We start from the raw sequence: 144179 nt of genomic DNA, 5'->3' as shown, positions 1-144179 counted from the left end.
TCTACTAAAAATACAAAAAATTAGCCAGGCATGGTGGTGGGTGCCTGTAGTCCCAGCTACTCGGGAGGCTGAGGTAGGAGAATGGCGTGAACCCGGGAGGTGGAGTTTGCAGTGTAACCAAGATCGTACCACTGCACTTCAGCCTGGTCAACACAGCGAGACTCCGTCTCAAAAAAAAAAAAGAAAATTAGCTGGGCATGGTGGCAGGTGCCTGTAGTTTTAGCTACTCTGGAGGCTGTGGCATGAGAATCACTTGAACCTAGGAGGCGGAGGTTGCAGTGAGCTGAGATCGTGCCACTGCACTCCAGTCTGGGTGACAGAGCAAAACTCCAGCTCAAAAAAAAAAAAAAAAAAAAAGAAAGAGAAACAGAACAAAACTTTCAGAGTAAAAAAGCAAGTGTATGGAGTTGCAGGTGGAGAGTGCAGCACAGGCAAAGGTGTGGAGGAGGGACAGGGTAACATGGGCAAAGCAGTAGAGCCTTAGGGCTGGAGCAGGCTCATGGGAAGGGTGGCCCTGGTCAGGGATGAGGCTGGATAGGTGGGCTGGAGCCTTGAATGCCAAGCCAAGAAGCCTGCCTGCAGCAACGCAGTGGGGAGCCCTGGGAGGATGTCAGCCCAGATGTGCATGAGCAAGGCTGAGCTCTTAAGGTCACAGCTGGGCCAGTCTTCCCCTAAAGCTGAGAGTTCTGGGAACTAGGGAGGAACCTAGCCATTTCGTGGTGCCCCTCAAGCCTAGAATACAGCTGGTCTTCATAAACAACCACAGAACGGAATGGAATCGGTTGGATTGGGTTGAACTGAGCTGAGTTGGACTGGACTGGATTTTAGAAGCCCTGCCTCCCAGGTCTCAGTGCCCAGTGGCAGATGCCAGTAGAGCAGGAAGCAGGATTCTGCTCATAGCCCCTGTGCGGTGCCAGGACACAGGAAGGGCGGGTATTCTGCTCACCTTGAGGTCACCGGATATGTTGGCCCCTGCCAGGATGCCTGTGGCCGAGGGGAAGAAGATGGAGAACATTCCAAAGAAGGTGCCATCTGGACCCCGCCAGTCAGGCACCAAGTTCTGGACAAAAATGTCCGCTGGAAAAGCAAGGCCTGAGTAAGGCTCACCTGGAGGGCTTGACCCCCCCTTGCTGGGACCTGATGGGCAGGCAGCCCCTGACCATGGGATCGGGTAATCCCATCCCCCCCAATGTTCACACAATGGGCCAGATTCCTGGGCAGAGAATCCCTGTCCCCAGAGCCATGGTCAGGGCCTCGATCAGCACATACCCCGGTAGCTGAAGAAGCCTTTGGAGGCCTTGTCCTCAGATGGGGGGATCAGCGTCCCCACCAAGTAGTTGGCAAAGGAGACCATGATGACAAGGAAGAACAGCACCTGGGCCTGGGTGGGGGCGGGGAAGGACCCCAGAGGTCAGATAGTCTGGTTCTACCTCTCTGGGAAGCCCTGCCAGAAAATTATTTGCCCAGGGCCCGTTTCTCCATTATTCACTCACTCATTCATTCAACACCCATTATGCAGCAGGATCTGTTCAAGGAGTTGGGAATAGAGTTCAAGACCACCAAAGCCTCTTGTCTTGGCTGATAAATAAGGAGGATGAATTTAAAGTAAGAAGAAGTTTGGTAGGCTGAGGTGGGAGGATCACTTGAGGTCAGGAATTTGAGACCAGCCTGGCCAACATGGGGAAACCCTGTCTCTACTAAAAATACAGGCTGGATGCAGTGGCTCAAGCCTATAATCTCAGCACTTTGGGAGGCCGAGGTGGGTGCATCACCTGAGGTCAGGAGTTGGAGATCAGCCTGGCCAACATGGTGAAACCCCATCTATATTAAAAACACAAAAATTAGCCAGGCGTGGTGGTGGGCGCCTATAATCCTAGCTACTCGGGAGGCTGAGGCAGGAGAACCGCTTGAGACCAGGAGGCAGAGGTTGCAGTGAGCCGAGATCGTACCTCTGCACACCAGCCTAGGTGACAGAACGAGACTCCATCTCAAAAACAAATAAATAAATAAAGTAAGAAGAGGGAGTGTGATGGGGACTGGGTGGAGCTCATTTAGCAGGATGGCCTGGGAAGGTGTCACCAGAGAGAAGGTGTTTAGCAGACACCTAAAGTGGGAGAACGAACAAGCCAGAGAACTGTCCAGGGAAGGGCATCCGAGGAAGAGACAGGAGGCCACCCTCTGACAGCTGCAGGTCAGAGAATGTGGGGAGAGGACAGGCTGCAGGGCCCAGGTCCTGCCCTGACTGTAGGGCCTGTCCGGCCGAGTCTGCCAGCAGGATCCATGGTTCAGCTGAAGGCCACACCTCCCCAGGCTCCCTCGCAGCCATGTATGACAGCGATAGTGCAGCTTCCAGATGGTGCCACAAAAAGAAAGAGAAAAGGGAATTCCCTCCCTTTCATTTCCCCCTTCTTTGCTTTCCCTCTGACTGGAGGGCATGTGGGCATGGTGGACCAGGTAGACAAAGGCCACGCGCAGGGATGGAGGGAGCACAGGATGGAAGGAGTCTGGGTGCCCAGCCCTCTGGAGCCACCATGCCCACCCTGGGCCATGTGGAACCTAGATTGTCACACAAAAGAGATACAAAGCAGCAGAGCACGGTGGCTCACACCTGTAATCCCAGCACTTTGGGAGGCCAAGGCAGGCAGATCACTTGAGGTCAGGAGTTTGCGACCAGCCTGACCAACATGGTGAAACCCCGTCTCTACAAAAAATACAAAAATTAGCTGGGTGTGGAGGCAGGTGCCTGTAATCCTAGCTACTCAGGAGGCTGAGGCAGGAGAATCGCTTGAACCTGGGAGGTGGAGGTTGCAGTGAGCCGAGATGGTACCACTGCACTCCAGTGTGGGCATTGAGCAAGATTCTGTCTCAAAAAAGAGAAGAGAAGAGAAGAGAAGAGAAGAGAAGAGAAGAGAAGAGAAGAGAAGAGAAGAGAAGAGAAGAGAAGAGAAGAGAAGAGGACCAGGGAGGGCCCAGGCCTGGCGACCCCCGCTTTTCCACGTGACCACCTCCACGTCCCCCTCCTCCATGGCCTCCTCACCTTGGACTCCCACTCCATGCCGGCCAGGGAGATGGCCAGCAGCACAGTGACGGAGACCACGCCAATGATGCGGATGTCATTAATGGGGTCCACAATGGGTGCCCCATACTCCTGGGAAGGGAAAATGGGCCACGCTGCAAGCCACCCTCTGAACTCCCCATCCCCCAGACTCTGCCCACCTAGGAGGCACCTCCTGTGGGGTGCACTCTTCTAGGACGACATTAACTCAAGCACCACCCCTGCCATTGTGTCCGCAAAGCAGCTGCTGCATGGGCCTGGACAATGTGGCCCTAAAGGCCACATACCACCCCCCGCAAAGGGGACTTCTGGGAAAGGAATGGTCTTTATTGGTGAGATTGTCACTCTCACCCACAGTGATGAGGCTGTGGTTCCTGATGGGTGAAGTCAGGCAGGGAGCAGGAGGGCCCCGCCTAGATGGGGCGGAGGAGAGTGCAGTGGGCTCCCCGGATCCCTCTACCCAGGGTCCAGGCCCCGGCCTCACCTGGAGCAGGTCCCGCACAGTCTCTGCAAAGCCCACGGTGTGCATGGCCACACCCACGGCATTGGCGAAAGCGAAAATGAGGCCAATGGAGCCCCCAAGCTCTGGGCCCAGACTCCGGGAGATGAGGAAGTAGGTGCCACCTATCAGGGCAGAGTCGGGAACCATGAAACCAGAGGAGTCGGTTCGCTGGGGTGGACTCGGGGCAGGCAGAGGCCAGGAGAGGGTGGCCATGGGACCCAAGGCGCAGGAGACAGCTGAGGCCATCTCGTGGTGTAGACAGCCTGCCTAGAGCCCTCTCCTGGAACCACAGGAGCAGCTGGGTGTCCCATTGGGTTGGGGAAGTTGGGAGTCCTGTTCCCAGGATTAGCAGCCCACGAGAGGAGGGCCTTGGTGGGAAGGGGGATGGCCCACCTGACTTGACCTTGCCGTTGGTGGAGATGGCCGAGATGGAGAGGCCTGTGATGGAGGTCACTGTGACCGATAGCAGGATGATGATCCAGGTCAGGACTGCAGGGAGCACCCAAAGCTTAGGCAGGGCATTTCCCGGGGAGGAGCCCCGGTTTGCCTACTCATTCACCACACAACCTACGTTCATCTCCCTTCTCTGAGCTTCAGTTTTCTCATCTGAAAAATGGGTCTCTGTCACTTTGGGAGGCTGAGGCGGGCAGTTCACAAGGTCAGGAGTTCAAGACCAGCCTGACCAACATGGCGAAACCCCGTCTCTACTAAAAATACAAAAATTAGCTGGGCATGGTGGCACATGCCTGTAATCCCAGCTACTTGGGAGGCTGAGGCAGAGAATTGCTTGAACCAGGGAGGCAGCAATTGCAGTGAGCCGAGACCACGCCACTGCACTCCAGCCTGGGGCGATAGAGCGAGACTTCATCTCAAAAAAAAAAAAAAAATGGGTCTCTGTCTACCTCCTGCCATACTCTGAATAGCCAGGGAGCCCTTGAGCCAGCATTTGTTGGATTGTTAGGCATGAGGGGGAAGCTACCCTCATTTAATAATAAAAAATAAAGTAGCAGTTACCACTCTGTGATCACCTCTGGGAGCCAAATCTGTGCTGTTTTTACCTGCATCCTGTAAATCCCGCAACGGCTCCATGAGGTATGTTCTGTTATCACCCTCATTTTCCTAATGAGGAATCCAGGGCTCAGAGAGGTGAAGAAACTTGCCCAAAGTCACACAGCAGGCTACAGAGCAGCTGTAGGCTACAAAATGAAGCTTTTTTTTTTTTTTTTTTTTTGAGATGGAGTCTCATACTCTGTCACCCAGACTGGAGTGCAGTGGCGTGATCTCGGCTCACTGCAATCTCTGCCTCCCAGGTTCAAGCAATTCTCTGCCTCAGCCTCCCGAGTAGCTGGGATTACAGGCACCCGCCAATCAAGCCTGGCTAATTTTTTTATATTTTTAGTAGAGACAGGGTTTCACCATGTTGGCCAGGCTAGTCTTGAACTCCTGACCTTGTGATCCACCTGCCTCAGCCTCCCAAAGTTCTGGGATTGCAGCCTCCCAAAGTGTGAGCCGCTGAGCCCGGCCAGAGGGCAACTTTCTAACCTGCATGCTTCGAGGTAGAAATGAGCTCTGAGAGGTTAAGTGGCTTACTGAGGGCAAATAGCCCTTAGGCCTACTGACCCCATGTCCAGCGTGCCTCTGCCACACCCCCCGACCCCTGTCACTGCAGGGGCTTGAGACGGCACCAGGGAGGAGCAGGCCTGGCCCTTTGGTCTCTGCAGCTCAAGTTTAATCCTGGCAACCTCGGGGCCTGGGAAGAACAGGATTCAGGCAGGCCCTCCCTCCTCTTCCCCAGAGGGGCACTCACCGATGCCTGCCTGGGCCGTAATCCAGGGCAGCCGCAGGTAGAGGATCACGCCCCAGATGTTGAGCATGCAACGAATCTGGGAGGACAGGGGGGTCAGAGGGCACCTGGGTGGACACCCCAAGGCCAAACAACAAGTCCCTGTCCCTTGCTATGGCAGGGTATCAAGCACCTAGGCCCTGGGGACAACTGGGTCCCTTCTTCACCCACGTCAGTAGGTTCCGAGTCTGGTTCTATGGGACAAGAGGGTGAGAGGCACCCAGAGACCCACCTATCCCTCCCACCTATTTTCCCGCCCTCCCATTGAGGCCTGACGCTGGGCTACGAGCACTGTCCCCCCTCACTGTATCCATCCCAAGCCCAGGATCCTGTGTCTGCCAGGCACGACCATGGCCCCAGTGGTCGGCAGTTGATCCAGAGCCTGGCATTTACAGGGAGCTCAGCAAATGCCAGGTGAGCCAGTGCCCCATGTACAAGCAGATACCAGAGCTCAGGGGGCTGTGACTTCAGCTTCCAAATTTAAAGCAAAACCAAAGGCCGAGATGGAGGCTGAAGCTTCCAGGTGGGAGGGGCTGGTGTAGCTGCCGGCCCCACTGAGTTGCAGGGCCGTTCCCGGCTCTGGCAACACAGCCCGGGAGGGAGATCCCAGCTCTGAATATGAGCATCTGGGGGTCGGGGAGGGCTCGTGGTTCAGATGGAGAAACAGAGGCACAGCAAGTTGGCAGTGTTAAGATCAGAACCCCAGCCTCCTGCCTCCCAGAGCAGGGCTAAAGCCTTCTACATCCCATGAGATCCCCTCTGTAAAGTCCCATAATGTCTCCAAAGCCAAATGTACTTGATTCTCTACTGTCTGGAAACTTAATCCTGCTCTACACTACAGCAAACCTTTTCCTTCCCTTCATGGAGGAGAAAAACACATTTACTGAATTGTGTGTTTAGTGCAGCCCCCTGGTGGCTTTTTAGGGAAATACAGTTTCTTCTAATTACTTCCTGGCAGGCAATAATCTATTATTGATTGATCTATTAACTCATTGAATTCATTGTACAGATGGGAAACTGAAGCCCCACCAGGGCCTGAGAGTCAGAGCTGAGCCTGGATGGAGCTCTGCCACCCCACCCCCATTTCTGGACATCAAGCAGCACCCACACCCCACTCACCATCACCCCCTTGACCCAGCCGAAGCGCACGGGCTCCTCGGGGTTCTTCTCGCTGCTGGTGCCTGCCTCGTCCTCCACCAGCCCATCAGTCATCTCGTGACTGGGCCGGCTGTCAAAGGCCAGGGCGTGCAGGTGTCTGCCTTCCTGCTGGCAGCCCAGAGACCACGAGTCAGGCAGGTAGGGGTGCTAGGGACGGCGACTCTGCATCCAGCCCACTGACCTGCACCACTGTGCCCCATACCGGGCACCCCCCGGCCCCTCAGCCCACTGGGTGTTGAGCTGCTTGAGGGGCTTTTAAAATACTCCCTAGGCCAGGAGCGGTGGCTCATGCCTGTAGTCCCAGCACTTTGGGAGGCCAAGGTGGGTGGATCGCTTGAGCTCAGGAGTTCAAGACCAGCCTGGGCAACAAGGTAAAACCCTGTCTCTACTAAGAAATACAAAAATTAGCTGGGCATGGTGGCATGCACCTGTAGTCCCAGCTACTCGGGAGGCTGACATAGGAGGATCTCTTGAAGCCAGGAGGTGGAGGTTGCAGTGAGCCAAGATCAGATGCCACGGGAGACTGGGAGTCCTGGGCGCTCATAACACCTCTTCCCCCTGGGACAGCAGTGGTCTTGGAAGTGATTAGGCAGTTGCCCAGCCTTGTAACGGGGGACAGGATTATTATCACCCTGGAGAGGTGAAAGCTTGTCCAAGGCCACATAGTTGGTCCCTGGAGGGCTGGGTCTTGAAACCAGGCCTCTACCTCTGGGGCACTGGGAGGTCTCCTGGTTTGTGCCCCAAGTGACTGATGCCCTCCTCTGGGGCTTTCTTCCTGGCACTTCATCTCAGTGTGGAGCAAAGGGCCATGTCTTGGTTTGCTCTAGGGTGGGGAAAAGTCCTGTCAATTTGTCAAGTCTTAGCTTCAGAATCAAGAACAATTCTGGGCTGGGCATGGTGGCTCATGCCTGTAATTCCAGCGCGTTGGGAGGCCAAGGTGGGTGAATCCTTTGAGGTCAGGAGTTCGAGACCAGCCTGACCAACGTGGCAAAATCCTATCTCTACTAAAAATACAAAAATTAGCTGGGCATGGTGGTGCACGCCTGTAATCCCAGCTACTCGGGGGGCTGAGGCAGGAGAATCACTTGAACCCAGCAGGTGGAGGTTCCAGTGAGCCGAGATTGCACCACTGCACTCCAGCCTGGGTGACAGAGCCGGACTCTGTCTCCAACAACAAAAAAAAAAGAAAGAAAGAAAAAGAAAAAAGAACAATTCTGCCCAATTGTCACATGGGAAAAGGGAGGCCAGACAAGGGTCATGACAATCCAGTTTCCAGCCCTCCACTCTTCACAGTCCAGCCTCCCAGGCAGCAAGCCTGGCGAGCCCCCTGTCTGAGGTGAACCTTCCCAGGCCCGTCTTTCCCTATCTCTTTCAGGTGTGTGCAACCTGCTTGCATGCTTCTACTCACTGGAAGCTCATTACCTCTCTAGGCCTCCCACTCTACCTTTGGGGTTCTAGTGATTGGCTGATAGACATTCCAACATGTGTGCAGAGTTCTGCAGTTTCACTATTTCACTGGGGCCTCTCAATCCAGGAAGAAGACACTCCTCCATCCCCATGGCACAGATGACAGAACCGAGACCCAGAGAGGTTAGGTAACTGTCTCGAGGTCACACAGCAGGGAAGTGGCCAGTCTTCTGAGATAGCACTTACCTTGAGGAAGGAGTGCAGGTCGGCCAGTGTGGGCCGGACCTTCCGGGGCTCCCCAGGCTGGGTGCTGTTGGCATAGTGCTCATACGCGGGCACCACATCGATCGTGTTGTAGCCGAAGGTACGCATGCAGAAGGTGCTGCCGTGGGTCAGGTGGCTGGGGTGGCTGCTGTCACAGGCAGCTGGTGGAGACGGCTCATCACTGCTCAGCAGCGTGCTGATGGTGAAGCGCCCGCTACACAAAGTAGCGTCCCCAGGCGTCTCTGTGGAGGGCAGTTCTGCCATTGTCGCCTGGGTGTCCAGGGTCGGCAAGGACACATAGGGTGGTTTTATAGGCTGCGTCTGCACTGGGGAGGAGGCAGGGAGGTTGGCCTAAACTGCCTGTGGCTGGTGAGCAGGCTCCCCAGACAGGGCGGGAGGCAGAGCACCATTTGATTGTGGAGATAGAGGACTCGCCTTGGATCTGCAGGGCTGGGCTGGCCCAAAGCCAGCCACTCCCTGAGTCCTGGAGTGGCTCCTCTGAGTCTGGGGGCAGCAGAGATCTCCAGCCAGGACCCAAGAAGGAACAGCTGTCAGAGAGGACCCTGAGGGGTCCTATAAGGGATCCTAGAGATAGCCTGGTGGCCTGAGGACACACTATGGGTCCTACTCTATGAGAGCTCAAAAACCTCTCATATTAGTATTTGGTTTTAAAAAATTTATTTAGGGCAGGGCATGGTGGCTCATGCCTACAATCCCAGCACTTTGGGAGGCCGAGATGGGCGGATCACCTGAAGTAGGGAGTTCGAGACCAGCCTGACCAACATGGAGAAACCCCGTCTCTACTAAAAATACAAAATTAGCTGGGTGTGGTGGCGCATGACTGTAATCCCAGCTACTTGGGAGGCTGAGACAGGAGAATTGCTTGAACCCAGGAGGCAGGAGGCGGAGGTTGTGGTGAGCCGAGACTACGCCATTGCACTCCAGCCTGGGCAACAAGAGCGAAACTCTGTCTCAAAAAAAAAAAAAAATTTTATTTTGTATTGGGAGGCCTAGGTGGACAGATCACCTGAGGTCGGGAGTTCGAGACCAGCCTGGCCAACATGGTGAAACCACGTCTCTACTAAAAATAAAAGAAATTAGCTGGGCATAGTGGCCGGCACCTGTAATCCCAGCTACTTGGGAGGCTGAGGCAGGAGAATTGCTTGAACCAGGAGGCAGAGGTTGCAGTGAGCTGAGATTGAGCCATTGCACTCCAGCCTGGGCAACAGAGAGAGACTCTGTCTCAAAAAAATAAAGAAAGAAAAATAAATTTTTAAATTATTATTTAGTAGTTTTGAATAGATGAATTACATAATTTTTTTTGAGATAGGGTCTTCCTCTGTCACGCAGGCTGGAATACAGTGGCACAATCACAGCTCACTGAAGCCTCACCCACCAGAGCTCAAGAATCCTCCCTCCTCAGCCTCCCAAGTAGCTGGGGCCACAGGCACACACCATCATATTTGGCTAATTTGTTTTTACTTTTTGTAGAGATGGGGTTTCAAGTCACCCCAACCACCCCACCCTGGTTACCCAGGCTGGTCTCAAACTCCTGACTCAAGTGAGTCGCCTACCTCAGCCTTCCACCTCCCAAAGTGTTGGGATTGCAGGCGTGAGCCACTGCACCCAGCTGGTATAACATTTCAAAAGATGTACACACACACACCCAAAGTTAGTCTCTTTAGCTCCAACCTGTCTCCCAACATCTATGTGTCCCTCCAGAGACATCTCAGTATATTTACAAGTAACTTCAAACCAGAGTTCAGCAGGTCAGAATTGGAATCCATATCCACCAATAGACTGACAAGCCCTGGGGCTTGGGACCAGCTGGTGGCCTCCAGGGCCCCTAGGCACCACCCAAAGTGTGGGTTTCCCTGGGCTCTGCCTGCAGGGCCATTGGGTTATAAAGCCTGGGGAGCCAGCGCCTTTCCTGGTTCCTGAAACCATCCCAGACAAGGCACCCCAGCTCCCATAGGAGCAGTCCCCCTACCAGTGCTGGACCAGGTCAGGACCCAATTTTGCCAGCACTCTGAGGCCACACCTTGAATGCTGGTGGCATGGGAGCAGCACTCTCGTTACCAGAGATGCAAGAGGGGAGTCAGGGTCTTGAGAGATGAGTTAGTGGGCACACACTTGATTTGTCACCAGAAATGGAAGGCGTATTTTCCCAGCTGTTATGAGGGCTCTCAGTGTCAGCCCCTATGGTGCTGGCCTCACCTGTGGTCACCTTTCTTCTCAGAGGCCAGCATTCAATGACTGACGGATATGGGTATAAAGACCTGGCACCCTGCCCTAGCTGAGGCTTTGGGTATACACCGAAGCTTACTTCTCCCTCTGTCCAGCCCTGCTTCCTTCCCTTCTACCCACAAGTACTGACCCCAAGAGGCTCCCTGTTGAATGCCCTGCACACACTCCCCAATCTTGGAGTCTGCTACTCAGAAGTGGGGTGACCTAGTGGCTCACAAGAAAATCACTGATCTCTTTGTCACCTCTGCTGAGTTTCCCATCTTGTTGCCATTCACCCAACAAACCTTTACTGACCACCCACCATGCCATGGGTGGCGATAGGAGCCAAGGACACCCATGGTGGGCATTGTGCCCATGCTCACGAAGCTGCTCAGTTCGTGAGGGAAATCAGTGTGGAAACAGATCAGCCCAGCTGTGTAGTGAGGGTAGCAATGGGAGAGATGTCCCTGGAGGAGGGTCAGAGTAGGGACAGCCAGGGAAGGCTTCCTGGAGGAGGGGACCCCTGACCTGATTCTTAGAGAATAAGTTGCTCTTCCTGGAGGCAGGGGATAGAAAGGCCATCGCCAGCTCTAGACATCTGAGCTTGGCTTATGCTCTGGCTCTGGTCATCCTTGGGAAGGATACGGAGGGACACACCTCCTCTCCCTCCGTAGCCCTGCCTCTTAGACTTGGGCTTACAGAGTTCACACAGGTCCCCCACAGGACTGGCTCTACAGTGCTCGAAATCCTTAGGGCTCCATGACCCCCAACAGCAAGTCAGCACTGGGTGATTGAGAACTCACAGGTAGGCCTGGCTGGCTCACTCTGTCCCCCTTGCTAACCCTCTTACTCCTCGTTCAGAGGTACTGGGGACAGGTGTACCTACTCAGCTGTAGGGCCAGGCAGAACGGGTAGGTGAAATGCTCAGCCGGTGTTAGGGCAGCAAACACTGTTGGGGAATCCACCTCCAAGATGAGGGTCTAGGAGTCCCACACAATCATGGATAAGTTTTCATACGTCAGTGCACTTTTCTGGGGAGGAGACAGAAATTTCATCCACCTTGTTAGACTCACAAAGGCAGGGATCTGGCCCTGTTTTGTTCAGTGATAATCCCAGGCAACAAAACAGTACAGAGTGGGTATTCAACAAACGCTTGTTGAATTATGAAGGGGACGCAGAAGCAAAGAGGGCAAAGGACGGCTCCATGGAAATCCTTGGCTGACAGAATGACCCCAAGCAGGGTTGATGAAACTGGCCACTCCACAGGCCCTCTCAGCTCAGCATTCAGCCTCTGGTTTCGCATCTAGAGGTGAGCTGAGGATAACAGGACCTCAATGACAAACCCCAAAGGTTACGATCACTGTGCACTTTTTTTTTTTGCAAAGCTTATACATTTACCATAGGTGTTAATTTTTAAGTCTTCTCAGGGCACCTCTTAATGACCCACAGGCCTCCCTACCCACTTCCCTGGATTCCCAGCCCCTCCTCAGAGAGGCATCTGCCAGTGGGGCCGAAGGCTTGAGGGCCCCACCCTGGTTTTGTTAGGGGAGAGGATTTGTGGAGGCCTCTCTCTGCTCAGTCCCTCATGGGGCCCTCGGGGCAGATCTTATCGCTCATCTCCCTCTTAAACTGCCATTTGTCTGGCGAAAATCACAGCTGCCCTTTATCCGCTCACACCATTCCTACACACCCTGTCCCTGGGCAACTGTGGAAAATTCCTGATTAAGATCTCACAGAAGAAGGAGCCTGAAGGGGCCCGGGCTGGTTTCCAGCAGCGCTGTGGCCCTGGGCAGAGTAAGGGGCCCTGACTGTGCTTGCCAAGGGTGACCTTGGGCAAGTCACTCGCTCCTCCCTCCAGAAAACCCTGGCCTGTTCAGCTCCAAAGTCCCTTTCTGTTCAGCAGGGGGACATTTGCTTCTTCAAGAAACCTCTTCTGCCCCTCTGCCTCTCTATGGGGTAATATAGGGTTTTAGCAGGTCCCCTCGAAGGACTCATCAACAGGACATGCTGAGAGACTGTCAGACACCTTGTCCCGAAGCACAGATCCCCAGGAAGGGGAAGTTGCATTTGGATGGAATTTAATCAATTTCAGAAATGTTTACAGAGGCACTCTTTTTGATGGTCAGTGGGGACGCAGTGCTAGGTCAAACACAGTCCCTATCTTTCAGGACTCTGGCTTCCGGGAGAACCCATGGGCCAGGCCCTTCTGATCTGAGGTTCTATGTGCCTGGAGCAAAGCCCTTGATTTGGCTGCAGAGAGTCTCAGTTCTGGCCGTTTCTGTGTGACTTTGAGCATGAAACTGACTTGGGTGAACCCCAGCTTTGCAGCAGCAAAATGGAAATGCCTCCTCTACCAGTGCCAGGCATCCCTCTCCCCTGGCTGAGTGCAGTGGGCCCTTCGGATCTCCTGGATCTCAGACAGAACAGGAGCAGTGAAGAAGCGGAAACTCTCAGCTGTCAGGAAACTGGAGAAGCGGAAATCCCAGAGAAGCAGAAACCCCAGATGCAGGTCCTGAAACGCTAAGGACAGAAGGCCCTGCTGCAATCTCAGGGCCTCCTGTCTTTGCGGCTACAGAGGCAACTCGGCATTTATTGTGTTCCTCCTGTGTACTGAGCACTGAACCTCACAGCCTAACCTGGCAGATAGACCAGCAAGGAGATCATGCAACTGGCCAGCAGAGGAGGAAGGCTGTCCAGAGGAAGGAGGGGAGAGGGGAGGGTAGGTGTGTGGGTGAGGATGGAGGGGAGTTGAGGACAGGGGAGAGGAGGGAAAGGAGCTCAGGAGGGGTGTGGTCAGTGCAGGGGGAGAGGCAGTGGGACTGAGGCCCACACAGTGCTGTGGGGTGGGGAAAGGAGGGAAGAAATGGTGGCAGATGAGGCTAAAAGGGATCTAATTGTTTCTTCACTCCACTGCGTTTATTGAGTCCCTACTGCATACCACGCCCTGTGCTAGGCAAGGAAGGCACCACAGGGAACAAGACACAGACCCTGCCCTCCTAGAGCTCACATTCTAATGGGAGATTCTGTGGACCTGAGCAAGAGGAGGTGAGGGGCAAACATCAGAGTTTTTTGAAAGCTGCAGGTGATTCTGAGGAGCGGTCTGGGCTGAGATCCAGCGGGTTGCAGAGGACAAGCTTTCACACACAGACTCCCACCCCAACCCCATCCCCAGGTCCTTGCGTCCGGCCCGGTCCCACGAGGCTCGCCTGGAGAGGATGGGTATGATGCAACCCTGGTGTCGTGAAATAGCCGGGTAAGAGGATGCGCTGCTCGTCGGCCTGATTCACAACACCAGCTGCAGCAACGATACCAGAACTCCGCCGGCTTCCTCCTCTGGGGTGTGGCTCCTCTGGTTTTGAGACAGTGATGAACCCATACAACATGTTCCCCAACCAATGGCTGCCCCAGGCCAGTATGGCACCAGGGCCCAGGGGTGCACAGGGTGGAATCTGGGTCCCTGCCCACAAGGGCTCACAGACTTGATGCTTGTGGGGAAGAGGGGAACACACATAAAAAAAAAAACCTGTACAATGCAGGGGATGCAGAGAAACAATGGAGGTACAGGGCACTGGGAAGGCCTGGGAAGCCAGAGGCTGGACTGCAACCTCCTCAGCAACCAGGACCAAGAAATTGAGCCTTGAAGATGGGTGCAGGGGCTCACACCTGTAATCCCACCACTTTGGGAGGCTGAGGCAGGTGGATCATGAGGTCAGGAGATCAAGACCAGCCTGGCCAAGATGGTGAAACCTCATCTCTACTAAAAATACCAAAATTAGCCGGGCGTGGTGGCAGGCACCTGTAATGCCAGCTACTCGGGAGGCTGAGGCAGCAGAATCGCTTGAACCCAGGAGGTGGAGGTTGCAGTGAGCCGAGATCGCGTTACTGCACTCCAGCCTGGGCGACAGAGTGAGACTCCGTCTCAAAAAAAAAAAAAAAAAAAAAAAGCAAGAAAGAAATTGAGCCTTGAGGAGCCCACAGGTGTGTCTATTGCAGTCCTGGTCCTCTACCTGGACAATGTTATAGCACTTTGACACTAAAGTGCTTTAAAGTACTTGAAGCTATCGATAGCTAAAGCCAACAAGGAAACATACATGATGAGTTAAAACATTTTCATTGTTAAAGGGACTCCCAACCAGGTGTGGTGGCTTAAGCCTGTAATCCCAGCTCTTTGGGAGGCTGAGGCGGGAGGATTGCTTGAGCCCAGGAGTTCAAGACCAGCCTGGGCAACATAGAGAATCCCGTCTCTACAAAAAAATTTAAAGATTAGCCAGGCATAGTGGTGCACGCCTGTGGTTCCAGCTACTTGGGAGGCTGAAGTGGGAAGATTACTTGAGCCCAGGAGGTTGAGGCTGCAGTGAACTGTGTTTGCCAGGCTCTAGTCTGAGATCTTGTCTAAAAAAAAAAAAAAAAAAAAAGAAAAAAGGAAAAGAAAGGAGTACTCCTAGTTCCTTTTTCTTCATGGACAGACTTAAAAAAAAAAAAAATCTTATCTAGCCAACATTCATTCCACACGTATAGATATGCATTAAACACAATCTGGCTATTTTGAAGGACACACAGAAGGATAAGGCATGGTCATAGTCCTCAGGAGCATACCATTCATCAGGGGAGGTAAGGCCAACAAACAGCCATAAGCCAAGGCAGGAATACATAAATCCCTGGATAAATGCTACACGGGTTCAGAGAGAGGATGATTTCCTCTGGCTTGTACCAGGGTAGAGTGAGGTAGATGACACAAAAAAGCAAATAGATAAGCAATTATTTAAGAAGGACAAAGTCCAATGTTAGTCTGGAGCTTCCTGGCAGCCAAGGCAGAAAGCACAATCATGATCAGTAGTCATTACCTGATAAAAGAGTGAGATTTACTTTCTTCCCCTCTTCCTCTTCTCATAATAAATAAATAAATAAATAAATAAATAAATAAATCCCCATCAACCCTTTATCTGTCCATGCAGGTTTAGCTGGAGCTCAGCCCTGCTGCATCAACATGAACTGGAGCAGTAATTCTAATAAAAATTCAGCCCTGTAATAACAGACACAAGCATATGTTCCTGCACCCTGATGACTCTGCCAACGTGCTCTCCCAAGAAACCAAGGACTCGAACCCATTGTCTTCACTATCATTGACCTTTCTTTTTTTTGAGACAGGGTCTCACTCTGTCACCAAGGAGTGCAGTGGCGCGATTACAGCTCACCACAGCCTCATCTCCCAGGCTCAAGCGATCCTTTCATCTCAGCCTCCTGAGTAGCTGGGACTACAGGCTGCGACTACACTACACCCAGCTAATTTTAAAAAATATTATGTAGAGACAGGGTCTTGTTGCCCAGGCTGGTTTCAAACTCTTGAGCTCAAGTTATCCACCTGCCTTGGTCTCCCCAAGTGCTGGGATTACAGGCGTAAGTCACTGTGCCCGGCCAGCCTTTCATTTTCAAATTTCACTGGAAACCTTTTCTTTTTTTCTTGAAAGCAATAGGAGAAACATGATCATTCTGTTCCATTTTGAATTCCACAGGTAGACTTCAAATCAGAACACTCTTTAATGGATATTTTTGGAGTCTAGGGGCCTATGACTTGCTCCTGCTACCAGAACTAGGAGGCCTAGAATCTCAGAGCTGCTTTTGAAAGCTAAGCTCCCAACCCACTCCCTCAAGCCAGGCCCAGTCCAGGGAGTGAGGAAGGATGTGAGCGGAGAGGCCTGGCTGAGATCTGTTCAGCCTACTTTCTGACCTGGTGCTTTTAGGTCACCGTTTGTCAAATGGAGATAATTCTACCCAGCCATGGGTTTTCTGATGATATTAAGAGGGGATTTACGAAAGCAGCATTTTGGAGGACATTAATAATGCTCTGCAAATATAAACTTTTTGTTTGTTTGTTTTGGTTCTAGCCCTTAAGCTACCAGAAAAGAAAGGTGGGAGAAAACGCAGTCATCCTCTACTTGTTTAAGGCAGTGCTTTTTGGTAAGGGCAGCTGCTAATGTTTTTGTTGGTTTCTTTTTAATTTTTAGAAGTTGAGGCAGAGGGAGGAGTGGAAAGAGGAGGAGCTCAGGTCCAAAAGCAGAAACGCAGAGAGTTGGCTTTTAGAGTCATCAGAGCCCAGACCTTGACAGGCATTGCATGCATGTAAAAGCAGAGAACGTTCAGAGTCCTAGAAGCTCAGTATCCAGAGGCTCTCCATTATCTGGTTGACTCTCCGCCAAATACCTGAAATAAGTGGCTGACCTCCTTACCATCCCCCAGCAGAGCTCTAAAGGGTCTTCTGCCAGTGGTCACCCAGCACCCCAGGGTTCAGATGCAAAAAGGCACTGGGGCTTGCCTCCAAGGGGAGTTTGCACTCCAGGCTGGGGCCACGGTGGACCTTCGTGCTCTGGCTCGGTGCAGGTCCTGCAGGGTATGGAGCCCCACAGCGGAAGTTTGAGGGGTGGTCTGGGGAACAGAAGTCGGCTCCTTCCCTGGAAGGAGCTTGCAGTTAGCGGCAGCACTGTGCACTGAAGAGGCTCAGGACAAGCCCATTCAGTGCACCTGCCTGTGGTGAATGCGGGAAGGCCAGGGGCAGTCAGACACTGGGAAAGAGTATCTTTGATCAGGGTCCCTGGGTTCCAACCAGAGCTGTCAAGTGCTCATTCACTTCTGATTTCCTGAAAAATGTGCCCCCGAGCCCCTCACACACAATGATGCTCTTTATCTGATGCCATTTTTTTTTTTTTTGGAGAGGGAGTCTCACTCTGTTGCTCAAAGTGCAGTGGCGCAAACTTGGCTCACTGCAATCCGTGAAGCCATTCTCCTGTCTCAGCCTCCCGAGTAGCTGAGATTACAGGCGCGCACCACCACATCTGGCTAATTTTTTTTGGTATTTTGGTAGAGACTAGGTTTCACCATGTTGGCCAGGCTGGTCTCAATCTCCTGACCTCAAGTGATCCGCCTGCTTAGGCCACCCCAAGTGCTGGGATTACAGGCCTGAGCCACCGTGCCCAGCCTCTGATACCATTTTTAATGGTTAACTTCCCAACATTAAAAACCACGTTGGACGGCGGCTAGGTTGGCTTTGACCTTAAGGGGTATAGAGTGGGCAAGGTGACCCAATGGGACTTGGCGTGGTGCATGTTTTTCCCTAACCAGATAGAATTTGTGTCTTCCTATTTAGGACGTCTCAGACATTGTATGAAAATCTGTGTTGGGGAAGGGGTTTGGGGGATTTCCACATTTAGAAAGGGTCACAGGCCTACCTCATCACTCCCTGCTTCAGTCACAGCAATAGTTCCTGACCCTAGCAGGGCACGAAAATCACTTGGGAAACTTTTACAAAATAAGAATCAGTGCCTCGGCCCCTCCCCAGGCCAGTTAAGTGGGAAGCTCAGGGGGCAGGGCCTTGGAAATCAGTAGCGTCGAAACTCCTTGGGTGATTCTAAGATGAAGCCAGGGCTATGAACTGCAGAGCTGGCGCGGAGCTGGAGGGAAGACGTTAACTAAGGCTGTGTGCAGCACAGAATCTGGCCCTTCTTGATAAAGGGATTGCTGATCTAAAATTTTTTTTTTTTTAAAGTTATCTTTCATGTTGTAAAAGGCTTTTAAAGAGCTTTTTCTCTCCTGGTTAGACACAGGAATACATGCACTGGATACCAGCCCTTTTGTGCTGGATTAATTGCCCAAGGACAACAGGTAACCTTATAATTATTGGTTTGCACAGACAAGTATGTATCCCCAAGTCAGACCACCCCTGACTCATCTCTCTGCCTCACGGGCCACATACACCCCAGGTCCCCTCCATACCCACCACATACTTACCTCTTGAACAAGGGAGATGCCCTAGAGTCAGGCTTCTGCTTGGCCAGGTAAGGGATGAACATGAGGCCTGGGACCTCTGGCAGGCCCCTCAACTCACCTGAGTCCTGCTGTTTCTCCTGCTTCAGGGTCATGGGAGAGATTAACAGCTGCATGACACCGCTGGGGCATATTATGCAGGCCAGCTGCGGCCAGACCGACGGGACCTGGGGGGTCCCTGCATCCTGGGCTAGCAGGATGGCCACACCCATACAGTGTTCTCCCATCTCTGTAGGTCTGAATCTTGGTCACTTGCAGACAGCCCCTGTATCCCTGGCCAGAATCTTTCCCCTTTATATGGCCCTTCCTTGTGGGTTTTTTTTTTTTTTTTTGACACAGGGTCTTGCTCTGTCACAGGGGCTGCTGAAGTGGCTGAAGTGCAGTGGCTCAATCTCGGCTCACTGCAGCCTTGAACTCTGCCTCCCGGGTTCAAGCGATCTCCTGCTTCAGCTTTCCAAGTAGCTGTGACTACAGGCTCATGCCACCATACCTGGCTAATTTTTGTATACATACGTATTTAATAGAGACAGGGTTTCACCATGTTGCCCAAGCTGGTCTCAAACTCCTGGGCTCAAGTGATCCTCCTGCCCCGGCCATCAGAATGTTGGGATTACAGGTGTGAGCCACCATGCCAGGCTTTTTGTGGCATTTCTTAAGGCTTCCTATTTGATTATGGTGTGTCTGTGTGCACATGTACATAACCTGCTTTTCTCTTTTCCCCAACCACACAGTGAACCTCAGAAAGCAGAGATTGCACCTTAGTCTCGGAAATCACCCCATAATGGGCCAGGCACGGTGGCTCACGCCTATAATCCCAGTACTCTGGGATGCTGAGGCTGGCAGATCACTTGAGTCCAGGAGTTCAAGACCAGCCTGAGCAACATGGCAAAACCCCATCTCTACAAAAAATACATAAAAATTAGCTGGATGTGGTGGCGCGTGCCTGTAGTCCCAGCTACTCAGAGGACTGAGGTGGGAGGATCGCTTGAGCCCCTGAGGCGGAGGTTGCAGTGAGGCGAGATCGCACCACTGTACTCCAACCAAGGTGACAGAATGGGACCCTGCCTCAAGGGCCATGGCGGGTGCTGAATGGATGAGTGAAACTCTTGAGTCAGCCTGGAAGGAGAGACCCTTATAGGAAGAGGCCCCTTATTGTCTCTCACTCCACTAAGAAGGAAGCTCCTTGAGGGCAGAGATCTTGATTCAGTTCACCATTGTGACCCTGTGCCTAGAATAATGCCTGGCACGAGGTAGACCCTTAAACATTTCTTGAACTGCATTCTCCACTTAGCAGTTCCTAAAGAAACAGGAACCGCAAGTTGAACTTGACATGTCAATGTCTTTCCCCATTAGCAAAATTTTGGCTCATCAATGTTGACCTAATTTTGTCTCTTGCCAAAAAAAAAATAATAATAAAAAATAAAAAAGGCATCCCTGAGGTGGGAGTCATTGATTTGACCTGCACCCATGTGCAGGCCCTGTTTTGAAGGGCAGAAGCCCAGTGGTGGAGGACGTCCCTACAGTCTTGGAGACCGTCTGCACAAGGCAGGGAGCTGGGTGGCTACAATGAACGTTTATTTATGGAGAGCCCCCCCATGCGACAGGCAACAGGTTTTAACTTCCTCTTCCCAGTGGCCTGATGGAGTAGAAACTGGCGTGCCTGCTTCCTACAAGAGCAAACTGGTTCCCCGCAATGGAAGGACTCGCAGCTCCCAAGCTCTGAAGCCTTGCGGTGTGGGGCGACTGCCTGGCCAGGACTTGCTCCCTCCGGCCAGGGCACGGTCATTCCATGTTCCTTACCTTTCCCTCTTCCCATCCTCCGCCTCCCGCTGTTGAGAAGACCCTTTCAGAATTTAGTTTTCAAGGAAGTCTGATGTTCTTGTGCTTTCTGATGCCACTGACAGCTGCCAGCCACCAGAGGGCCACATCTTAAACGTCTGTTTTTGAAGAAAAAAAGTGTCCTTTTTGGTTTGGTTCAAATTTTCCTAAAAATTCAAGCCAACTGCTCTGTCAAGCTGATCAGAGACCTACCCCGAGTGTGGTAGGGTCAGTGGTGTGGTGGGGGTGATGCCTCTAGACTGGCGCTATGGGAAGGACACATTTGGGAAAACTGAGGAAAAAGAATTTCCAGCCAACCTCTCCAACGAAAATGTCTCTCCCCGCAATAGCACTGCCAGCAGGCAGCTTTCCCAGCTTCTGGGGCCTCACTTCCCACCATCAGTCCTCATATTTCTCTGTGGCTGTTTGCTTTTCAGGGCTTCTATGCAAACCTGGCCATTTCCAGGAACAGCTGAGGTATCACTCATGTTGGGGGGACCAATGGGCTTAACTTTGTCTTTTTCCTTTGCCATTTGGGTGGCATTCTAATGGTTTTAACTGAGGACCCAGAAAGAATCCTCACCCAACTGAAAAGCCTTCAGCTCTTAAGAAATCTGAGGGTGTGGTGGCTCAAGCCTGTAATCCCAGGACTTTGGGAGGCCAAGGTGGGCGGATCACCTGAGGTCAGGAGTTCGAGACCAGCCTGACCAACATGGAGAAATCCCATCTCTACTAAAAATACAAAATTAGCTAGGCATGGTGGCGCATGCCTGTAATCCCAGTTACTTGGGAGGCTGAGGCAGGAGAATCGCTTGAACCTGGGAGGTGGAGGTTGCGGTGAGCTGAGATTACACCATTGCATTCCAGCCTGGGCAACAAGAACAAAACTCTGTCTCAAATAAAAAGAAAAAAAAAAAAAGAAACCCAAATAAACAGGGCCACCCTTACCCCCAGAGGCCCCCTCACCACCATTCCCAGCCCGACAGTTTCCCCTCCACAGCCACAGGCTGCCAGCCCCAGCTCCAGGAGGTGCTGTGCAGTCCCACAGGAGGCCATTAAACCGGCTGATGGGGTCTGAGGCCCAGATTCCCAGGTGACTCATCAGGAAATGGCCTCTCAGATGCCAGCACAAGCTGAGGGCCCCAGGCAAAGGGAGGGGCTGAAACTCTTTTGTGGAGCCCCTTCAGGGATAGCACACAGGCCACTGGGCAGCTGACCTGCCATCACCGTGTTAGGGTGGGTCCCCAGGTGGAAAGATATGAACACCCTACTCCCTTAGCCATCTGCACGTCCTCGAGCAGAATCCCATTCCCCAGATCCTGAAAACACCTGCCCTGGTCAAAAGCACAGGCAGCTACTCTTTAAGAGAGCAGGAGACATTTGTTCCAAGGTCAGGACCAAGCCTCTTCTGCCACCCCACCAAAACATGGCTCCCAAATTCCCGCTCTCCTTCCCCAAGGCCAATAAGTGGCTCTCAACCTCCATTTAAAATGCTTTCCACTGACGGTCTAAAATAAGGGGTTACAGATTTTAGCTGTTCCCAGCCCCAGAATGCATGCCGCATGCTGGGTTTATCACCAGAATGCTTCTGACTTACTGTCCCACCACACCTGCAGCCAGAATCTGACCTTTCCCCCCAGAATTCTGAAGCTCATGGGAAGAAAGCACAAATTCAGAGCTGGCATGGGAGTCCTGTACTTACAGAGACCTCTGGGGACTTCGCAGACCCAGGGACTGGATAAGCCTTAGGAGCCTTCTTTGCAGGGAGTGGAGAAGAGGCAGGCCTGGCTCATTAACCTCCGAGGCCAGGTAGAGGCACTTCTGTCACCTTCTGAGGAGCCCCCAGGCTGTGCCTCAGCTAAGGATATTCCCAGGAAAGGCCTGAGAAAGGTTTCTGCTCCACTGAAGGACTGAACAAAGGGGGCACATGGCACTCTGGGAGAACATTCCAGAAATTTACTGGCTACAGACAGGGGTGGTGGTGAAGGAACCATCCTAAACAGAGTAAATGCACAAGTTACTGTACAGAAAGGAACATGCAGAACACATCCACCAACGCTCTCCCACCCTCTCCCTTCTCCCACAAGCACCACACAGAGTGACTTGAGAAAAGCAAAAATGAAAAAAAGGAAAATAATCAGTCAACTGAAAAACGCAAAGAATTCTCCCCCACTGAGTTTCTAACACAAGTCACTGATCAAGTGAGAAAGGCTGTACTTTGCCTCTTTCCTTTCTTTCTAAAATACACAGTATTTGAAATTTCTGGTTGAAAAACACACAGTAGATGACAGACACTGAGGTCAACTGGGGCCCACATTATCCCGCTCAGCTGCCTGCTGAGCTCTTCAAAACTGTGTATCTCACTGTCATTTCCAATGCCCACACAAGCACAAACAATGCACAAAATCAGGGTAATCCAGTTCCACTAGAGAGCTCCCGGCAGCCCGTGGCAGGCCTGAAGGTCTCTGGGCAGCAAGTACCAGCAGAGGCAAGCCCAGATAGGGAAGCCACATAGAACTGGGACATACTTATACTAGGAACTTCTTCACTGTTTATCCGAAATGCAAACTTAATTGAGTGTCCTATATTTTTATTTGCTAAGTCTGACACAGATGAAGGGGCCTTATCTGCAGGCCATAAAGCCCTGAGTGCCGCCTGAAAGCCTGCCTAGGCCAGGTCTGCTGAGGCCACCAAAGCATATGTTCTGATACTGACGTCCCCTCTGGGATCACTGGCTCCCCACTTCCTGCTCAAACAGAAGCCAGTGTCCAGGGCAAACGTTTTTGCCCTCCCCATCCCCAAGAAATAGAAGCTCAAGGGCAAAGGCAGCCGGGCGTACAGTGTGCCAGTGCAGCTGGGTTTCTGCCAGCACCCCCTCCTTTTTTCTTTTTAAAGATCTGGCCTTCGTTATTCACAGTACATCAAATTTCCACCCCCTTCTCAATGTTTCCCTGCTGCTGTGCAGCTCTGAAAGTTTCTGTCTTTGAAGGAACAGCCCTGAGTCTCATCTCATCCTTGGAGACATTATTCTCCTCCACCTTCTTTCAGACTGAATGCCTATTAAGGGCCCCCATGGTGAATCACGGAGTCTGAATCTAGGCACATGGAGCTGTTCGAGAGGATGTGGGGAGGAGCTTGGCACAGGAGGCCAAAGCAAAGCATCTGCTCATTCACATATCTGCTGAGCGATCCGCTGTGGGCCAGAGACCCCAGGGAGGGCACACAGGAGAAGCTTATTTCAAACACCAAGGTTAGGACAGGAAAATATCCTCTTTCCCTGGGTTAGCAACTTAGAACAACGAGTACTTCACTTAGGTGATCCGGCCCAAGAGGAAAAAAAACCAGCCCACTTTTAAAGCATTATGCACAACTTTGGGAACAAATCAGTGCTTGATTTACCTCAGATATTCCAGCTACCTAGCACGGCCCAGCACAAAGAGGTTTTGAAATGATCTGCTGAAATGGAAACTTGGCTGATAAATACATGTGACCTCTCTAGCCAATCACAAGTTATGTGTGTAATGAGGCAAAAAAGCAGCACAGACCACTTGAAATCTCTTTTCAGGACTTTAGTAATTTGTAACTTTTTTCCTTTCAGTTGGAAACAAGTGGCAGAAAGATAGATTTATTTCCTTCCTGTCCCTGCCCTGTGAGGGATACCAATATATTATGGAATTGTCAGAAGATGGCGGGAGATGGGATGACTTCTGGATTCAGCGTAGGATAAAGGATGGGGGATATTTTCTTACATAGTTCTAGACAACTCCTGTTTAATGAGATGCAGGAACAAAAGCCCAATTCTGATATAAAACACACATTTCTATCAAGAATTTTATATGTAACACTCTCCCCCTATTTGCTGATGCAGGGCTCAATTCCTCTCCCAGCTGACTGAGGCTAAGGGAGAGTTCCCAGTCAGTGTGGGGACTGCCAAGACTTTGGCAGGCCTGGGGCAACCCGCCAGCCCAGGGCTTCATTTTGTGACTCAGCATTCAGTATCCTAAAGTCACTTCCTGAGTGGCATGCTAGAAATGTGGCAAGTGATGTGAACTACCTAATGAACTAGACAAAGGTTCTGGTGCCTAATAGAGAAAAAGGATAGTAGAGACCCAGTCTAAAGCAGGAGGGTGTTGGTAGAGCTACATATGATTGCTAAATTTAGTATTAAGGGTTCTGGCTAGGTGCAGGCAAGGGTAAAAATCCAAAGAGAAAAATCACCCTCAGGTTTTTTTTCGGTCAGCAAATGCTGGACACTGTGGAAAAGTCTATAGTTCTTTGCTTTAAAGTCACCTATTCTAGGATTTAAATGATGCATCAGAAGAGTAACAGTGGCTGCCAAATTGTCCTTAAGAGGCTCTAATTAGACTGTAAGTTCATGGAGGACAGGAGCTGGGTCTGCACCCTGGCCCCAGTGTAAATGGGCGCTTCCTGCTCTTTGAGGAGCCCACCCGGCTCATGAGTTATTGATAAAGGCAAGGCATTTGTTGTGGCAGAGCTCACCAGTTTCGCTTCAGTTTTCCCTCTGAAGTTGGGGAGTTAAGGGTTTTTTTTGTTGTGGTTGGTAAGCCAAAAGAAGAGAATCTGTGAAATTAAATCTCCAGGCCTCTGAAAAGGATCCAGATCAAGTCAGTACTTTCCTTTGAGGGTTTCAGTGAGTTTATTATGAGCCATTCTGAGACAGGAACAAACCTTGACAGCCTCCAAGTGCCCCCAATTTCATTAGAAAGATCGAAATCTCACATCTGGAAGACAAGAGACGCCTAGTGCCACTTTCTCTTAGTCTCTCTGGGTAAATAGTGAAATCCTGGCCCAACATCTAAGGAAAGAGTTAGTTCTCTGAAAAAGTGAACTGAAGATGAGTTTTTAAGCCAATAACCTGTCACAGGGTCATGACTTCTGGGCATAAGCTGTAATCATGGGTACATGACAACCTGATGTTGTAGCCTTGCAAATTCAGCCTGTTTCTCATCTCTGCACAATCCGAGGCCTGTGCCCAATCACAGAATCAGCTGGTAGGACAAGAACTGGGATTTGCTCCATCCAAGGCCTGGCCCTTCTGGTATGAACCTAGTTATCTTATTTCTCCTACAAATGTCTCTCTCAGCAAGTCCTCAACTGCCAACCAGTGACCACTTTTCTCCCAACTCACAGCTCCCCTAGCAGCGTAGCTCAAGGTCTGGCTGCTTTTCTCTCCCTTCTCATTTTAGGACTCATCCACAGGTCAAACAACCTCATCTCCTGGATGCAGGGCTGGTGTGCAGTTCTCTCTGGGACAAGTAGAACTGCACGATGTAAGGAAAGGCAAATCCACGATTCTCATGGGATAGTGAAGAAGAGATAAGCCAGGAGCAAACACATTCACAACTTGAGCCTTCTCATTTGTGGCATTGTTATATTTCTATCTGCAAGTAAAATCTAGCATCAGAAAAACAAAGCACTAAGTCGCACTTTATGAAAAGTCCACCGAGTACTCTTATGTTTATTTTTGAGACAGAGTCTCACTCTGTTGCCTAGGCTGGAGTGCAGTGGCATAATCTCAGCTCGCTGCAACCTTCACCTCCCAGGTTCAAGCAAATCTCCTGTCTCAGCTTCCTGTGAAGCTGGGATTACAGGTGCCTGCCACCACACCCAGCTAATTTTTGTATTTTTAGTAGAGATGAGGTTTCATAATGTTGGCCAGGCTGGTCTCGAACTCCTGACCTCAGGTGATCCACCTGCCTTGGCCTCCCAAAGTGCTAGGATTACAGGTGTGAGCAATCCCACCTGGCCAGGAGTACTCTTTTTTAAAAAGCACTATTAAATCATTTGATTAGCTTAAATCAGCACATTTAAGCAGGGCACAACTTGCTAAATCAAGTCCTCTAAAGGGCTCACGTTTCAAGACTTTCTAGTAAAGCTCAATTGAAGATAGGGTGACAAGATGAGACTAGAGGAGGAAGGCAGAACACAGCTCCACTGCCCCTCAGGCTGCATCCTTCCTGGAACATGGAATCCTACCGATAAGCAGCAGTTGGTCCCATTATCTACAGATTATTTCTTCCCAAAAGGTAACAATTATTTTAACAACTGGGGGATGGTGGGGATGACCACACCCTGTGACAAGACAGAAACTTCTCCTTACAAGCAAAGGCATCTTTGGGGACCCTTTGGGGAATCTTAACATTCTGCTGGGAAAGAGTCTACCTCAGGGATCCATCCATCAAACCAGCAGAGCAGACCGCTGCCCAGTGTCTCAAGGCTCGTTGGCCCATTAAGGAACAAACACAACCTAATTTCCTCTCTGGTTTAGTTCAGGGCTTTGGGATTGCTGGTGGGGGAAACGGAGCAAATGATGGGTGACAACTACTGCTCAGGGAGCAAACACCCACAGTGCTGATGCCATGTGGTGGTCTGGATTCTGTACACTGCAGACTCAGCATGTGACCCATGAGCTTGCCTGGCCAATTACCTTCATGAGTGGGGAAGAGTGATGGGGGTCGTCTGAGCAGAGGAACTGACCACCAGAGAAGGGAAAGACAGGTTTAAACTTATTTCTAGGAGGGATGTGTATAAGCCCGAGCAGTCAACTCACAGTGGAGCAGTTACAGAGGAGTGCAGTGGCAAGGTTTACCCCTTCCTCAAGTGCAAGTTGGGGCACCTGCAACCTTCTTTCTTAAGGCTTTTTCTAGGTCTATGCTTTTATCTCCACTGGGATTGCAAGAGAACAGCAAACTGATGAATCCTGCAATCAGAGCTGATGATTTGGGGGATGGTCTTGGACCATCTGGACTTAAGTCACACCCAAGAAGAGGAGGACATGGAGTGCTTGATATTTCACACACAAATCTTACATCTTCTAAGGCTGAGGTTGACTTTCACATTCAAATAAAAATGTGAAAATGAATCGTGACTCTGCTATATAGAATATTATATCTAAATAAAAGTAACTCCCAAAGGCTTTGTTTCCTGGCTCATTTTGGGTAAATTTTTAATTATTTAAGGTCAATTTAACCAAATAATGAATATCTACATAGCCTCTCATTCCCTGGCCCAAGAGCTAGTGACAGCATTCCCCATTACACAAATAAAAATGTAAACAAAATTTCAAAGGAAAAAAAAAAAGAAAATAAAAGAATGTTGAAAAGAAATACAAATCAAAGAAATTTATTGGTGTTGACAAAAATACATAATACAGAAACCAAAACAAAACACAACAGAAACAAAACCAGAAACCCCACCCTAGTGGGCCCATGTGCCTGATGTACTGACAGCGTGCCGACCCAGACGTCCCCAAAGCATAGCACTTAATTCATGAGGACCTCCATCTGCACCAGCCTCGCATTGGTGTCCCCAGACGTTCGGTAGGGTATCATTCCAGCAAAGGTAATCAGAGTTCGGGCTTGACTTCGGAGTTGCTGAGAGAAAAGGGAAGGAAGCAAAGGAAATTGGTTAACTTTTGAGTCAGGGCACTATTCCATGTTCTTCCATCCTCCACCCTGGGGTGTCAGGGACAGATCCCTGGTGGGTGGATGACAGTCGTACCCTCCTCTGTCGTATTCCTTCAGCATGACACAAAGTTAACAAAGCTCGTCCCCCGAGGCCCCTGTTCCACAGGCATCCAAACCCATTTACTAAGCAAAAAGCAGATGGGTTTGCCAGGCAAGCCGCCTCGCCCCAACACATTAGGCTAGCTTTTGACACAGCCCTGAGCTTCAGAACTGCCTGCTCCAATTTTCAGAGCCTCTCTCTCTGGCTGGTTTCTGTCCATCTGCTTTCACAGGGATCTGAGTCTCCAGAGCCCCATGAAGCCCTTGTAACACCGGAGGCAAGGGCTATGACTGTGCAGCCCCACGCCGGCTTTCTTCCTCCCATGCATCTTTCCTCTTCCTTCCTTTCGTTCCTCCTGTTTTCTCCCTTCCTGACATACATGCTTAGCCCTTCTTTCCCCAGGCAACAGTATTTATGGAATTCCTGGATTGTTCCAGGAGGGAAAAAGGTGGCCCTACAAATTTAAACCAAATCTGGACTAGAAAGGGAGAATCTACAAACACCTTTCTGGACTAGTAACAAGAATTTAAAGAAAAACTGAAGAGTCATCTACTAGGCTTACTTAAGGACCATTCCAGAAGAAAATTGAAAAGCAAATGCTTTTTACCTGATGTGTAAAACAAACTAGCGAGTGCATGTCCTTACTAATGTCCAAACAAAAAGAAATCTGACTTTGTGATAGGAATACCCATTGTATTTTCTTTAGAAGTGAATGAAAGTGCATGGGCTCTTTGAAATGAGCTCTAGGGATGTTCAAGTAAAAGGATTCACTCCCTTACTGGGCAGTATCTCACTTTAAACCATGAAACCAAGGACATCAGTGGGCCTGCAGACCTCTTGGGCATGCAACTTTTATATATAACCTTTTACTTAATCCTATTCGCCCCTTACTTTCAGAAAAAGAAACAAAAAGGAGAGTGGTGGGCAAAAGGCAGGCAGGAGAATGATCTTCAGACATGGGACATGGCCTGCCAGGGACCAGCTCCTCTCAGTGGGCAAGCCTGCCTGAACTGTAAGTGGCACACAGAGCACCAAGAAGTATCCACTATCTCAATACTCACATTCACAAACATCACTGCACTGGGTTTCTATTATCAAAAAAGATTCCTGCCAAGTGGTAGGCACCATGAGCCCACTGCTGGCACATCTGGTGTTTAGATTCCTATCTGTCCAGGGTAGGGAGAAGACCAGCAAATGCTCTGGTGCGCACCTGGATGGGCTGACCACTTCAGTGGACCACTCTTGAGCACTGTTACCCACATTCCTAAAGGTGGAAATTTCCACCATCTTTCACTAAGCACAAGTTCTATCAACAACAATGCCTGTGGGGTCACAGTGGAAAGAGCTCACAGACATCCTCAGAGGCAGAAGACAGAACAAGGCTTCTTGGCTGCCAAAACCAAGTCTGATGTTAGACACTGAGATCCTGAGAGTCTCATCAAAAATTAAGTGGAAATGTTAAAGGAAAGGTAATTTTAAAAAACATCATTGTGGGGCTGGGCACGGTGGTCACGCCTATAATCCTAGCACTTTGGGAGGCCGAGGTTGGGGGGATCTCTTGAGCTCAAGAGTTCGAGATCAGTCTGGGCAACATGGCAAAACTCCATCTCTATATAAAGTACAAAACTCAGCTGGGTGTGGTGGTGTACACCTGGAGTCCCAGCTACTTGGGAGGGTGAGGTGGGAGGGTGGCTTGAGCCCAAGAGGTGGAGGCTGCAGTGAGCTGAGATCATGTCACTGCATTCTAGCCTGGGCGACAGAACCAGGCCTTGCCTCAAAAAAAAAAAAAAAAAGAAAAGAAAAGAAAAGAAAAGAAAACACCATTGTACTATCCCCTTACGGTTTAATTGCGTCAAAAAATACCTTTGCTCTTTTTTTTTTGTAATCAGACAACATATGCTGTGAGCCCCAGGGTTCTAGCTACCTGGATTCCACTTGACCCACGCACTGCCAGAGGTCCCACAGGCAGCAGAAAGGGCACAGGTGTCAGAGACCCAGCCTCCAGACATGGCCCCTTCACCTACTTGCCACCTGAGGGCAGTTGCTTCCCAACTCCACAGCTCAGTTTCCTCAGCTGTGAGAGGGGATAAGATGCTGTGCTAGTTACCTCTCTAGGGTCACTGTGAACACCGTGACAGGAGAAACAAGGGTTCACATTAAATTAATGTGTTGATCAAAAATAAAGTATGGTTTTAATAAAAGTGTTCACTAATGAGCTAGGACTAACAAAATAAACTTATCTTTTAAAATGTGCAGGAAGTTCTTAAGGAGTCAACTAGAAATTAGCATTCTGTGTGATCTGTTAAAAGGTAAGATTTGCAGACCTAGCACATCTTTTTATTTTTTTAAGCTTGAGAAGAGCAGCAATCCCTTTAATGTTTGATTTCCTCTGGGAGCCCCCTAACACGAGATTTATCCAGCTGCCAGGTACTAAGGAGAAAGAGCAGTTTTGGGTCATGTGGTCTCTTAATAAGAGTGCAACGGATTCCAAACCAGAAAGGTGGTGCTCAGCAATGTTTCTCGTGAATGCTGGGATCTTACAGAGTCGCGGTCCTCGATGACTCTCTGGGGCCTGGATGATGAGGATGGACTTGTCCCCTTGAGCCTCTTAAACTGTGTGAACAAGATGTTCATGGTGGCAAGAAGCACTTCTGAGAGGTTGTGCCTGATCTACACAGAGAGAAAAACGGAGTAAAGAAAAAGAACCAACCCTTTCAGGCCAACCACAGATGGAGGGACGGTGGGCTGCTCCAGGCGGGCCTGGTCGCATCACCCCTCACCATTACCAGGTGGAGAGCCACACAGTCACCCAAAAGGAGCTGATGGCACTGAAACATCAAGTGTGAGAAAAAACCCCAAGCAATGCTGCTCAGGTCAGGTGGTTACTGTTTCTGCTCCTTTATGCTGTTTATGCTGTTTTTCCCTTAGTCAGGGGCAGCAAGCCAAAAAAAGCATGCTGACATCTGGTTAGCATTAGGCTTAGACTGGCCAGCAGAGTGGATGCCAATACATAATTTGAATTTGAATGTCAGGAGGTACAGGTGCACATGCTACTTCTCCACAGTCCCTACCACTCCCCACTCTCTCAAAGTCAGTGGGCTGTTTCCACTGGATCTGCATGGCCCTACCAGAGTCCTTGGGAGTGTCTACAAGGGCAGGCCCTGGTGTACTACTTTAATCTCTGATGCAATGAAGGATGTATTCAAGGAAAGGCTAGAAATAACAAAGGAGCAAGTGGCTAAGGGTAGAAACCACAGCAGGTATAAAGGGAAAGTCAGCAAGGGGTAAGACCTTCTGAACTGTGTGTACCATAGTAGTCAACATCCCTCTTCATGTGCAGAAGTGGCCTTACTTCTTTCTCTGAAACAGAAACTTTTTTTTTTTTTGAGACAAAGTCTCCCTCAATCGCCCAGGCTGGAGTGAAGTGGTGCAATCTCAGCTCACTGCAACCTCTGCCTCCTGGGTTCAAGCGATTCTCATGCCTCCGCCTCCTGAATAGCTGGGACTACAGGCATGCACCACCATGCCTGGCTAATTGTTATATTTTTTAGTAGAGACGGGATTTTACCAAGTTGGCCAGGCTGGTCTCCAACTCCTGACCTCAGCTGATCCATCTGCCTCAGCCTTCCAAAATGTTGGGATTATAGGCGTGAGCCATCGCACCTGGCCAGAGACATTTTATAAAAGGCATCTGCTCAATGAGGAATAATTTTAAACTGAAAAACCACTAGTGACATCCCAGAGCCAGGCAGTTGGTTCTAGCATAGTGTTGAGAGCTGAGTTGAGTGTTTGTAGTTCTAGAGATGAATTTACCTGGGCCACACACTGGAATGACTCGGGGAGGTCTGGGCTGCAGCAGTCAGGGAAACCAGAATCTCTGGGGTCTGGGCATGAGAGTTCTTAGAAACTCTCCTAGAGATGCCAGTATGCAGCTCAGCTGAGCACCCTGGGCTAGATGTTGGCAATATGCTAGAAACCCGACAGACAGTGGCTCTGGGGCTTATGGGGTGATAGTCACAGTCACTGAATTTGCTTCTTTAGACAAAACAGATCAGGGAGGGCAAAGGTGGCAGTGCATCATGATGTGTTTCATGTACCCAATGGAACTACTTAAAGATGATCAGAGTTAAGCACCAAAATACCCTCTAGTACAAGTGAATAATAGAAGAATTAAACCAGACTTCACAGGATCAACCAGAAACCTGTTTCTCCCAAGAACATGTCAATCACTGAAATGACCGTATTTTCTCAATCAGGAATTCAGACAATAATCTGATGGGGATGTATGCACTCACAGAAAAGCCAGGCCAAGGTATTTGAAAGGGAACCACTCTGGAAAACTCAGTCTGGATAGTTACTGTAACTAGAACTCTTAAAGCTGTTAGGTACAGGAAAAGAAAAAGCTTTTGGTGGAAGTGGGGAAAAAGGAATTCCATAACTCAGGAAGAAGGAACTTACTTCATCACTGAAATTTCTGAAGGCAGCCACTCTCTCTTCCACACTTTCCTGATTCAGGGGCACCAGCTTCAAGCGCTCAATTATCTGTTTAAAACAACCACCAGCCCCATGTAAGACAATCATCACAGTCATTTCATCTCTCTACATGTAAAGTCAGCACCCTCACATACTCCAAAGGGCTTCTTCATAGAAAACACCATTCTCCCTTGTGTACACACAAAGGCTTTGATTCTAACTAGCTAACTTAATTCTTATCCTCATTTTCTGACACATTTTTTAAAATTCAGAGATTTCAAATTACTTTGAGAAATGTATCTGTTTTCAGATTAAAGGGGAAAGGAATAGGGGGAAAAAAATAAAGCAACACAGGAAATCCTTTTAAGTCCCAGGATTGTACTTGTCCTTCTTCATTTAACAAACATACTGGCAACAGCTCCTTTGTTTTAAGTAAATTCCATGCAGTGTTTTGAATTTTCAAGGGTGTACATTAACCTGCACTTCAAACACCTTTCCTGAAACTTACATCAAAAGCTCTATCAATATGACCACTATGATACTCGTCAAAAAAGGTGATCAAGTCCAAAAGAAGATAGAACGTGGAGTCCACAAATTTATTTGCACTTATTCCTTGAGCTCTATACCTGAAAGACAAAAACGGGGTGGGGGGAGTGAGAGTGTATCAGGAATTTCTATGTAATCCGTAACTGTGGAATAGCATTTAAAAAGACAGTGGGGTGTGGTTCATGTGGCTCATGCCTGTAATCTCAGCTACATGGGAGGCTGGGGCGGAACGACTGCTTGAGGCCAGGAGTCAGAGACCGGCCAGGAGTGAGAGACCAGACTGGACACACAGCGAGACCCCATCTCCACAAAATATTAAAATATTAGCCAGGTGTAGTGGTATATGCCTGTAGTTCTATCTCCTCAGGAGGCTGAGGTGGGAGGATTGCTTGAGCCCAGGAGTTCGAGGTTACAGTGAGCTATGACTGCACCACTGCACTCCACTCCAGCCTAGGTGACAGAGGGAGACCCTGTCTCAACATACAAAAAATACATAAAAAGCATCAAAACCTCTTGAGCTCTCTGGGTGAAGTTAATTAAAGAGTGTAAAATGGTGTTTATTTTGAAACAGCCAAGCACTGATAGTGGATTTGGTATGAATCCACCTACAGGTACTCCACATGGAGCGTGGTTCTCCAGCCTTGACCATCATCTCAGCATCCAATCTTCATGAAAGGTGGGAGGTCCTGACGGGCAAAAAGCCGAGCGGCCATCACTAGGGATTGTTTGCTAGGTGGAGATATCTCATTTACCAAAGAATGCTCTTTTGTGTTACCCCGGGAAAGCACTCCAAACCCAGTTTTCTCTGGGTCATTTTATTAGCAATATCTATAGAGAGCACAAAAAGTAATGTTGTTAGCCTCGGCCTGGGACTTAAACTAGTTAAAAGTCTGATAATTCAGTTAACTCACTGGGGATCCAGGTTGTCTGAAACACTGGCCACGACACCTCTAAGAATCTCCCCCATCCAACTATCACTAGCTTTGGTCTTGAATGCCTTTGAGAGGGCTGATGAAAGTATACAACAGTATATAGGTGAGCATAATGCCTAGAATTAAACTTCATGTGCATGACTAAAATACTGAGATGCCCTTTCATACCCATTTCTTTGGCAAAAATGTTAAGTTTGATAGTACCAAGTGCTAGTTCTGATGTGGGGACAAAGGAACTCACGCAGTGCTGGTGGCATGATGAGTTAGAAGAACCACTTTGGAAAGCTGTCTGCTGTTACCTAGTAAAGCTGAACATGCATTTGGGTAGGCAAAGGTGGCCTGGCACTGGCAGTGGCACCCTCAGGGTCCCATGGAGTCAGCTCCTGGCTTACCGTTCAGCAATGGAGAGTGCCATGTTCTTCAGCCTCTCCTTGTTGGACTGCGGGGCACTGATCTGGGGGACGACAGGGCTCAGCAGTTTGTTCATCAGTTCCAGTACCTTGTCAGCATTCTGCTCACGGTTTTAAAATTAAGGAAGCAATCAATAAAATAATCAATAAAAGGAACAAGTATATAATGCCCCCTACCCACCAAAGAGAACTTTCTGGGGTGATGGATGGAAATGTTTGGTATCTTGATCTGGATGGTGGTTACAAAGATATACACCTATGCACAATTCATCAAGCTGTACATATAATTATTGCACATTTTTCTACATCTTAATTATACCTCAATCAAAGCATTTTTTACCGCCTCCCAGGTTCAAGTGATTCTCGTGCCTCAGCCTCCTGAGTAGCTGGGATTACAGGCATGCACCACCATGCCTGGCTAATTTTTATATTTTCAGTAGAGACGAAGTTTTGCCATGTTGGCCAGGCTAGTCTGAAACTCCTGGCCTCAAGTGATGTGCCCGCCTTGGCCTCCCAAAGTGCTGGGATTACAGGCGTGAGCCCCTGCACTTGGCCTATAGCTGTTTTTTTGGTCTACTTTTCTCAGCTGATAAAGGAGAGAATGTAATCTTGTTTAGGTCATAGAATCCTTAGCAGCTACCATATGTTCTTAGTCATCATTTGTTCTTAGGTAGAAACATGTATTCTAGTCATCTCAAAATGCCCAGCTGTGGTCTTATTTTCTTTCACTCCTTCCTGCACACTGATGTGGTCTTATTTTCTAATACTACTGTTCCCCAGTGTGTCTGTGGCTGCCAGGGTCAGCATAATGCCATTTTCAACAGTGGCTTCACCATGGAAATGTGATGGATGCTAATTCTGCTGCCAAGTGAGACAATAGTTCAATGCCTGCAGGACATCCTTTCAATATGTTGTTTGGTCAGAAAAATCTTATGGGAAGAAATACAGCTGTAAAATGGGAATTCTGTCCTGACTGGACCATTAACTGTCTAAGCACTAGAGCAAACGCCTCTACAGGGAGGGTGCTACAACAATGACACTGTCGAAGTGGCTGCACATTTAATGCCGAAAGGCTGGCAGACCTGTGAAGTGCAGAAGAAGGAAGCAGGCACACTTTACCTTGGCAAGGTCATACAGCTTTGCTGCCTCTTCAAACAGTCCTTTATTTTCTGCCACGGAAGCAACTTTGTTGATAATAGGCTTTGTGTCACTAGTAAACTTATCTATGACTCCAGGCTGACAAGACAAATTATGGAGGGGGAGGAAGAGACAGACGGGTGCACAGAGCTATTATTTTAAACAAAGAGATGCAATTAGGACCCAAAAAATACTTCAAGTGAAATTGCTTGCCCTGGGCAATGCATGTACTCCATCAGCCAGACTCTGGCTTTCTTGAAGATATAAAGTCCTATTAAAACTATAAAAGAGACCAAGGAAACTACACATGAAAGGGCAGACTTACTAGAAGCACAGAGGAGTCAGCAATAAGACATCTGTGCTTTCTAATTTTCCAAAATGACCCAGAGAGTCAGTGAAATCAATGATTTTAAATTTGCTGATGAGTAGGAACCACAGAGAAAAAGCAGGAGGCTTAGAGAAAATATCTGAAAGATTTTGGATTTGTTTTCTAAGACAGATGGCAAAAGGAACTCAGTGCTGAAAAAACACATGGCAAGTGGTAACAGGACATTTCTTAAAAAAAATCACCATCAGCACTCGACAGCAACTAAATGCTCAGGAGAGCATGAGAGAGGCCTTAGGTATCCTGGGAGAATGAAGGCAAGTGCATAATATCTCTGCCTGGCCATTCTGCTTCTCCACCGGCACTGGACTCTCAGGGCTGGACCAGGTCGAGGTGACTTGCCCCGCCACTTGGGAGGCAGGAGAGGATAAGGTCTTATCTATGTTTCCAGCTCTGTCAACTCACACACACTGGGAGCCTCCTGGCCCCAGTACAGCCTGTTAAAGAAGAAACTATGCAAAGCACTCAGTACCATGCCTGGTGATTGTCATCGCCCAATAACCAAGGCCACCGTCATCAGCACTGTCACTTGCCTTTCTTCTGAGGTAGATGCTGTGAGCAGTGTGAGCTCATCTACAGATTGCTGGGTCCAAACCACTCATTTTTACAAATGAGAAAAGTCAGTCCCTGAGGGGCAAGTGACTTTCTAAAGGCCACAGGGAGATTCAGGGCCAGGACTGGTCTCTGACAACAGGATCTCTGACCCTCCTGCCATGACAACCAATGGGCATAGTGAGTCCTGAAATCCCTCAGGCCTTCCAGGAGTATTTCCAGGGTCACTGTGGAGTTCAAAGCCCTTGGAAACTGCATTTTGAAGGAGGTCAAGTGCACATCTAACTTTTCCATCTTGGGAGAATGGGTGCAGTAATCAATTTCTTTTTCTTGCATGTTTTCTGAGCCAAGAATGGCAGAAATGTATAATAGCATTCTCAGCTCAAAAAATGACAGGCATGAACAAATGAATATTCTGAACATAATAAAAAAGCTTTGTAATCACAAATTAACATATTTTAAGGAGATATAAAGTGTGTGTAAAACCAAGGTCATCATCTGGGCCCATAATTTTAATTCCATTTTTTAAATTAAGCAACTCTGTTCAGATTTGCATCTTTAGTACCTTGAATCTTAAAATCTAAGTGTATTCTTTTGATATTTATAAATCCCCAACAGCTAACGAACATTTCTCTAAGGATGCATTTAACTCACCTTTCTACTTCCGTCATTCTCTAGTTTCCCAAGAATCATATCGAACTGTGGAAGGAAAAAAGTTTACTCAAATTATTGGACAAAGATATAAACATAATCCATAAGTCTTTAGAGAAAAAAGAGAGGAATCAAATGGGATGAATGGGATAAGTCTCACGCAAACTAAAAATCAGTGTGACTGAAATAAATATTTTCACTGTTAGAAACCAATGAAACTCTAAAAACTCCCTAGGCCTTATCCACCACAACCATATTGAAGTAAACATGCAGTACGGAATGAACATGGGAACATGCACACTGAAAACCATGGGGAGGAGAGAAAAGGAAACCCACTTACCTCTCGGCTTTCAATCACAAGCTCACTCACACAGCGCAGAAACATGTTTTCTCCTTGACTATCTTTCTCATCCCTGTAAGGGAAAAAAGTCAACTCAGTTTCTAGTCTGGACATAAGGTCTCTAACGGTCATTCTCAGAATGGCAGAAATTGAAACTAGCTGAAGTAAATGGTCAAAAGCAAACGTTACCTGAGGAAATAGAAGTACTGGAGGGCCTCCCTTGGGTCCGTGGACTCAAACTTCCGGGTGTATAGCATGAGGAGTCGCACAAAGTTCAGCCGCCGCATGCAAGGAGGGTCACCAGGCTCGTGGCTGACTGCATCGTGGGGGTCAGAATGGGTCACAACCACACTGCTCCTCTGACCCATGCAACCCAGAAACTATGGAAGCTGAATCCACAGACCCAGCAGCATCTACTCCTGCAGCCCAGTCAATGTTTGCCAATATAAGCTTTGGCCAGTCCCTTTTACCACCCTATCCTCAATTTGTCCCCAGGCCCAGCGTGGAGAAAACAGCACTTTGCCGTAAATTACTAATATGTTGGTCTCTGAATGAAAAGATAATCCAACTGACCATTATGGCACATGCTCTGGGATGACTCTGCTACACCAATAAGGAACCCGCAGCCATTCATCCACATTTACTTCCTCTCTCTCCCCTGACTCTCTCATCCCAGTCTGGTATGCATATGCCTGACTGGGGTTTCCAATGTCATTAAAGCCAGGGCCCTAATGGGAATCAGACCCATAACTCTAGGGGCTGCTTCTTCACCATTTTCCAGGCAATCAGACTGGCCACAAAGCTAGCACTTTGAACAGCACTTTATATACTTAACTTCCAAAGGAATACCAATGCTTGGGGCGGGGAAGCAAGAACCCCAACACTAATCATCTAAAAAGCTCAACTGTCCACATGCTCTAAAATGACTGGTACCCTTTGCTCAAATCCTTATTGGTTGTGGTTTTGTGGCCACCGTCGCCCAAAGAGGGACGTGCTGTGGTTACATTACTGTAAACCCAATCCCAAATACTCACGGAGCTGAGCACTCTGTCCGGAGGACTTTAAAAGCAACTTCAGCTCAAACAGCACCAGTGCTACATGGACAGCATGGCAGCGCAGCCGCTCCATGCGGAAAAGAAAGGCAATTGCTGCTTCAAACTGCGCTGTCAGGAACAGGACTTGGAAGTAGAGGAAAGGTTGCTGGTTCACCGTAAAGTGGGACTCGCCTGGGAGAGAGGAGAGGAGAGGAGATAAAACCAACTCAGAAAGAAGGTGCTTACTGGTGGCCCAACCCCCAGGCAGCAGCCTGTGAGCCCACAGGACTAGATGGGCAGGAAGAAAGCACCAGCATGAGCCTGAATTGATCAAGGGGGCCCTGAATACAGTAAACTGCCATGTGAAATGTGACCTGGCTCCTCCATCTTCTCTAGACCTCATAACATTACTAGAAATTTGACTGTGCTGTAAAACTCCAGCTGCTTGCGTTAGGTGGGAGAGAAACAGAGTTAAGGATCTTAAAATGGACCACAGAGAGTGTCTATCTCCTTTACCCTGTTAAGTCACTCAAGGAAAGAAATGCAGATTTCAAAAGAGTTTCAGTTTACTCATAGTCACAGAAATCTGAATGCAACAACTGGTAACCATTATTTGGAATCTTCTTTTCTTCTCAGTTTTTAAAAAATAGGGGGGAAGAAAGAAGAAAGGCTATTTCTGTCTCTCTCCTTTGTGCTCAGATCTAGTGACTAGTAAGATCTACTAGGAAGCAACAGCTACGTCTTCTTTGTCTCTCTCTGAGCATATGTCTACTAGAACAGTTCAAAGAATTAGAGAAAATAGATTATTGTGTATGACCATATAAGTTTTATGCATTACTTAAGGCCACATGCCCTTTATTTGAATTTGGAATGGTAGGTTTGCTGTTTTGCCTTGACAATCTATAGGAGTTTTGAAAGAAAGACAAAAGTTCAGAGATGAAAAATTTTCCCAGAGGAAAACTGAGGTAGTCACCTTAAGTGGACAAGAGAAGGGAAAGGTGGTTATGTCCAGGATCTTACCATAGTCTTCCAACAACTGTTTCTGGAACTGTGAGAGAGTCAGCCTGTCTTGTGGGGAGCTGGTGCCATCGTCGTCAAAACACACTTGGTTCAACTAAATCCCCAAGAGAAACACATGCATTAGTACAAACTACACCCTGAGCCACACGCACAGAGTTGTAGCTGTTCAGCAGCCATGCTCAATGATGTCAGCTGGAAGCTGTGTTTAAGGCTATGGTTATGAGCTGGGAATTACACAATAAAAAATGGGGACAGGAGACGAGGAACCCGCTGGTCCTGATCACCTTATTGGCATCATACATTACGCAGGTAAAATCTTTCTGGGGACGTGAGCACAGAAAAGGGGTAAAGCCCTGTGTGGGCAGAGGAAACCGTGCCTACCTTCAGCCACAGGTAATCCTCAGTTTTGTCTGCTACTTCACTCTGGTTGTCGGTGACGTCACATCTGCCAATGATACAGTACACGGCCCGCTTGTAGGGATCTGTATTGTTCCTGAGGGCTCTGCGGTAATGCAGCCGGAGCTTGTTTTCTGTAGCTGGGGACAATCTACAGACATAAAGGAACAGACAGATACACACTCAATAAAAATCCTCAAGGATCTGAAAGCATCCCAAGTCCCAAACATATAACAGCAGGGAAGCCTTCCTTCATCGGGGTAAGAGAGACTGTCTCTGCCCTATCCCCTCCCCTTGGCACCATCACTTTAACCTGACTTGCAACTACCAGCACCTGCATCTATTGGCCTGCCAGTTTTCTATTTGCTGAGGCCTTCATGGACAGGTCAGAAATGCCAGGGAATTAGAACTCCATTCCACACCCCAGCAGCACTCAAGCAGCGATGGACAGGAGGGAATCCTTCCCTTAACTGTCTTAGCTCCTCTGTGGCCTCCACACTCCCTTATTCATGTGAGATCACCTCCTAAAAAAACAACTTGCACTCAAATCTCCTTCTGGGGGAACCTTAAGACATTAACCCTACTTTAATTCTAATATGAGCAAGACAGGGGCTTGTGGTTTGAGGCAATCTCTTGACATGACATTATTAATGCTAGCAAGAAAAGTATCCTAGTTTTTCACAAGTACAACTACAGTAACTGCCATCATTTCTTCTACATACATGTACATATATATAATAACCTCAGTTTGAGTATGAACTTAAGTCCAATTACATTAGCAAAATCCAAGGAAAATTAATGCTTAGCAGTTCCTTAATGCAAGAGAACGTAAAGACTTAATGAATTAATTCAATGATTATATTTCAATTTTACTAACTTCTAATTCTAGCCTTTAAGCTATGAAGTACATGACAACATATTTCCATACTGGAAGCACTAAGTGTTAACAAATGTAACTTTTAAAAAGTCCCATTTTATAAAGCATCCTTGATGTGCCTTAGATTTACGGAACAACTCACATCATGCTCCTGAGCCAGCCCTTCCCTTGTAGGAACAGGAAAATTCCCAAACACAGATGCACGCATGCCTAGACATCAGCATCAGAATGGGGCATTCTTCTAATCCTTTCACTCTTTATTCCCAAGAGAGTTCTATTTGCTTTCAAAACCTCCTTTTTCCCCCAGGCAGAAACTTGTTTTGGGCCTGTCCAGGGAAAAGAGAATAACGACAGGGAAGGTCGCCCCACCTCATTCACCATACCTTCTGTCCTTGCTGTTCATGTACTCCTGGAACCAGGTTTTAAACTCTCCCAGCTGGTGCTGGGCTCGATTAACTACCTGTGAAGCGGCAAGCAGGTCTCCACAGCGCATGCAGTAGTAAATTAGTGCCCACACAGGATGGCCTTCTACCTCTCCATCCTAAAAGAGGAACAGTAAGTGCTCAAAATAAACAAAAAAAAGCTGAGCTGACTGCTTTCATATGTGCTAAAACCAAGCTAAGCCCCTCTCCTTAAAATAAGTCACTTAATGTTCACAACAGCTCCCTGCGGTGAGAACCATTAACAGCCTTTTCCTCCCTGTTTTACAAACAAGGAAACTGAGGCATGGAAGCGTTAAGTCATCTGTCCAAGTAAGCTGTTAAGTAACAATAAGGCTCCAGAGCTTTTCCTCTGAAGCGCTATGTACCCCACCTGATCCAAAGTTACCCTGTGGTTTTTCCATGGAATCCCAGGGGCCCACAGTAACTGGGTGACGTTCTTTTGTGATAACATATACACATGCACTCCTACAACCCCCACAAAGCAAGGGCTAAAGATGTCACTGACCAGTAAGAGACTACCCTTATAGTACTCAAGTTTATAAAACGTCATACTCAGTATCTTGGTGTCAGGTACTGCTGGGCACTAGGGGATCTGAGAGACAGCTCTGTTCCCACTCTCTGAATACTACAGCTTATTTATCCCAAGTCTGGTTTTGCCATTTGTCTGCACAGCGGCCTGCGCTTACGCTTCTCTCTTTGCTTTTCTTCAACTCCTCCAGAAGTAGGCCTCAGGCCTCCTTTCTTGGCACTTCCACCCTTCCCTCAGCAGGACTCTCTCTAAAACCCAGATCTGAACTTGCCCACTTAAACCCCTTTGAGTTGTTTAAGTCCAAAGTGCTGGGCCTGGCACTTAAGGCCTTCACTAGTGGGCCCCAAGCTTGCCAAGCCCTACTGTGCACCCAGTCCTCCAGATACTCTCTCCTGCCTCCATGCATTTGTGCATGTGTTACCTCCTCCTGGTACTCTTTTCCAAAACTTCAGGTTGGTGAACTCCTATTCTTTAAGAGCAAGTGAGAATCTCACCTTCTTTATGCAGCTAATCTCGTCTATATCCTGCCACCCTTTGCATAAGGCTCCAGTTTAGCACTTTGCATTACTGTATGATAATCTCCCCAACTGGACCATGAGCTGAGAAGAGACCGCATCCTAAAAACTACATTCAACTCCATTCTTCCAGCTGTTTTAGTCAAAAATCTCAGAAGTCATCCCTGACTCTCACACTCAAATCTACGTTCTTCAGCAAGTCCTACTGGCTCAGCTTTCAAAACATGTCAAGAACCCAATGGCATCTTCTCCATGCACTCTCCTCCACCCTGGGCTGAGCAACTACCACCATCACCTGGACTTCTATACTACCAGCCTCCTAAGAGGTCTTCACCTTCTGTCGTCACCCCTCTCTGAACTCATCTCCATACAGTAGTCTCCACACATATCCTCATTTTAACTGAAAATGCCAATCTGAGGGCAACTGCTCTGGGGGTGTAACTGATCACACAGAGAAAGTTGTCAGTACCTGTAGTCCAGGCAAGGGAGCTGGAAGTTTAATGTTCAGGAAACTTCGAACCAATTGGTAAGTCCCAGGCACCCCTCCCAGCTGGGCCTGATGCAAATTTCCAAAGACAGTCACAAGGGTGTAATTCTTATAACTGGAAAAATTTTAAAGGAAAAAACAGGGAAGATTGAAAACATTTATTACACATCTCTATGCCCATATCCATGACATTACACTGTAGCTTGGAAGGGCAGGGCCTAGACTTCAAGCTCAATGCAGAAGAGGAAACAGTACATGCTTAATGAAGCAAACTATATTATTTACTCAGTGGGCTGTGGATCACAGTAGATTTCTCATCACTGCGGAAACTCAAAAGAATCCCTGGAGGAACACAACTGTGGACTTCAAATACATTAAGGGTGGATATACAGAATAATAATCGCTCCAGCTCACAGGCTAATGCTCTGGTGGGTTCTTGTTAAACTTTTTATTTTGAAAACTTTCAAACCTACAAAAAGTTAAAAGAATAGTTCAATGAATGCACATAACCTTTTACCTAGATTCACCAATTTTTAACATTTCTTTATGTTTTCTCTCTCCACACACACATAACATACACACTTGTGCTTTTTTCTCCCCCCAAACCACTTGAAAATACGTTATAAAAATCAGGGGCTACTTTATCTGTAAATACCATATGGCTCTGAAGAACTAGGACCTTCTCCTGCCTAACCTCCATATCATTACGATACCAAGAAACTTAACATTAATTTCTTATTATTATCAAAAATATAACCCAATTTTTTAATAGTTTCCTTTACAGTTTTTAAATCCAGAATCTCATCAAGAAAATATAATTGTCAAGCCACTTTCCCTTAATCTAAGATAATTCCATTAATTCCATCATTATTTTTCTTTCATGACAATGATCTTTTTCTTTTTTTCAAGAGGCAGGGTATTGCTGTGGTTCCCAGGCTGGGAAGCAGTGTCTATTAACAAGTGCTCTTATTTTTTTTGAGATAGATTCTCACTCTAGACGCCCAGGCTGAAGTGCAGTGGCGTGATCTCGGCTCATTGCAACCTCCGCCTCCCGGGTTTTCAAGCATTTCTCTTGCCTTAGCCTCCCAAGCAGTTGGGATGACAGGCGCGGGCCACCAAGCCCAGCTAATTTTCGTATTTTTAGTAGAGATGGAGTTTCACCATGTTGGCCAGGCTGGTCTCGAACTCCTGACCTCAAGTAATCCACCTGCCTTGGCCTCCCAAAGTGCTGGGATTACAGGCAAGAGCCACCACGGCTGGCCCATAAGTGCCTTTAAAGCACTCTACAGCCTCAAACTCCTGGGCTCAAGCAATCTTCCTGCCTCAATCTCCTGAGTAGCTGGGGCTAGAGGTACATGCCACCATGCTCAGCTGGACACTGACCTTTTATTTATAGAGTCCAGGCCAGCTGTCTGGTAGAGTATCTAAGCTGGATTGTTATTTGATTCAGGTTCAACTTTTTTGACAGTAGCCCTACATAGCTAATGCTGGCATTTCCCACTGAATCCCACAATGACATAGGTAGCAGGTTTGTTTCTTTATTGGTAACACTAGATTTGATTCACTTGCTTGAAAGGTGTCCATCAGATTTCTCCATTACAATTTATTATTATCTTTGTGCTTAACAAGTAATCTGTGGGGCAATACATGAACGTCATGTAAGTATTCTATTCAACAATCTTTTACTCAACGGTTTTACTTTCCATTGATGGTCCTTGCTGGACCAGTTATTACACTGGTGGTTGCAAATTGATGATTTTTCTACCATTCCCTCTTCATTTATTTACTAGCATGCTTCTTAAAATCCTCTGTAGTAGTTTTAAGTGTTTCCATACCAAGATTAAATAGTCCAATTCACAGATACCCAAATATGTGGTTAATGTAATAACTTTCTAAATATAGTATGTTCTTGTCAAAAACCACAGACTACCTCAAAAAGTCAGGTTTTCAACACCAGGTTAAGTAAAACAACAGAGAGAGTGAAACAAACAACCTAAATCTTAATAACAGGAAACAGACTCAACAAAAAAAAAAATTTTTTTTTTTTGAGACGGAGTCTCGTTCTATCCCCAGGCTGGAGTACAGTGGCGCCATCTCGGCTCACTGCAACCTCTGCCCTGCGGGTTCAAGTGATTCTCCTGCCTCAGCCTCCTGACTAGCTGGGTCTACAGGTGCGCACCATCATGCCCGGCTAATTTTAGTATTTTTAGTACAGAAGGGGTTTCACCGTGTCGGCCAGGGTGGTCTCAATCTCCTGACCTCGTGATCCGCCCGCCTCGGCCTCTCAAAGTGCTGAGATTACAGGCATGAGCCACCATGCCCGGCTGACTCAATGAAATTTTATGCGGTTATAAAAAAAAAAAATACTCAGACTTCAAGAACAGGGGGGAAAAAAGAAATATAACAAGGTAATAGGAGCCTCTAGATGGTATACGGGTCCTCCCCTCTTTTTTCAAGTCTTATTTTTAGCATCTTCCAAAGTTTCTATAATAAGCATGTATTATTTTTATAATGAAAAACAAACAAAATTTAACAAATGTTAATGAGTTCCCCATCATTGGAATTTTTATTTATTTATTTATTTTAGACAGAGTCTTGCTTTGTTGCCCAGGTTGGAATGCAGTGGCATGACCTCGGCTCACTGCACCCTCTGCCTCCTAGGTTCAAGTGATTTTCCTGCCTCAGCCTCCCAAGTAGCTGGGACTTGTGCCAAGCGTGTACCACCATGCCCAGCTAATTTTTGTATTTTTGTATAATCGGGGTTTCACGATGTTGGCCAGGCTGGTCTCGAACTCCCAACCTCAGGTGATCCATCCACCGTGGCCTCTCAAAGTGCTGGGATTACAGGCGTGAGCCACTGCGCCTGGCCTGGAAGTATTTATAAGCAGAGGTTGGATAAGAAATTGAGGAGTCCTGTAGCAGCCAGGACAAACAGATGCCCACTATGGTCTCTTCCAATTTGAATTAAGACAGTCCATGTGCTGACAAGGGCCTAAACTGAAGAAGTCTAAATTCCTTGAGGGCTAAGATATATATATCATGCCTTAAATCTTGGAATGTGGCAGGGAAGAGACAGACCAATCCTACATTTTCACAACATTTCAGCCTTATAATTGAAAAATTATTTAGGACTGGTCTACTTTGCCATCTGATGCATTGCATCACTTGAACTATTATATGCATACTGTCAGTGAATGAGCAGCAGAGAAAAATATTTTAACACTGAGTATAATTATTCTAAAATATCCCCTTTATCAAAGGTGACAATGAATGCTTACAAAAGATGCCATCAGAGAGTCATGCCACTAGAGTGAAAAATAAACTTAAGATTACAATTATGAAAGGAAATTCCCAAATAGCTCCAAGAAGCACTGTTAAAGAAATTAATGGAACAAGATACTTTTAAAAACTAAACGAAAAGACTTAAAGAAATGGACTGGCTTACCAGCGATTTAAAACCAAGGAAAGCAGCCTAGTACCACTGGTGAAGTCAAGCACCAGTGTTAAGGATTAGAGTGATCAAGAAAAAAGCAGTCATGAGCAGTCATACACTTACACTCACTGAAAAAAATAAATAAAAATAAAAAAAAATCCTAAGCCAGGCACGGTGGCTTACGCCTGTAATCCTAGCACTTTGGGAAGCTGAACCCAGTGGATCACCTGAGGTCAGGAGTTCGAGACTAGCCTGGCCAACATGGTGAAACCCCATCTCTACTAAAAATACAAAAATTAGCTGGGCATGGTGGCAGGCTACCATGCTACTCAAGAGGCTGAGGCAGGAGAATCGCTTGAACCTGAGAGGTGGAGGTTGCACAGAGCCAAGAGCACACCATTACACTACAGCCTGGGCAACAAGAGCGAAACTCCATCTCAAAAAAAAAAAAAAAAAGCTGGGCATGGTAGCACACACCTCGGGAGGCTGAGGTGGGAGGACTGCTTGAGCCTGGGAGGGAGAAGTTGCAGCGAGCCCAGATTATGCCACCACACTCCAGCATGGGTGACAGAGCCAGACCCTGTCTTACAAAAAAAAAAAAATTCCTAGAAGTTTTTATATAGCAAAAGAAGTTCTGACTCATTTTGCCGACTGGTAACGAATAAATGCTGCTACATATGTAGGTTCTTTACGGCTGAAGATTGATAAACCCAAAACTTAATCACAAAAATTCAGCCAACGCTTAGAAGAATTATTTTATAAACCCTTTATTCCTATACTAGGAGAATAAAAATCCATTTTGAGCTCCAGATTTTTCTTAACCAGGGAATGGAAGCTAGTGAGTGTAATGTGTCTGATGGTGTTCATTTCAGTAGCTCTCGTCTAATTAATATAGTATTTGGTATAAAAACCTATTCTCCGCTGTACCAAGTTTGAATTACCTCAGTAACATACAAGGAAATCTTCTGACTTCCTAATGAAGTATTGTTTTATTGACAAAAGGCGATCTCACTGCAAGGCTGCTGGCAGGTGCAGAGGCTCAGTGGCAAAGGCCTGTAATTTTGCAAGTGTATTCAACTTGGCTTTCTCTTCTCAAGCCAGCAGGGAGGGGCCCAGCACCCTGTCTCTAAAATAAAGAGATTCTATTGCACACTCATGGCAATCCCTGCTGGCCAATTCAGAATTGGAAGGAGTATCCACAGGGAGGGATGATGGCATGGGTCCTACTAACGAAGGGAACAATACTTTGGGCACAAAGGCACTGCCACAAACCCCTCAGTGACCAGCTCTGATTGGTGAGGAAGTGGCAAAGAAACCCGGGCATAAATCACAGGCATTATCAGCTGGGAATGACCCTGACTTAGGGGAATTAACCAAGTAGAGTCAGAAAATAAGGGGAAAGGAGTTTTCCTAGGGTTTGAAGGTAGTAACATGCCTGGGAATAAAATTAGAATGTGGAGAGAAAAAAAAGAGCCTAAGGAGTAATGGCTGAATCACATTAGAAAAAGATTATGACCTAAGGCACTATGGCTTTACGTATTAAGAGACAGAGTGTGGAGAAAGAAAAAGGGAATTCAAACAGTGCTCACCTACCATGATTTTTTAATGTGTGATTTTTATTTTAATGTGTGACTGCAGAAACAGTCCTGGTAGGTAAGTAAAACAGGATTTCTGAAACAGGATTACAACTCTGAGCCTTGTTCAATTTAACATAATAAATCTTTTTTTTTTTTTTTTTTTTGAGACGGAGTCTCGCTTTGTCGCCCAGGCTGGAGTGCGGTGGCGCCATCTCGGCTCACTGTAAGCTCCGCCTCCCAGGTTCACGCCATTCTCCTGCTTCAGCCTCCGAGTAGCTGGGACTACAGGCGCCCGCCACCACGCCCGGCTAATTTTTTGTATTTTTAGTAGAGACGGGGTTTCACCGTGTTAGCCAGGATGGTCTCGATCTCCTGACCTCGTGATCTGCCCGCCTTGGCCTCCCAAAGTGCTGGGATTACAGGCGTGAGCCACCGCGCCCGGCCATAATAAATCTTAAATTATACCAGCTACAGCACACTTAACCTGAGGACAACTTAAGATCTGAGAAACGGTTGACTGCAAGGGATTTGAAAGCCAGCCCCACTGTGCTATTGCTGCCTTACCTCTGCTCAAGGTACGCCAAGGCCTGCCTGACAAACTCCATGCGCACTTCCACACTGCTGCGGTTCTTCAGGGCATCAGTTGCCGGTGTCAACAACACGTCTGTCATTTGTTTTACCATGGTCCACATGTCAGAAATGCTCTGCATATAAACAAAACTGCATGTGACAATGCTGCAGGGTCAGAGAAATTATGTGGTTCTTTGTGGCACTCTGACCTCCAAGGCTGGCAGAGTAAGGTGGGGGATGAGGTTAATGTCATCTGTCTGTGACTGCTAGGCTTAAGCTCAGTGCAGAAGATGCGCCTCTGCTGGCCAGACTTCAGAGTTCCATCCACCGATAAGCACCCCCTACCCCTGCCCGGAGTTGGTTTTCATATCAATTACTATTCCAGGTCTGACATAACCACATACATAATTAAAACTACACACATGTTGCAAGAACACTGAATCTCAGCGGGTTATCCCTTCAGAGAGCAGGAATCCATTTACGGTCATCCAAAGTTCTAGGAGTTTAAACTCCAAGAGCTGTATTTCAGTCCTTACAAGGTTATCTGAGTTTCTAAAGGCTTAAAATAAGAGTTTAACCTAATAATACAGGTTTTCGTCCTCCCAGAGACGCTCCAGGGGCCACCGCTTTTACCTTACTTGGTGAGTGTCACAGCCTCCCATTTTCCTTCCCACTCACTCCCTTCAAAAGATGCCTCCCAGGAAAGGAGCGGGCGTTCTTTCCTCTGTGTTACCACCACACAGCTGGGACTCCCTCTCCCCAGAATCCTTCTGCCTGTAAATCGCTCCTTAAAAACAACGTGTTCCCTGAACCCTTGGCAATACTTTAAATGTATGAGTCCTTAGAGGATAGCACTGATTGGAGAAAAAGGTTTATACTTGTTCCAAAGCAAAAGAGAAAAGCCTGTTTTCATGGTCTCTCTCAAAAATTAAAACTTCAGACTGTCCAGACAAATGTGACTCTTCCTAGGTGGTGGAATGATTGGTGAAACCTGACTTTCTTCTTTAGATCTGTTTAGGTTATCTTATATTTTACTATTTTAAAAAATTAAGTTCGAGACCATCCTAGCCAACATGGTGAAACCCCGTCTCTACTAAAAATACAAACAATTAGCCAGGCATGGTGGCAGGTGCCTGTAGTCCCAGCTACTCGGGAGGCTGAGGTAGGAGAATTACTTGAACCCAGGAGGTGGAGGCTGCAGTGAGCCCAGATCTCACCATTGTACTCCAGCCTGGGCAACAAGAGTGAAACTCCATCTCAAAAAAAAAAAGAAAAAAAAATTAAAAGTTAGATACTTTTTTTTGAGACAGGGCCTCACTCTTTGTCACCCAGGCTGGAGTACACTGGCATGATCATGGTTCCCTGCAGCCTTGACCTCCCTGGACTCAGGTAATCCTCCCACCTCAGCCTCTCAAGCAGCTGAGACTACAGGTGCATGCCACCACACCCGGTTAATTTTTCTATTTTTTGTAGAGAGGAGGTCTTGCCATGTTGCCCAAGCTGGTCTTGAACTCCTGGGTGCAAGCAATCCACCAACCTCAGCCTCAAAACGTGCTAGGGTTACAGATGTGAGCCACCACACTGGGCTGAGCAAGTTTTTAAAAGACAAAAAAAAATCTGGGTATGGGTGCTTTCTTCCATAATAGCCTTCCCTCCTTTCTTCCTTCCTCCTAGCCACCTACCAAGTAGTCATCCATCCACTTATTTTTTTATTTTATTTTTATTTTTTTGCCCCTTGGAGCAGAAAACTGGCCAGGAGTAAGGGGTGAGGGAGGAGAATAAATAAAGGCAGTATATGTGTTTGTCAGAGGAATAGAACCAGTGGTACATCAAGAATGCTCACAAAAGTCCCACCTGAGTCAAGTTCAAGGGCTCACAGGTGTGAAAAGCCATCACCTTGACAATTCAGCTCTCATTAAGGAGTCTATTGCTTGTGTAAGGAGGGAAACTGGTAAGTGGGGAGTAAAAGCTTGATGGGACTTCAAAGCAAATACGGCTTGAAGAGAACTCTTGTGACTATCAATTGATACTGGCAGGGCCTTTTAAAGATGCATTTTTAAAAATTCATCATCAAGAAAACCACCCAAAGTTATTTAAAATAAAACTCTGAGGAACAGTTAACATTTCATTCCACAGAATGGGGTGTTTCCACAGCACATTTCAGCCAAGTCGGCAAGCTGCTAGCCCCATCAAAACACTGGACCCCGGTTTCTACTTGAGTTAGCTCTAGGTTCTACCTTATCATCCAGCTCTGCGACGGAAGAACAAAGGTCCACCAGGTTAGGCTGCAGGTGTCCGTTTACAATTTTCTCATTATAGATATAAATCTGAAATGATAAAAAGCAAAGTAAATGGCACAGTATCTACTTTCTCTTTTTAAAACCCCCTGAAGCAGGCAATGGCTGGCAGAAACTTCAGCCAACCTTTCCTTCCTTGGAGTGGCTGAGCCATGCACACTGGCCAGCTCCCTAGTTGTGCTGGGGCTGTGGATAACACACTAAAGCTAACTGCCACCCCGCCTTCCAAACACCTGAGGAATGGGAGCAGCGGGGTCCAGGGGGAGAAGAACCACAGGCAGATCTATGCCTCTCTGTCCTAGTGAGGAAGCACCCGGGGAAGACAGGAGAATGGAAGGGGTCTGGCTGCTGCTTCCTAATAACCAAGGCAAAGGACTCAATTCTTTCAAAATGACGGAATGGCCCTGGTATAGGGTTCATGGATGGAGTGAGGAATGTTGGGCACTGCCTCCCTCCACAAGTGTTAGAATAGCAGGAGAGGCACATGTGGAATATCCATTTCTCCTGGAAAGAATCTCTGTTCTTCAGGTAAGATTTTCTTAAGGAAAATGAACTATGTGATATTTAAGCTATGGGAAAACCACTCTTACTTTGGATTTTATTTTCAAGGAGCTAAAATGATGATAGTAGAAATCGTAAATTCACTCTTCCAGATTTAGAACTAGTTAAGTCCTACTACGGAAGTGAAACAGGACTTAACTAGTTAAGATTTAGAACTGTAAGCTCTAAATCTTAACTAGTTAAGTTCTAAATCTTCTTGTGGAAGATTCCACTTTGTATATGAAGTCTTTGCTCTCTCAAAGTAGTGATGTTAGACAAATCACGACTCTGCTGAACTGTAGTTTCCTCTATGTTAAATGGGGAATATCAGTATCGTTCATCTTCCAGGGCTGTTATGAAGATTAAATGGTTTTGCTGGGCGCAGTGGCTCACGCCTGTAATCCCAGCACTTTGGGAGGCCGAGGCATGTTGCGGGAAGTCAGGGACTCTGAATGGAGGGACCGGCTGAAGCCGCGGCAGAAGAACATAAATTGTGAAGATTTCATGGACATTTATTAGTTCCCCAAATTAATACTTTTATAATTTCCTATGCCTGTCTTTAATCTCTTAATCCCATCATCTTCTTTGTAAACTGAGGAGGATGAATGTCGCCTCGGGACCCTGTGATTGTGTTAACTGCACACAAATTGTGTGCAGAGCATATGTGTTTGAACAATATGAAATCTGGGCATCTTGAAAATAGAACAGGATAACAGCGATGTTCAGGGAACAAGAGAGGTAACTTTGAACTGGCCGCTGGTGAGCCAGACAGAACAGAGCTACATTTCTCCTCTTTCAAAAGCAAATAGGAGAAATATCGTTGAATTCTTTTTCTCAGCAAGGAGCAACCCTGAGAAAGAGAATGCGCCCTGAAGGTAGGCTTACAGATGGCTCCTTTAAGGTGTGCCGTCTTTAAAAGGGATGAAATAAGCCCCGGTCTCCTGTAGAGCTCCCAGGCATATTAGGACGAGGAAATTCCCGCCTAATAAATTTTGGTCAGACAGGTTGTCTGCTCTCACACCCTATTTCCTGATAAGATGTTATCAACGACAATGCGTGCCATGCCGGAAACTTCATTAGCAATTTTAATTTTGCCTCATCCAGTGGTCCTGTGATCTCGCCCTGCCTCCATTTGCCTTGTGATATTTTATTATCTTGTGAAGCATGTGATCTCTGTGACCCACACCCTATTCGTGCACTCCCTCCCCTTTTGAAAATCGCTAATAAAAACTTGTTGCTTTTATGGCTTGGGGAACATCACAGATCCTGCCAACATGTGATGTCTCGCCCAGACACCCAGCTTTAAATTTCTCTCTCTTGTGCTCTTTCCCTTTATTTCTCAAACCAGCCGAGACACTTAAGAAACAGAAAAGAACCCACGTAAATATCGGGAGCGGGTTCTCCCGATAGAGGCGGGTGGATCATCTGAGGTCAGGAGCTCAAGACCAGCGTGGCCAACATGGTGAAACCCCGGTATGTACTAAAAATACAAAAATTAGCCAGGTGTGGTGGTGCATGCCTGTAATCCCAGCTACTTGGGAGGCCGAGACAGAAGAATCGCTTGAATCTGGGAGGCAGAGGCGGAGGCTTCAGTGAGCTGAGATCGCACCACTGCACTCCACCCTGGGTGAAAGAGCAAGACTCCGTCTCAAGCACCCAACCAACCAATCAATAAAATGGTTTTAAACCATGATGTAGTACTTATTCACTCAATGAGCATTTCTTACAGGCCTTCCTTTGCAAGGTACTGTTCAACATGGGATATAAAGCTTCACTCTTTAGTGGAGAGGACAGCCGTGTAAACAGACACAATATTTCGGTGTTGTATGTGCTATGAAATGTTAATGACATCTTTAGTCCTTGCAGGTGTAGAAGACACAGTCTCTCTCTTCAGAAGCCTGTAATTCATCAGGACTCTCTCCATGGCAATACAGGAGTCAGCCATACAATGAAGGTGACGAGTAAAGGATGCAGATGCACAGGGGGAATAAAAAGAGAGAGGTATAAAATTGGAGCAGGAGGAAATAAATGAAGGCCAGTGGCAAAACATGAGGGGGTTGGAAGGAGAGGATCTCATGTGTGGGAAGTTGATGAAGCTGGGGGCTTCAGCTGTCTGGAGTTTGAAGTGGCAATGGCACCCCAAAGAAGAGACATTTTTAAAAAGACATTTAGAAAATTTCTCTCAAGAAAGGGTAAAAGAGGGACTTCTGATAATACCATCAGCTAACCAGGTAACTCAATTCATGTGGAACTCCACTGACTAAATAACTGGCAGTTGAAGAGAGGGACCTTGGTAAAAGAGCACAGGGTCTAACAGTTTCTCACTGCCTCCTGCTCACCTCCATAGCTGCTCTGTTTTTGCCTCCAACCACCCTACTCCAGGCTGGAGGAGGATGAGGTAGGTAATGTTGAGGGCCATAAGTGGGACCCCCGGGTCCCCCTCAAAGAATCCAGGAGGTGATAATGGCTGAGCAGATATTCCTGGACCACTGCTGGTGGAGGATAATCTTAAGGGGATGAAGGCCAACTGCCCTCAATTCAAGAAACAGGAATATTTTTCCTTCTTTGTACTTTGTGGGGAAAAGCAGCAAATTACAATAAAGCACAAAGTCAGCTGGCACTGCTTTATTTAAAAAGTCAGTTCCAGGTTATGTAGGGTCCTCAGGGTGGTTTCAGTCCAACAGAATTCCTGTGCTTACCACAAAGCATCTCAATCCATATCCATATTATTGGACGGTCCTCATCTACAACCAGAAGGATGACCCCTAAAATATTATGAGCTTTTCTAGGACAACAGTGGTATTAAGTAGTGAATACACTATGCTTATCAAGACAGAAAAGCATTTAGAAAATTTCTCTCGACAAAGAGTGAAAAAAGGATTTGTTAATACCACCAGCTTACCAGGTAAGTCAGTTAATACAGAACTCCATTTGCTAAGCAGCGCAGTTACCTGAAGCTTTACTGTACATGGGACTGTTGCCAAAAATGCATACTGAGATGCTGTGGTCAGTGTAAAGGACAGATTTCAATTTCCTCAAATCAAATGTGAGTAATTCTATTACCCTATTTGATAGAATTCTCCAGTGGCCTATGGTAAAATATTAACTAGTCCTCTAAATGAAAAAATACAACTTGCTTTCAGGGTTTGACTTTTACAAGTTTTTGTTCCCTTTTATTCTCTAGAGGTTCACAAAGGAATTTCCTGGCTTAATCCCCCTTGAGAGCACACTCACCTGCCGCGCATAGGCCATCTCAATGCTATCTAGAGAGCTTCGACCAGGGGGTCCCACGTCACTGATGTAGCTTGGCTGTGGATAAATACATATTCAGAATCAGTTAGGGACAGTATTCAGCCATGTGAAGAAATAAAATCACATAAACATATTCTTGTCTTTGACAGAGCTGTCGAGAGTCTGTTTCCTAGTTAAGACTTCCTCAAAATGATGATTTTTAGGGATTTCAATAACATGCAACTTTTACTGTGAACACATGAGAAGAGAGCAGGTATGGGACTGGATTAATTAAAAAAGAGTGAGGGGCTGCATAAACTCTATCGATATCTCAATGACTGTTTCTGGAAATGTACATCTTTCCAACATTCTGTTTCAATCTCAAGCTTCCCCTTGTCTTCACACTAGTGAGGCCATTGTTTTTATCAGTGGGCCTCTTTTTCATCAATCGTATCAAGCAGTTGAGGGAAAGCAGTTTAGAGAGTCAAACACCTGATTCAGACATTTCCACACTAGAGTCCACAGTAAGACAACAGTTGCTGATTACTTTTCTGTTATCTGAAGATGTGAGACCAGTGCAAGTTGGACATTCATTCAGTTAATATTTGCTAAGTGTCTGCCACATGCACAGCTGTGTGTATATCCATCTCCATAAGAACAAAAACAAGCCAGCCTGCAAAGCCTGTCCCCAAAGAGCTTACAATCTGAAGAGGAGAGTCAGATAAAAATACAGTCATATATTACTTAATAATGAGGACAGGTTCTGAGAAATGCATCATTAGATTTCGTCATTGTGTGGACTTCATAAAGTATACTTACACATACCAGATGGTTTAGCCCACTCCACACCTACGCTGTATGCATAGCTTATTGCTCCTAGGCTACATACCTGTACAACCTATTACTATACTGGATACTGTAGGCAACTGTAACACAATGGTAAGTATGTATATATTTAACCACAATTAAATATAGAAAAAGCACATAAAATATATGATATAAACTTATGAAGCCAGCCACCATCACACATGCAGTGCATGACTGTGTATGAAAAAAGTTTCAGTCTTTTTTAAGAAAGAATATTCGTCTTTAGTTAAGCTTATTCGTTCTGTAAAGAAATACAGATCAAAATTAGGTAAATTCTTAAGTTCCCACTGATTAGTTTGTACTGTAGCATAGCAGAGATCAAATTCTTTAAGCTTATCTCATTTATTTAAAAAAGCTGAATGTTCTATACACTAAAATCTAAAATAAATCAGTTTAAACTAGGCTTTCTGTGAAACCAATGGGGATGATAACAGCCAAGCTTCCCAGCACTATGAAGCTGGTAAAAGGAAGAGTACAGTGGGCATGCACCAGGAGTCGGGAAGAAAGGGAAGGGGAGTTATCAGAAAGGCAGTATGAAGCCCTTGGTTCTGGAGAATGAACACTGGACTGTCAAGGATGCCTGGGTTCTAGGAGGGCCACTTCACTCCCTGGCTTTGGGTTCTGGAGCAAAGCACCTCCTCAGATTCCCATTAGTCAAATGAAGGGGCTATCCTAGATGATCTTGAGAGGTCCCCTCAGTTCTGATCTCCAACTATCACTGGTATTAAAAGAGCTTAAACAGTTCGCTGATCTTGGTAGATGCTGCTGGCTGGCCCAGTGACCATTCCCAATTCCTACTTCTCACATCTTTACCTTCTGCCACCTTTCAAGCTGGCATTTAGAGTTATTAGGTTGGTGCAAAAGTGATTGCGGGTTTTGCCATTACTTTCAATGGCAATCACTTTTGCACCAACCTAATAAATGTACCCAATAGTGTGCTGGTAAATGTTTTTTAACAGCCAGCTCGTGAGAAAAGGGACGATGGCTAGCATTTGCTGGTGTCTGTGGTTTAAATTCTCCCACCATGGCAGATTTCAAGCTATTCAAGGCAATATCAACTAGATTGCAAATTCCTTGAAAATTTAACAATAGGTCCTCATGTGCTGATCCCTATAAACCATTGAATATATCCTTTTCCAGAATCTACTACAGCAAGGAATGGCACACCCTAGTTCTAGCCAATAAGATGAAAACACAAGCCTGCTAGTATACCTGGGGACAGCTTCTGCTTTCATTGATTGGAGGGTTGAGGCGGGGGGACTGTCATGACTTTTCAGCTCTCTCCCCTTCTTTCTGCCTTGAATGCAAATATAATGTCTAGAGCTCCTACAGCCATCTTGTGAACCTAAAGTAGGTGGATGTGCTAGAGAGGGTGGTATATCAGGACAGAAAGGTGTTGGGTCCCTGATGGCATTGCAGAACAACTGGATTAACATCAACACTCTCCACACCTGCAGACATCTTGGTAGGTGAGAAATATACACCCCTATTCAAGCTACTAAACCTCAAAGTTTCCACTACTCACAGCTGAAAGCATTCCTACCTGAAACACAGATTTAATTTAAACACCACTAGGTTACAATAATAACAATAGCTATTAATGAGCACTTACTATGTGCCAAGCACTGTTTGAATTTCCATGTTATTAACTCCACAACCCTATGTAGTAGGTACTTTTATTTATTTATCCATCTTACAGGTGAAGACACAAAGGCACACAGAGAGGTGAAGCAATTTGCCCAAGTTCACTTCAGTAGGAAGCAGCGGCTTGAATCCACAGTCTGGCACCACACTCTGTACTCTTTGCCACTGCTCTATCCTGCCTGCCAGGGCAGCCCAGGGTAACTCTCCAAGAACAGTTATCAGAAAACAGTAGAGGAGGGAAGAGGAGGGAAGAGGGAGGAGAAGGAGGAGGAGTAAGAAATCCTGGATCCACTACTTATAACAATGTGACCTGGAGCATATTGCTCCCTTTAAGCCTCAGTTTCCTTAGCTGTAAAGTGGGGGGTGGTAATGGTATCCACCACATAGCATTGGGATGAAGGTTAAATGGGGACAAAAATAGTATGAATCCCTACCTCACAGCACTGTTGTGAGGAATAAGTGGAAGACCTCAACACAGTGCCCAACATATGGTCAATAAATGCTAGCTGTTATCACTTTATAAACAAAAAGAAACCACCACAACGAACACAGGAGCAAATCCTATGCTCAACAACAATGGACAGATATGGACACCTCAGAAATATGACCTAAAGTATTTTACTTTGTATAGGCTGAAAGTCTCATTTCGTTTTTCTACAATGAATACACATTCCTTGTTTGATGGAAGCCCCTCCACAGCCAGGGCATTTTATACTTCTGGACTTATTCTGAGTCTTCCCATTAACACTGTATTAAGGACTGTTCTCTAAGACAGCCACCTTTCTAAAACAGAGCTATCCAAAAGCTGGAGATTCCACAGTCTTTTTACAGGACACAGCACTAAGCCTGTTAATTCCAGTAACTTAGTCAAGGAGAATAAACAAAGAAATGAAAAGGAGAACAGCACTAAAGCATTTTTGCAAGGACACAGTTATTGTGGCTAAATATACATGAACAGCCTTGAGAAATATTTTCCAGTGCTAAAAACCTAATTTTTAAAATTATCCACTTAAAAAGTAGTTGGGTTTCAGCCTTCAAATTTCCATTTAAATTAATTTTGCCTAATGCTCTTGTTTTCAAAGGTACCTATCCTTCAGTTGCCCTTGACCAAGCCGCTATTTCACCACACATAAAGTCAATTATCCACAAGAGGATTGCACATTCCTGAACAGAGGAACCGGCAAATATTTAGCTGGAATTCCACAGCCAGGGATTGCCTGAGGGCTGGGAAAGCCACTAATCTCTGGGGTTCTCTGCAGTGGGGTCTGGCGGAGCCATAGCAAGGACGACAAGACAAGATGACAGGAGCAGAGAGCCAGAGATCAAAAGAGCAGGGAAGACGATAGGGTTTCTTCTTTTAGAGGAAAACAAGCAACTCACCCAGGAGTCTGGAGACGTATATGTGGAAAAACAGCAGCCTCTGGGAGTACAAACTGAGAAAGGTCTCATCAGAGTACATGGTGTTCCCAAGACAGCCATTCCAGGACAGGATGGGGATAGAAAGTGGCAGGAGGGAACCGCAAACTTTTATTAAGCACCTACTACCGTACAAAGTGTATCCAGGGATGCATAAAAATCTTTTCCAAGGAAAGCATATTCTAGTTAGAAAAAACAAAATGCAGGCAGGGCGTGGTGGCTCATGCCTGTAATCTCAGCACTTTGGGAGGCTGGGGGCAGGTGGATCGCTTGAGTCCAGGAGTTCAAGACCAGCCTGGGTGACATGGCGAAACCCGTCTCTACAAAAAACAAAAACAAAAATTAGCTGAGTGTGGTGGAGTGCGCCTGTAGTCCCAGCTACAATACTTGGGAGGCTGAAGCGAGAGGATCATTTGAGCCTGGGAAGCGGAAGTTGCAGTGAGCTGAGATTGCGCCACCGTATTCCAACCTGGGTGACAGAGACCCTGTCTCAAAGGTGGGGGAGAAAAAGAAAAAAAGGAATGCAACTAGCACTCCTAGCAAAATGAATATAGGGTAGTAAGAAAATACGATGATGCTGCAGATGGAAAAGAATTTAACTTCTAAGTGGAATGTTTTGGCTTTATGTAAGCAAAATGGAAACACGGTGATTAATTCACAATAGTTAGCTTTAAAATATGTATGCAAAAGTCCAGTACTACCAGGAAAAAAACACCAACCAGGGACCAGAGAGGACGAGGGTCCTAAACGCAACCCAGCTAATAATTGTGTGACCTTATTAACCCTACTAATGACTGTGTGACCATGGACAAAATGAGAAGAATACCTAAGCCACACATAGGCTGGAACACTATTATAACTACTAAAAAACGACAGACACCTACGTGTACCAATCTAGGAGAAGTTGTAAAATATGTACAACAACATAATGCAAAATTATAGGAATATATAAAATAATATCTATTTGTGATAATAAATCGATAAGATATACAAATGTGCATGTAAGCACCTCGGAGAAACTGGAAGGGTGAGCATCACTGACAGGTTGTGTTTGGGTGCAGGATGAGAAGAGCAGCAGAGTGGGTCTACACTCCTCTACTGTCAGAAGAGGACACAAGATCAGACAGTTTGTGTATGATACATCACGACAATAAAATCAAGGGCCTGTTGAGTTGAGGTTTTTAAAAAATCTTTTTGAAAGAGCAGCAGAGCACTTTCTATACCTGAACTCCTACTCAAACCCCTAACAGGTGAACTGGGTCCATCCCCAAGGAAACTGCCAGGGAGTCACAAAATACAGTTCAGAATCCTATGGTCTGCAGTTTTCAAACTGTTAGTTCATATTCTACTGTATTTCATTTCATCTAATAGTCCACCTATTGTAAAACACTGTCATTTTATGAATCACTAAGAAATTTTAAAATGCTGTTAATGATATACTACTGAATTTAAGACATATCCTGATTTGAGAGATGTTGAGATGTAAAACAGATGCATGACTGAAAAGTGATGGAATATGGTATTAAGACAGTTATCAAAATTAGCGACTATGTTCAACATACACTGTTCACATATCATAGTGTGAAATGTTACCATCATTATCTACACTCATTAAGCCACAGTTCAGCTTCTCTAATGAGCCTGTTTCTTGCTGAGTCATTTTCCAGACAATACATTAAGGGATTGCCCATTGACTATGTCTAATATCACAAAGCAGTCAGTAGACTACACTCAGGTTAAATTTACCTTTAAATGTTGTTTTAAAAATTGGCTAAGGTACATCATGGATTCCCCAAACTGCTCGAATCTTGCATGCTGTCATGCAAGCCTCAACAGGGAAGTTCTTCCTCACGCTAAGCAGACACAAAACTGGGATGCGAGGATTCGTAGCCAGGGGTCTCATTTTTGTTTCAAAGCACATCATTTTTATTCACACCACAACTTAAAGAGTTAGTAACAATCTTTCAATTCCTACTTTCCTCTAAAAAATATACCCTTTTCTTCCAATGATATCCTAAGGAAATTAATTTCCCAAATTGACTCTATGCTACTGAAGCATCATTTCCTTTATTAAAACTTGCTAGGGGGGCCGGGCGCAGTGGCTCATGCCTGTAATCCCAGTACTTTGGGAGGCCGAGGCGGGCGGATCACAAGATCAGGAGATCCAGACCATCCTGGCTAACACAGTGAAACCCCGTATCTACTAAAAATATAAAAATTAGCTGGGCGTGGTTGCGGGCGCCTCTAGTCCCAGCTACTCGGGAGGCTGAGGCAGGAGAATGGCGTGAACCCGGGAGGCGGAGCTTACAGTGAGCCGAGATTGTACCACTGCACTCCAGCCTGGGCAATAGAGCAAGATTTGTCTCAAAAAAAAACTTGCTAGGAACAGATATTACCAACGTCTCCTTTAGAAGGAACTGGGGGAAACTCCTATTATTGGAAGGCATGGGGGAAAATCATGTTTCAGAAACCACTATATCCTAGCGTACTTTTTGCTAAGAAAAAAAAAAAGAGCTTTGAGCCTCTCTTTATATTATATTACCCAAATTTGGACATTTTCCTTCAAGTGCTAAGGTCAGCTCAAAATGATGTGAAACTGCCTTCTTAACTAATGACTCTGTATTCCAATGACCTTATTCCTGACAATAAGGTGCCCAGAAAAGAATGTTTTAGATACCATCAAACTCCTTTAATTATCTCCTCTATTTATATGCAAAGATTTTTTTGATTCCTAAGGATACTTTATAAATCAAGGAAACACTTAAAAAGGGATGGATCCATATCCAAATGATTAAAGTAAAAATGTGTATCTTACCAAACACCAACAATCGCACAAAGAATGCTAGAATGTGCTGATTGTGTACACTATGCTAGGCACCGGGCTGGCCACTTTACATATTCTACATTCCTTACAACAATAGTTTTTCAAGAAAGGCATTTCATGGCCAGACGCAGTGGCTCACACCTGTAATCCCAGCACTTTGGGAAGGGGAGGAGGGTAGATCACTTGAGGTCAGGAGTTCGAGACCAGCCCGGCCAACATGGTGAAACCCCGTCTCTACTAAAAATACAAGGATTAACTGGGCACGGTGGCGCATGCCTGTAATCCCAGTTATTCAGGAGGCTGAGGCGGGCGGATCACAAGATCACGAGAATCACGCCACTCCACTCCAGCCTGGGTGACAGAGTGAGACTCTGTTTCAAAAAAACAACAAAAAAATGGTATTTCATAATGAGGAAGCCCAGGCTTGGGGACCCAAAGCCTGCTGAATACCAAAACCTGTCTTTTATGCCTTTTACGTTGTGTATTCTCCTATAAAGAGAGTGGACAAAGTGTCTGTCCATGTGAAGATACCACCTTTTCATTCTTTTGAAGGAAATTATATGGGAAAGGCCTATAAAAACACAAGGTTCCACATACACACTGGAATGGACAGAAACATCACATGTGGCAAAGATATGGAACAAATGGAATTCTCACATACTGCTGGTGGGAGGGTACACCAATACAACCATTTTGGAAAACAGTTTGGCAGTATCTACTAATGCGGAACATATGCATACCCTCTGGTTCGGCCATTCCCCTCTTAGGTGTACCCAACAGAGATGTAAATATGTGCTCACCAAAACACAAAAATGCTCACAATAGCACTATTTATAAAAGAACTGGAAACTACTCAAAGGTTCACTAATACTAGAATGGATAAACAAATTGCAGTTATACTATTTAGCCATGAGAATGAATGGCTTAAAAGTACATCCAATAGTATACAAAAGGTTACATAAAAGCACCTAGAAACAACAGTAGATATTGTATGACTCCATTTACGTAAAGTTCAAAAACAGGCAAAATTAATTTATGATACTGGATGTCAAGACAGTGGTTTCCCTTGTTGATAGGGGTAGTGACCAGAAAGGACCACAGAGAGGATTTCTGGGGTGCTGGTAATGTTCTGTTTCCTCATCTGGGTGTGTTCCATTTGTGATGATTGAGTTGTACACTTTTAAAAAATTTTTTTATTTTTTGAGACAGAGTCTCACTGTGTTGCCCAGGCTGGGTGTACAGGCTGGGGTACAGTGGTGCAATCACAGCTCACTGCAGCCCCAACCTTCTGGGTTCAAGCGATCCTCCCACCTGAGGCTCTTGAGTAGCTCAGACTACAGGAGCATGTAACCATGTCCAGCTAATTAAAAAAATTCTTTTTGTAGAGACGGGGTCCCACTATGTTGCCCAGGCTGGTCTCAAACTCCTGGACTCAAGTGATCCTCCTGCCTCAGCCTCCCAAAATGCTGGGATTACAGGTGTAAGCCACTGCACTCAGCCTGAGTTGCATACTTACGTCTACACACTTTTCCACATATACGTTATACATCAGGAAAAAAGTTCAAACAACAAACAACAAAATCTGTAAGATTCCAGAAAAGGGCAGTTCCCTGGATAATCTGAAGAAAGACCTATATGCATCACTTGCCAACATTTACAAACTATCTACTCTGCCAGGTGTCACAATAGAGAATAGCAAAAGCATAGATAACTCCCTTCCAAGGGGACTTGAGGTCAAGTAAGCAGAGTCTACTAAACAGACTATTCTATTATTAAGAGAAGAGCAATCAAGAAAGAACATCCCATTATCAATTTATAATTACTTCCAAATCCCAATACAGAACACAACCTATTAACACCATTTAAAAAAGTGAAGTTTATAAAACCATGAGCTGTTCTAATTATTTGCTGAGATTCACAAAGAATTGAGAAAGAAACATTAGGCTGACCAACGATACTATACATTTGTTCTTCGTTCCGAAAGACTCTGATTTCAGTCTGAAATCTTTAAGTCTAAGAAATATGGGACAGGGTCCTTAATGAGCAATTTCCCAACACAATAACTTTGGCATCTATTTATTTGGGGGCTAGTTTAATAAACAAAACCAAACCAAAAACCTTGGTGTTTAAATCAGGAACAAACCAGGAATAGATACCGGATGTGCAGTTACCCTTTGCCAACCTACGTATCCTTGACCTAGACCTCAGTAGAGTAAGAGTCCATAGGCCAACCGTCCTGAGTCTTACCAGCATATTATGTGTCTCTCTGAGCCTCAGTTTTCTTATCTCGATGTGCAAAAAGAATCTTAGCTACTCATGAAATAACTTGAGGGAAAAAAAAAAGATTTATCAGGAAGCACTGATATTACCTGAAAACATCTAGCACTATAATTTTTGTAACATAATTTTTGTAACATAATTTTAAATCTTCGCCTCTAAATTACATGAAACTGCTTTTTAAAAGACAATAGGGAATGGCTATTATGGGTCAGGTGCTTTACATTATCACTATCTTCCCCAATAATCTCATTTCAATCAGTAAAGACCCTGAAGGTCTGCAGGGTTAATTAAATAACTTGGACAAAGCCTCAGAACTAGTCACCCTGAACTGGAAAAGCTAGGAAAAAGCCCAGGGCTGTCCTTCCTCAACACCTGGGTGGTAAATGTGTGGCAAGCCCTGGCTCCCTCTGGCACAAGGCAAAAATCACAGATAAAGGGAGACACTCTTTTTTGCTGCTCCTGGATGTAGCCTCAAAATCCCTCTCAGGAAAGATCTCTGGGATACATGAAGGGAAGAAAGAAAAAATGCAAAACAGAGCATGCAGTAGCTAATGTTTGTGTAAGAAGGAATGGGGATAAGCATATACAGTCTCATATACTTGTATAAAGACACTTTGCAAATTTACACAAGAAAGTACTAATAGTGACTACCTATGGGGAAGACAAAGGGAGAAGAGAATAGGGTATTTGGGGACAAGGTGCTTTAATATTTGAATCATACAACCACACTGCATATATATACATATTTATATTTTGAGATGGAGTCTCGCTTTGTCGTCAGGCTGGAGTGCAGTGGCGGGATCTCAGCTCACTGCAACCTCTGACTCACCTGGTTCAAGCGATTCTCCTGCCTCAGCCTCCCGCGTACCTGGGATTACAGGCACATGCCACCATGCCCAGCTAATTGTTGTATTTTTAGTAGAGACCAGGTTTCACCATGTTGGCCAGGATGGCCTCAATTTCCTGACCTTGTGATCCGCCCTCCTTGGCCTCCCAAAATGCTGGGATTACAGGCGTGAACCACCACACCTGGCCACACTGCTTATATTTTTAAATTTTAAAAAGGGAAAAAAATCTCAACTTAGCACTACTGCCAGTCAATTAACACTGGCAATTAAGAAAAGGGCTACTTAACATAACCATTCTAAAATACACTGTTTCAATATATCCCTAATACTTCAGCTAGCATGAAGTTAGCTACAGTCAAATGATTCACTCAACAAATATTTCCTGAGCATCTACAGTGTTCCAGGGACTCTTCCAGGCACTGGAGATAAAGGAATAAACAAAACAAAGATCCTTATCTTCAATAAGCTTACATTCTAATGGGAGAAAGAGACAATATAAAGACATAAAACATATACTATGGCACACAGAAGGATATGCCAAAAAGAAAAATACAGCAAGAGAAGGGGATATGCAAAGTGTTGAATAAGAAGGGGTTGATTTGGATTTCAGGGCCTTGGAAGGTCTGAGATGGCACTGCGTAAATATTTGAAGGAAGTGAGAGAGACTGCCATGCAGTCCTTTGGGGGAAGAGCATTCCTGGCAGAAGCAACAGGAAGCGCAGAGGACCAGAGGCAGAAGCAGGGCTACCAGGTTTGCTGAAGCAACCTGTAAGGAGCCCGTTCAGCTGGCGCAGCAAGAGCAATGGGAAAAGCAGCACAAGATGAGCTTGGAGAGGCAACAAGACTAGGTCTGTAGGGACCCACATGTCAAAGTGAAGACTTTGGTTTTCATTCTGTATGAGATGAGAGTCACTGAAGGGTTCTGAGCAGAGAAGTGACACAATCTAACCTGTCCTTTAAGTTGTGTTCTTGCTGCTGTGTTGAGACTGTAGCAGCGTGCAACAGAAAAAGCACAAAGACCAGAGTGGTCAGCAGCCTCTAAGATGGCCCCAATAACTCCCACCTCCTGGTAGTCAAGCCCTTGCATAATCCTCTCCCCTGGAGTGTAGGCTAGATTTAGTGACTTACTTCTGACCAACAGAGGTGGGATACTACTTTTAAGTTACAGAAAGATGATAGTTTCTGTCTTGGGGGCTCTTTAGCTCTCCCTCGAACCCCTTCCCTCTTGTTCTAGGGGAAGCAAGCTATCATGCTGTTGAGCAGCACAATATAGAGGCTCATTTGAAAAGAAAATGATGTCTGCGGCCAAGAGTCAGAGAGGACTTAAGGCTTGCCAACAGCCATATGAATGACCTTGCGAGTAGATGCCTCTTGCATCTAGCCTTGAAATGAGTGCAGTCTTGGCCAATACCCTGATTGTGCCTAGAGACCCTGAGCCAGAAATAACCACTTGTTTTCAACAAACCAGGTCTGGAGTAATCTGTTACAGGGCAATAACAACAAACAGTTAGGAGGCCAATTCAATAATCCAAGCAAGAGATGACAGTGATTTGTACCAGAGTGTTAAAAATGGAGGCAGTGAGAAGTGGTTGGATTCTGGGTATATTTTAAGGCAGGGTTAACTGGATTTGTCAACATGTGAAAGAGACCGGGTGTGAAATGGGCAAGATGGAGAGGACAAAAGTGAGGCTGAGGTGTCTGATTTGAGCAAGTGAAAAACTGGAACTGCCATTTATAAAGATAGGGAACTCTGTGAGAAGAGGAGGAGGATAGGGAAGGAGTTGCTATCATGACTCAATTCTGGACATACTTAACCTGTGATGGCAACGAGACATACAAGCAGTGCCAAGAAGGCAACTAGATAAATTAACACTGGCTAGATAAATTAACTAGATAAATTAGCACTAAGGTTCAAGGCTGCAGGCGTAAATGTGAAACTCTTTGACATAGAGATGATAGGTATTTAAAGCCCCAAGCCCAGATGAAATCACAGGACAGTGACTGAGAGAGAAACTGAAGAGGTCAAGGACTGAGCCCTGGGACACTCAAACCTATAGAGGTCAGGGAATTTGACGAAAGCTCAGCAAAGGAGACTGAGTAGAAGCAGGCAGACATGTTGGAGGAAGTCCAGGCAAATGTGGCATCCTAAAAGCTAAGTGAAGAAAGTGTTTCAAGAGGAAGACAGTGATCCACTGTGCCAAAAATACTAGTCAAGTAGACAAGCATTCTTTGACTTCATGTTTTTATTAAGAGTAGTTTATCTTTTGCATTCAAGCTACCTCGCTTTCTTGAGTAAAGTCAAGGGCATCTTCTCCTGACGCCAGCAGTGTGTGCAGAATTCGCTGTTTCACTTGCTCCCACTCGACCAACATTGACTCTCGATGGTACTCCTCAGCCATGCCGAAGGTCTGTCAGAAAGGAACAGAGAACAATGATCCTCAGGAAAAAAAACAAAAACAAAAAAACATGGTTTCTTTTAAGACCCAACAGAAACCTAAAGCCCTCCAGACCGACCACTTCTCCACAGGTAGAGAAAAAGCAATCTACTTTAAAAATTATCTTTAAAGAATTTACTGGCTGAGCATAGTGGTTTACAACTGTAATCCCAGAATTTTGGGAAGCCAAGGCAGGCAGGTTGCTTGAGCTCAGGTGTTCGAGAGCAGCCTAGGCAACATGGCAAAACCCTCTCTACAAAAAATTAGCTGGGTACAGTGGTGTGCACCTATAGTCCCAGCTACTTGGGAGACTGAGGTGGGAGGATCACTTGAGCCCAGGAAGTCGAGGCTGCAGTGAGCTGTGATCGCAACATGCACTCCCTCCTGGGTGACAGAGCAAAACCCTGTCCCAAAACAAAACAAACTGCACTCCAACCTAGGCAACAGAGCAAGACCTTGTCTCCAAAGAAAAAATTAAATAAACTTGCTGACAACTGTTTGCAACATACCATATTTCACTGAGTAGCTGGGATTACAGGTGCCTGCCACCATGCCTAGCTAATTTTTATATTTTTAGTAGAGACGGGGTTTCACCATGTTGGCCAGGCTGGTCTCAAACTCCTGACCTCAGGTGATCTGCCCACCTCGGCCTCCCAAAGTGCTGGGATTACAGGTGTGAGCCACGGTGCCCAGCTCATATAAACCATTTTAAAGTGTCTAGTTCAGTGGTATTAAGTACATTCTCACTGTTGTGCAACCATCACCACCATCTCTTAGCTCCTGGCAACCACCACTCTACTTTCTGTTTTTGTGAATTTGACTACTCAAGGTACCTCACATAAATGGAATCATACAGTATTTGTCTTTTTGTGAGTGAAATGGGCCAGAGACAATCAGCATAATGTCCTTAAGAGTTGTAGCAAGTGTCAGAATTTCCTTTCTTTTTAAAGCTGAAAAATATTCCATTGTATGAATATACCATTTTCTTTATTCATTCATTCACTGATGGACACCCGAGTTGCTTCCACTTCTTGGCTTTTGTGAATAATACTATAAACGTGGGTGTACAAATATCCCTGCTTTCAATTCTTCTGGGTATATACTCAGAAGTGGAACTGCATGGTAATTTTATTTTTAATTTTGTGAGGAACCTCCATACTATTTCCATAGAGGCTGTACCACTTCACATTCCTACCTGCAGTGCACAAGGTTTTCAATTTCTCTACATCCTCACCAACACTTAATAACATTTTTTTCTGGCCACACAAGGTGGCTCATCCCTGTAATCCCTGCACTTTTGGAGGCCAAGGCAGGTAGATCACTTGAGGTCAGGAGTTCAAGACCACCCTGGTCAACATGTTGAAAACCTACTACTACTAAAAATACAAAAATCAGCTGGGTGTGGTGGTGCATGCCTGTAATCCCAGCTACTTGGGAGGCTGCGACATGAGAATCACTTGAACCCAGGAGGCAGAGGTTGCAGTGAGCTGTGATTGCACCACTGCACTCCAGCCTAGGCAACAGAGCAAGACTGTCACAGAAAACAAAAACATAAAAACCATATATATATATATATATTTTTTTTTCCTCCTGTTTTTGCTTGTAACCATCCTAAAGGGTGTAAAGTGGTATCTCACTGTGGTTTTATGTTCCCCTAATGACTAGTGATGTTGAGCATCTTTCCATGTGTTTACTAATATAAACATCTTTATATAAGCTCTGAAATTAGATCGTATATCATAGCAGTAATTTTTCTTTGTAGCATATAAAATAATGATGGATTATAAAATCAATAGTATCTTACGATATAATAAACATCTAAGAAAAGAAAAAAAAATTTCTCCCAGCGTTTTATATTATTATTATTATATATTTTTTTCTGTTGCCCAGGCTGGAGTGCAGTGGAATGATCTCAGCTCACTGCAAACCCCGCCTCCTGAGTTCATGCCATCTTCCCACCTCAGCCTCCCAAGTAGCTAGGATTACAAGCATGCACCACCACACCTGGCTAACTTTTGTATTAAGACTTTTACTAGAGACAGGGTTTCACCATGTTGGCCAGGCTGGTCTCGAACTCCTGACCTCAAGTGATCCGACCACCTTGGCCTCCCAAAGTGCTGGGATGACAGGCGTGAACCACTGCACTCGGCCCCAGTGATTTTATTTTATTTTTTAAAGAAACACTAATATTTTCATAGAAGGAAGTAAACCAGCAAAAGAAAAATAGCCTTCTGGGATTAAACTGCCTACCAGTCTACTCAAAGTTACTGAAAAGCCACTGTCTACTAGTAGTTGCAGGTAGCTGCCAAAATAAAGGCATTCAGAAGGTAAAGAAAAAAGAAAGGAAATCTGGGGAGGGGGCAGGAGAGGGAATAAGGAAGATGACAAAAAAAAATCTGAGAATTAAAATAACACAGATATATTGAATTATGACCATTCTTAGCCTATTATTCTTCAACTGGCAGACCAGGTTTCCCATCAGCTTAAGCCTTTTCAAAAAGCCATTTCATTTACATTCAGATTGGCATCTAATTAGGCAACAATAAGGGAATGAGTATTAGCAATGCCTGCTTTATTATTGGCAACACAGATAATTTATACTGATAATATTGATATGCATGAGCTTTGGGGAACTGTTAGAAAAATCACATACATATACTCTTCCTACAATTGGGATGTTTCGAATTAGACCAATATTTATTAAAATGTGAAAAAAGGACATCAGACATACACACACGCAGACACATGATTAGGAAGAAGGCTGGTGCATTGCTGGACCCTTTTCTAATACATATTCTGCAGACACAGGAGAAACGATAATCACAAACTTTAAAAACAGTCTTCCAACTGGTTTTTTTCTTTTCACTGAGAGTCAGGCAGAATAGACCATTCCAGTCAGTTAGCCTGAGCTGAAAAATACCCAGAGAAAAACCTTTGCTTTTTGCTCACACCAGTAAACTTAAACATGAAAGTTATGCATTTTAAATGAAGAGAAGTATGATGGAACATAAAGGTGGGGTGGAGGGGAAGAGATAATTTTCTTAGAAGTTGTCCAGAAAGAATAGACAAGTGTGAGCCACAATTTTGTCTAAAACTTTCCCACATAGTGGTCAAACCAACTGCCTCCTCAGCCTCTAGCCTCTCCCAGCAAGGTCAAATGGAGGACCAGGTGGCAAGAGGATCAGGTAGGGTAGAAGGAGGCAGGGGAAGGTTGATACATTATACAGCCTACCGAGCTGCAACACGAAGTGAGCGCACCACAAAGTGTACTAAGTCTTTTTCTTAAGGACAAGACCTCTGGCTAACAGTGGCAGAGTAGCAAAGGCAATTAAAGAAAACAGACAATGTACCACCCACAGAAACTGCTGAAGAGGACAGTGGAGACAGACTTTCAGCATCAGGTAAGGGTCAGAATGACGACAGTAGGAATTAACCATTCCCTGTTAATTGGGCTGCCTGCCTGTGTGCCAAGAACTCCTGCTTATTACTTTGAAAGTGCTTTGAAAACTATCAGCTTTCTGGGTTCAAATCCTCAGATGTATCTGAAAGTATGCCAGGCTACTCATTTAGAAACACCCTCATAACCTGAATGAACACTGCTGTAGTTCTATTTATCATTAGTGTGATAAGGAGTTTCAAATAAAAATAAATGCCCCAGGCAGGCAAATTGCTTGAGGTCAGGAGTTTGAGACCAGCCTGGCCAACGAGGTGAAACCCCATCTCTACTAAAAATGCAAAAATTAGCTGGGCGTGGTGGCTGACGCCTGTAATCCCAGCTAACTCGGGAGGCTGAGGCAGGAGAATCACTTGAACCCTGGAGATGGAGGTTGCAGTGAGCCAAGATCACACCATTACACTCCAGCCTGGGTGACAGAGCAAGGCCCTGTCTCAAAAAATAAATAAATGATCCAATATCAAAATTATCTTCCCTTAATTGCATCACCCCCAGCTTATCTTAATTACATTAGAGGTAATGGAACATTCAATCTGTGGGTTAATCAGGGATGATTAGTCACCCATCTGTCCCATTCCAACCTATTCTGTTTATATCCACATCTGAACCACTGAACTAAAGTGCAAAGAAGAATGCTAACTAGAGGAACTAATGAGACAGAATCAACAGAACTGCTCAACTAACAACTAAGAGAAGAGGAGGGCAGTGAGAGTCTAAGGTGAGGTGGGAAGCAGTGTTAAGAAGAAACCCAAGGGAAAAGAAAAAGGATAAACTGGAAGAGTACGGAGAAATCTAAAAATTAAAAGGAAGGCAAAAACAAACCACAAAAAATGACAAAACAGTGGAGAAACTATTATAAATTAAATCTGAATCTTTCAAGTTACTATGTGTGGAAAATATTTCTCTTTGAACACAAGAAAAAAAGCATGGAAAGAACTGGGCAGCTGAATTAAGAGCAGGTGGGGAGCATTTGAACCCCATTTTCATAAAGGGAAGAGGGCAATATGCTTTGACTTCACACCCGTTTATTACTGCACTGTTGCTGGCTTTTAGAAACACTGCATATGTTCTGATAATGTTGTTCCGTTTTTGCTGGGATGTGCCAAATGGGGAAAGACAGGACACACTTGTGGTTTTGTAGCTTGTTTTCTTGGCATTTCAGCAGGACACTGGCAAGTTATTCAAACATAAAACAGCCACAAAAATACCAGAAAGTTGCTCACTTTTTGTGTGAAAAATGATTCTTGCTCAGTGGCAGTTTCCTGGTGTCCAGACAGGTCAAAGGTCTCCCCCTAGGCTGGCTCCCAACACTGGAATGCCTCCCTCACAAACACATATGCACACATTTTGCACTGTGGTATGTCACCTAAATGTTTTGGCTGGCTGCAAATTTAGTCTCAGTATGGCACAATGTTCAGAGACTGCCAATTCCAGAAACACATTCTGCGGGGTAAATGGACTAATAAAGCTTGGTAGCATTCAACAATCCTAATTTAATTTCATTGGTCCTTTACAGCAGGAGAATCAATGTTGGTAACTCACTTAATGTGTGAACCAAAAGAAAACCCTTTTTTGAGACGGAGTCTCGCTCTGTCGCCCAGGCTGGAGTGCAGTGGCCGGATCTCAGCTCACTGCAAGCTCCGCCTCCCAGGTTCACGCCATTCTCCTGCCTCAGCCTCCCAAGGAGCTGGGACCACAGGCGCCCGCCACCTCGCCCGGCTAGTTTTTTTTTTGTAGTTTTAGTAGAGACGGGGTTTCACTGTGTTCGCCAGGATAGAAGAAAACCCTTTTAAAAATATTTTCAGATCTGAATCAAGTGAATTTTTCTCTATCTGTGACTAAGTACTATCACCAACAATATAATTAATGAAATTTTGGGAATTTTATTTATTTTTTTGAGACAGAGTCTCGCTCTGTCGCCCTGGCTGGAATGCAGTGGCACGATCTTAGCTCACTGCAACCTTTGCCTCCCAGGTTCAAGCGATTCTCCTGCCTCAGCCCCTTGAGTAGCTGGGACTACAGGTGTGCACCACCACATCTGGCTAATTTTTGTATTTTTAGTAGAGACAGGGTTTTGCCATGTTGGCTGGGCTGGTCTCGAACTCCTGACCTCAAGTGATCCACCTGCCTTGTCCTTCCAAATTGCTGGGATTATAGGCATGAGCCACTGCACATGATGGGAATTTTATTTTGATAATGAAACATATCAGTCATTTAAATAATGAGCCCTATTTCACCTCAGTACTACTGAGACATGTTCACCTTCACAGAATATTTTAATAAAGCACACTGAGAAGCAGCACTTTTTTCACTTTATTATTTTTGAACTACACAACTAATGAATAAATTTCATTGGATATAAGAACTAAATAAGTAAACAGCAAAACAGAGGTCTCACTTCAAGCCTACTCCCTTTGCAGAAAGGGCTACTGCTAGCTGATGGAATGTACCCTGCCAGCCTCCTTCCTGGGGAAAGCTGCACTTCTATAACCAATTCCACAGGACAACTAGCCTTTCTTCTCTCTCACCATAAGGCCCCAAGGGCCTAAAAATCTCTTTCACTATAATGGGATGTTATAGAAAGATTTTGATATTTGGATCCTTGTCAGAAATAAACGGAGATAACTCACATGTTAAACAATCTTTGAGTATCTTGCACGACTGCTTGTTGCAGAATATTGTTGCACATATAAAGGCTGCTCTTAGGTGAACTTATTTACCATCTTTTCAAGCATGGAGCTAGTTTTATGTGTGTGTGTGTGTGTGTGTGTTTGAACTTGGAGAAATTGTTAATATAAAAGGTGGTCCACTCAATACTGTGTAATAAAAGGAAAATAAGTTGAAGGAAACTGTCAGCGATCACAGCTGCTTTTCTGAACTGCTGATTCAGTAGAAACCACAATACCATTTATACAATAACAATGAAACCAATAATTTTCTGGTCTTTCCATTTTAAGATTAATAGTTAATTGTCCAGTCCAGTGTCTCAGATGCATTGCAGTCACTAAATACATAGCGTTATAAAGCATGGTATTCTTCTCAAAAAATGGTTCCTGTAGAACTCTCTCTGTAGGAGAGAACTGGGCATGTGAGAGATTCCAGCTTCCAGATCCTACACTACACTCCCCTAGTATATACTGCTGCCCCCATCTGGTTTTGTTTTTTTTTTTTTTGAGACAGGATCTCACTCCTCATTCTGTCCCCCAGGACGGAGTGCAGTGGTACAACTCGGCTCACTGCAGCCTCTACCTCCTAGGTTCAAGCAACCCTCCCACAGCCACTGGAGTAGCTGCAACCACAGACGTGTGCCACCATGCTTAGCTAATTTTTTGCATTTTTTGTAAAGATGGGGTCTCACTATGTTGCCTAGGCTGATCTTGAATTCCTGGGCTCAAGCGAACCTCCTACATCCACCTCCCAAAGTGTTAGGATTACAGGTGTGAGTCACCATGCCCAACCCTCTTGCCCTCATCTGTATACATCTACATTTTGGTTAATTTTCTTACCCTCTTTCGGGACTCTTCAATGGCAGACAGCAGGGCATTGTCCTTCTCATTCTTCAGGAAGCCCTACAAATGGGGGAAAAATTAACACAACTTAAAACTAACTTTCAAAAAATCAAAAGTATACTGAGAGACAAACGATAACCATAATGGTATCTAGTACGCCACCTACCTCCACCTCACAAAACTCTCCCAACTTGAAAACATCAAAATAGATGACTTTTACAGATGTTTCTTAGTTTCTTCCATTCTGGGAGCACATGATGATTGTTAGAAAGTAAAGTTCCCATGAAACAATAGTGTGGGGTTCTATATCCCGTAAACATGTAAAAAGTGGAAAATCAAGACTGTCCTTCAAAATTCCTAAATGGCTCATATTGCAGATACAGCCTTGGTGATGGAGCTAGTCACAGTTCCTCTAACTGTTCCTTAGTCTATATTTCTCTGTTGGTTTATATTAATTTCTTTCTAACATTGAGGACATCATCATCGCCCATTTGTCTGTGTGCTTTTCGCTTGTTGGCCAACGTCCGGGAAATTCTAAAAATCCTTTCTTTACACACTTCTTCCAGGGTTTTGCCATGTGCTCGGTCTGTTTCAGGTCTGTTCCACTGCTCGTTTAATATAGGTAGGGTGAAAAGACAGCCTACAAGTCTAGTTTAATATAAACAGGTTAAATGCCTGCAAAATGCAACTACACAGTAACACAATGGCCAAAAGGATAGGCTTTGAAATTTGGCAGTTTCAAATCCTAGTGTCTCCATTTACTACTAGTAGCAGGACTTTAGCCAGGTCACCCAAACTCCCTAAACCTCAGCTTACTTGTTTGTAAAAAAATAAGATAATGTAATCAAGTTATTGACCCAAGGCTCAATATATGTAGCTCTATTATTAGAATCGATTAGATTTAGATCTGTTGGTGACTTCTATTAACGAAAGAGATGCCCAGGATGATCTCTTTGCTGCTGTTCATTGTCCTTATTTGCTTCAGCTGAGATCCAATAGGAAAAGGGCTGAGACACTATTCTGACAGCCACAGTTGCAGACAGACAGATATATAGACTGCACTTCCCTGCCAACACCTTGCTCTTCATACAAGGGGGCAGTTTCTTTTCCATAGCTTGGGCTGGTTGGGGGCTGAGTAGGAACAAGGAAGATGACCCATCAATTGACATGTAGAGATCAAAGTCTTAGTTGTAATATGAAGAACTCAAGTTACCTTACAAATCAGATCTACCTACACTCTAATGCAAGGTACAAGCATGCCACTACTGGTGCATTTATACATGTCTAAAATCGCTCTGTCACCCAGGCTGGAGTGCAGTGGCACAATCTCGGCTCACTGTAAACTGCCTCCTAAATTCAAGCGATCCTCCTGCTCAGTCTCTCAAGTAGCTGGGATTACAAGCGTGCACCACCACACCCGGCTAGTTTTTGTATTTTTAGTACAGACAGGGTTTCACCATGTTGGCCATGATGAGGTAAACATGTTGGCTCGACCGCAAGTGATCTGCCTCCCAAAGTGCTTGGATTACTGGCATAAGCCACTGCACCCAGCCTTGTGTTTTTGCTTTTTTTTTTTTTTTTTTTTTTGAGACGGAGTCTCGCTCTGTTGCCAGGCTGTAGTGCAGTGGCGCCATCTCGGCTCACTGCAACTTCTGCCTCCTGGGATCAAGCGATTCTCTGGCCTCAGCCTCCCAAGTAGCTGGGACTACAGGCGCATGCCACCATGCCCAGCTAATTTTTGTATTCTTAGTAGAGACGGGATTTCACCATTTTGGCCAGGATGATCTCAATCTCTTGAACTCGTGATCCACCCGCCTTGGCTTCCCAAAGTGCTAGGATTACAGGTGTGAGCCACTGTGCCCAGCTCTGTTTTTGCTTTTTAAAGAAACTTTGGGAAAACGTAATACAAAGAAGAATTTGGCAAAAGCTTTTAAAATGACAAGCTAAATTAAAACACCATCATTTTCTTGCATTGGAAACTTACTGTTACGGTTAGTTTTTGATCATTGTAATTTAACAACTGTAATGTTTTAGTATACAGTCATGCATCACTTAATAACAGGGATACATTCTGAGAAAGCCTCCTACTAGGTGATTTCATCGTTGTATGAACATCATAGAATATACTTACACAAACCTAGATGGTATAGCCTACTACACCAAGCTACATATGGTATAACTTGTTGCTCCCAGGCTACCAACCTGTACAGCACATTACTGTACTGAATACTACAGGCAATTGTAACATAATGGTAAGTATTTGTGTATCTAATTATAGAAAAGGTACAACAAAAATATGGTATTGTAATCTTATGGGATCACTGTTGTATATTTGGGTCTGTTCTTGACCAAAACATCATTATGTGGCACTTTAGTGTATTCTGTTTAGTCTTTTTAAGAAGGTGGGGGAGGTGGGTTGGGAGGCAGGATAATACTGGGGATGTACATTTAAATAAAACATTACTAATTATAGATTTCCCAAATTCCTTACATATTGGCCTAAGTCTCCCCAACACGTGCTGTCATACCCCAAAACCTGGGCAGTGCACTGGGATGGACAGGGACAATGACCAGGAGCCCAGGAAATAGTTCCCTCTTAAAGACTCCATGGCCAAGCGTGGTGGCTCACGCCTGTAATCTCAGCACTTTGGGAGTCCAAGGTGGGTGGATCACTTGAGGTCAAGAGTTCGAGACCATCCTGGCCAACATGGTGAAACCCTGTCTCTACTAAAACTACAAAAATGAGCCAGCCGTGGTGGCGGGCACCTATAATCCCAGCTACTTGGGAGGCTAAGGCAGGAGAATCGCTTGAACCAGGGAGGCAGAGGTTGCAGTGAGCTGAGATTGCACCACTGCACTTTAGCCTGGGTAACAGAGACTCCATCTCAAAAAATAAAAATAAAAATAAGACTTCTCCAGCATAGCCTCTCAGGCAGCTCTGAGGACACAACACGAAGACTCTCTAAATACATATACTGATAACTGGGGTGGAATGGGGAATGGCATCGGTCATTTGCCTAATAATGTAATGACATCAATAAACCAGAGCACACGAAGCTAGGAACCCACATGGTCCATTCAGAAGGGTGCAGCAGCTTGTCACCACCTACCTGCTTTTGGCCATCACAGGGGACCCAGACATAAAACAATGGCAGATTTTAATGGGCCTTGTTTGTACCTTTCATAGCAAATGATTATGTCAAGTCAACAAACTTTTAGTATAAATACATTTTCAATAGTGGTCTCCAATGTGGCTAAAGCTAAAGGCTTTAGTGTCACAGTTCATAAACAAAGCTATGAAACTATTATCAATGACTAATGCTCCCAAACAATGAATAGTCATGAATTGTGCTCTGTGGCACCTTTTTGTGGCTGCCTGCCTCTATGCTGCTGACTGTCCAAACAAGCTACACTTGGGAGTAGTGGGGGAGGAGAGAGGATTACCACTGCCTCACAAAGCCTGGTCTAATATTTTCTTTTTGGTTATGGGGAGGGGAGGGACCTGGGTTAAGTCTGATGTTCTGTCACATTCCTTCTCTGGGCTTCCTCTGTTCTTTCCAGTCAATGACTAGCCCATCCCATTCTTTTAATGGCACCCATGTTCATATCTCTCTCTCTCACACACACACACATACACACTCTCACACACTTACAACACAAATGCAAAGCAATGACCAGACGCATTTGTTGAAAAGCAAAATAATATTCTGCAAGAAATGCAATTCCCAAATTTCTGAGAGATAAAATTTCAAGTAAGAATGAAACAGAAGAAAAAAAGACATTATTGCTTTGGGATAGATTACTCCGGTCTTTAAAATATTTACTATAAAGCTACATTTTACAACTCTCGATAAATGAAGCATGTGTGAGTCAAACCTCACCCACATATAAACAAAGACCATTAACCATTACATACTTCAAAAACTGGACTCTAAGCACAAACTGAGCTCACAAAATAGATTTTGAATTTTAATTTTTCATCCTTTCTAAAATGAAGTGCTAAATAGGTTATACATCATATTTTATTTTTAAAAAACACACTAGTGGTCTGTCTTTTCAAAACAAATTTTTAAGTAACATATATATATATATATTTATATTTATTTATTTATTCATTTTTATTTACTTATTTTTTTGAGACGGAGTCTCGTTCTGCCGCACAGGCTAGAGTGCAGTGGCGCGATCTCGGCTCACTGCACCTCCGCCTCCCGGGTTCAAGTCATTCCTCTGCCTCAGCCTCCCGAGTAGCTGGGACTATGGGCATGTGCCATCATGCCCAACTAATTTTTGTATTTTTAGTAAAGACAGGGTGTCACCATATTGGTCAGGCTGGTCGTGAACTCCTGACCTCATGATCTGCCCACCTCAGCCTCCCAAAGTATAAAACAGTAACTTATACACCAGAATACTGCTAGGATCTGTGTGCCATCTAGTGGCAGTTAGTTTCTTTCAAAGAACCCACAACTCAAGGAGAAGTAACAGCCCACTGGAATTAAAGAACTAAAAAGTTAGGCAGAACCATACCTGCCTCAGTCCAGGTGCCCCACAGATCTCCTGACTTCCCTTTCCTACCCACGTGTTTCCTTTCCCTCCAAACTCCTCCTGTGAGACGCCTCTCATGCCTCACCCAGGAGATGTACGTGTATAGCTGATGGGAAAATGAGTTCTCTGGAGAAGGGAGCTGGAACTTGAGGATGAACTGGCTCCCTGCCACCGAGATGCCCCCTGGGCACAGAAAAGGCCCAACAGTTCACCTCCTGCTGGTAGATGCCAGCATCTAATGACGACCCTCAGAGCTCCCCATCACTGCTATCCCTTCATTCCCATCAACAAGCACTTATAATTGCTCACAGTCCCCCATCTGATCCTTCTGCTGTGGGTCAGCTCAATAAAGAACACCCCCAAAAACATCTGCAGGCCAGCTAGGTAAACTAACTCCTCCTGACTTCCCCATCTCTGTACTGCTCCTCACTGCCAGTGTGCTGAAACAGACCCTTGCCTAACTGGCTCCTCAAATGTGTTTTGGTTTTCAGCTTTCTGTAACACATAATAGCCACCATTCAGGAAGCAATTAAGGGCCAGACACTGCTCCAGACAATTCAAAGACATTACTGCTAATCCTTTAACAATATGAAAGAACAGACATGATCACCCCACTCTCCCCTACCTCGCCCCGCCCCCGCCCCATTTTACAGGTAAGAAGCTGAGATTTTCACATTTAACTAACTTGAGCAAGAATTCCCGACCAGGAAGTGGCAGAGGCAACATTCAAACATAGTTCCGACTCTCAAGACCCACTATTTCTGAGATACTTATGGAAGGGTAAACCTCTAAACAGCAAAAATAAAGAAAAAATTTCTTTCTCTAAAAGGATGGAACCCAGGAAGAGAGTAAAATTTCCTTAAATCTGTTTTAATCATCAGGTTCCCCTTTACAAACAATAAAGTTGAGGCTCAGAGAATACTTATGGCGTACTAATAATAGCTAACACTTAAATGGTGATTATGTTGTGCCAGGTATAAGCATGTTACACACATCTGGTTCTAGCCCTCATTTTTAACCCAAAGCTATTGTCTCTCAATACTACTTAACTGGATCATACTTTGAAGTATATCCTTAACAGAGGTTTAAAAGTTGAGTGAGCTGTACCAAATGGTTTCTTGAGCTTCTACCAATTTAAAAGCACTGTGGGGTTCTATGTCCAGATGACCCAGTTCATACGTAGCCAAGTTCAGACTCAGAACCCAAATTTTGTGACCCATTGTTTTCCCTTTTCCACTCTCCATGCCATCTCTCATCACAGCAAATCAAGGTGAGATAAACTGGTATTTTATGCTTGCACATTTATTCCTCCCCCCCACCCCCTGCCCCATACATTACATAGGAAAGAAATGAAACAAGAAATGTCAAGTTTTTGGCATTCCTCAAGAACAGCGGTTTTCAAAATATGACTCAACACTCACAACTGGGTCATGAAATCAACTAGTTTTTTTGGGTTTTTTTTGTTTTTTAAGAGATGGGGTCTCATCCTGTTGCCAAGGCTAGAGACAAGTGGCACAATCACAGCTCACTGTAGCCTCAAACTCTTGTGCTCAAGTGATCCTCCCACCTCAGTCTCCAGAGTAGCTGGGATTATACGTTCTTGCCACATCTGGCCCAAACAGCATTTTTTTTTTTTTTGAGACGGAGTCTCACTCTGTCGCCCAGGCTGGAGTGCAGTGGCCGGATCTCAGCTCACTGCAAGCTCCGCCTCCCAGGTTCACGCCATTCTCCTGCCTCAGCCTCCCGAGTAGCTGGGACTACAGGCGCCCGCCGCCTCGCCCGGCTAGTTTTTTGTATTTTTAGTAGAGACGGGGTTTCACCGTGTTAGCCAGGATGGTCTCGATCTCCTGACCTCGTGATCCGCCCGTCTCGGCCTCCCAAAGTGCTGGGATTACAGGCTTGAGCCACCGCGCCCGGCCCAAACAGCATTTTTTAATAAAACAAATGCAACAGAGATGTGGTATGGGTACTGTTCTGTGAAACTTTTGTTTCAATTATATATATGTAATTGTATGTGTGTATGAGTCACAGTCTAAAAGCTTGAACTCATTGCTTTAGAGGTCAACACCATAGTATCCAAAATAGTGCTACTATTATTGCTGTGGAACAATAAATGCCACACATCTGCCCAAGCAGTATCTCCAGTCATGTGTTCCATCTTTGACAGAGAAAGTGCTTGGCTGCCTTGCAACGTATCCTGGCAAAGAACAACCCAGAATGTAACATCTGGTTAACTTGATTCTCCTAAGGAACATGTAGTCACATCTCAAGGACCTGGCAGCCAAGGTGGCTCTTAAATGGCTCAGGTCAAGAAAGGCATGAAACTGCCTTATTTTTACCTATCATGCAGACTCTTGGTTTCAGAATACACATGGCAGCTAATTCCTACTGTAGAAAAAGGCAGCGAGCAAAACGATGTTTGTTTTTGCCAAATGGCCAAATTCTCTTGGCTTATTTGTTCTCAAAAGTGAAAACTACAATAAATAAGAGTCTTTGTGGAAAAAAAAAAAAAAAATTTCAGTATCCACCTTATCCAGGAAAGTCAGAAGGCAAAAAAGTGCTCACATTGGTTTTCACAGTTCTGTCCTTCCCACCTATAGCAGAAAAGTGATTGGACAGTTGGACAGTTATATAAAGTCTGAATTGATGAACATACAAATTTCCTGTTAAAATAAATAAACAAGAATCTAATTTGGGCTTACAAAGCAATAGTCATGTTTTCATGGCCTTCAAAACACAAGAGACTATCTCATGTCTCTTTCCATTAAACAGACCAACCAGCAATCCACCATATCAAAATGTAAAAGTGAGGCATCTACTGCAGGCTGGACATTTACCAGAAGGTAACTGGTATGACACAAAAATAGATGCCGGGTGCTACAAAAATGAGGTATCATCTCTCATTTTAATATGTACAATACATACAAATTAATAGGAAATTGTAGCCAACATTCCAAATCAAAATAACATCAACACAAAATGAGCAGTGACATCAGGAATGGTCATTGTTGCTGACAAACCATTGCTAAGACACAAGGAACAGCTAGAAAGCAATGAAAGAGTAAAGAAAATATAATAAAGCAGTTAATCAATAAAGGATCTGCTTGAAGATAAAGAATTGCAATAAGTATTAGAATACTATTAAGTATTCAGTTAGTACTAAAGTTAGTACTTTAGTTAGTGCAATGGAGAAGTATCCACATTCTAAGAAGACAGAAGTATAAGTTGTACCATTACTTTGCTTCAGCTCATTCTAAGTAAAATAATTACTCCCTGAACTTCTCCCAAACCTTCTTGCCAATTTCTGAACAAATGAATGACCTCTTCTAAAAACTTCTCTTGGATAAAATTAGTACAAAGGTAAAAAACTACTTATGGAGAAAATGAGGAAGGATGAAGTAAGATACTGTTTTCAGATGAGCACAACAGAAATCCTGCCAGTACCTGGAGAGCCTCTGGGCTTATCAGATGGTGTGGACTTGCTTTTCATTAGCTCCCTTTTGTGGTGCCCACACGGAGAGCGCCTCAAGGATTTTTTCATTACTGATAAAGCCCAGAAAATGAACAGAGAAATTTTTAAATTTGAGCAGTTTCAAGATTTGGGTGAACTTCCATAAGGGTTTATAGCATGTTTGGTTATTTTATTAGACCACTATTACTGAAATAAAATAAGAATACATAAAATGTCAGCTTACAAGGCCCATGAGAGACTGAATTTCCTTCTGCAAGGAATATAGACTGAATAGCAAGTCCAGGCTTTCTTCTCCAACTCAGATATTTAAAGTTCCACTGACTGTTTTTTGTTTTGTTTTGACATGGAGTTTTGCTCTTGTTGCCCAGGCTGGAGTGCAATGGCACCATCTCAGCTCACTGCAACTTCTGCCTCCCGGATTCAAGCAATTCTCCTGCCTCAGCCTCCTGAGTAGCTGGGATTACAGGTGCATGCCACCATGCCCAGCTAATTTTTTGTATTTTTAGTAGAGACGGGGTTTCATCATGTTGGCCATGCTGGTCTCGAACTTCTGACCTTAGGTGATCCACCTGCCTCGGCCTCCCAAAGTGCAGGGATTAGAGGCGTGAGCCACCGCACCTGGCCCCACTGCTTGTTTTCTACAAAAATTTTAATACTTTGAATTGTTCGTTCACAGAGTGCATATATAACTTCAAAAATAACCCTGCAGAAAGCAGTGCTAAGCGGGCAGAGCTGACATTCGCCAACTGTAATATGTTTTTAATGCTGTTATATGATTTCTTGCTGTGCATTTATGCAAAAGCCTAGCTGCTCTCATTCAGCAGGTGGCAGCAGACGCTGTAAGAGTGGCTGTGGAGTTCCACCATTTGCCAGCTCAGCAGATCCATCACTGCTGCAGGCAGCTCTGGAGCCACAGGTGGCAGACCTTGGCGATATAACATGGCACTGTGCGGGCACCAGGCCATCTGTCACTGTCAGACTGCTGGGTTCCATTTTGTACATGATTTCTGCTATTGGGCTAAAAAAATGTCCACACAATTATGTGATGGATTTGTGTCCATTAAGGCAAAACAAATTACTTGCCCCCATGATTTAAACTGAATGGTCTATAAATTCTCACAGGTTAAAGAGAATTGAATGTGCATAAGGTGATTCAAAACCTGACAACACATGGCACTGGGCAGTGTTTCCTCCTGGACCAGAAAGGGCTTTACAGGCAGCACTTCAGCCCAAGTGTGCTGGCATGCTTGGTCCCTTCAAGGGCATGCCATTATAGCTGTGATATAATTCCATCTGCACCTTTGCCTTCTGGGAAAGCCACAGGCCTTAGAGACACTAATGTAAGTCTATCCAAATGCCTTTCACAGACCCTACCTACTACCACCCCTCCACCTCCCAAAAAAAGGGAAAAAAAAATTATCATGCAACAAAAACCCAACTTCAAAGATTTCAGCATCGGGTAAAATAAATAAATAAATAAATAAGAGGTGGGACTCACCATGACCCAGAGGGGAAAGCTACAGGGAAAGTCATCTGCAATAATGGGGACATGCCATTCCAGTGGTGGGGTACTGAGGAGACCAGAGATGCATGACACATCTCCTTTGTCAACACAATGTAGGCACATGAGTACTAGATGGCTCTTCTGATACCTACACCACAGTATCAAGCTGGGGCTGCTTAGCACATCTGTTGCTGCACTTGGGGAGGAAGGCCAAGGTTAAGGGCATTCCTATGATGGTCATTTAAATCTCAGGGCTACTGCTGCAAAGCTAGTTCTGCCCCTTTTAGGGGCCCTGCGGCATTTCTGTTATTTGCTACTTCTCTCTCTGGTCATCCCAGGAAGAAAAGCAGTCCTTCCAGCTCAGTTACTAAAGGGCTCTGAGACTCTGTATGGAGTGGAAACAAGTTAAGGGCATAACATAAATGAATAAAATGATAAATCATGGCTACCCAGGCACCAATGGGAGAAAAAAATGCTTCTCAGCAAAACCTCCTTCTTCTCCCAAATCCAGCAGAGCCCTATGCTACCCTTTTAGGGTTGTAGAAGCAACTTTCCTTTGGAGGTTACAAGAGGGATAGGGAGAGGAATTGACTTGCTCTGTACCGCTACTTTACCACCTCCAGAAAATCGGGCCAGAGCCCGTGCATGTCCTAGTGAGAAGGGCCGTGATGCAGCAGGATGTGCCAGGCTGTGGTGGTAGGGCCTCTGCTGGCCATCCTCTCTCTCCTCTCCTGGGAGGGTAGGGGAAACAGGAGTGACAGAAGTCCAGTGGGGGGAGGGAGAGCAGCCAGCCAACTGCTCTCAGACTGCTGAGGTAACCCCAGGAGAGAAAGCAGGGGTAACTGTGAGCATTATATCCCCTTCCTGCAACCACTCCAAAAAGGCTAGGGCTAAACTTTGGAGACACAAGAAAAGAGAGGATTTGGAGGAGAAAATGGTTCAATCTAGCTTCGCAAATGGAATATTAACAGTGTGTCACAGTACGTTTGGCTTCAAAAAGCAGCAGCAGAGCCCTCTCCTCACCCAAGGTATAAATAGATCTAAAAAATATTAATCTCATAGTCACGCTAAGGTGATGGGCAAGGTAAGGATGATACATTCAGGGATGATAAAAAATGTTTCAATATGTCTTTAGGGAACTGATATCTACCTTCGAAATGGATTAATCCACATCCAAAGGACTCTGGATGCTAAAACCGCACTGCAGTATAAAACGGGAATGCATCAATAACGGCCTTTATCATGACCAGCATTCCTTCCCACAGCTCCCGAAACCTACCCTACAAGAACCCACTAAAGCAATCCTGTACTATTAAAAGCACACACACAGATCCCCAGCTTTGTCATATCTAGTGTTTTTTTCCCTTTGGAAAAAAGAAACAAAATCAAGATTTGGGGGCCATGAGCAGGAAAGGACAGCAGAGGGTGTGTCTCGCAGTCAGTCAGGTGGGAGCTGAGCAGCTTTGCCAGGCTGGTTTCTACAGCACTCAGGATTAAGCCTCGAGTTCTACTTTGCAAGCACAAGGAGCGCTGTTAGGACAATGTTGGGGAACCAAGTCTCACATTTTCCTGCTGGTACACGGTGTCAGTCATTTACACTGCAGTCGAAAATCACAGCTCCTCCTGCTATGCAGCAATGCTTATGCTGATGGGATTGGAGCACCAATCATCACATATCTGTCACAGAAAAGGGAGCTCTGGTTTTGCTGCAGTTTCTTCTTATTCAGACATTCTTTCTTCAAAAATGAATTTGTTTGGAGACTACTAAAACAAACAGACCTTCCCTTTTGTAATTTCACGTTCTCTTAAATGGAATTTGTCAAGGTATTCCTTTGTCAACAGTATTGGTGATTTCACACTCTCTAAAACCTTAATTAAGTTTGGAAACACTGTGACTTTACCCTGTCAGAGCTGAGGAATACTGCAGAATGCAACACTCACTATTATCACCACAGGTATGAAAAACATGAAACACTGCTTAGCTGGAGTGGCAAATACAGGCAACAGAAAGAGGGATGGTAAGACTATTATTTAAATACAAATTGCCTGAAACTGACAGGGAGCTAACACCTTTCACCTAGCTCATCCTTACAGAGAGGAGAAGGGGACACTCTGCCCTGCAGGACCCCTCGCACCTAGACTTAAAGAGGTCATGACCCGCTGAAAGGACATGTCAGAATGCCTGGCTCCATCCTAGCTTACAGTACATGAACGTAACAACTCTGCCCATCCCAGGAGACTTCACCCTTCACGCCGAGTCAACACAATGGACCCAAAAGCTCAACTTGCAAGATAGAGTTTATTTTTAAATGTTTGTTTATAAATGCTTATCATCTTCAACACAGGCCCGGGAAGACTCCAAGCACAGCTCAGTAAGCAATTTCTGGCACAGCTGAAAAGGAACATCTCTGTGAGTTAGGTTGCTAAGGCAAAGACAAGACAGACTTTGCTCAAAGCTCAATCCATTAGATCAATCAGTCACCAGCAAGCTGGCAGAGAAAGAAATGGAGTCAGATGCAGACAGAGACACAGCGCAGCACAGATTAGGAGTCAGGTGGTCCAGATTTAGGGCAAAATCGACTGCTTTCCAGATGTATAACCTTGAGAAAGTTATTTAACCGCAATTAAGCCTTCCTTTACTTAACTGTAACATGAGCTGATTGCACTAAACTCTAAGGCCAGCACCAGAACTCCAACTCCATGAGAGGTGGGAACAGGTGAGAAATCAACACTGTCATTACCACTATGACTACTGTTCACGTGCAAAATAATCCATACCCTGAACCACAAAAGAAAGAAAATAAGCTTTGTTTTTGAAGGTGGCCAAAATACATATTTTATATACAAAATAACTAAAACCCACAAAGAGCCAGAACGAAAACCAGAGACAAATAACATAGTTTCGTAGGAATGCTACTTCACCTCACCATAAAGGAGAAGCATGCTGTCCTTTGTTTTCTAAAAATTCACCCTATATTGGAAGGAGTAAATTTTTATGCTAAAAAAGAAAAATAAAGCATAAAACAAGGCATTTCAGAAGTATTAATACAAAATACTTTGAATTCTATTTTAACCATATTTGCCATCAATTTCTTAAAAGGAACATTTGAAGCCATCTACATATAAGTGCTAATTAAATCTTCGAAAATCTCAAAATTTTTCTCTTCTAACAATAAAAAATGGCTGTAAATAGGCAAGGCAGTGCTCCTAAAGGTGTCTTCAAACTTAATTGAAAGAAAATAATTCGTGCGGTCCACCCCTTATCACAGTGTTCCTGGTGACGCCATTTTACTCCTTCCTCTCTGCCATCTTAGTACCACGGATGTTTCCTAGCGAGCTGGCTGACATGCTTGCTTATCCACATTATGGTACTGCCAGAGCAGTCAAAGGTTTGATACAAATACGCTTTTTGTTGCAAAAAGAACCAATCCCTGATTCTTCACTATTACCCAGGCTAAAATTTCATGAGAAAACTGAAGTTTCCAGATTGAAGAGGTTCAGGAATCCCCTACAAGTACCAGAAAGGACAGCCTCTTCTGAGCAGCCAAACTTGAGTAGACCATGGTGGAGGCAAAGAATATAGGAAGAAACTGGGTCTCTGCTACCTCCCCCAGGGTACTTAATACCTAGCCTTATTATAAAGCCAGCAAAAGGAAAAACGACCAGGATCTTCAACCAAGTTTTAGTGTAAAAATTTCAAAGGGAGGCTTTGTGACACCCCCCATGTCATCCAACCAAACATTTTACGCAAGCAAATCTGCAGTTAAAATGGAGTTCTAATTTGCTGACCTAAAACTCTTTCAAGGTACAAGCCTCATAAAAACCAAGGGAAAAGAATCCTTTGCATTCTACCATATATTTAAACATGTTAAATGCTGTCCCCAGAATTTAAAAATTATGCTGAAATTTAGGCTCTTATTCTGTAAATTAATATTTGTGACACAGATTTATGGATCTTGTAGGATTCTAACCAGGGCTTAAAACAACTGAACCTTCCTATGTCAATGAAAAGGCTGATGTGAAGAAAATCATTTTCTCCCTAGCTTCCAACATCTATTAATTAGAGAAGACAGCACTCACTGAGTAGGATAAACAGGAGCTAGTGCAACAAGACCTAGAAGAACAGCTGGCTTTATAAATTTGATATCAAGTTAAAAGGATTCTCAGATACCCAGTTCTGTGAAGCTTCAACTCCTGAAACAGCTAATAAAGCATGTTGAGCAAATTCTTCATGGTAAAGTTTACTATAAAATACACTCACTATAAATTCTTCAGGGTTTAAAAGATAAAAATTCTTCAGCCTTTAAAGGAAACACAAATCAAAGTTAAAATCCACTTCTTTCCTCTTAGTAACAGTACAAAGAAACAAAGAAATAAGCTGGGTCAAATCCAATTAATTTTAATAATCAAGATTTATAAGCTTACAATTACAAACAGGAGTTTTACACAAGCAGCTTTGAAGTCACAACTATTAATTAAGTAGAAGGCACTAAAAATTATTCCCATGAGTGAGAGTGAAAGCCTCAATCTATTGATCTTTGAAAACAAAAATCTTGTTTTGTCAAAACATTTGTTTCTTGTGTATTTTAATCAGCTATTACAGGTCATTAACCTGGAAGCATTTGCATAAAAAACAAGAGCAAAAATAAGAAACTAAAATTAAAATCCAGCAATTCTTTTCAGGAATGGAAAACAGAGTGCTTTTAAAAGACAGGGAAAAGAAACCTGAACTCTTTTAAATTTACCATATTCAGATTTCCTTTTCCTCTCAAGTGTTATTTCCATTCATGACTAGTGATAAATTCATACTTCTCATTAACTTAAACTACTGATGAATAATTAAAATCATGTGCTAAAATCACTCATAAAACCTATATTTCAAGTATATATATCACACCTGGTTTTTGAGAAATACATTTTAAAAAAATCCAAGAACCTCTGTGTTATACTTTTCATATTTGCAGCGTTCATTTAAAAGTCTATTTTGCACATTCAACCAAAAGCAAATTTTCAACCTCTCCCCGCTATATGAGTAAAAGAAATACTTACTGTAGACAAAAGAATTCCATTTTCTTTGTGGGAATATTCTCCACCTTCCTAAAGAACTCTTCTATACAATGTGCAAATTCATTTTCTTAGTTTTACAGTAACAAAGCTTCTGTGCCATAGAACCTAATGTAAATGAAATGGCCTTGCAGCTGCCTTCAGAATCCAGCTCACCTCGACCATGATACAGCTAATTGTTAAAAATGGTGGCTGAGACATTTTCCATACATTAAATTAAGGAGCTCTGATGAAGGCGCTGGCATCCACCCACTTCAGACAAAGGAGAATAATTTGCAACTGTACCAAGGCATGGATAATTGAGTCATCTCCCATACAGGGTCAGTGTTAGAGGTTTCCTCCATCTTTACAAAATGCAAACCACATCTCATTGTCTCATCTCAGAAATCGATTCTTTGCAATGCTGCACTGGGTCAGAGTTTCAAAGGAATCTTAGTCATGGGTAAATCCAGAACTCCAATGCCAAGAGGAGCCGAATTCTCACAGTTCCTTTCCCTCTGCTGAGCAGCTCTCCTCTATTCCACAACTGACAGCTCCTCAAGTCTTCCTATTGTTAAGAGTAAAGAAAGTCCCCACACCTCCAAAAGGAAATAAACCCCTCAACTAGGGTGAACAATTTCCAAGTACAAGCTTCAGAAAGAGGTCCAGACCCCACAGGTCCCACAATACAAATACATTCTTTAGGATAAAAAGCCACATACATCATCGTATTTTGTTGTTGCTTTTAAGGGAAGACAACAAACAAGCTGCTTTATAATGCAGAATTAAATGTATCTTTGATATTAATCAAAGTATTAAAAGAATTACAGGCAACATTTATAATTCTATCACCCTCCAGATAATGCTTACACGACTTAGGAAGTTTTCATTTCACTTACACAAATTATATTCTTTAGCCAAAAATTTGAAATATACTTAAAGGACTCCTATCACCTCTTTTGAGGCTGAATTTAAGAAATAAAAAAGAACCATCTCAATTTAAATTGCCAGTATTTAGTAAATACTTAGGAATCCTCATCTTTGGTGTTACTATTTAATTCTTCTCATTTCAAGCCTTATGCTAAAACATTTCATGAGATAGTTCAAAAAAATTTTAATGGTACTTTTTCCCTAATCACCAAATATAAAGGACTGAATTCCTAAAGAATCCTACACACACACCACACACACACACACACACACACACACACACTCACTCTCACCTGCAATCTCAAAGAAGGATCTGGTTTTAGCAAATAAAACAAATTCTATTTTCATATTCCACCTCATGCAACAATTCTGCACTTCACATGTATCTCCTTTAAAAATCCTAAAGACCACACTACTTGCTACTTAAAGAAGTTCACAAAAATCCCAATAACCAACTATTCAAATCTTTAAGCAAATGCTGCCCCACCCAATAGATTTTTAAAAGAAAAATATTAGAATGGCAAGATACAAATCTGAACAATTCTCAGAAGAATCAAGTAGTTCTTCTATCAAATGAATTAACTACTTCCAAATTTATCTCAAATTTTCAAACAAACGAAGACCTTGTCTTTCAGAGGCACTGCAACAACATGCTGCCACTCTATTTACCAGGGTGCATTTGTCTTAATTTCTTAAAACACGGGCAATCCTACCTGCAGCTCTTAAATTTAAGGAGTTACAGAACGGTCGATGCTGTCGGTCACTGCAGCTCTTCCATACCTTCTTATATGAGATGAGCTCTGTCGGAACCAGTGCTCAAGTTTTTCCCACCCCAAACTGCCTGAATTGTGGGATGGGGGTGGGGAGAAGAACAGAGAGAAGAGAAAAAGAGAGAAAGAAGAAAAAGGAAAAGAACAACCCCTCTGCAAGTGCTGATGTGACTGAAGCACTAAAGAGTCAAATTAAACAATGAGATTGCAAGGTCCCTTTAAAAAGGGTGCACTGCAGCCCCCGGAGCACAGCATCACCATTCGTTGTGCTCTACACAAATTCAGAGAAGTCAGCCGTCAGTTTGAAAGCACAAACTGATGGGAGTAACAGTTTATAGGTTACAGAAGGGTATTTTATTGTTAACGGACTGTACCAAGTTAAGATTTAAGAGGGGGAGAGAAACATGTAGGCAAGGAATGCTATGATACTTTTTTCCCCCAACCCAAACCACTGCAATTACTCTGATGTGAATTTTTGATGACTTCCGACATCTTGCACGGTTAATAATCGCTTCAGCTGTCATGTTTGGTTAATGTGGAAAATGCATTTGCTGCATTGTGATGCAGTGCTGTGGCCACAGATTGTAACACCAGTTGTGAAGCTGGTCCCTTAACTGAGCAGCAGGAATTTGCACATGCCATGATGCTAAAATAAATGGTAGTTAAAAGATTTTATACAGCAGCAGACAGATTCTGCCATTTTAGTCTACAGTATGTGTAGATACAACATACAGAAGCATCTCGGATCATTGTGCCCTTGTCAATTGTACTGTCCTTCAAACAGAACAGTAAATTCGCCATCTTAAATGTTTGGCCTCTTAGTAGTTAAAAGATTTTGATACTGTTTAATAACTATTCAGATTAATTATAGCTTTGAAAAGAACAGAGGTTATTTGCATTTCAGGAATATTCAGCCAATGAAACTGTCACTGACACAGGAAAATGCAGACCTTTTATTAACATATGCTCAGCTCAACTGTCACTTCTTTGTACAACATTTAGGGGAAAATATATGATGTGTAAGTAATGAATATTCCCATTCTACTGCAATTTTTTTAAAAGTGCTACTCAGGAAGGGATTTTTTTCCTCCATGTTTTAACATGTAACTTGAAAATTAAAGACTACATTAAAATATTATGTTTTTCACTGTCAAAAAAGGAAATTCAGTGCAGCAAACAACTGTACAATTATAGGAAAGCTTGTGAAAAAGCAAAGATAGAGCCACGCTAAGACCAAGGCACCAGATGATTAAAGTCAGGCTGGTCAGGTGATGGGCCATCATCATGGTGCAGACTGCAAAAGAAAAATAGAACCATTCTCTCCTCAAAAAAAAAACAAACAAACCCCACAGACCCTAAGATTGCAATCTGTCAGTTGCAAAACCAACATCTATACTGCAGAACCTGAAAGCCACATAATATTTGCCAATTTCATGATGTATTTTTATATAAATATTAACTTGGCTATTTAGCATACAGAATTTGACTACTGACGGTTCTTACTCATCTACCACCATTATTTTTGTATTTTAAGAAGCAAAACCAACTTACATTGTTCCTTTAAAAGAACAAATATAATTAACTTATTTCTTATATCAGAACTTTTGCCAATTAAATACCCAGAGTTGAGATGTTTCAGACATTTCTGCCTTACAAAAACAAACAAAAAAACCCAACTAAACTAAAGAATGAACATAGGAACACACTGGGGTCTGAACAGTGAATAACAATGAAAGAACTTATGTTACTAGCATAAAAATCAACTCATGATTTCCTTTGTTTTATTCATTGTGATAACACCAAATGCATAATTTGGAGGTGCATGTGTTAACAAGCACTGTAAAGCTGAAGAGCTTTCTAGTTTTCTTACCCTAACTTAAAATTAACTGCACCAACAGTGCTATGTGGTGCCATAGCAGATGTCACAGTAGTTGTAGCTAACATTCAACAATCAAGCTTTTTTTGTTCCAGACCCAATACAAGGTACCCCAACAGCTGAGAAAACGGCACAAGGAGGGAGGGAGAAACGTGTGTGTTGAGGGTAGCTTTGAAATTAACCAGGCTTAGCTTATGCTCCAATTACTGAACAAAAGACAATCCTGGGGGACCTCTCTCTGAACCAGTGCAAGAAGCAAACTCTTTTGTTTCTGATCAAATAAATACTGTACTGGAGCATGGTGGATATACAGCAATAGGAGTCTCTGCCTGGGGATGAAAAGAACCCAAAGACCCAAGTGTGGTTAAAGTCAAACTATTTCACGGATGTAAAACCTGTTCCCAAGGGACACATCTGAGGTTCACTACAGGGAAGTAAGAAAACCCTCTTTATTTACTGAAAATAACCTCACCAAGTCACTGTTAAGACATTTTTCCTCTTTAGTATTGCCAGCATAAATTAAGAGGGTATTACTTTATGCTAGCTAGAATAAATTCTAAATCAGCTCAGCCCCTTCTTCCTCCATCTACAAGTATCCCAAGGAAACTAGATGAGAGTCTGGCTGCAAGATATGCTGCCTGGAAAGGACCTCAGAGCAGAAGTGCCTTCAGACCCCAGATGCCTGAATAGGCAAGGAGGTCACAACAAAAATGCTGCAAAGAAGTCACCTTACAAAGGAGGTGCTTCTCTACTTATTTGTCACTAACTGAACATAAAGTGATCTACTCCTAAATTTGGTAGTCCATTGTTTAATTTTGTATTTTGGATTTATATAACCCTAGACACCAAAAACCAACACAAAAAGAAAAGGGTTAAAAACTAACGGATCCAGCATTTATTAACAAAAGGGATTAAAGTGGGCTCACTTAAACAAATGTAGAGATTATAGTCTAGAAAAGGGAGCTACTGAACTTTTGTGGTTCAAGTAGAGCTATAATAATTGCCAGGTAAAATAACATTCAAGTGAACAACTGTAGAGCTCTATAGTACAGTGACCATATACAGGATTTACCCAGAAAAACTTTTACAGATACCTGGTGGGCTCTGCTCTGTCTTCTGCCAGGTTCTCCAGGCTGCTGGGAAGATCAAGTAATAGTGCTGGTGGGTAAGTGCTTTTAAGAGTAAAGAAGGAAGTCAGGTGAGGCTGGGTGATGACTCCCTCTATGACCAAACTCCCAGCTTTCTGAGATATAGCTGGGATAGCTGGGTCCCTGCTCCCTTTCCACCCCCACCGCTACCAACCTCCTCCTGGCTTCTTCTCGCTAAGACCTGGGCCCTTTGCCTCCTGCTAAACATTTCTCCTATTACACATTCATTTTTACTGCCACAATTCTCTCTAGGCCCGTGGCTCTCGAAAATTCTGTATGGAGCTGTTTTCTGAGCAATTTTCTTACCCCATCTCCAAATGCTTCAGGAGCATTTCCACAGTGATAGCTTACCAGAACATCAGAAATGGAAATGAAATCTCAACTCTCAATCCAGTTAATCTTCCAATTCCTTAGCCTCAACAAAAAGCACCCATCCTTCTCCTTGCCCCAAACCTCACGCAATTTCTGAACATCCTTCTTAAGCTCATCAGGCACCACATGTGGCAGATGTTTTATCCCAAATGTCCCTCACACATCTTTTTCCTCTGTTTTCTCAGCTACCACATTGGTCCTGGCTGTCGTCACCTCAAAGTTGTATTACTACAATTGCCTCTGAATGTCATCTAGCAGCTATCCTTCCACTGGCCAAACCAACTTCCATAAGCATTGCCATGCCCTCCCTCCTTTCTTCTCAACATTTATGTGCTCCGAAACTTTCAACACCTACCGCCTACACTCCACTGCCTGGCAGTCACTCCTTCCATGTTTGACTGCCCTTCCCTGACAGATTTTTCTTCTTAGCACATAACTTCCATTTCTTACCTCCCTGACTTTAGTCAGGTTATTACTCTTCTTTCACGTCCTGCAAGCTAAACCCATTTCATTTTTCAAGGCCCATCTGCTCCAGGGGGTCTTTCCCAACTACCCCAGAATTCAGTCGTTATTAACCGCTTCCATGCCTCTGAACTCCCATGGCATTTAGAATCATTCAGTCTGTCTGTCACTTTACACAGCTTGGACAGTTTGATCTCGCAGGAATGTTGATGTTGGCTCTCCAGGTAGAAGACAAACTTCCAGAGGGCAGCATAAAGAATTTGTATTTATTCAAATTATCTCCATAGTGCTGTCCTTAATGGGCACTCAACAAAACCACTTCTTAATTTTTATTAGTGTTTACCAGGCCCTGCCCAGGTAGATGCAGGCAGTTACACTTAAAGGAGAGCTAAATATTACTTTTGCTTGTTCTTTCAAATCTTTTCAGCTCCCTGAGATAAGTCCAGCCTCAGGTGGTAAAATACTAAGGCGGTTCTTGGCCAATGTGCCGAGGCACTAAGCTCTTTTTTGTGACTAAGCATCATTACCAACAGTATTCAATTCCCAAGCTTGGCTTCCTTATTTTATGCAAGTAGAGCCAGGGAGGTTTGGGGAAAATGAGAGGCCTGACCCAAAGTCAGTGGTATGGCATTTACAGCTCATCTGTCCTTACTAATCCACTAAGAATGAAAAAGCAATCGGCTAATTTATCACGACATTTCATCCTGAATATTATTTTAAGTGAGGAACACCAGATTTAGGCAGTCAATAAAAAAAACAGAAGATTTCTGCACAGCCTTATTTAGCAATAAAACAATTTACAGTTCATTCTCTCTTGCTGATACACAAACTAGACTGCCCAGCGGTCAAGAAACAACAGGGAAAAATAAGTTTTCCTGGCTACCAAGTTCCTACTTTCCCAGAGTGGTCGTTCTGCCTTTGATATGACTATAAACCAAAAGGGTGTCAGCAGGGTTTATAGGTGGGCCAGGCACGAAATGCACCTGGATGAAAGAAATTTCAGAAGTAAGATTTCCATTTTAAATGTGTTTTCAAGAAGTAGTTCCCCAATAAAAGCAATTACTAATGGGAAGAGGCTAAAATGGGAAGAGGAAGTATAGTTCTCAATATTTCTCCCAGGCAATTCACTACAGTTTTAAGCAGGCTCCCAGATTTCCGAAAATCAAAATGGGAAAGGCTCTTTTCCTATCGGTCTGTCTCTGTTTCTGTCACACACACACACACACACACACACTCTCTCTCTCTCTCTCTCTCTCTCTCTCTGTCTCTCTCTCAGCATCTATTAAGCCTTGGTATTTAGACAGAGGGAACAAATGAGACTTTCAGCAAGAACTTGTAGAATATGTGAAGAAGTTCTACCACAGTAAAAAATAAATGGAATAATAAGATATATGTTTATTGGATTCATAGCCACAAAATTTCAGGCACAGAGAGACTCAAACTCAGGTTCTGGCCCAGGTCCTGGCTTTGGGCCCAAGAACTGGCTTTCTTGTTTCCTTACAGAGAGAGCTCTTGGCACAGCACTATGGGACATATACTGAGGAAAACTGCATGGGTGCCTGCTAGAGCCCCAGATTTCATGGAATTTTAAGTCATTACATGGGGGATGGTGGTGGTTGCACAAGAATGGCTTCTAGCTTGTTAATTCTTGTTACCAATGTACTTTTCACAACAGATGTATTTCTTGCCAGGTTGATTGTAAATAGAATTCTTTTAAACAAATTCTATTTTAAATTCAGCAGGGAAGCTGTTATTTGAAGGAATACTAAAGCTGAACATTGTCCCAAGGTTTCTTTACAAATCCAGATATTCAGATTTGGATTTGCTTATTAAAAGCAGAGTCCATCATAATTTTACTATTATGTTAAAGAAAAGACACTAAAACCTTAATTTTTATATAGTTTTTGCACATATTCATTATTTGTGCTACTATCTGGAAAACAGTGATATGGCCAGATACTGGTAAGAAAAATACAAAATAAAAGACTCCTCAACAGAAAGAAAAGGATTATTAAAATTATCCAACCCTCAACGATTTAAACAAGGGGGAAAAAAAGTATTTCTTTCATTATCAGGTTAGAGTTTTACCCACTGACATAAATAAAATGTAGCTTTCTGAAAGTTTTCTATGAAGAAAACTTAAAGGCAAAATTTTATTTTTCCATCAATCCCTATTATAAAGTTGAAAATAGCATTCCTCAAAGCGATAAAAGAAAACAAAAATCTGGCACCAACAAATAAAAGTATATTCAAGGATATAAACCTTAAGAAAAAAAAATAACTATAACCAGAGTAAAAATGCTGAGAAATGACAGTAAAATCTATTTGAAATAGCAACTATGGTGATGACCTGTGGGATACTGGTCCTACACGAAGGGTGAGAGAGGTGAGAGCACCCCTGCCTTTCTTTCTTTTTTTTTTTTTTTTTGAGACGGAGTCTCGGTCTGCCGCCCAGGCTGGAGCGCAGTGGCCGGATCTCGGCTCACTGCAAGCTCCGCCTCCCGGGTTTACGCCATTCTCCTGCCTCAGCCTCCCGAGTAGCTGGGAGTACAGGCACCCGCCACCTCGCCCGGCTAGTTTTTTGTATTTTTTAGTAGAGACGGGGTTTCACCGTGTTAGCCAAGATGGTCTCGATCTCCTGACCTCGTGATCCGCCCGTCTCGGCCTCCCAAAGTGCTGGGATTACAGGCTTGAGCCACCGCGCCCGGCCTACACCCCTGCCTTTCTTCACCCCTACTTCAGGTCAGGATAGACAACCATGGCAAGGGAGGGGTGGCCTTGTCTATGGGGCCCTATAAAATACTGGGTTGGGCTTTCATCCCTGTGCCTGTGCCCTCCTCATCTCAAAATAGGGGCACAAGGATCTGCAATTCTAAAATTTTTTTTGGAAAAACAGGCTGATTTTAAAATCCACTTTCCCCACACTGTTCTCTCCATCAGCCTTCCAGCAGGGACTCGCAAATGGTTTTAAAAACAATGGTCCAGTTTTATTAACATGCTTCTTAACACTAAGTCCTCCAGCAAACTACTGAGGAGACCAAAATGTTTCCAGTTCTACTATTTTGCCATCTCACACCCTTAAGAAGATACTGGAGCATTTTAAGTAGCCAGATTCCCTCAGGAAAACCTAAAACACTGAAACTGTAATAAGAATGGGGACTATATTACATCCACTTAAAGTGCTTAACACAGCATCATGCACAAATAAGTGCTCAACGTGACTGATTAACCTATAAATTGCTGAGCATTATTATTCAGAAGTCTAGAAATATCTACATAACTCCAGATGGTCATCAGCCTTTTCCAACTGTAGTGTTTCTTGGCAAACTATCATTTAGCATTTAATCTGGTGAAGTGTTCCTATGAAGCTACCTACACATTATTAGAACTTAATTTGGGCTGGGTGTGGTGGCTCACACCTGTGATCTCTGCACTTTAGGAGGCCAAGGTAGGTGCATTGCTTGAGCTCAGGAGTTTGAGACCAACCTGGGCAATATGGTGAAACCCCGTCTCTAGAAAAAACACAACAAATTAGCCAGGCATGGTGGCATGCCCCTGTGGTCCCAGCTACTCGGGAGGTTGAGGTGGGAGGATCACTTGACCCTGGGAGGTGGAGACTGCAATAAGCCCAGATCACACCACTGCACTCCAGCCTGGACAACAGAGCGAGACCCTGTCTCAAAAACAAAACAAAACAAAAAAAACCTTAATCTGGTGACTGATAGGACCACCCACATATGAATTCTAAAAACAAGCAGTGATCAAGTCCAGTGGAAAGCATACTGAAAATAGAGTCAGAACAACTGGGTTCTAGGTAACCAAATCATTCACCTCATGCCTCAGTTTCTTCATCTGCGAAATGAGAAAATACCACCAGACCAGGATAAAGTAAGAGCACTGCATGTATCTTCAACTATCTATACAATAGGATTCTCTTCAAAGCCAAGAGAAGCCATTTCAAATGATTTCTAAAACACAGGCAGCACATTTTAATACATTTTTCAAATATGCAGACTGATTTAGACATTTCCAAAGAAATACTTATTCTGCTTCTCTGCTTTCTCTCATGGCATCTGTTGTTACTAGCAGCTAAGGAAAAGTAAAATCTAATGTCATTAACAGTAGACCCAAAATCCCTAGCACACATTTAATGGTGGGTGTGGGGGGCATACAGAGAGAAGCAAATGAAAAGGTGAACAAAATGAGAATGAGAGGAGTTGGGAGAAAGGTAGAGAAATCAGGTTAATGAATAAAAACAACAAGTCCATCTTTCATCTCTCCTGGCTCCTACTGATGGCAGACGGTGTATTTAATCTGCTGAGAGACCAGATTTAAGGCCTTCTTTTGGCATAGTCCATCCATGAATTATTAACATTTGCAGAAGCAACAGCACATCCGCTCACAGCAATCAGAGAGGGTAATGATGATTAACTAAGATGGGATTATTAATCCTCCCACTTCCCTTTCCCATGTTTCCCTCTCTTCTTTATTCTCCTCTGGGCTTTGACTACTTTTTAGGTAGTATATTTTGAGCTACAGCCTTAATATCAGATTCAATACCTCTATGATGAAAACAATTATAACTGACAAATTATAAGTTGTAAGTTTTAAAATATATATGTTTTAAACATATATTATATTGAACACTATGTCCTTGATGAAGCAAAGATAAAAACAAAGGTGGTTATAAATTTTTTATGGACTCAAACACTTAAAAGATAAATACACTGCTTTGCAGGCTGCTTTGTTTACAGTTTGTTTAGTGAAAAAAAAAAATCAGTATTAGTCCACAGGTGGACTGAGTTTAAAAGTTGGCAGAGACACCTAGAAAAGTAGGTTTACCTACACCAGACTTCTGTTATCACTTAATTCAGTAGATCTCAAGCTGGAGTACTTGTTAAAACACAGACTCTGGGTTGCACCCTCAGAGATTTGGATTCAACAGGTCTGGGGAGGAGCCTGAGAATCACATTTTTTAAAAGTTTCCAGGTGATGCTGATGCTACCAGTCTGAGCGCCACACTCTAGAATCACTGATCAAAAGGCTTTTTTTCTGGTTGCCAAAGGTGTTCAGGGCAGGAGAGGAATGGAGGAAGAAATTAAACCCAATCTGAGCTAGAGATGAGATCAGTGGCTCCTTCCCCTTCCTAACCCTCAAGGAAAAGCCTAGATGCCTAAAAGGCTCTGCAATGCACTTGTTGCTTCAAAATAAACCCCATCGCATAACACTGCCCCATCCTCAAAAAAGAAAGTAGAATGAATAATTAACAAATGGTGAAAAGCATATATGAGGTTGGGAGGTAGATTAATTTACAACTTCATTTCCGAAACACAAGAAATACAACCAAATGTCTTCTTTCCCTGTTCTCCCTCTACTTAGAATTGGCTTTAATATGTAATCAATCCTCTAATAATAAATAAGTTGTAACTCTCACCTCAAACCTCGGCTTACTAAGTACTTGTGAGGACAAACCAATTCAAACTGTGTCTCCTCTGCTCTCACAACACAATGACAATCAACACAGAAGACTTCCTTTTGGGTTTTTATGGAGGCTTCCTTATGTAGGCATGCCTGATTAAACCACTGGCCACTGGTGATCAACGTAACCTTCAGCTCCTCTCCCTTCCCAGCAGGCTGGAGGAAACAGGGTCCAAGACCAAATACATATTTCGCAATATCACAGTACTGTAACAGAAAACTCTTACAGGCCCTCAATACCAAGCTGAGTCAGACACTAAAAAACAAGGGTAGAAAATTAGCAGAGGCTTCAGGCAACGGCCAGAGTAAGGAAATGCACTTCAGGGTACATATTATAAGAGCAGAACATGAGCAAACTGGCTAGACAAATAAAACTAAATTCCATTTATTTGGGGTTTGCCAATGCAGAAAACACAAGTAATGAGAGTATGTAGGGCAGTGGAGAAACAAGGAAGAGGCCCACCTCTGATGGACAGCAAGGTTAGGCTCCCACAGAGCTTCCGGGCCCCCGATGGGGAAATGTCATTCCATAGAAAACAGGTAAGAAATGGTCAGAGGAAAGGCAGGGACAAAACATTAAGAAATTCGACCAGTGGTGAAAGAACTGGCTTAGTGTCTTTGCAGAAAAGAATAATATGGCATTTACCCAACGAATCCATCACTTGACGCCTTCCTCAGCAAGGCATAAGAAAAGTAAAACAGGACAAGGTATAAAGAATCTGGAGTCCAATCTCTCTCTCCAATTGTGCTCATTCCACAGGAAGATAGCTTTGGTGGGTGCATACTGCCAAGCTGTGGGAGCCATTCTAACAGCCATGTTTTTACAGCTCACACTTTCAGAAATATGAGAAAAAATTCTACCCAACCATGTTCTCTACCCTTCTTTTGCCCTCAATACCACTGAGGCATCTGGTACACTCCCATTAGCAATGGCAGCTCCTGCTGACAGCCAGTCTAAAAAGGCTGAGGCAAGGGGACAGGTGGCAGAGAGGGGGATGCAAAGGACAGAAGGAAAGCAAAAGTGAAAGGAAGAAAGGAGCAAAGACTAAAAAAGAAAAAGAATGAGAAAGGGAAGGGAACAGAGAAGGCGGTATCCAGCGTAAAGCAGAAAGCAATATAACGGCAAAAACAAAAACAAAACAAAGAAATATTTCCTTCAATCTGCTCTAAAACCCCTGACATTCCTTCCAGTCCACCTAAAGTTCCAAATATGGCATTTGTTTCAGTTTTTGCTACTTTTCATTTGCTTGGCAGCAATGACCTACTCAGACAGCATAAACCCAGCACCACTTCACATAAAGGAAAACAGCAGTAAACTATGTCAGCAGTATCAACAAACATCAGTATCACTTTTTGTTCCAAAGTATATCTCAGATGGAAAAAATGAGGTTTATCATCACTCAGTGTATAGTCCACAGAAGCCAATCATGCCAAATTACTCTTCTAAGTAGCATTCCCATCCCTAATTTAGTTAACCAGCAAGTCTTTCATGCTGGAGGGAATAAATGGAAATGTCATTCCATAGAAAACAAGTGAGAAATAGTCAGAGGAAAGGCAGGGACAAACCATTAAGAAATTCGACCAGTGGTGAAAGTAACTGGCTTAGTGTCTTTGCAGAAAAGAATAATATGGCATTTACCCAACGAATCCATCACTTGACGCCTTCCTCAGCAAGGCATAAGAAAAGTAAGACTACAGGACAAGCAAGGTATAAAGAATTATTTGGGGCCGGGCGCGGTGGCTCAAGCCTGTAATCCCAGCACTTCGGGAGGCCGAGACGGGTGGATCACAAGGTCAGGAGATCGAGACCATCTTGGCTAACACGGTGAGACCCCATCTCTACTAAAAAAAAAAAAAATACAAAAAAAAAATTAGCCGGGCGTGGTGGCGGGCGCCTGTAGTCCCAGCTACACCGGAGGCTGAGGCAGGAGAATGGCGTGAACCCGGGGGGCGGAGCTTGCAGTGAGCCGAGATTGCGCCACTGCACTCCAGCCTGGGCGACAGAGTGAGACTCCGTCTCACCAAAAAAAAAAAAAAAAAAAAAAAAAAGGAATTATTTGGGTTCAAATTCCACCTTTTACAGTAACTAATCTATCTTAGTCTCAATTTCTTCCCCTTTTAAATAAAGATGATGCCAACACTCAATCAATCCATCTTATACACTGCAGTGTGGAACAAGAGAATGACAAAGCCCACTGAAAAGTATTATACAAATGAAAAGATTATTGTGATGTGTCCCTCAAAGTTCATACAAAGTTCCAGGCCGACTACTTCCCCCTAAATCTTCCAAATTAGGACAAAGTCACAGAACTTCTCAATAACCAGCCTTCCAAATAGTTTGAGGGGATAATGAAATGATGTAAGGGTTGTCCATGAAATCAGCACATCTCTGATCCCTTTTTGCACATAAGGAAGCTTTCCATTACAGAATAAAGGAAAAGACACTGTATCAATTTATAGGAATTGACCAGTTTTGAGCTATGAGGTCCACATTTTAATTTTTATTTTTCACTAGAGATGGGGTTTCACTGTGTTAGCCAGGATGGTCTCGATCTTCTCACCTCGTGATCCACCCGTCTCGGTCTCCCAAAGTGCTGGGATTACAGGCGTGAGCCACCGCGCCCGGCCTATGAGGGCCACTTTTACAGTCTATTTCTAACACACACTTCATGTACCAGTCCCTCACTTCTCTATTATCAATTTTCCTTGTCATTTCAAACAGCAGATGTTCTACTGTTTCAAGTATCTGGTTTAAAAAGTTCAACACTCCCCAAATAGTACCTGTTCTAACAATTTCAAGGGGGAGTACAGCAGTCAAGAAAGTGACTATGGAGCCATTTTCCAAATTTTCTGAATTAAGCCCATCCTATTTTTGTGATTGGTGGGGATGGGGGAAGTCAATTTTTCCTGCTTAAAGCCATTTGGTTCTCATTTGCTCTCAAAGTCACAGATTTAATGTTTTTGTCATCTCACTCCCTCAGCCTTAACTCGAGGGGTGAAAACACATCTTTTATTCCAGTCAAAAGATGCCCAGGCTGTGAAAGAAGATAGTGAAAGTTTTTTGTGACCAATGATGACTTCTCTAACCACTCCTGAGCCCCTGGCCAGCTCTCTCCATGAACAGGACACTACACCAGATCTTTACCTAGATTCTAATTTCAACTCCACGCCAGCAGAGTGGAACCAGGCAAACCTAATTGTCACCTACTCTTCCATACTCATTGACACCCCTTCTCCCTTCCCTGCTTAGGCTTCTCTTCCTGATTCGGTTATGCTAGATTCTGTTATGCTAGATTGTGTTTGTTTATAAAAGCCAGATAGCCCAAAGAGTACCAGTTTGCAAGACATCAGGTGTTAATGTTCAGCTGAAAGTCAATTCCTCACTTTTACACTCTTAGACGTGAAGAATTTTGCTGTACAGAAATCTGTCTTGTACCCTGGAATATACACACAAAGTTGAGGGCTTTGTGTCTTTAAAACCAAATACACATAATACCCTTAGACAGACAAATCATATTATGCAATACAAGATTTCAACATTCCGGCACACTGCCAGGGCTTAATGGCCAGTCAGACGCTAAGTAAGGAAATGGGTTTGCATTAAACCTACAAATAAGTCAACAATCAATAGTTCAGTATTACAGTAAAAACTTGATGTGCCCTTTAAATTGCTTCTAGCATCATGCTTCTAACTCAAGTTCAGCTTCAGAAGCAAAACAAAAGAAAGATGATCAAGCAAGAAGCTGAACACAACCTATTTTCAAAAGCACAAAGCTTTGGCATTTTGAAACTAAGCTGCTCCAGGATTTCACAGAAATCCTTTACAGTGTACCCGTAGGGCAGCAAACCTGAAAAATAATAGGCTGAGTTTTAGAGAGTAAATTAAACTGACAGGTCAGCAAGCAGAAAACTATGGCAAAAAAAAAGCAAGCACCTGGAGATAAACGGATGAAATAGGTTTGGTCTTTCTGCAAAGTGAATGCCCCTCAACCACCACCTCCCAACACTCCGCAAGAGTTCACATCAGGGTTGAGAAAGTATGTTCTGGCTTCTCCCTCAATCACTGTTATTTTACTACTAAGCTTGTGTAAATAAGAGCTATGCCTACCACAACCATTCAAAAGATGGTATACTTTTCTCCGGCACTGTGGGCTTTCTTCTCTTTATTTTGCTCTAAATGAAAGATCAATTACACTTCTATTTTATACTTTCACTAACTTTCCTCCTTCTAATACATTCTGAAAAAATTCACTCCTTTACGAAAACAGTCTTAGTCTACAAATGAAATTTAAAGCCTAGGCAGCTAAGAGCACAGAATTAGACTCAAATCAACAGACTGGAGCTCTGGTCTGGCATACCTAGCCTCTGCAAGCCTTAGCTTTCTCATCTGTGACATGGGGTTAACAATAAGTACCCACCTCAGAGGGTTGCTGGGAAGATTAAATGAGCAAGCCTAGGAAGTGCTTAGCACAGCATCTGAACATAATAAATGTTCAATAAACCTTGGCTTTTCCTCCCTGATGTTAGCTAGGGTAAAACAAAAGTCAATTTTTTTTTTTTTTTTTTTTGAGATGGAGTCTCGCTCTGTCACCCAGACTAGAGTGCAGTGGCACATCTCGGCTCACCGCAAGCTCCCCCTCCCAGGTTCACACCATTCTCCTGCCTCAGCCTCCTGAGTAGCTGGGACTACAGGCGCCCACCACCACGCCCAGCTAATCTTTTGTATTTTTTAGTAGAGACGGGGTTTCACCATGTTAGCCAGGATGGTCTCGATCTCCTGACCTCGTGATCCGCCCGCCTCGGCCTCCCAAAATGCTGGGAGCCACCGCACCTGGCCAAAAAAAAAAAATTTTTTTTTTTTTTTGAGACAGAGTTTCACTCCTGTCACCCAGGCTGGAGTGCAATGGCGCAATCTTGGCTCACTGCAACCTCTGCCTCCCAGGTTCAAGCAATTCTCCTGCCTCAGTCTCCCGAGTAGCTAGGAATACAGGCATGCACCACCACACCCAGCTAATTTTGTATTTTTAGTAGAGATGGGGTTTCTCCATGTTGGTCAGGCTGGTCTCAAACTTCTGACCTCAGGTGATCCGCCCACCTCAGCCTCCCAAAGTGCTGGGATTACAGGCATGAGCCACTGTGCCTGGCCAAAAGACAAGAATTTAATGTGTCTCTGGTATTATGTTTCACTGCAATGGTGAGAAACAGGGAAGGAAGAAGGAAAGAGAGAAAAACACAACTATTTAAACTTGTGGTACCCAAAATATGGTCAAAGGCGCACCGGTCCGCAAATGGTTTGCTCCCAGTCTGTAGCAGGTAAGTGCAAAAACCGACAATAAGGATTTAGAGATTTTTATAGCAAACTGAGTAATTTTATAGCTATCAAATCCAATTTTAAAGAGGGCTTGTATTTTGCATGTCTTTTTTTCCTAGTAATTCATTTTTGTTATATTTTATAAAAGTATCTCTCAGTCTGAGGCAAAGTGAAGAAAAAAAACTGGTTTGAGAAGCACTGATTCAGTAAAAGCACCTTTTGAATGAATAACACCCACCACCATATTCATTCAATGCTAAGACATCTGGGGCAGTTTAGGACCTCATTACAGAATTAAATGATCCTGTAAATGCCCATAAACTTTCAAGGGTCCGCCAGGCCCTGCTCATTTAGAGACTGGTACTCCTGTTGAGACAGATTGATGTGCACTATGAAAGTGACAGAACCTACTAGAAGAGGAGAGAAAACTCCCAGGGAATATCACACTAGTGTATTCTGGTACCTTGAGCAAATCAAGCATATCATATAACCTTCCATGGCTGTTTCTACCTGTCCCTAAGATAGCAACAGCATTTTAAAATAGACTATTTTTTTTAAAGAAAAGGGAGGAGTGGAAGAAACTCTCCCCCATATCCTTTTGTTCATCCCATTCAAATAAGTAAACCAAATTAGTCAGTAATTTTTAAAAATCAGCAAGTAAATCCACACTCCCACTTACATTCTGCTGACCTAACCCTCCCTCCCTTTTGTTTTATAAATTAAACAAATAGCCTAGTCTTCATTGCAAATATGTCTTATAAGACAAGGGTTCTTTCTGAATAATTTCTTGGCAGCTGTGTCATGCCCAGCCCTGCTCAGCAGATTCTGCTGCAATGCTTCAAGTGCTGCAGCTTTCTGGAAAGCACAGGCAGGATTTTGCTGATGGCATCTCAGCCTCACAGCCACTCCACAGTGAGAGGCAAGGACTGGCCCTTCTGTCCTCCAGAATAATTAAAGTGGTGCGTGCACCACTGTTGATCTTGTGATCGCTGCAGACCAGCAGCTGTCAGAATCAAGGGCCTTAGTCCCAGCATGGCTGCCAGCAACCTGGGCTTGGGGAACACATTCAGCCTCTCCATATCTGAAGTGCAAGATGGAAGCTGAGCATCTGTGAAATGGAAAGATGTTTTAAAACATAGCAATACACACTGGTTCTTAGAACACTGCAGCAAAAGAAAATGCTAAGTCGCGTGTTCTCACCCATAGGTGGGAACTGAACAATGAGATCACTTGGACACAGGAAGGGGAACATCACACACCGGCTCCTATTGTGGGGAAGGAGTAGGGGTGAGGGATAGCATCAGGAGATATACCTAATGTAAATGATGAGTTAATGGGTGCAGCACACCAACATGGCACATGTATACATATGTAACAAACCTGCATGTTGTGCACATGTCCCCTAGAACTTAAAGTATAATTAAAAAAAAAAAAAAAAGAATTAGGCATGCCTTGCTGCCTAAGCTTGATACCCTGGGAAAAAAAAAAGAAAATTATAAGTCTAGGTCTTGTCAGTAGGAGATGTTGCCCGTTTTACCTCCCAGCTTCTTTTCCTGGTCTCCACCAAACAAACAAACAAAAAGAAGTAAAGCCAAGGGTCTCCCCTCCATGTAATCCCCTCTCTCAGTTCCACCGCAGATCATGGATTTTTAGTGAGACACCAACAACCTGGGCCCCAAAGTTTTGTAACTGAGAAGCCTCAGTTTGCCAACTGCCACATCAGGCTGCAGACCTGCACAGCTTTGGATCGAACATTCCAAAACAGAAATAAGAGATCACAAGGTGCTGTGGCAAGCAGATCAAAGTGGCACACTGGGTAAAGGGCTGCCATCTGAGAACAACAGACTGATCTACAGTAAAACATTCAATATTTGACAAGGCTTTAATCACCATTTAAATCACAACTACTCCAGTATCAAATAGTTCAGCAGATAAAAAGACATGCCCATTTCTGGTTCCTGCAACCAAGCAATTTATAGATGCCAGACTGAAGATGTCAATCTATGTTTCTCATCTCCAGAGTGCTGGGGCATCAGTGTATATCGGCAGGTTAAGAGACAGCTGGTGAAGGAGGGAGGGGACGACTCAACTCCAGTTCAAAGGCACCAGAGCCTGGTCAATATCTGAAGTCTTCTATTAAAATGTCAGATAAATATTTTAGCCACGGGGCTTGTTCCAAAATACTCTTAGAGAACCATTCCAACTTCTTTCTTCTTTAAGTTGGTAATTGATATTCTCTTGCACACTACAGGATATAAGAAACCTCCTAGAAGACAAAAAAGCCTGTCATTTCCTGCTCGTTCAGAATGCATTCAGCATCCATTTACTTGCTTATTCTGAAAGCTCTGCATTCAGGAGTAAGTGTGAATGGATAAATAAAAAGGCTGAAATCTTATATCCCTGGCTCACATAAAAGCAGTTTTTCACATTTTCCCCAGACCCATTTTTATTCCAAAGTTACCATTTTTAATTCCATTCACAGAATACTTTAATGTAATTGCATACTTTGCCACCAGACCACAATGCCTACCTTTTCCCTTATCACGGACAGGCAGAAAAATTAAATCGTTTCAATTTCTTACCACTGTGATCAGCATTACGCTACCTAATTATAAACACGAATGAGGATGCCACATTAGCCTGCCTCTGTGAAGACACTATTTTTTTTTTTTTTACAGGTTTACTGGTTTTGTACCAACTCTAAGATTTATACTGGGTCAGGGTTTAATGACAAGGAATAGCAAATATGTTTATTAAGTAGGTGTGATGTAGACACCACTGTGTTCACATAGGGGACAAAGCTTGGCACCACTTATTGTCCCTGAACCAGAACACGGCACAGTAAGATGTAATGTCTTTTCTACATGCAATTCAGTCACTACACCCAAATCTTGGCCTAAAATGTACCCAGGGTTCCAGGAAAGGATTTCTCTCCAACTAACAGACTTTGGATATGATGATTATCAGATTCATCGCTCCTACTGAGCCCAGGAGCATTAACTATAGGTTGTTTTAAGTCCAGGATGGGCAGCTGTCATAAGCTGAGAAAGACCAAGATTCAAATATCCATTAAATCCCTCTAAAAACTCAAAAGAAAGGGTATCATGAACATCCTGTTCATTCTCTTAGGAACAAGAGGAATATAACAAAGGAGATCAATAAACACAAATGCTTAACTAAAAGCCTTCACACCATTAGATTCCATGGAATAGTCCCTTATATTTTTATATTATGTGAAAATATTTAGAGAGTAAAGTCTTATTCCTTCAGGGTCCACAGTTCATCAGTTCAAAATCATCCAATTTGGGCTAGATCACCATTTTGTGCAGAAGAGCCTACTCAGGCATATTAAGAACAGAAACAAGATGGAAGACAGGGATGTTCTGCCTACTTAAACCGTTTCTCAGAATCGTTACACAAATTATCAGTACGCAAACAGATGCAACTCTTAAGAACTTCATCTCTTCCTTAGATTTGCTAAAGCAGGTCTGGTAATAATACTTTTCTTTGGTAAACATACTTAGCAGTTTCAGTTTCAGAAACAGATGAAAATGACAACTGCATTTCTTTCAGTCTTAGAATTAAGATACTGTTTACCCATTCAGACTGTACTTTCCCTTAACTGATTCAAGCTAAGGAAATTTTACTGCACTTTTTCTTCAATATTAATATTTTGCCAGTAATTCCTGAAGAGCTATTAGCATACTAATCATTCTAGGCAAATCTGACCCTCTTTCCAACAAACTGCCACAGGATTTCTGCAACCTGTTCCCAACCAACAACTTGCCCGTACTACAAACACCTAATTAGTGAGCAACTACTTTTCCTCTTTGCTGTTATATATAGCTGCATTTAAGGAGCAGAAGATAGAAAACTAAAAGATAGACTATAAAAATAATTCAGGTGATAAGGGGTTACAACACTATTGATTCATTTTTAAATTTTATTTATTTTTTGAGACAGTCTCTCTCTGTCGGCCAGGCTGGAGTGCAGTGGTGCCATCTCAGCTCACCACAACCTCCACCTCTCAGGTCAAGTGATTCTCCTGTCTTAACCTCCCAAGTAGCGTGCGCCAACATGTCCAGCTAATTTTTGTATTTTCAGTAGAGACAGGTTTCACCATGTTGACCAGGTTGATCTTGAACTCCTAACCTCAAGTGATCTGCCTGCCTGAGCCTCCCAAAGTGCTGGGATTACAGGTGTGGGCCACCGCACCCGGCCATTGATTCATTTTTATACTTACCAAAGCCAGTTAGTTTCTTCTTACTATTACTATTTTACTATTTAAAAGACAAACTAAAAGTGGTTTCAGCATATTCTACATTTCCAAGGACAGAAAAAGGAAGAAAATAATGAATATGTTATAGACACAGTGTGTGGCAAGCAAAACAAGTTTTTAACAGTCAGTTATTATCACACCTTTAGTCTTACATATGGTAGATCCGTTTCCCTGACTCTAATTTTTTTAAGGTATTTTATCCTGTTTATCACTTCTTTTCCTCTTTACTCATATAGGACAGATTTCCATCTGGAGATTTAGGCAGATTATGAAGACCTTCAGAACAGAGTCTTTTTTTGGGGGGGGAGGGTGGTGGTAGAAGGAGCTGAATTTTCACTTAACTAAGATTAGAATTGGCTGCTAAGTCAATTCCAACAACATAATCTAGATTTCTATTTATTTTGTAAGGAAGCATTCAGAAAGTTTTGTCTTTTCCTAAGCATGGAAGCCAATATACTATATTTGGAGGCTGTGGGGAAGACAGGTCTATTAAGACTAGGGAAGAGGTGACATCTAAGGAAAGCCTTAGGGTCTTAGACTGAAATTAGGGCTTGGATGTTCCAGGACAAGTGAAGGCAGTGAGCAAAGATATAAGTTATAAAAGAAAAAAGAATGGGTTGGGCATTTACATATATATACACACACAAGCAGTTCCTTCTACCTTGGAAAAATGCCAAAACTTAATGCCATCTATACTTACCTTAAAAACTACATATTTAATACTTTAAGAAGCAGAGAGTTTCTAGTTGAAAAATGTCTCTAGATACACCTCTCAAATACATTACAGACTGTTAACATGTTTAGAAAGAGTAACTACTATTAAATTCTGAAATCAGAGATAAGTAGTCACCCTCATTTCCCAAAGGCTCAAAAGAGAATGATGAGGATGACAAGAGAGACTTAGTTGGGACCTGCAGTACTGAACGACTAGCAATGGATATCTTCTCCCAATACTGCCCATGAATGTGAAATGGAGTTAGATTTGAAGATGCTTCGTTCTTTACAGTAACAGTTTTAAAATTTCTGGCACTATAAGTACAGTGGGTTGAAGTGTGTGTCCCACAAAAAGATATATCCAGGTCCCAACCTCTGGTCCTTGTAAATGTGACCTTACTTGGAAATAGGGTGTTTGCAAATGTAATTAAGGATCTCAAGAAGAGATTATCCTGGATTTACGGTGGGTCCTAAATCCAATGACTGGTGTCCTTATATGACATGAAAGGTAGACCTGACACACACAAGGAAGAACCCTGTGAAGACGGAGGAAGAGACTGAAGTTATGCTGCCATAAGCCAAGGAATGTCAGGAGCCAGTCAGAAGCCAGAAGAGAAAGGAGTCTCCCCTAGAGCCTATGGAGAGAATGTGGTGCTGCCAATACCTTGATTTCAAAGTTCAGGATTCCAGAACTGTGACAGAATAAACTTCTGTTGTTTTAGGCCACCAAGTTTGCAGTACTTTGTTACAGCATCCCTAGGAATTTAATATAGTAAGTTTGGCAATTATTTATTATTGCTCTGCAATGGTCTAATGCCATTAAAAATATTTTTAATTATTAGGGATACATCATAATTATATTTATTCATATTGTATACATGATACTCTGATACAAGCATACAATGTGTAATGATCAAATCGGCAATCAGGATATCCTTCACCTCAAGTGTTTTATCATTTCTTTATGTTAGAAACATTCCAATTCCACTCTTAGTTATTTTGAAAGTCTAATGCCATTTAAAAATATTATAGCCTAATGCTGAGAAACTGCACCTCCCATTTTCATGGCCAACTCAGGCTATTTCTGCACAGACTTCTTGAAATATACATGCAATCTAGTGAAAAAGCCCAGAATATAACTGAACTATGTACATTTGCACTTTATTATTATATAACACATTATCCATGATACATTAGGTCTGTTCAGATCACAGTAAAGATGTGCAATATGCCCTCAATATTTATTTCTCCAAAGACAGAAGTGAGCAAGTGGATCTCTGTGACGGGACACATACTCCCAAGCACTACAAAGTCATTTAGAAAAGATCCAGTACAGCTGTTTTAGCAGCATGTTCTGTTATCACTCTTCACCTCTATTACACAAATGTAGGCCTTCTTTATGACCATTTCCAAAAAATAAAATCAATAAACATTAAAAAAATTCTACTAGTATCATCCATACATATATTTTAGTGGCATTTCTTTAATATACTACCTCTGCTGGTCACAGCAATTTAAAAAAAATGCATTCACAATGCACACAAACATTATTGATTATGACAAACAACGAAATGGTAACAACAAAAACCCATATTAATTTCAAGCTCCATTAGAAGCAGAAGGAAATATAATCAATGTTTACCAAATAGAAAAGGACAATGCATACATGGCAAAATGCCTTTAAGCTTATAAGTAATGCAAACAATGGACAGTACAAAGTCCTGGACAGTATTTGTCAAAGAATGCATCAGCATTTCCTTTTTATGAACAGTACTTTAAGTGGCTTATAAACTGACATAATAATTTCACTCTGACTGATAGCACATGGAATTAGGGTGCATTCTCACCTCAAAAAAATGTACTGATTGAAAAACAGAAGTTCAATTACAAAAGTGCATCAGATTTATGGTATGTGAATTATATCTCAATTAAGCAATTAAAAGAAATGAAAAAAAAGTCCATCAAATAGTATATGTGGCTTTTCTAAAGACAAATCACTGAAAATGTCCAAGTTTACTCTTCTTGGATAACCAACACATTATGAGAAGAATTAAGAGGAGGATCACTCCGTGCCAGGAGTGCAAGCTGGCTTGGCTCTTACACTTGGTTACTAAACAAGAAGTCAGGGAAGGATATGTGTATAGAAGTTTAAGCACAGGTCAACTGAACCACACAATACAACTTAAAACCTCCAATCCCTGTTGATAAAACAGAATTCCCCCGATCAGGCCAAAGCTAAATCTGCTCCTTTAAGCCTTTGCTGGCAAGAAGGTGAAGTCAACAGAGAACTCATTTCAAAACTAGTAAGCCTTAAACTTACTTCAGGTCTAGATGATCAATTCCTAATTAATCAAAAGTTATCTTGGACTGACCATTTTGCATTTTTGAAGCTATTCTGGAACAGCACAACGAAGAGGTGAGTTGTTTTTTGTTTTTGAGACAGGGTCTTGCTCTGTCACCCAGACTTAAGTACAGTGGTGCACACAGGAAGGACTCACTGCAGCCTCAACCTCAACCTCCTGGACTCAAGTGATGTTCCCACCTCAGGCTACCGCTGTAGCTGGGACTACAGGCGTGCGCCAGCATACCCCGATAATTTTTTATCTTTGTAGAGACAGAGTGACATAGTTTGAATACATGTCACTGCCAAATCTCATGTTGAACTGTAATCCCCAATGTTGGGGGTGGGGCCTGGTGGGAGGTGACTGGATCATGGGAGCAGATTTCTCATGAATGGTTTAATACCATCCTCTTGGTGCTGTCCTTATGACAGTGAGTTCTTATAAGATCTGGTGTTTGCAAGTGTGTGGCACCCACTGCCCGCCCCCCGCCACCCCGTCCAACTCTTTCTAGCTCCTGCTTTTACCATGTGACGTGCAAGCTCCCACTTCACCTTTTGCCATGAGTAAAAGCTCCCTGAGGCCTCCCCAGAAGCAGATGCTGGTGCTGTGCTTCCTGCACAGCCTGCAGAACCATGAGCCAATTCAACCTCTTTTCTTTATATATTACCCAGTCTCAGGTATATCTCTATAGCAATGCAAGAATGGCCAAATACAGGGGGTATCACTATGTTGCCCAAGCTGGTCTTGAACTCCTAGGCTCAAACAATCCTCCCACCTCAGCCTCCTACCATGCTGGGATTAGAGGCATGAGCTACTGTGCCTGGCCAAGAGGTGAACTTTTGAAAAGGAAGCATCCTTAATCTCAAAGTTCAAAGATTTCTCAGTGGTACAGGACCAAAGCTCTGGTGCACTCTTTGCAAATTAAGAAATTCTCTTTGATGTAACTGAGCATATATTGTCAGAAAACCATCTAACAGCAGTGTTGAAGGAGGGTATTCTTGATTAAGTACAAGGTTACATGAGATGATCATTATGACTCAATACATTTACAAACCTGTCAATACCTTAAGGTTAAAAAAATGGAGTTTCACATCACTGGAAATGCATGAAGTGCAGCACAAAATGCTGTTGAGTATTCAAAATATCTACTCCAAGAATATCAAAGAAAATGTAAAAAACACTTTTTTTTTTCAAACAAACAATTTCTTTGGTATTTTCAACATTAAAAACAAACAAAAACCCTTTCAGCAGGTGCCATTTCTTTCCACATTATTAGGAATACTCCCAAAATATATGGTGATTATTCATCCCTGTTATACATATTTGTTAATAGATAGCCTCAAGCAGTTGTACGGGGGAGGGGAGCTAAAACTTAAAAAAAAAGTTTAAAAGGTATACATGCCATTTTAAGATTACATGGAAATGAGAAGGCAATTATAAGCTGACAGGCAAATATGATTTAGCATATAAAACTGGAAAAACTGGATTTTCATACTTTGGGAACATAGCAGCAATAGGAAAAATATCTATAGTTCTTCAACTCTCAACTCAAAGTACAGTTTTAGATTTCTGAATTCAAATAAATGCAGTAGAAATGTGGCCATTAGATGGACTAAAATGGTTCTTAGGAAGGGTACTGGGGTAAAGAGTGTTAATTCAAATTGAGCCCAAATAATATTGCCCATTTCTACTAGAATTTGCCTCTGCAGGAGGCATCCTTTCATTTTCAGGTAAATCAACGATAAAAAAAATAAAATGGTGCCCCACTGTCCCTTCACTAATGCAAATGCAGTGTTCCAATTCCTCAAAAACTAAACAGACTGTGAGTTTTTTCCTTAACAATTTTATGTCAGTTTCTGATTAGATTAAAACAGCTATTGATTGCTAGTGGCATGTTTGGTTAAATGAGACTGGAGTGCTCTATTAGACTATTTCCTGGTGCCACTAATGCAGCCAAACACTTCTTGGAAATCATTGAGTAGGTTTCAGTAAATAGTACTCTAAGTTTTCCCCAGCTCTTTGCCAACCAATACAAGCAAGATGTAAAAAAGAAATGTGGAAGACGAATAGTAAAATTATTTGAGATCCAGCAAAGAAAGCGAAAGAAACTTGAGACTAATGTCTCTGAGCCTTGGATTAAACCCAAGGAAAGAAGAGAAATCTGTTCTCCTAATTATAATAATCTAAAAAGTGCAGGTTGGAATTGCTTTCTTAAATTCAGCTACACAGAGAGCTCTGAAAATAACCCAATGTTTTCCACTATACCTCCAAAGCTGAATCTACTGTTCTCTTAATATCTGAGGAAGAAGAAAATTAACAAAGAAAACTGAAATTCCTTAATCAGCTGGTTAATAAAGGGCCAGGGTCTTCAGCCTGGGTTATATGCTCTGGGTTCCACCTGCACTTGGCAGTCCTTACCTGAATGTCGGTGTCCTTCACGGGCTCAAGAGGCTCAAAGGTGGTGGCTGCACTCAGACTCTCCAATCGCTGGGAGATGTGGGATATGTCAAGTCCCCGAGACCCAAGTAGAACTGACCTATGTGAGGATACACAATAGGGAGACATAAGTAAGGGGAAAAGTAGGATTAGGACATCTAATATGCTTCATCAAATACTGGAGAGTATTTTCCATTCAAAACTTCCTATATACTGTCCAGACACTTTTACATAGTTGTTTTATATCTTTCCGTAGAAATCACACAGAATAAGAGCCATAACACTGTAGTTTGTAGTAACAGATTCAAATTCTAAGCATGCCCGAATTTGAGAGCCTTGTCTAGAATAAAACAATACTACTACCATAGGCTAGACTGCTCCAAACATGTCATCGTAAAGAAACCCATGAGGTACATGCTATCATTCATCCCCATTTTATGGATGAGAGAACTAAGGTATAAACAGGTTAACCAGCTTGCCCAAAGTCACAGAGTCAGGAAGTGGCAGAGGCAGGTCTTCTAGTTCTGCAGCACAACTCTTTTTTTTTTTTTTTTTTTGAGACAGAGTCTCACTCTGTCGTCCAGACTGGAGTGCAGTGGCAGGATCTCGGCTCACTGCAACCTCCGCCTCCGAGGTTCATGTGATTCTCCTGCCTCAGCCTCCCGGGTTGTATAGCACAACTCTTAACCACTATCCTATACTTACAGCCTCCGTAGATGGATATAGTGAACTACAACATTGTAGAAGTTTCAGGAGTAACCTAGTATAAACGTCATTCATGAGCTAAGGAAACTAAAGGTTCAAGGTGATCAATGATTTGCCCAGGAGCAATCAAACCAGAATTCAAGGTCAGTTCTCCATGGCTTCCCTTCAAAAGCCAAACACCATCTTCAGCATATCTGCAGGTTCCCTCTCTGCTGCCCAGTCTAATAATATAGAAGGCTGTTATCTGACCAGTAAATGCTTTTGAAGAGAAATGGGAATAATAATAGTCAGCTTTATTTCTACTCACCTGGGGCAAGGTAACAATGTAAGGGTTGTTTTTTTAAAGAAAAGATTGCACTAATATCTAGAACACTCTCTGGAAAAAAGAAACTTATGGGAACTCAATTAATTTAACTTAATTTTATTTTGTTTACAGACAGGGTCTTGCTGTGTTGCCCAGGCTGGTCTCAAACTCCTGGCCAAGCAATCCTCCTGCCTCAGCCTCCAAAAGTGCTGGGATTACAGGCGTGAACCACCACATCCAGTCCATTAATTTGTAGACTGTTTCTGGACTATAAATTAGTACTGAAAACTTTCACTGATAACATTTGTGTTCACTTTGAGTAATTTAATAGTCAGTATACCAATAGGTGTAACACCTAAAAGTTTCAATCCTGAACTAACAGACTTATTGGAGAAGAGAAAGAATTTCACATATGTAGTTCTAATCCAATAAATACTACAGCAACAGATTACATTTACCCAGAGGTTCCTTCCTATAGATTTTTGTCTCTTCCAGGTCAACTATGATGTCATTCCCGGGGCTTTCCCCCCAGGTTGCCATATATTTCCTCTCTCCTCTAATAATCCTAAATAGTTAACTCTCTATAAGAGTGGGTCTCCCTTCTCAAAAGAAGACATTTATGCAGTCAACAAACATATGAAAAAAAGCTCAATATCACCGATCATTAGAGAAATGCAAATCAAAACCACAATGAGATACCATCTCACGCCAGTCAGAATGGCGATTACTTAAAAAGTCAGGAAACAATAGATGTTGGCAAGGCTGTGGAGAAACAGGAAAGCTTTTACACTGTTGGTGGGAGTGTAAATTAGTTCAACCATTGTGGAAGACAGTGTAGCAATTCCTCAGGGATCTAGAAACAGAAATACCATCTGACCCACCAATCCCACTACTGAGTATATACCCAAAGGATTATAAATCATTCTACTATAAAGACACAAGCACACATATGTTTACTGCAGCACTATTTACAATAGCAAAGATTTGGAACCAATCCAAATGTCCAACAATGATAGACTGGTAAAAGAAAATGTGGCACATATACACCATGGAATACTATGCAGCCATCAAAAAGACTGAGTTCATGTCCTTTGCAGGGACCTGGATGAAGCTGGAAGTCATCATTCTCAGCAAACTAACACAGGAACACATAACCAAACACTGCATGTTCTCACTCATAAGTGGGAGTTGAACAATGAGAACACAATGGACACAGGGAGGGGAACAACACACATTGGAGCCTGTCAGGGGGTGAGGGACAAGGAGAGGGAGAGCATTAGGGCAAATACCAAATTCATGTGGCGCTTAAAACCTAGATGACAGGTTGATAAGTGTGGCAAACCACCACAGCACATGTATATCTATGTAACAAACCTGGACATTCTGCACGTGCATCCAGGAACTTAAAGTAAAATTTTTAAAAATTAAAAAAAAAAAAAAAGAAAAAAAAGAGTGGGTCTCAACCCTGGTTGCACATTAGAATCACCTAGTTTCAGGAGTAACCTAGTCCAAACTTTCCTCCCAACGACTATGATCAGTTGTGATTAATATTGGACTCAAACTCTCGGGCTCAAGAGATCCTCCTGTCTTGGCCTCCCGAGTAGCAGGAACTAAGGATGCTTGCCACTGCACCCAGCTTTACAATTTATCATTTAAAGTATACAATTTGGTTATTTATTTTTGAGACAGAGTCTCGCTCTGTTGCCCAGGATAGTGCAGTGGTGCAATCTCAGCTCTCTGCAACCTCCAGTTCCCAGGTTCAAGCAATTCTTGTGCCTCAGCCTCTCCAGTACCTGGCACTACAGGTGCATGCCACCACACTCAGCTAATTTTTGTATTTTTACTAGAGACAGGGTTTCCCCATGTTGGCCAAGCTGGACTTGAACTCCTGGCTCAAGTGATCCACCCACCTTGGCCTCCCAAAGGGCTGGGATTACAGGTGTGAGCCACCATGCCTGGCCTACAATTCAGTGATTTTTATGTATTCATAAAATTGTACAACCATCACTACAATCAATTTTAGAATATTTTCATCACCCCAAAAAGCAACCCCTGACCAATAGGTGGTGATTCCCCATTCCCCCCCAAACCTCCCCCATCCCTTGGCAACTACTAATCTACTTTCTGTCTCTATAAATTTGCCTATTCCGGACATTGCTCATAAATGCAATCACAATACACAGTCTTTGTAACTGGCTTCTTTCATTTAACATAATGCTTTCAAGGTTCATTCATGTCGAAACATGTATTAGTACTTCATTCCTTTTTATTGCCAAATAGTATTCCATTGCATGGACATACCACATTTTATGTATCCGTTCATCAGTGGATGGGCATTTGGATTATTTCCACTTTTGGCTAGTATTTTTAAAAGATGCCATGAACATTCCTGCACAAGTTTTTGTGTGAGTATACATTTCCATTTCTCTTAGGTATATACCTAGGGGCAGAATTGCTGGGTCATATAACCCTATGCTTAATCTTTTGAGGAAATGCCAGACTGTTTTCCAAAGCAACTATACCATTTTACATTCCCACCAGCAATGTATAAAGATTCCAATTTTTCCCACATCCTCACCAACACTTGTTACTATCTTTTTTATTACAGCCATTGTAGTGGCCCACCCATTTAAAGCTATTATAGAAAAAAATTAAATACACAAAATTTTGGGAGCCTCCCAACAGCCATCAGAGAATGTAGAGAAATGTCTGGATATCTAGGCAGAAGTCGGCTACAGGGGCAGAGCCCTCATGGAGAATCTACTAAGCAATGTGGAGGGGAAATGTGGGGTTGCAGCCCCCACAAAAAGTCCCCACTGGAGCACTGCCTAGTGGAGTTGTGAGAAAAAAGTCACCATCCTCCAGAACTCAGAATGGTAGACCCACTGACGGCTTGCCCCATGTGCCTAGAAAAGCCATAGGCACTCAACACTAGCCCATGAAAGCAGCCAAGGGGGCTGTACCCTGTAGAGCCAAAGAAGCATAGATGCCCAAGGTCTTGGGAGCCTACCTATTGCATCAGTGTGCTTGGATGTGAGACATGGAGTCAAATAAAATTATTTTGGAGCTTTAAAATTGAATGACTGCCTTTCCGGGTTTTGGACTTGCATGGGGTCTGTAGCCCCTTTGTTTTGGCCAATTTCTCCCTGTTGGAATGGGAACATTTGCCCAATGCCTGTACCACCATTGTATCTTGGAGGTAACTAATTTGTTTTTGGTTTTACAGGCTCATAGGCAAAAAGACATGCCTTGTCCCAGATGAGACTCTGGACTTGGACTTTTGAGTTAATGCTAGAATGAGTTAAGACATTGGGGGTCTGTTTGGAAGCCATGACTGTGCTTTGAAATGTGACAAGGACATGAGATTTGGGAGGGGCTAGATGTGGAATGATATGGTTTGGCTCTGTGTTCCCACTCAAATCTCATGTCGAACTGTAATCCTCAATGTTGGAGGGGGCACCCAGTGGGAGATGACTGGACTATGGGAGCAGACTTCCCCTTTGCTGTTCTCATGACAGTGAGTTCCCATAAGATTTGGTTGTTAAAGAGTACGTAGCACTTCCCCCTTCACCCTCTATCCTGCTCCACCATGTGAAGATGTGCCTGTTTCCCCTTCACCTTCCGCCATGATTATAAGCTTCCTGAGACCTCCCCAGCCAGGCTTCCTGTACACCCTGTGAAAATGTGAATCAATTAAACCTCTTTTCTTCATTAAAAAAAAAAAAAAATTAAAATAGTAAACCTCCTTATACCCATCACCCAGCCCCAACAATTTGCATGTCATAGCCAACCCTGTTTCATCTACATCCCTACCTATTTTTCTCTATCAACAAATATGCTTATTTTGAAGCATATCCAAGATATTGCCTAATTTTTCCACAACTTTTAAATTTGTGTTTGTTTAAATGAAATCCAAATAAGGTCTCTACTTGTGGATGATTAATATTAATATGCCTCCTAAATCTCTTTTCATCAACAGGTTGCCCCTCCATCTCATTTTTTTTCTTATAATCTCTTTGTTGAAGACTCTGGATTATTTATCTCGTAAAGCGGTGTTACTCAAGCTTTAAATGTACATGTGATGACAAAGGTACAGAGCAGAAAAAAAAATTGCATATGAATCACCTGGAAACCTTGTTAAAAATGTAGATTCTGATTTAATAGGTCTGGGATGGGGCCTGAGAGTCTCCATTTATAAAAAGCTCATGGTTGATGCTGATGCTGTTGATCCACTGACTACACTCACAGTAGCAAGTCTATAGTTTCCCACAGAAAACGTTTTACTGACGGAATCCCCATGATATCATTTAACACGCTCCTTTGTCCTCTATATTTCCTGCAAATTCAAAGTTCCAAGGGTTTGATGAGATTGAGGTACCACTATTTTTATGGCTAGATTACTATATACTTTACATTAAGAGGTATTTAATATCTGCTTATGTCCACCTGAAATATTTGCAGTCTTGATGATGATTGCTTAGATCCATTTACTCCTCAGTGGTTGCAAAATGGTGGTATCCTAATTCCATCTTTATTAGCTAGAATACTTCCATTCCAAGAAACTCTAAAATCAACTATGTAATTACCCTGAATAATGAGTTGGTTCTTTAGTACTCTCCAAAGGCAATCAATGAGTTTTGTTTTAGTATATAAACTCATAAATTTTAAACATATTTGATATGTTTCAATCCAATGCAATTATCCTAATCGATGATCAAATCATCTCATCTTTGGCCAGTAGAAGCCTCTTCAACTTGGTTTCTGGGTCCTTTTGACATGACTGTCCTAGCATCACTTGTTGAAAAGACTGTTCTTTTCACACTGAATGGTTTAAGTACCCTTGTTGAAAATCAGCTGATCACAGACACAAGGGTTTATCTGGATTAATAATTCCATTCCATCAATCTACGTTGAAAATCAGCTGATCACAGACACAAGGGTTTATCTGGATTAATAATTCCATTCCATCAATCTACATGACTGTCATTAGGCCAGTACCATAGTCTTAATTACTGTGACTCTGTAGTAAATTTTGAAATTGCAAGTGTGATTCTTCCAACTTTCTTCTGCTTTTTAAAGATTGTTTTGGCTATTCTAGGTCTCTTGTATCTCCATATGGATTTCAGAATCAACTAGTCACTTTCTGCAAAAAATCCCAGCTGGGATTTTGATAGAGACTGTGTTGAATCTGTACACCAATTTAGGGAATATTAATATATTACTATTAAGTCTTCTGATCCATGAACATGGGATGTCTTTCACCTGTTTTCTTATACAAATGATAGAGTACTAAACACTTTTCTCTACCCTGCCTTTTTTACTTAATATGTCCTGGAATCACTCCATGTTACTGTATACTCTCATTCCTTTGTACTACTTTTTATTTTTCTATTTCATAGACATACTACATTATTCCACTAGTCACCTACTGATGGACATTTGTTTTCAATTTTTGCTATTACAAATAATGCTGTAATGAATATCCTTGTGCACAGGGTTTTCTTGGGTGTATTTTGCCAGTATATCTTTGGGACAAAACCCTAGAAGTGGAATTGCTGGGTAAATTTTGTTAGCTATGTCTAAATTTTGTCCCATGGTGCTGTACTTTATCAGACACATAAGAATGTATCCAGTGCCGAAATAATTTTAACGTATACCAGGATTTTGAGAACCTCAGAATTTAAAAATTAGCTACTAGAATTGTTAGAAAATAAAGGTCATTTAAGTGGTGGACATCTGTAGAAACTGTTCAGTGTGTGGCTTATGCAGTATATGGCTTATATGATGCATATGCAGGGAGAGAAAGGACTGATGAAGGAGACAGGGAATCTAGGGTAGGGATGGCTTTATAAAGAAAGCCTGTACTAGAAACTTTCAGTCTGTAAGGGTGGAAAAATCCTTAGAAGGTTCCCTGCCTTCTACCTGCTTCAATTTCCAAAAGCCAGGCAGTCCCCCATGAGCAGAAAGTCACGGAAGCTGGAGTCTCCTTCCAGTTCCAGGAGAGTAAAAGGACAAGGACTGTTCCCAGCATACATGGGAAGCACATAAAATGTCAGGAGGCCTGGGTTCAAGTCTCACCTGTCACTTACTGAAAATCTTAGATACATCACCTTTCCAAGCCTCAGTTTCTTCCTCTGTTAAATGTGGGGAAAAATGCCTATCCTACCTCTCAGGCACTGCACACCAGTCAGGACAGTGCCTATGACAATCCTTCAGAAACTGAAAAGTACCATACAAATATGAGGAATTCTTACTAAGTTGGATTTGAAATTCCAGCCTGGCCACTCACTATTGACTTTCCTCAAGTTTAAAACACACATAACACTTTCACAGGGTTATTTTTAAAAGAAATTACATAATGCGTATAAAGTGTGTGGCACGGTGCCTGACAAACAGTAAGAGCTTAAACAACAGCTTATAGTATTATCACAAGGAGAGTTATAATGTGCTGTAAAACTTTGGGGAAATAAATGTTTATATATGCTTTGCATGAACATGGAAAAGTATGTGAAAAAATAAGCAAATTAATAACATTGGTTATGTTGGATGACAAAGTTAGGGAGAAAGAGTGACTACTGGCTTTTCCTTTATACACCTCTAGGTTGTCTGATTTCAGAGTCTGAATGGAAAAATCTAGTGCAGCATATTTGATGAGAAAAGAGGGGTATGCAATTGATGATGGGTACCCTCTGACCTCCTGGGCTCAAACAATCCTCCTACCTCAGCCTCTCAAGTAGCTGGGACTACAGGTGCATGTCACCATGCTCAGCTAATTTTCTGTAGATGGGTTTTGCCATGTTGTCCAGGCTGGTCTTGAACTCCTGAGTTCAAGCGATTCACCTGCCTCAGCCTCCCAAAGTGCTGGGGTCACAGGCATGAGCCACGGCACCCAGCTCAATATTCTGTTTCAGTTGATCAATGTGCATATGAGTATTCATTCATTTTATTATCTATACCAGAGTCAGCAAACTTTTTCTGTAAACAGCATATAGTAAACATTTCAGCCTTTGCAGGGGACATGATCTCTGTCAAAACTACTCAACTCTCATACTGTAGCACAAAAGCAGCACAGACAATACAAATAAGCCTGGCTGTGTTCCAATAAAACTTTAAGGCTGGATGTAGCTCATGGGCTGCAAACCCAGATTTACATCTTTATATATGTTAGGCATACTCTTCTTTATGTGTGAAAAAATTGAACAATTTTAAAAGATCAAGCACACACATAAAAAAAGCTACCAAAGCTATTCTCTAAAACAAAATATTCAACACAGTGTATTTGGACAAATAAATAAATTTGGCACATAACATTTCAATCTTAAATCTATAATCTAAAATCTTAAAGACAGAATTTTCTTTCAAAACTTATTTCATGTAAGAAAATTTTTCCTACTCAGTTCTCTCTTCTGCCCTCATATTGTATGTACTAAAATATTCACACCACACTTTATGTCTCTGCCTATCAAGAAGATGGAAAAATACAGTCATCAGCCCTTTGGTTTCTTTTTAAGCACCTGCCCCACCCTATACCCATTCTTTCAACATTCCAACTTCCTCCTCCCTAAAATAATGAATTTGAGGTAGAAAGAGATGAAAAAGAATGGAAATTTACAAGAAAAAGAGCATGACCGATAATTGTTACCAAGAAAACATTTTCCCTTTTCGCTCTTAATAGGTTGTAAAGCTGATGCAATTAAATTATAACTATAGCAACTCAGCTGGCATCATGGGCCTTTCGCTTCAGCAGCATCTTTGCATACAGCACAAAGCCTGCATGCTCGACTGGGGGTAACCGTAGGCAGCCAGGAGAAGCAGGTAAGGAGCCTACAGGGAAGGCAAGTTAGCAGAAGTGTCTAAAGGCTGGTTGGGCTGTGAGAAAGCAGTGTAGGGAAGCAGTTGGCTGCACTTAGCTGCAAGGCTGCAGGGTGAAAAATCCCTGCCAGGGTTCCTCTGACTTGCCTTTACCAATGCCAACAGAACCAAAACCAACTAGTTATTTTAGAAAATAACATTTTGGGGAGGCCTACAGAAGAATTTCCACAACATCCTTACTGACTCGACAGAGCAGCCAAAACATTCAGCTCTCAAGAACAAGAATGTAGCCCACTCCTACATAATACTCCCGTGACATCTGTTAAATGCTTAGAGCAGACAATGTCCCACATTAACACTAGCACTTAGTTCTTTCTCAAGTTCAAGGAATGAAGACTGAGGAGATGACTGACAATTTCCCATATTTCCTGCACAGAATTTCAGTGTCTTTCCAGACCCATCAAAGGCACAAGTAGCAGCACCCTCTCCATCCTCCCATGCCCTTCCATCACGATCAGAGGAGTATGCGCTCTGGAGTCAGCCTCACTAGGTATGAATCCTTACTTTACCACTCGCCAGCTGTGTGATCTGGAAGTTACTTGCCTTCTCTGAGCCTTTGTTGCTCAACTGTAATGTGGAGATTGTAGCCTAATGATGGTTGTGAAAATTAAGCAAAATCTTAAGTCTAGCCAAGCTTGTAACACACAGTAAATAATCAGTAAATCACATCTCTTAAGGAAAGCAGCATAGTTTCTTTCTGCCCCACTCCCCACATTATAAGCTCCTTGAGAGCAAGAACCATGTCTAATTCATGGTTGTCGCCCCAGAGATAGTCCAGACCTGGCACAGCGTGGATCCTAAACACATGTTTGTGGAATCAACAGCCCAACTGATGCTGTGTGGCAGCAGTGGCTGCCAGCCCAGTCAGTCAGCACTTTTCCCCAGCTGCACTCTCTTGGGGCTCACCCACTCTCCTGTTCTACAATCAGCTGGGGGCACTGTATTTCCAAGGCCTTTCAGAAGCAGCCTCCCAGGTCAGTGAAAACAAGCAGACAGAATCACTCCTCACTTGGATGGTTTCACATCACTAACTGCTCATCAATTTCTTCCAAATGCTCTTAAAACCTGTCCTCATCACTGAGTGCTCTCTGGCTTTGAAGGTAACACTTATCTGTGGGGCCCATATGTATTAACATAACAGGAGCCATTTATGACCCAACGGTCATTGACCCCAAGCAGGAACTACTGTGACCAGATTCAGCATCACAGAACTCTTTTACCCCCTCCTACCTTGTGATCATCTCTCCCTGTGATATCAGCTCATCATCTCTCCCTGTGATATCAGACAGGCTAGAAAACCTGAGAAGCAGGGAAACAAACCAAGGCTGCTGTCCTTTTATAAAACCTTTCTGAGTTCCCAAGAATCTGGCTAGTGGCTGTCATTCACAGATTGGATCTGAATTCAAGGCAGGAAAGAAGAAACAGATCCTGCCCCTAAGCCACCCAGTACTAAAGGGGCCTCCCTACCAGTACTCACGCCTTGACATCTGCCGTCTCCTGGGACGTGCGTGTGAGGGTACGGGAACGCAGGCGCTCGCCCGCCTGCTGGATCTCCTGTAAGTTCCGCTCCACATGGGGAAGCTCTGAGATGCCCTCAGTCTCAGCAGCAAGTTGTTCAGCTTGCTGAAGGAGCTCACCAAACCCCTCAGTATCCATTGGAGATGCAGATCCTAGATGGGAGAAAAAATGAAAAGATCTAAATCAAGGGAAAGACAGGTTTCAAACACTGCCTGAATCTGTTACAAGCTTAACGAAACAGCAGAACTTTTTGTAAACAGACGAGGACACAGCTCATCAACAAGCAGGATTTGTTCCTGAACATAGCCCAAGAACAGGCCTGACAGAGAAAATGAGCCAGGCTGTGAAAAAACAGATCATTTCTGTGCATATTGACAGCCCCGAGATTGATTTCTGCCATTAGAACAAATGCATGGATATCAAGTCATGGACCAGAATTCCTGCCTCCTTCCACAGACTCAAAGCAGATAAGGAAATGGAAACCACTGTGGCAACCTCTAGGAGGCTTAAAGAACAGTCACCTTATACCTCTTATTCTTCACCCATCTTAGAAAAACACTACCACCCCAAAAGCACCAGGCAATTTATAAGACCTTATCTCAAATGATCCTCACAACCACTCTGTGAGGCTCCTGAGTAGAAAGAACAAATTCCAGTCCACAGAGGCTGAGTTACATGCCGAGAATACTCTCTACTGTGATTTGGTTGAACCAAGACCGGGAAAACAGGTAATCTTTGGACTAACCACCACTAACTCTCCCTCTCTCCCCTACTGTTATTCTAATACACCTGCTCCTTCACTAACATAGAATAAATTCTTTTTTTTTCTTTTTTTTTTTTTAATACTCATGTCCAGGTCTCCAATCATACATTCTTTATCTTACAAGGTTACTGAGAGCACAGATCTGTGCCTGCTTGTTATATACAACATTCAGGACATTCGATTTGTTACTGTACCTGCTACTTTGAGAAATGCCAATAGTACAGAATATATACTGCACTATTCTTATGTAAGATTCTTGACCAAGAGAATGGTTTTAACTCCTACCACTAATTAAATCAACAGAAGATAAAAAGTAGCACCATGGTAAGAAAATTGGCTGGGCATGGTGGCTCACGCCTATAATGCCAGCACTCTGGGAGGCCTAGGCGGGTAGATTGCCTAAGGTCAGGAGTTAGAGACCAGCCTAGCCAAGATGGCGAAACCCCCATCTCTACTAAAAATACAAAAATTAGCTGGGTGTAGTGGCACACACCTATAATCCCAGCTACTCGGGAAGCTGAGGCAGGAGAATCACTTGAACTGCGGGGGCGGGGGCGGGGGCGGGGGGATGGATGGTTGCAGTAAACCGAGATCACACCACTGCATTCCAGCCTGGGCAACAGAGTGAGACTGTCTTGGGAAAAAAAAAAAAAAATTACATTGCTAAACGGTTAATAAGAAAATTTTTTGTTAAAAAAATTACTTGTACAATAGCTCTTGTTACACTTTTTTCCTTTTTTTGGGAGACAGAGTCTCGCTTTGTCAGCCAGGCTGTAGTGCAGTAGCGTGATCTTGACTCATGGTAAGCTCCGCCTCCCAGATTCAAGCAATTCTCATGCCTCAGCCTCCCAAGTAGCTGGGATTACAGCGTGCACCACCACACCCAACCAGGGTGACACTACCAGCTTTTTTGTATTTTTAGTAGAGACAGGTTTTGTCATGTTGGCGAATAATTATATGTCAGCTATGAAGCACAGGTTAATTGTCAAAAGGACACTGTTACTGCCATAAATCCATTAAGAACTTTTAAGAATGAGCATTAAAGGACATTAACTTTAAAGGCAAGGGAACAAGGGTAAAACAAAAATAGCTCAGCTGGAGTAAACATAAAGCCACTTCGGTATTCTTTATGAAGTTCCAAGCTGACTTTAATCTTCAACAAAAATTAACATACACAATAACTCTTAACCTCAAGTTTCTAAACAAATATTGTAATTTTTTTTGACCCAATATAATCAGGCTGTAATTTGCAATCTTTTTTTGTGAGAAAATGGGGATGGGAGAATTAGGAAGGTATCCTCAGGGAGAGAGGAAGAAACACAAGAATTTTGAGGAGAGGGGCATTTTTAAACAACTACTCCGCCGTGACAGAGAAATGTGTTTTCTCAGGAATGTTCAAGGCCAATGACATTCTACTAATTACACAAAACCATGGTCATTCACCAGAAAGGGAAAAGAAAAGCAAAGCATTCCCTTCTCCGGATCCCCACCCCACCCCCGCCCCCCCGCCCATTATTTTTACTCTAAGATAAAAATAATTTTTCTAACAGAGTCAAGGAAAAGAAAATACTTTTTTCATTCATGAGGAAAACTTTGGAAATCCCTAAATAAAGAACCGAATGAAACAAAACTTTTCCATTATTAAAAAAGAAGACAGGCCAGGCGCGGTGGCTCAAGCCTGTAATCCCAGCACTTTGGGAGGCCGAGATGGGCGGATCACGAGGTCAGGAGATCGAGACCATCCTGGCTAACACGGTGAAACCCCGTCTCTACTAAGAAATACAAAAAATAGCCGGGCGAGGTGGCAGCGCCTGTAGTCCCAGCTACTCGGGAGGCTGAGGCAGGAGAATGGCGTAAACCCGGGAGGCGGAGCTTGCAGTGAGCTGAGATCCGGCCACTGCACTCCAGCCTGGGCGACAGCGCGAGACTCCATCTCAAAAAAAAAAAATAAAAATAAAAATAAAAAATAAAAAAATAAAAAAGAAGACAAAGAAAGATAAAGGAAGAAAGAAATACATCTAATATTTTATTCCTATGTCAGACAAAGGAAATGCTCAGCTTCTCAAATGACCAGCCTACCCCAAAGATTTTGAGCAATGAATTTGGTATAAGTAATTAATACAAAATCAGTTATTTACTTTAACATGGTCTAATAAAGATTTTTTTAAGTTAATTATATATAATGGTTTTGACAATGGTAAAATAAAGGTTGAATCTCTGAACAACATCCTAAATGTAATATTCCAAAACTGGGCTCTAACTTTTCATCCACAAAACCTGCCCCTTGGCCTTCTCAGTGTGTGAAGACTTCATTACTCAGTTGTTTGGACCAAAATCCATGATGGCCCATAACTCATATCCTACATCCAATCAACCAACAAAGCCCTTCAAATCTACCTTCAAAATACATCCAGAATCTGCCTGTCCTCGCCATCTCTACCTGGCCACCTCCCCACATCCAAGCTGCCTCCCTAGACTCTCTTAGCAGTCTCCCTCCCAAACCTCCCAGCTTCAGCCCTTGCCTCCCACAGTCTATTCTGTCTATAGCAACCCAGCAACCACTGATCCTTTTACAGTCAGTCAGATCACATGCCTCCTGCTTAAACCTCTTGTACAGAATGAAACCCTACAAAAGGGGCCCCACCTCCCCTCATCACTCAGACTCATCTCCAGCCCTATCTCCACTCCTTTCATGGGTGCCAGCCACTCTGGGGCCTCTTTGCTGGTCCCCAACGGATCAGGTACATTCCTGCCTTACAGCCTTTGCGCTCCGTGTTTCCTCTACTGGAATGTTCCTCCCCCAGAAACACTCAAGGTTGACTCCCTATCTGTTTCAGTTCACCTATCACCCTGCCTTTGAGGCCAACCTAGAAAGCTGTTTAAAAGTACAAGCCACCCCCAGCAATCCCCCATCTCCTTTACTGTCTGTCACCTCTGCAAGAACATAAGCTGCACAAGCACAGTGTTTTGTTCACTGACGTACCCCAAGCTTCTACAACAGTAGAAGTGCCTGACACATAGTAGGTACTCATATTTTGAATAAATAGGAGGGGTTTTTCTTCCGTTGGTGAGAGTCTGTCCTTCTCAAAGGCTTCCTGCACTCCCTTGCCAAACAGGCACCCACTAGCAAGCAGAGACCTGAACAAAAACATTCCCTTCCAGTTGGTATCAGACTACCAAATGATACTTAACATTTCTGAGGCAGCACAGCATAAGGCAGTGACAGTCTAAATGGCATGAATTCATATCACACTTGGTCCAGACTAGTGCTTTCCCTCTAAATATCAAGACCAAAAACCAGGTGAACAGAATTAGAAACCAAAAGAAACAGACACATATAGAAAGAATTTTGCTACAAAACTTCAGGGTAGAAGTAAAGAGAAAATAAGCTTGTTTTACGTCTGCACAGCAGAAAAGAGAGGTATGTATGAAATACTACATTTGGGAAAAACTGGATGTCCTGCATTATTATTCAACCAGTAGAAATTAATTATACAAAAGTTTTATTAAAGTTTCCAAATTTATACATTTTTTGCTACCCTCATTGTGCAACTAAATCTATACTTTGATGTATTCATCATCCCACTGCACTAAAATGCTTCAATTTATGCCTAATTTCATAAATTTAGGACAATTTTTATCCCCACCACAAAATATCAATTTAGCCACAAAATATAGAGATTAAACCACTAAATCAACTTTGACCAAGAGACTAAAAACTAATCATGAAAATAACCTCTGTAAGCTTTGTCCAGTAGAGACAATTAAAATGATCTATGGGGGAAAAAAACTGAAGTCCAAGCCTTGCGTTGCGAAAATCTGGCCATGCAGCCTGGACACCAGCTGCATCCTTGGGGAACTATGGAGGAAAGGCACAGGAAGAAGCAACACTAAGAAACCATGGAAGCAGGAGCCGGAGCAGTCAATGCAGCACAAGTGGGGCTGCACAGGAAAAGGCCAGCAGGGACAGCGGAACAGCACTAGGGCTCCTTTAGGACAGCAGTGACTAAGCTCCAGGGCGTGGTTAGGAATCCTTTGGCAAGGCAACACTGGCAGGCACTACTGAAAGCATCGCAAAGTATCAGGGCCTTGGGCAACAAATTACTCTCCATGTAAGCAGGACTTGGCAGAAGTGCTACCGAGCCTCCATAGAAACTCCTCAACAACCCGGGCAACTGAGAACCTTAAACTGAATGGCAAACTTATCACTGTTGTTAGAAGGCAGGATTGGTTACACTTGTCGGGGGAAGGACAGAAGGGGAAGGATGAGGACGGCTTCAAGGGGGCTCGCAATTTTCAGTTTTTTGATCTAACCATTGGTTGACAGTGTGCTCACTTCTCAGAAAATTAGTCAATCTAGACTCACGATTTGTGTATCACACTTCAATAAAAAGCTCCCCGCCCTGACTGCTGCCACCAAGCAAACAAAGGACGATGACCCGCCTTTTTTCTGAAGCTACAGTAGGATACCCCACTATGCTAAAAATAAGGAATGTTCTCAGTGGAAAGGTCCCATAATGTAGATCTCTTCACCACACCTAGAGGATGCTGAGCAAATGAACTAAATGAAAAAAGTAAAAGCCACAGTTTGAAAGAGAGAGCTCCTACCTAGAGCTAAACCAAGGGCTGGCCAAACTTCTACTTCCTTATGCTGGTCTGCGTTCACCTGTCATTTAGTGTCTAAAACACATGTCCCTTTAGGGCATATCAACATTCACAAATGAGGTGGAAAAAATTCCCAAACTGCATATAAGGTGAAACGAACTAAATATAAAGGCAGAGCAAAAATGCACAAAATAATTTCAGTTCATTTACTATTAACATGTGAGTCTTACGAAAAATAAAATCATTTCCACATTCCAAATATATTAACTATGTTAAATATTTAATCGAGCCAGAGAAGAGTAGATACTTAAATATTCAAACAGCTAAACACTTCTAAATCATTGTAAATCTGTATTCTCTAAGAGTGGCCCCTTCGGGATTTTGTAGATGGTCTGAATCTTTGTCTGTTACAGTATTCATGCTTATTATATTAAAATCCCACATATCTGTTTTCTGATATTATTAGTTCATTGGTTTCTTTTATTTTTAAAGCACCAGCCACAAGTAGAATACCTCTCTTCCTTTACTCAGGCCTTATGGACTCTCAAGCTGGGGAATCATTGAGTCATCCCAGAAATAGCTATTATTCACTAGTTCTCTAGACTTAAGCCTATGTTACTCCCAGGATATATTCCAGAAAAATAAAGCACCAAAGCCGACAAAGAGAAACGGAAAATGAAACAAAGGAAGCTATAAAAGAGCCTCAGAGCCATCCATCCTAGACATATCTGTCAAACGCTTGCCCAGTTTCTAGTCTCCTAGGGCAAGAGTGAGCAAACTTCTTCTGTAAAAGGACAGGTAGTGAATAGTTTGGGCTTTGTGGGCCAGGCTCTGTAGCAACTACTCAACTGTGCTGTTATAGCTTGAAAGCAGGCACAGATAATATGTAAACCAACAGGCATGGCTGTACTTTAATAAAATATTAATCATGAACACTTAAATTTGAGTTTCATATAATTTTCACATGGTTATAAAATATTTTTCTCTGGATTCTTTTCCCCCCAAGGATTCAAAGATGTAAAAATCCTTCTTAGTTTATTTGGCACATAGGCCATAGTTTGCCAACCCATGGGCCTAAGGTATTGAAGCTAGACTTGATAAGTAAGCTACCCTAACTAGGCCCCAGTGTGAAAACATTGCTAAAAAGATAAAATGAGTGACACAATAGGTGTCTTGCCATCTTGTTTCCTCTTTAAACTGTTCATTTGGAAAGCATATTTGGGGAAGAAATCTGTTTTGTAAACGGCGATGCCTGTCCCATTGACCTAATGCACAGGATGCTAAAGGGAATTCACTGCTCTTTGTAAGTATGACGGAACATATTAAACCCATGTGAATTTTCCCTTTTCCTTATCACCCACAATCCAAACAGCACATTTATCCAAGAAATACAAAGGGCTGAGAAAAGGATGAAAGAATAAAGACAAAGCCATCTGTCTTTTCTTCCATGTTAAAGAAATGTCTCTCCAATCACTGACTTGCATGGGGAGATGACACCAGCTATTTTCCTGCAGAATTTCAGTACAATCAAACAATACTGACTGAGGAATTCTAATTTGGGTAACATACTCAAATATTGTCTCTTTCAACTTCAAAGATCATGCAACCTAAAAAAGACAGTTGTTAGCACTGTTATTTTTTTTTATGTTGTCAAAGGGGGAGATTTTATATACATCAGAGAAAGTAACAGATGTTGCTATTTATATCTTTTCTTCCAAATGTACAACTGACAATGTTCTTCCTTTTTTGATTATTTTAAATAATTATTTTTGATTTAAAAAATTTTAAATAACAGTAAAATAACAGTAAACAGTACTGTTTTTAATAACAGTAAAATAAATGGAAAAAAAACAAAACATATTTTAGACAGAATGGGTGAGAAGATTACACTGTGAACCCAAACACCTGGTTCCAATCCAGACTGTTCACTGACTAGCAGATAAACTGATCTCCCTCTGAGATAAAACCCCAATTTCTCTGTCTCAGTTTCCTTATCAATCAAAAATGATAATTCCTACCTACTTCAAGGAGCTGTTGATACATAAAAGTATCTTATAAACTCTGCTGATTTATATCATTGTAAAATGCTATTTTAGCTTTTTTCCAAAGTTGCCAATTTGGCAACATTTTACCATTTAATTATAAACATCTCTGCTTCAAAAAATCTTTTAGTAAATATTTAGTCCCAAATTATAACTTACTTAATCACAACTTTGTATCATTAAGAAATTCTGGAAGACAATTAAAATGTTGAAATGTATGTTGTATTGTCCACTACCAAATATGCTTTTTATTATAAATCCAGACTTCCATAATGAAGGTGTGATTCAAAAGAAATTTAGCATTTAATTTTAAGCAGAAACTTTGCCCTCAAACCTTATTAATCGCATTATGACAGGAGTAAAACACAAGAATGGTGTTCAACATTCTTGTGAATGATTCTGATTCTTTGATTCTTTTCTCATCCAAGATTGATGAGAAAAACCTCACTCAAGGTATCTAAAGTTTAATATTGATTCTGTTCTCCTCTCTTTTGAATACATAAACTAGCTAGATAACAGTATTATTCCACTTTTTACTATTATCTGTCAGCTGTCAGTTACAATAACAACCCCCCAAAAATTACATCTTGACATCAGTTTCAGACACCTCTGGAAGAGAGAGGAGAGGATAAAAAAATAATTGTTGTTGGAAAGTTCTTTATAGCCCTATGAGACTAAGTAAAAGAGTTAGACCTTATCATTATTCAGAAGGTAGAGTTCTGGAGAAAACAAAGACCTAAAATAAATTAACCTAGACAGAAGAGAAAGACTGGGGTGATTTAGTAGCAGTACTGCCCTCAATGACTCAATATTTGCAATAAGGAATGCATAGTATCAGCTTTCCTGATACATAAAATATCACTTGTATTATTTCCTCTTCAATGAGCAAAGAGAAGTAATAACCTGGCATCACAAAGAAAAATAAATTATCCACATAAGTAACTTTCTGATAAACTCTTGGCTGTCCAGTCCTGCAGAAGGCCCAGCTGGGAAGTGCTGTGGACTACAGCTTGGCTCCATCGCACACCAGCCCTCTGACCCTGGGGCTGGATCCTCTCTGGATGAGGGGGTTGCTCAGGTGGTATCTAAGGGCCTGCTCACCTTAAAGAATTTACAAATGTGAGATGTTTTAATAAACTTACTTGATGCTTCCTGGGAAACAGCCGCATTTTAGTGGTGATGGAAATTATCTGTACAGAGAACCTTAGGAATGATACCAGCTGTCTTACAACTAGCATACACGGGCAGATCGCCAAGTCAGCCCCCAAAGGCCTTTGGCTTTGGCTCTGGCTCTTGCTCTTCTCTCTAAACCAATGCTACTCAACTCTGCCCCACAGGGGACATTCAGCAATAGCCAGAGACATTTTTGCTTTTCACATCTTGGGAGGCAGAAGGTGTGCAGATTCTAACAAAAGTCTGGGTTCCTCCCACAATAATTTTAAAACCACTGCATGTACAGAATTATCCCACTTGGGCTTTTTACGGCAGTATATTCCTACCTTGGTAAACACACAGCAATGGAAAAGATCAAACTACAGACTACACAGAACATGGATGAATTTCACAGACATCACAGTGAGCTGAAGAAGCCAGATACAAAAAGAAAAAAAAAAAAAAAAGCACTGTATGACTCCATTTATATGGATCTTAAAAACAAGAAAAACTAATCTATGGCGCTAGAGATCAGAATACTGGTTATCCCTGGGGGAGTGCTGATTGGGAGAAAGCACAGCAGAGCTTTTTGGGTAGTAAGGACTGAATTGTGTTCTCTCAGAATTCCTATGTCGAAGCCCTAGCCCACAATGCGATGGTATTTGGAGATGGGGTCTTTGGTAAGCAATTAGACTCGGATGAGGTGACGTGGGTGGGATCTTCAGGATGGGGTAAGTGTCCTTAGACACACCAGAAAGCGTTCTTTCCTCCACCTACCTCTCCCCACACATACACATCAAAGAAAGGCCATGACTACACAGTGAGCAGCTGGGAAGAGGGCCCTCACTAGAACCCAACTATGCTGGCATCCTGATCTTGGACTTCCAGCCTCCAAAACTGTGAGAAAATAAATTTCTGTTTAAGCTAGAACAACAGATATTTTGGTATTTTGTTACGGTGGTCTGAGCTGACCAAGGTACCAGAAATGCTCTGTATCTCAATATGGACAGTGGTCACAAGAGTGAATAAATGTGTAAAAATTCCCTGAGCAGTATACTTAAGGTTGACTCACAGTTTTTTAGAAGGAATAGCAAGAAACAAAGCACTAACTTAGCAAGAAACAATCTAGCATTACGAAGGTGAGAGTTGGGAGACTTTTCTACTTTTCATTTGATTCCCTTGTCAGTGCAAATTCCTTTCCATGAGTATATGTGATCTTACATAATTTTTAATAACTTGTTAATTTTAATATTGCTCTAAATTCCCTACTTCAGAGGGTGTGTCTCACCACTGACCCTGAAGCCTCAATGGCAATGACTGTCAAATCCACACCTGCCCCCGAGCACTCAAACTCCAACCGTGAGTTTCCAGGCACCACTGGTGCATCTCCTCTCAAGCACATAACTGTCACACCCACCATGTCTCCAAATGCAGTTATCCACCCCCAACTCCTCCTCCGCCTTTGCCCCTGGCTTCTGTCTCTCAGGTTCTAACTCACCCTTCTCCTTTGTGTCTCTGTGTGCCCTCAGATTGTTTACTTACAGGTGTCCCTCCACTCTCAGACTCAGAAACCAAACACATGTAGGTACATTTTTCCACAGCAAACAGGCAGGTATTCCTCATTATCCAAATTATTGCTACTCTCTAGCTAAAACTCAGGAAATGAAATACTATAGACTCAGATAACATGAGATTCCTCTCTCTCCAAACTCTCATTACCGAAACAGATTGATTGATTGATTTTTGAGATGGAGTCTCACTTGGTTGCCCAGGCTGGAGTGCAATGGCGTGATCTCGGCTTACTGCAACCTCCACCTCTGGGGTCCAAGCAATTCTCCTACTGACTCAGTCTCCCGAGTAGCTGGGATTACAGGCATGTGCCACCACGCTGGGCTAATTTTTGTATTTTTAGTAGAGATGGGGTTTCACCATGTTAGCTAGGTTGGTCTCAAACTTCTGACCTGAGGTGATGCGCTGCTTCAGTCTCCCAAAGTGCTGGGATTACAGGTGTGAGCCACTGTGCCTAGCTCCTAAACAGATTTAAATAGCATATGGTATTTATATTTTTGCAACATCCTCTAACTGTTGCTTTCACCCCCATCACTATCACCCAAGGCCAGACCTTCATTCCCTTAAGTCCAAGTCCTTCTCAGATGCTAGAACATGGCCTTCCTCCTTCTAGCCCTGCCCCCCACTCCATGCACCCTACTCTATCTTCCTTTTTTTTTTTTTTTTTTGAGATGGAGTTTCACTCTTGTCCCCCAGGCTGGAGTGCAATGGTGAGATCTCGGCTCACTGCAACCTCCACCTACCAGGTTCAAGCGATTCTCCTGCCTCAGCCTCCCAAGTAACTGGGACTACAGGCACGCACCACCACACCCAGCTAACTTCTGTATTTTAGTAGAGATGGGGTTTCACCATGTTGGCCAGGCTGGGCTCGAACTCCTGACCTCAGGTGACCTGCTTGCCTTGGCCTTCCAAAGTGCTAGGATTACAGGCGTGAGCCACTGCGCCCAACCCCATCTCTCTTTCTGACATGGCTGTTGCCCCTGCTCAAAAAAACCTCACTGGCTCCCACGCACAGGGATCCAGGTGAGATACTGCTTTTAACTTTCTACCTCCCAGAGTAAACCTTGTGTACCAGTCACCTGATTTACTTGGTCCCTGACCATCCTTGTACATGTCCTGCTCTGTGCTATTTTTCCCAAAAAGAAACACCTACCCAACCTTCCACAGCAGCCCTGAGCTCCAGCCAGCTCCTTCACTCTTTAGCTGGATGACTCTGCCCTCCTCTGGGCCTCATCTGTGAAATGGAAAAATAACTGTATCTCCTTCACCTGTCACATAGTAACCACTCAATAAACATTAGCTATCATTTTTAGCACCAACTCAAGTCCTACCTACCAAATGGTCTTCCTCAATACACATTACCTACAGAAATTTTCCCTCATCTAAATTCCTTTTACTCCATTCATTTGTTTGCCCAACATCATCTCCTGAGCTCTGTTTGCATATGAGTCCCCACTATGGGCTTTATTTGTATAACCTAATGTCATCCTCACAGCAGACCTCTCGTATCCAAAGGAGCCGACTGGTACACGGGTTTTTCAGCAGTGGCAACAGCCGTGTCACAAAGACAGAGATGGGCACAGAGAGTAAGGTGCATGGAGTGGGAGGGGTTAGAAGGAGAAGGCCATATTCTAGCATCTAACAAGGACTTGGAACTTCTCCATCATCCTCATTTCAGTAAATGGTATCTTCATGCTAGAAGCTGCTCAGGCCTAAAACCTTGACATTGTCCTTGACTTCTTTTCTCCTCTTATACCCTACATTAGCAATTCATTTCTACACTACATTTATTCATATATACATAAGTCAGACCCACTTTTTGTCTCTTCTACCACTATCATCCTGATGCAAGCCACTCTCATGTGTCACATCTAGGTGATACAGTAGCCTCCTGTCTCCCTGTTCTTACTTTGTCCCCTCCTACTTCCCAGTCTGTTCTCCACACCACACTGGGAAGGAGCCTTTGACGGGGCTCAAACCTTCAATAGCCCCCAACACTCACAGACTGAGATCCAAAGTCCTTACCCTGTGCTATGAGGCCTACATGACTGCCTCCTAACCCAACTCTTCTGTTACCACTCTTCCCCAGGATTATGTGCTTTGGTGCTACGACCTTCCGCTCTTCTTCAAATACGCTAAATACACTGCTGACTAGGGCTTTCACAGTCACTATTTCCTCTGCATCTGCAGGAATATTCTCCTCCAAAATGCCTACCTGGCTCACCCCCTTACTTCCTTCAAATCTCTGCTCAAAGGTTTCCTTTTTAAAGAAGCCTCTCAGCACACCCCAGCTAAAGCAGTCCCACTGTCCACTCTACCACATTTCTGTTTTATCTCCTTGGTAGCACATTATCAATTTCTGGCATCACATGTCTACCTGTTTGTTCATTTACTGTCTGTCTCCTAATAGGCTCCTTGAGTCTGGGAACCTGGTCTGGTCTGTCCACAGCCCCATTCCTCGTGCACTGAACAACAGCACCTAATGCTCAATAAATATGTGTTAAGTGAATGAAGGAAGAGAAGACTGTAACTTTGGTGTACCTTACAGATCAATGTAGGAATTTCTGGCAAGGTTTGAGGAAGGTTCTTCTGGCAGTTAGCAATGCGTATGGGGGATCTAGTTGTTTGAGGGCACTGTTGAAGCTATAAAAGAGTATAAAGCTACAAAATATTTCAAACTTTACGTTATTTAGGGGAGAAGAGATGTAGGTATTAATAGACATTAATATAAAGCAAATAAGTGAGCTAGGAGGACTCTAACCTACCAAAACAAAGGGGATTCTCATATCTCTATGTCCAGCCCAACTCTTTTCCCAAGCCAGTATTTCCAACTGTCCACCTAATACCTACACCTGGATGACTCATGGATGCCTCAAACTACACATGTCCCAAATCAGACTCATCACTTCTCTCCCCTTAGCCACTGCCACCACCAATGCTTCCTTCTCGTGGGTTCCCAGTCTCTTTCGGTAAAACAATTAGCATGCAGTCAAGTAAGCCAGAAACCACCTTTGAGTCCCCCCGGGGTCCCTGTTCACCTCCTCAATACTCAACCAATCTCAAGATCTACTTCTCAAACCTTTTGCAAAGTCATACCCTCATCTCTCGCCACTTCTCTGACTTGCATGCCGACTAAGCCTTCTTGTTCCTCCAACCAGCCTCCCCATGGTCAGGGAGGTCTTTCTGAAATGCTTTCCTGCCTTAAGTCCATCAGGGACACCTTCCATCCCCTACAGAATAAGATGCTCATGTTCTGACAGAGCTATAAAGGGTGCTCTCCACAGAACAGACACTGCCACCCTTACTATCCTCATCTCTTGCTACCTTCCCCCAATTATACCCTAGTAATTCTCTATTCTTTGGGATGCCTGTTTCCTCCCTTCATACTCCTGTACGTGCTAAGTACACACTCTCTATAACACATCCCCAACCCTATCTTGTCACATGGGGAACTCCTATGTATGCTGCAGCCAGCTGGGAAAGTCCCACCTTTGCCAACCCCCTCCCACACTATTCTGTATCTTCTATACTGTTCTTCCCTAGTGCAGTAGTTGTGATTATTTCGTCACACATATGTCTCCCTCTCTAGTGGCAAATTTCCTATATGGTAAGGTCCACAGATGCTCAACTCTGAGTCTTCAGCATTAAGTCTGGCACATAATAGGTACCAGATACATGTTTGTTGAATTAAAGTGACCTGTTCCCTGAACACACCTTGTGAAAGATCTTCCTTCTAACTCCATATTCTTTAAATAAACTTTTTCATGAGGAGTGACCCCTCTCACCTTCAGATCTTTGCTCCAACCTGTCCCTCTCCTTGGCACATCCATTAACCTTATTTTCTATGTTAGTCCATCAAGAAGCTGGTTCAGACCCTCAGACTCACTACATCTCCAGCTGCTCACACTGCAGGGGCTTTGCACTTGCTCTACCCCCTATCAGCAGTGCTCTCAGATAGTTCCATGACTTGCTCATTCATTTCAAGCAGGTCTCTATTCAAATATCCCTGTCCTCCTTTAAGAAACAGCCCTGACATCACACTTCCTATCTGTGCTTTTATTGCTAGTGGTACCCTCCATAGGCATATCAGTTCAATGAGGGCAGGCCTGTCTCATTCACCACTGCATCCCCATGCCTGCCAGAGTGCCAGTAACATTCATCTAGTTCATATTTTTTGAGCACCTACTGTGTGCCAGACCTAGGTGCTAGGAACACATCAGGGAACAAAACAGATAAAAATCTCCTCACATTCTACAGGGGGAGGACAACAATACACAAGAAAAATACATAAAATATAAGTGCTAAGAACAACTAAAGCAATGAAGGGAGGTGGGAACTGGGGAAAGCCTCACTAGGTACCTCCCTAGTAAAGACCTGGAAGAAGTGAGTGCGAACTACATGGATATTAACTTGCAAGCACAAAGGCCCTAGGCCAAAGCATGTCTAATGTGTGGAAGGAGAGGGAGCAGAAAATGAGACTGAGAAAGTAACAGTGGGTCAGATTATGTAAAGCCTTATAGCTCACTGTAAAGGGGTTAGTCTATCATATTAATGAGATGGGGACCCATTGGAGGGATTTTTTTTTTTTTTTTAAAGTAAAGGAATGGTACAATCTGACAGCCTGTGTTTTAAAAAGATCCCTCTAGCTGCTGTGCAAAAAATAGGGGCCAGGACAGAAGCAGGAAGACCAAATGGGAAACGATTTCAATAATCCAAACCAGAGGTGGTGACTTGGCCCAGGGTGGCAAGTACTATTTGTGGCGTTAATCACAGAGGGCTGGGTGTGGTGGCCCACACCTGTAATTTCAACACTTTCGTGGGAGGCTGAAACGGCAGATCACTTGAGGCCAGGAGTTCGAGACCAGCCTGGCCAACATGGTGAAATCCCGTCTCTACTAAAAATACAAAACTTAGCCAGGCGAGGTGGCACACGCCTGTAGTCCCAGCTACTTGGGAGTCCGAGGCAGGAGCATCACTTGAGCCTGGGAGGCAGAGGTTGCAGTGACACGATGACACGAGATCGCACCACTGCACTACAGCCTGAGCAACCGAGGGAGACTGTCTCAAAAGAAAAACAAAAAAAAAAAAAGAAAGAAAAGAAAAAGAAAGAGAGCAGTCAACGATGGCTCAAAGGTTATTAGCCAGGGTCTTTCCTATTATTGAGATGAAAAAAAGGGCAACAGGAGCAGTTTGGGGAGGGTAATGAAGGGGAGCTTCCTAGCCCTCTCTTGGCATGTTTAATTTGAGTTGCCTATCATCCATCTCAGTGGAGATATTAAGTGGGTGGCTGGATAAAGGTCAGGGGTGAGGCCAGCGATGGAGATATAAATAAGGAATCTGTTAGCCTCTGATATGTAGGTATTTAATGCTATGAGATCACCATCAATGAAAATAAAAATATTGCAAACACAAATGCACAAAGGAAGATTTAAAGAAAAAAAATAAAGAAGAAAAGCTAGGATGACGGAGGATACCCTCCCACATCCCCCGGAAAGAATACAAAAAGGTGATCCTCGCTTTTGCTGAAAGACAACTCGGTCAAAACAAAGATTAAATAAATAAAACCTCCTTCTCACGTCTAGCAGAAGGGCAAACCCAGACCAGAGACTCTGTCAACGGGTCTTTCACACTTTCACCAAGGACCCATGGGGCCGGCCCCATAATTTTTCCAAAAGACACCCAGTGAACTTGGGCTTCGCCTTTGCAGAGGACGGGATGGAGTAAGCCCAGAGAAGGGTGGGCCACCCCTGGGTTCCAACCACTAGCATCCTCTTGGATGTACAAAAGGTAAGCCAAGGGTTGGGAGAAGTTGCACTCGCCCCAAAGACCCCTTCCCTCGCAGGGCAATGCCTCTCTAGAGGGTATGTCCACGAGGGGTAGGCGAGCAGGCAGGGCACGGTCAGGAAGGTAAGCAGGCAGGCATTGTGGCGCAGGCTTAGGAAGGGTGGGCTCGCGGGGCACTAGGTGGAGGTGAGGGCAGGGGCGTGGCGCGAGGGCGCCACAGTGGGGAAGGGGGAGTCGGGAGGCCTAGGTTCTGCATTCAGAAAGTGGGCGAATGAAAGGCACACCCAGGGGTGCAGCCCGACTCTAAGCCTCTGGGGCGGCTCGACAACGCGTTGTGTCGCCGGCGTCAGGCGTGCCCGGCTGCCATGAGAACGGGAAGTGTGAGCGGCGGGGCTCCGAGCGTGGGTACAGCGCTCCACCCAGTCACGGGGTCCTGGGTTCAAGGACAAGCCCAGGGTCGGAAGAACGCGACCAGACACACCCTTACCTTGTACTACAGCCGTCTCCGCCGCTCAGGTGCCGGCTTGAGGACGCGGCTGCCGCTTCTCGCGCCGCTCTACCCCGCTTCCTGATTGGCCAAGGCTGGCTGCTCCCAGAAGCCCTCGCGCGGCGCGCCGCCAAATGAACTTTATGGAGACCCGTGGGGAAGGACAAGAACAGGGGCGGGGCCGGGGGCGGGACGAAGGCAGGGCCTTGGGCCAAACCGTCACCCCTGGGCCACAGGCAGCCGCAGACCTCACCTTTCCCACTTGTTTAGAGTCGGCTCTGCCGGGAGAAAGCGATTCTAGAATTCCCTAAGTTAAAGGAATTTCTTACTCCTTCAGCGCCATCCAAGGGCCAAGCCCTAGTCTAGGAGCTGGGAACACAGTGGCGACCACGACAGACAAGATCGCTGCCCTCACTGAGTTCCCAGGCTGGCAGGGGAAACAAAATATAATAAATAAGTAACTGCAGTTCACAAGAAGAGCTATGAAGAAAAAACAGGGTAATGGGAGAGAGAATGCTTGGATGTTGAAGGGAGGCCTTTCTGAGGTGGTGACATCTTGAGCTGAATAAAGAAGGACGAGAAAGGATGGGGCTTGCAAAGTTCCGGCTTCAAAGAATTCCAAGCAGAGGGAACAAGAGTGAAGTCTCCAGGGGAAGCCAGCTGAGTGTTTGGAGACTAGAAAGAAAGGGTGTGTGGCTGGAAGATGGTGAGCAGGGACAAGTGGGGTCAGACTCATCCCTAGACTGGATGGCTTACACACAACAGAAATTTAGTTCTCACAGTTCTAGAAGCTGGGAGGCCCTAGATTAAAGCACCCGCAGATTCAGTGTCTGCTGAGGGCCTGCCTCCTAATTCATAAATAGCACTTGATATGGGTTGGCTCTGTGTCCTCACCCAAATCTCACCTTGAATTATAATCCCCATAATCTCCACATGTCAAGGGTGAGACCAGGTGGAGGTAACCAGATCATGGGGGGCAGTTTCTGGCATGCTGTTCTCGCGATAGTAAGTCTCATGAGATCTGGTGGTTTCATAAGCGTCTGGCATTTCCCCTGCTTGCACTCATTCTCTCTCTTGCCGCCCTGTGAGCAGGTGCCTTCCACCATAATTGTAAGTTTCCTGAGGACTCCCCAACCACGCGGAACTGTGAGTCAATTAAACCTCGTTTCTTTTTAAATGACCTGGTCTCAGGTATTTCTTCACAGCAGCATGAGAACAGACTAATATAGCACTCTTCTCCCTGTAACCACACACAGAAGAAGGGTGAGGGGATCTCTCCAATATTTCTTTTATAAGGGCTCTAATTCCATTCATGAGGGCTTCACTCTCATGGCCCAGTCACCTACCAAAGTCCTCACCTCTTAATACCATCTCAAAGGGGGGCAGAGTTTCAACATATAAATTTGAAGGGGGAGGACACAAACATTAAGAAGTCTATAGCAACTAGTGTCCAGCTTTGTTTATTTTTAATACCTCTCTATAAATAATTGGTGCTGATTAACAACATGTATGAATGTGGCCTTTGCCCTGAAGCTATTAAATATGTAACCAGACTCTGCTGTGATCAGAGAATATCTACAGAGATAATAATATCTTGCATCTGAATAATGTTTTATACTTTTACCTTGCTTTTCTTTTTTTTTTTTTTTTTTTTTTTTGAGACGGAGTCTCGCTCTGTCGCCCAGGCTGGAGTGCAGTGGCCGGATCTCAGCTCACTGCAAGCTCCGCCTTCCGGGTTCACGCCATTCTCCTGCCTCAGCCTCCCGAGTAGCCGGAACTACAGGCGCCCGCCACCGCGCCCGGCTAGTTTTTTGTATTTTTTTAGTAGAGACGGGGTTTCACCATGTTAGCCAGGATGGTCTCGATCTCCTGACCTCGTGATCCGCCCGTCTCGGCCTCCCAAAGTGCAGGGATTACAAGCTTGAGCCACCGCGCCCGGCCACCTTGCTTTTCTTTTATGTAAAAAAAAAAAAAACAACTTTTAATGACATAGACAAATGCTTGTGCAACATTGCCAGATGAAAATCCAGGACACTTGCCTTTTACAGCTGAGTATTTCTACATTGTAAAACCCAGCAATTCAACTCCTAGATATATGCCCTAGAGAAACTCATACACATATGTACAAGGGTTATAAGCAAGAATCTTCATAGCAGCACAGTTCATATTAGCAAAAAACTTGAAACAATCCAAATATCTGTTAACCAAAAAAAAAAAGGATAAATAAATTGTGGGATATTATGCAATGGAGCATTACACAGCAGTGAAAAAGGAGTGTGCTTCAGCCACAGATACACCATGGATGAATCTTGGAAACGTAATGTTAAATGGAAAAAGTGGCCGGACACAGTGGCTCACACCTGTAATCTCAGCACTTTGGGAGGCTGAGACAAGAGGGTAGCTTGAACCTCAGAGTTCAGGATCAGCCTGGGCAACATGGTGAAACCCTGTCTCTACAAAAAATACAAAAAAATTGGCTGGGTGTAGTAGTGTGCAGCTGTAGTCCCAGCTACTGGGGAGGCTGAGGTGGGAGGATCACCTGAGCCCAGGAGATCAAGGCTGCAGTGAGCTGTGGTCATGCCACCGCACTCCAGCCTGTGCAACAGAGTGAGACCTCATCTCAAAAAACTTTGCAGTTTTCCAGATGGTCTTCCCATATACCTTCCTATCCCCGGAGATAACCACAATCTGACATTTCATATTTATCATTCCAATGTTTTATAGTTTTATCACAAACGTATCTGTGCATAAACAATATATTATTTGCGTTTTTTGGTTTGTTTGTTTTTTGTTTTTAAGAGAACTGGGTGCATTGGCTCACTCCTGTAATCCCAGCACTTTGGGAGGTCAAGGTGGGAGGATCACTTGAGCCTTGAAGTTCCAAGACCAGCCTGGGCAATGCAGTGAGACCCCTATCCCTACAATAATAATAATAATAATAGTAAGCCAGGGATGGTAACTGATGGTTGTAGTCCTAGCTACTCAGGAGGCTGAGGCAGGAGAATCACTTGAGCCCAGGAGGTGGAGGTTGCAGTGAGCTGTGATCACAAGATCCTGTCTCAAAATTAAATAAATAAACACACAAAGAGACAAAGAAAGAGGATATCAAAATATGACCAAGTGGGAATGACATTTCTCCTGGCTGGGGAACCACAAATGAGTTCTTAAAAGCTAGTGTACTTTTCAAGGTTTCTGCAATGAAATGACCATGCATAATTCCCGTAATCAGAAAAAATACACTAAAACTGAGTTGGTTGGTTTTGTTTTGTTTGCACAGAGTTATAATCAACATCAGCTTCCCAATATTTGCCCAGGTATATGATTCAAAGAAGTTCCTTTGAGGATTCTGAACTCACCTCTAATGCCATTCCTTGAACTCTCGTCTTGTCCAAATGCCACAGAAACAGGAGTTTTTATCTCCTGGTGGCA

The 144179-nt window shown here is 43.8% G+C and overlaps 2 protein-coding genes across 7 annotated transcripts in view; both read right to left on the bottom strand.

The window, feature by feature from the left end:
* SLC12A3 (solute carrier family 12 member 3) overlaps positions 1–8512 on the bottom strand; it is a 48632-nt gene extending 40120 nt beyond the window's left edge. For 2 of the 4 annotated variants that reach the window (XM_025370646.1, XM_025370648.1), the window contains exons 1-8: positions 8212–8512; positions 6520–6663; positions 5365–5440; positions 3951–4046; positions 3540–3679; positions 3038–3148; positions 1270–1381; positions 947–1077 (exon numbers count right to left, since the gene is read on the bottom strand). In XM_025370646.1, the coding sequence (XP_025226431.1) occupies positions 947–1077; positions 1270–1381; positions 3038–3148; positions 3540–3679; positions 3951–4046; positions 5365–5440; positions 6520–6663; positions 8212–8493 (1092 nt within the window). In that variant the 5' untranslated portion in view covers positions 8494–8512. Of the gene's footprint in view, positions 1–946; positions 1078–1269; positions 1382–3037; positions 3149–3539; positions 3680–3950; positions 4047–5364; positions 5441–6519; positions 6667–8211 lie in introns of all 4 variants that reach the window. The other 2 variants (XM_025370645.1, XM_025370647.1) reach the window with 1 other exon arrangement.
* An 18695-nt stretch (positions 8513–27207) lies between these two features.
* Positions 27208–140857, bottom strand: NUP93 (nucleoporin 93). Of its 3 annotated transcripts, XM_025369714.1 has the most exons (22): positions 140751–140857; positions 124308–124500; positions 113932–114049; positions 73268–73330; positions 66152–66280; positions 53997–54071; positions 50163–50252; positions 47920–48059; positions 42328–42460; positions 40755–40912; positions 39480–39645; positions 39099–39192; positions 38079–38270; positions 37234–37360; positions 37045–37117; positions 36708–36752; positions 35099–35215; positions 33962–34080; positions 32600–32717; positions 32077–32160; positions 30160–30288; positions 27208–27485 (listed from the first exon to the last, which is right to left on the bottom strand). In XM_025369714.1, the coding sequence occupies exons 2-22, from the start codon at positions 124484–124486 to the stop codon at positions 27375–27377; spliced, it is 2460 nt and encodes an 819-aa protein (XP_025225499.1). In that variant the 5' UTR covers positions 124487–124500; positions 140751–140857; the 3' UTR covers positions 27208–27374. The 3 variants fall into 3 exon arrangements, with proteins under 3 accessions (XP_025225499.1, XP_025225500.1, XP_025225501.1); XM_025369715.1 differs by lacking the exons at positions 113932–114049; positions 124308–124500; positions 140751–140857 and adding an exon at positions 89475–89897; XM_025369716.1 differs by lacking the exons at positions 113932–114049; positions 124308–124500; positions 140751–140857 and adding an exon at positions 87838–88254.
* Positions 140858–144179: the final 3322 nt, after the last annotated feature.

The sequence above is a fragment of the Theropithecus gelada genome, chromosome 20, assembly GCF_003255815.1.
Source record: "Theropithecus gelada isolate Dixy chromosome 20, Tgel_1.0, whole genome shotgun sequence".
Taxonomy (NCBI): domain Eukaryota; kingdom Metazoa; phylum Chordata; class Mammalia; order Primates; family Cercopithecidae; genus Theropithecus; species Theropithecus gelada.
The sequence above is the reverse complement of the archived record's forward strand: the minus strand, read 5'-3'. Positions and strand labels throughout refer to the sequence as shown.

Bases quoted from the DNA above. Each gene is read 5' to 3' on its own strand.
- NUP93 (XM_025369714.1), bottom strand. From the start codon at position 124,486: ATGGATACTGAGGGGTTTGGTGAGCTCCTTCAGCAAGCTGAACAACTT. The intron at 66,281-73,267 runs GTAAGAAAATTA...CCTTTCTGACAG, and splicing joins TTGAAGAGTCCCGAAAGAGG to ACCTTCGGCATGGCTGAGGA. The intron at 42,461-47,919 runs GTAAGGCAGCAA...AAATTTTTCCAG, and splicing joins TTGGCGTACCTTGAGCAGAG to TTATAAGAATTACACCCTTG.